The 142,894-nt window shown below is 45.7% G+C and overlaps 3 protein-coding genes across 8 annotated transcripts in view; 2 read left to right on the forward strand and 1 right to left on the reverse strand.

Annotated features, from left to right (window-relative positions):
- The window catches only part of DOCK5 (dedicator of cytokinesis 5), a 108,169-nt gene extending 78,757 nt beyond the window's left edge, over window positions 1-29,412 (forward strand). For both annotated transcript variants that reach the window (XM_044437474.1, XM_044437475.1), the window contains 19 exons: window positions 3,281-3,366; window positions 4,670-4,826; window positions 6,425-6,465; window positions 6,561-6,651; window positions 8,739-8,858; window positions 9,866-9,955; window positions 11,168-11,272; window positions 12,315-12,456; window positions 12,903-12,984; window positions 13,884-13,968; window positions 14,884-14,970; window positions 15,222-15,398; window positions 20,525-20,608; window positions 22,039-22,176; window positions 22,588-22,754; window positions 23,454-23,631; window positions 24,172-24,310; window positions 26,274-26,371; window positions 27,693-29,412. In XM_044437474.1, the coding sequence (XP_044293409.1) occupies window positions 3,281-3,366; window positions 4,670-4,826; window positions 6,425-6,465; window positions 6,561-6,651; window positions 8,739-8,858; window positions 9,866-9,955; window positions 11,168-11,272; window positions 12,315-12,456; window positions 12,903-12,984; window positions 13,884-13,968; window positions 14,884-14,970; window positions 15,222-15,398; window positions 20,525-20,608; window positions 22,039-22,176; window positions 22,588-22,754; window positions 23,454-23,631; window positions 24,172-24,310; window positions 26,274-26,371; window positions 27,693-27,794 (2,169 nt within the window). In that variant the 3' untranslated portion in view covers window positions 27,795-29,412. The remainder of the gene's footprint in view (window positions 1-3,280; window positions 3,367-4,669; window positions 4,827-6,424; window positions 6,466-6,560; window positions 6,652-8,738; window positions 8,859-9,865; window positions 9,956-11,167; window positions 11,273-12,314; window positions 12,457-12,902; window positions 12,985-13,883; window positions 13,969-14,883; window positions 14,971-15,221; window positions 15,399-20,524; window positions 20,609-22,038; window positions 22,177-22,587; window positions 22,755-23,453; window positions 23,632-24,171; window positions 24,311-26,273; window positions 26,372-27,692) is intronic.
- Window positions 29,413-49,943: 20,531 nt separating this feature from the next.
- KCTD9 (potassium channel tetramerization domain containing 9) lies at window positions 49,944-76,286 on the reverse strand. 2 transcript variants are annotated; one of them, XM_044437487.1, is made up of 12 exons: window positions 76,206-76,286; window positions 68,096-68,217; window positions 66,304-66,347; window positions 66,118-66,214; window positions 62,994-63,052; window positions 57,774-57,902; window positions 55,573-55,640; window positions 54,621-54,716; window positions 52,837-52,986; window positions 51,820-51,925; window positions 51,117-51,250; window positions 49,944-50,347 (listed from the first exon to the last, which is right to left on the reverse strand). In XM_044437487.1, the coding sequence occupies exons 1-12, from the start codon at window positions 76,251-76,253 to the stop codon at window positions 50,231-50,233; spliced, it is 1,170 nt and encodes a 389-aa protein (XP_044293422.1). In that variant the 5' UTR covers window positions 76,254-76,286; the 3' UTR covers window positions 49,944-50,230. The 2 variants fall into 2 exon arrangements, with proteins under 2 accessions (XP_044293422.1, XP_044293423.1); XM_044437488.1 differs by lacking the exon at window positions 76,206-76,286 and adding an exon at window positions 69,298-69,315.
- A 382-nt stretch (window positions 76,287-76,668) lies between these two features.
- CDCA2 (cell division cycle associated 2) lies at window positions 76,669-97,732 on the forward strand. Of its 4 annotated transcripts, none has more exons than XM_044437478.1 (14): window positions 76,669-78,722; window positions 79,463-79,893; window positions 80,770-80,903; window positions 82,313-82,427; window positions 82,703-82,899; window positions 84,016-84,106; window positions 85,593-85,807; window positions 86,626-86,704; window positions 87,301-87,515; window positions 88,335-88,401; window positions 89,588-89,658; window positions 90,219-90,338; window positions 92,958-93,138; window positions 93,732-97,732. In XM_044437478.1, exons 2-14 carry the CDS (start codon window positions 79,578-79,580, stop codon window positions 94,751-94,753), a joined length of 2,823 nt encoding a protein of 940 aa, XP_044293413.1. In that variant the 5' UTR covers window positions 76,669-78,722; window positions 79,463-79,577; the 3' UTR covers window positions 94,754-97,732. The 4 variants fall into 4 exon arrangements, with proteins under 4 accessions (XP_044293413.1, XP_044293414.1, XP_044293415.1 ...); XM_044437479.1 differs by having other exon boundaries at window positions 79,466-79,893; XM_044437480.1 differs by having other exon boundaries at window positions 76,669-76,758; window positions 79,466-79,893.
- Window positions 97,733-142,894: the final 45,162 nt, after the last annotated feature.

Consider the following 142,894-nt stretch of genomic DNA (forward strand, 5'->3'; position numbering starts at 1 on the left):
GCTGCCAGTCAGATGGGACTAGTTCTCCTTGGCTGTATGCTGGCTTTATTTTTCCTGGAGATCGATGCTGTTTGACCAGGACCCTGAAGCCTAAATACAGAGGCAAAATTGAACCTGACCGGAGGTTAAATCAATCAAAACTTTACACCCAATTTCACAGTGCCTTGCTTGTAAAACCAGTCATATCTGTTGCATTAGAAATGCAAATATATATGCTTATTTTAAGAAGAATGAGTATTATACGTACTTCGATTTGTAGAACAAAAAATCCCACCATTTATTATTTGATCTGCCAAGAATCCCATTAATTATCAGATGGGCTGTATAACTGCTGGTTTAGGACTTGTAAATGAACAGCAATGAGGCATACAAGAGGAAGCTAAAAATGTGTGTTTTTGTGTTAGGATGCAGATATTGCTGCATGTTAATACATGCATTTAGGGAGTTCCAGCCAAAGTTTGTTCAAACAAAGTACGATCTAACTAGTTTGTTATTCTCTAAGCTAGGTCAGTATCTGGGTTCCAGCAGAAAATGGTTTTATGTGGAATGATTGGGGAAGGAAAGGAAGTGTTTCCTGTTTTGGGTTTTCCGTGTGTTTAGGAACATAGCTTATGTTAGCTCTAGTGGTGCAGTGGATCTGGGGCTCACAGGGATGAAACACCAGGATTTTTTTAAAAAAATATTTTATTATTTAACAATCATCTCATTACAGCATAAACATAACCTCCTAATGCCAGTAACAAGAATAACATAAAAACATATATGTAAACATGCTCACATATATGCCTGAATACAGCCTTATATTATTCTTAATTCCATATTGTACTATTATCTAACCCCTTATCGTATGATTATCTATCCTAAAAACTTAAAGACCACATTATTACCTATAATATCTTCATCTAAGATAAGCTCAGTGCCATGTTTCAATAGTGGTTGCCAAATTTTCTTAAAATGATTGTGTTTTATTTCCCCTTTATATATCATGACTTGATTAGACAGTTTTTCAAGCATAACTATTTATTCTATTCAAAATCTTAAGAATTTTTAATTCTTAAAAATTAAGAAATGTTTGTAATGCCAAACGTTGGGCATTTCTCTTCTTTAGTTCTCACAGATAAAATTGCTCTTTTATAGCTTTTTTCTTAACAACATATGATAACAATTTAGTGTTTTTATTTGCATGTTCATAATAATTCCGCTTTAAATGATGCATAGCTATCTGAGTTTTACCAGTGTCCAATGGCACTAGTTCAGCTCTAGTGCTTGTTACTCCCCTAAGAACCTTCTTTGATCCAGCTTTCATATGTTGCTCTGATAATTCTTTTATTTTTTCCCAGTTGTTCTTGCAAATGATTTCTAATTTTTTAAAGTCTTGATCCCTCCATAATAAATTTCCCTCATAGAAATGCTTTCAGTGTACCCACAATGTGGAAGGTTTCATTCCTTCTTTATCATTCAGTTCATAGAAGGTTTTTATGTCCTCTTTTACTTTTTCAATAATTTCTGTATTTAGATATATGTTGGAACTTAGTCTCCAAATTCTAGGTTTATTCCTTATTCTTTATTAGACCAACAAACTTTAATTGGGGCATGGTATGAACTTCAAGTCGTATCAAAATATTCTCTATCTAGATGTGGCTCTAGAGTTTCTGAAACAAAAATATGAACTATTCTTGAATAATGTCACACATTTTTTTTTAGAGAAGAATGTAAAATCTTTCATTTTGAGGTTTAAATATCTCCACCCCTCAATTAACCCTGCTCTTCTAATTAACTTACTAATTTTAATCCCCTCACTTAATACTTACCAATTCTTGGATGTTGTGTCCAATTTTTGGTCTAAAATACAATTTGTATCTCCTCCTAGAATAACTTCCCCCCAGGCAAATTTTTAACTTTCTTTAAAAGATTTTGCATAAAATTTGGGCCATAATAAGAGCCTATAGTCAACAATCTATGCTCTAGCTTCTAATAATATGTTTACTATACTTTCTCTTATGTGTGTCTGGTAACAAAATTACATCTCTCCCAGTTTCTGTATAGTTTTCATAACTATCTTTTGGCTGGAGAGCCAAAAGCATTGGTATTATAAGAGATTATATTTAAACAGTCCAACATCACAATTTTGCAATATATAAAGCATCATACTGTTCCTTTGACATTTTTTAGGATATATCAAGACATAATTCTATATATTGTATTTGAAATTTACTGAGTGCTGGGTTTGCAACTTTGTCAGACTGGATTGTCTATATGACAGGAATGTTTGACTAACAGGAATGATGGAATGATTGGCCACCCCCATGGACTTACCTGTTCCCTCTGACCTTCACAGTAGCTGTGAAGTCCGGCGGGAATGAGGGGTGATTTTTCCAGCAACAATATATTATTGGGAGCTATGTGTACGTGTATCGTGTGTAGAAAGCTATGAAATCAAAACAGATAGTTGCATGTATAGACTGCCCTTAGGGATGGCTCTGTGGGAATTGTCAGAATGAGCACCTGCACATCAAAATTTCCCACTGCACCTCTCATCCAACAGACCATTTCCTCATCAAGCCTAGTGCTGGTAGCATCTCTCCACGCATCTCAGAGAGACGTACATTCCATCGGCTGCTTCATGTGGCTTTGAGCAGGCAATGACCAAGGACTGAAGCTTTGCAAAGCCAGATGCTTTACACCAACGAGATGCGGCTTTTCTGAGCTTGTTTTATAGGTGTGGAGCTACCAAGAGTAGGACTACCTGATTCAACAGGCAAAGGTCTGTTGCCAAGAGTAGGACTACCCGACTCCAGTGGTGGCTATAGGCATTAGGCAGATAGGATCTTCTGCTGACCTCCCCTGATCAGCTAGCTGGCCTGAGGCTCTCTTCTGGAGCCTTTCTGGGATGTCTGCCACTCTTACCCTGGAACATGCCAAGGTCCCTTTGAAGGGTCAAAACTGTCCTTTCCATGCTTTAGTGCCGGAGCAACTGCTCTGCATGCAAGGCATCCCCAGCTCTGACCCCAGGCATCTCCAGGTAGGGCTAAGAAAGATCCTGGCTGAAATGCTGTAAAGCTGCTGCCAGCCCGTGTTCGCAACACTAGACTTGATGGGTCAATGGTCTGACTTGGGATAAGGTCACCTCCTGTGCATACTTCACTTTGTGCTGGGTTGACACCAAAGCGCCATTCTCTGTGATGACATCACGGTTTTCCCGTATTTTTGACTACAAAGGGTGCAATAGAAGGATTCTAGACCCTTCTGTATCTTTTTGTTCTTGGTCTTTTACTTGCAGTTTGAAGATGAGCTGATAACTAAACTGGATCAGGAAGTGGAAGGAGGTCGAGGGGATGAGCAGTACAAGTTTCTGCTGGAGAAACTGTAAGTGTGTGAGTGTTTTCGATCACCTTTCTAGAAGCTCCCTTTCTTAAGACAGGGCTGCCTTCCCACGTTTATTTATTTATTTAAAACATTTCTATGCAACAAAGCCTCAGGGCGGCTCACAACATACATAAAAATACAATAAATAATTTAAAAACTGGTACCATCTCAGCTATATATTAAAATCTATAAATACAGTAATAATAAATTAACAGTTGAAATGACTTTTAAATAAAAAGGTCTTCGCCTGGCACTGTTTCATTTTGCAAACAGCGGGGCGACTTGTAGATCTACAGTTAACCAAAGATGGTGGTTTTTTTCCCTTTGCTGTGCATTTTTTGTCAGGCTTTAGTCTTTTTGTATTAGCTAAGGGATCCGGGGGGATCTCAGAAATCACAGGCCAGTTAGTTTAACATCTGTTCCTAGTAAACCGGTATAAAGGGGGATTGGACAGATTCAGGAGGGAGATGGCTCTCCGTGGCTACTAGCTTTGCTGGCTGTGAGCTACCTTCTTTAGCAAAGGTGGCCTGTCTGCTTACACCAGTTGCTGAGGAGCTGAGCAGGAGGAGGTCTTGCGCCCATCCTGCTTGAGGGATTCTGTGGACAACTGGTTTGTCCCCGTGTGTACGGAGTGTTGGACCAGCAGGACCTTTGGTCTGATCCAGCAGGGCCTTTCTTACGCTCCTAGGTAGCACTTCTCTCCCATGCTTCGTTCTCGAGAAGGGAACAGGCATTTCTGCCATTGCTTCCCCCACTGTAACCTTTTCATGGATGCTGCTTTGGATCTAGCTTGACAAAAACAGGGAAGAAGCAGAGAGCCAGGGTACTCTGGTGCTCGGAGGGCTGGACTGGGGGCTTGGAGGCCTGGCTTCCAGTCCTCCTTCAGCCCTGGGGTCAGTCACTGACTCTCAGCCTCACCTACCTCACAGGGTTGTTGGGATGGTAAAATGGAGAGGAGGAAATCTGTGTGTGGCACTTTCTGTGCTGTTTGCAAGAGAAAAAGAAGCAAAATATAAATGGAATGTAATAATATGGAGAGGTTTTTAATCTGGTCTTCAATGTTTTTCTTGCTGATCATTTAAAATTGTATTTCAATGTATGTGTCTCTTTGTCGTATCAATGCATATATTCGTTATTTATAACGTATTTTAAATGAAAATTAAATTGGGTTTAAATTCTGTTCTTGTGAAGTCTAGAAATGGAATAAATGAAATGGATTAAGGCTTCATCCCAAACTTCTGACATATCACTCTTTTCTCTCCATCTCCTCTTTCCACGGTTCTTCCCATGCATGCGCCTGCAGCCTGCTGGAACACTGTCGGAAGCATAAATACCTGGCGAGCTCAGGTGAAGTGTTTGTCCTGCTGGTTAGCAGCCTGTTGGAGAACCTCTTGGACTACCGAGCCATCATGCACGATGGGAGCAAAGAAAACCGCATGAGCTGCACTGTCAATGTGCTGGTATGTGACATTCAGGGGCTGACTGCCTGCAGTTGCTGACCATCACATCACGCCTGGCCCATTCCAAGGGCCAGGCACCCCCTAACTGTCTTGATCCAAGAAGATGGCAGACGTTCCCAATGTGAACTGGGTTGACTCAGTAACTGTGGAATATGCGTAGCATTTTTAGTTTACAAAGTGCTTTCTCATCTTGGCTAACCCTTGCAACAACGACACAAGGGTGACTTTTATTATGTCCATTTTACAGGTTGGGGACTGAGACCAAAATAAAATAATTACTTCCAGCAGCCACCTAGTGAGTCTGCACAGAGATTTCCCACCCCACACTGAAACATATTGGTTTGGGTGTGATTTTCAGTGTAGCAGATTATACTATGTATTGAATTAAGATCATGTTAAGATCTTAAGACACTATGAAGCTCATGTTGAACACTGAAGCCAGAACAATAATTTGCCCTTGACTACTGATTCCACTGCAGAGCAGTTTGAGCCCAGTTTCCTGTGCTGAAGCCCAGTATTCGATGCATGGGAACCATCTGATCTCATTCATTTAGTATGCAAGAATCCTGGAGGTGGAGGGGAGCTCAGAGATCATCTAGTCCAACTCCTCTACCAGTGTATCCCTAAGAGATAGTCATTCAGGTTCTGCTTAAATATCCCAGCTCTAGGATGGCAGCCATGTAAGTACCAGTACCAGCACCACAATGCTATCATTACCACCACTTGCCCTTCAGCCATGTCTACTACCCCACAGATAAACCTTTTTTTGGTTGACCGTTGCCTAGGCTCAAGTTCAGTCATCCTAGCAGACTAGTTGTAGGAACTTAGTTATGGTTTGGTGAGATTGCATTGGTGAGCCATGATTTGCGGTAGTCTGGCAAACCAATATCAGAAACGGTGATTTGAACTGGGTTTGAAAATATGCTCTCATGCTAACTAGGGTTTCCTGTTTGACATCTGGTTTTGTGATTTGGAGGCAGAGAAGTCATAGGGACCACTATATGTAGAGACCAGAGTAGCAGATATATAGAATATGAAAGCAGACAAGTGGCACTCTAAACTATGGTTTGCCTGTCCGTTTGGAGTCTGACACCATGGTTTTAAGTTCTGACTACTGATTGCAGAATTCAGATTGTATGTTTGTAGAATCATAGAACAGAATAAGAGTTGGAAGGGGCCAGTCCCTGCTGTTGCCGGACACCAGTTTATACCATCCCACTCAGATGGCTGTTTAGTTTTGCCTTGTATGTCTCTAAAACTCATGACCTCTCTAGGCAGCTGCTTCCACTGTCGTATTGCTCTGGCAGTGAGGAAGCTTTTCTGATATCCAGCCTGAATCTGGATCGTTGCGGCTTGAATTGATCATTCCATGTCCTGCACTCTGGCATCAGTGAGAAGAGATCTTGACCTTCCTCTTTGTGACAGCCTTTGATGCACTTCTAAAGGGAAACCATGTCCCCCTCAGTCCTCTCTCCTCAAGGCTGCACATGCCCAGTTCTGAAGTCTGAATTCAGTGGCTTTCTGTTTATATTTGCTTTCTATTATTTTTATCTCTGGCATGGCTTGATGATTGAGAATGCTATTTTTTTTCTATGCAGAACTTTTACAAAGAAAAGAAGAGGGAAGATATATACATCAGGTAACATGGGATGCTACCTTCACTGGGTGTAGGCTCAACCTATTTTTCAACTGCTTCTGGTTCCACAACAATCTCTCTGTGTATTGTCTTTCTAGATACTTGTATAAACTCCGAGATCTTCACACAGATTCCGAAAACTACACTGAGGCAGCATACACACTTCTCCTGCATGCCGAGTTACTCCAGGTAAGCATTTTCAGGTCTTCAAGGGTAGATCTATGCATAACACACTGCAGTAGCCGAGCTGAGATGTCGCTAAGGCGTGACCAGCCTCCTCCTCTCACTAAGCCAGTGAAAAATTCATTCTCTCTCCAGTGCTACCTGGGTGTCCAAACTAAACTCTCCTAAATTGCATGACTGATCCTCAAGGGATGGTATGATCTTGTCCAAAACAGGTTGAACTCCAACGTCTAAACCAGGTGGCAGTCCCCTAATATCACCTCCCAGTCTCCCAGTAGCACCAGTTGGTTGGTATGACAAACTGTAATCTGAGAAATGCATGGAAGGGAACATCTGCATTTAATTTTGTTGCTTGCACCAAGCTCTTGGAAGGGGAAACAGAAATAATTAAATTATTATGAACTCCTGTTAGTGGGAAAATCAGAATTTTGCATCCAGAATATTAAGAGTGCGTTATCAAATATATGGCATAGTATTTTCCCTCCTCAGAGTGTGAATTTTCTGGTGTGTATCTGAGGACTAAGAAGACAACAATTCAAGGTTTCTTGTGTCTTGGATTTGAGATGCCTCAGATGGTGCCTGAGTTTAGACAATATGACAACCCACTCCCAAGGATTAAGGCCTCATTGTTTATGGGTTCTCATTGAATCATAGGTTGTCACTGTCATTGTGGGTTGTTATCATGTTGTCTGAACATAGCCAAGATAACAAACCAGAGTCAATATGCCACAGTTCCCATTCCTACAAAAATCGTGAGTTCTCTTCATGGGTTGTTTGTGGTTAACTAGCCATGGCTTGTTAGGCTGGGTTCAGAGAACACAGCAACCCACAGTTCAACAGTGACCCCCATTCCACCTTGAGTGTGGCTTTTCATGTTGTCTGATCCCAATCAATGTTTCTGATACACAGACAGTCACTCTAGAGACGGTTTGAGGGACCCATGCGTCCCCATAGACCCTCAGTGTCCCACATCTTGAGTTTGCAAACTTTAGGTTTCCCAAAGGAAGTGCTTCCACACCCGGCTTAAAGTTGGGGCTTGGGACTGCAGACGCATTAAATGAGAAAACCAGAACTAGTTTGTATGAAAGTATTTTCACTTCAGGTGCTTCCTGCACTTCACTAAGCCTTAGGAAAGGCAATTCAACTTTTCAGAATGCAGCAGGGAGTCGGGGAGATGCATAAAAACTGGGAAACCACCAGACCTTCAGTGTTTGGAGAAAAAGGTCGGGGCCAAGGGAAGGGGAAGATTTAGCCCGCTGGCTGGAGATGCTGCCCTCGTGCCCAGCTGTTGAACGTTTCCCACTCACCCTCCGCCAAGGGATGGGGCTTGTGCATTCCATGGGACCACTTCTCTACAAGCTCGGTGGAGCTCTTTGGCCACACAATTCCAGAAATTGGAAGCCATACGATAGAGCCAGGTCATCCTTCACACATCATCCCAGGAATTTCAACCTCTCCAGCCCTCTAGTCCACCTCTGGTTTTTGCTGGATGATCCCATGGCAAGGAGAGGCCAGATGGATTAAACTGAAGAGTAAAGCTAAGCACCTTTAAATTCTCTCGATTTTCTTAAAATCCCTCTCATCTTTTTTGAAGTTCAGCCATCCCTAGGAATGGATTCATCGGTCTATATCGGTTTGTGCCAGTTTCAAATGTATTTTGCCTGTCTTCCAATTCCCATATCCATTCACAGATTTTCTTTTCCATCTGTACACAAATACCTGCGTTTGTTTTTGACACAGTTTCCCCTGACATGAGCGTTTCTGCGTGTGGCTTTCCCTAACATAAGCATTTGTGTAGACAGTCACTGTGCCAAGAACTTCATCACCAGGTTCAGATAACAGCATAATCCTGAGGATAACTGTGTTCCAATCCACGTATTAACTCAGGGAGTGGGAATGAGGTCAGCTTGCTGGAAAAAGCAAACCAAACGTTCCCCCTCACCTGGCCCATCCTTAATCATACTCTGAGCTTGCAGAGGAAAATGTCTGACTACTCGGAAGAGCCCACGGCAGGATTTGCTTCCAGAAAAGCCTCTGACGGTATAGCATTTGTGTTTGCCCTAACACCCTGGTTGTTCTTTGTCTTCTCCTAGTGGTCTGATAATCCATGCGCCCCACACCTTCTTCAGAGGGACAGCTACTGTGTCTATTCGCAGCAGGAGCTCAAAGAGAAACTCTACCAAGAAATCATTGCTTTCTTTGACAAAGGCAAAGTGAGTCAGGCTAAGCCATGCTTGCAGGCCGATGCAGGGGAGGGGGATTCGGGCAGGCAGGGTTCAGGTTTCTTGCCTCTACTGGCTTTTTTTAAGAGAAACCCCATGGCCATATAGACCATTGCAAAACAGATGTGATACGATGCACAGAAGCGAACACGTACTGTAGCTCAGCGGTAGCGCTCGCACTTCTCATGCAGACAGTGCCAGACTTGAAATCCTGGCGTGCGGCGACCCCGCAGTCAGTGCTGGCAGTACTGGGCTATATGGGCCAAAGGTCTAGGCAGCTTTCCTGTGTCCCTACTTGAGGAGCGGGGTGCCTCTGAACACATGCTCAACTCAAGAAATGGCTTGCACGACCAGAACTGAGTTGGTAGAAAGATCGCAGAAAGATCTACCCCTCATTTCCCTCGCTGTTCTCATCCCGACTCGCTCATCTTCCATGCTTTCTAGGTTTCAGGGTTCAGTTGCTGCCTTTGTTAAATAAATCAGAAAACCTTGCCTGACGAGCTGCGACTCACCCAGAGATCTACCAGTAGATCCCAGCCCCCCTTCTGCCTCCCCCTGTCTTAGATGCCTTTGAGGCAGTTCAGGGCTTTAAGAGTGATTATCAATACTTTTAATTCTGTTCAGGTCAAAAAAAAGAGATGAGTTAAGAACAAGTTAACTATTTCTCCCCTTTACAGTGGTGCTTTTTAGCTGTGTTGAGTTTTTAAAAGAGATGCATAAGGCCCCTTTTGCTCTTAAAATTTAACATGCTGAGGGCTGATTTGCACAGCTGCTTCGCTGTGTACTAACCTCTGAAGTTCATATGGACTAGCTAACCCTCCTGGCTTGCTGTTCATGGATTGAATGAAAGCCAAGAAAATAAGGTGGAGCCTGAGGAATGGGCAACTAGGAAGAACCAGATTTGGCCCCCCAGGAGTAAAGTTCTGCACCCCGCTTTAATTTCTCTCTTCCTCCCAGTGAATGTTCTGACTCTTTGTTTTTCGCTTTGCCTTCTGGAGATGTGGGAGAAAGCCATCCAACTAAGCAAGGAACTGGCTGACATGTACGAGAACAAAGTCTTCGATTACGAGGGGCTTGGCAATCTCTTGGTAAGGTTGCTGGATGTTTCGGCCGTGCTTGTGGTTGGGTGGGTTGCAGTTACCAGGGAGGGGCTGTGGAAGAGAGCCTGCCACTCCCTGGGACATGCTGCTTTCCTTCTGGGTGAAAGCAGACTAAAAGCTCAGCGACGCTGCAGTAGGGAACTTACAAGGGGACATTGAAAGGCAAATATGCAGCAGCAAAATATCATTGTGAAGCATCTATCCCAGCAACTCAAGCTCTGAGACTTTGTCCTGTTGGTTTGTTAGTTTTGTAGTGTGACCGGAGTGTCGTTCTATAAAAGGATAATCAATCAAAAGAATGGTTGAAACTAAAAGCAGTGTCATGTATTCCATAATCCTTAAGGGCCTGGTTGAGCACGTTATGTCGATCTGGCAGCTAAATTCATTGGACTGTGGGGAACGTTTCAGAGCTGCGATCCCACCATACAGAGAAAGGTCTCTAATGTTCCCCTTAAGACAGGCAGCCTCGTGGGTCTCTCTCACTGGCTCATTCAGACATCCTACTAACGCATAGCTTAGCGTGGCAAGAATGGGCCGGTGGGTGCCCCAGCCTCATAGTCTCCTTCCTCTCCTATTTTCTGGGAAGCACCCAAAAGTTTTCACTTCCAAGTTTCATTTCACTGCTGCTGTGTCATTCAAAAGAGTGGCTAAGGTTAGTTTCAGTTCGTATAAAAAAGCCATCTTTGTAGCCCATGGTTTGAAGTTAGATTTTTCAAAACTAGAACTTAACCATAGTTAAGATTTAACCACAGTTTGTCTGGTTTGGACAACAGCAAGCTGGGTTAGTCTAAAGCAGTACGAGAGCTTCCTCATGGCCAACGCTTGCTGTAATTTACTCTCTACTAAATCATAACTGAGGAGCTATGATCCAGGTATGCTTCTTATTCCATTTTTACTCTGGAATAGGCACAGGGGTGCAATCTGGAACATGAACCAGCATAGAGATGGGGGTGGTTAAGATCTGGACTGGGCCCCCCGCACCTATTCTTGTGTAAAACTGGGGCAAGGAAGATGTAGCGGTTGGACTCAGGTGATATCCTATTAGGCCTTTGATGAGGTCTCTTAACCAGAGCAGTGTGAAGCATTTTAAGGCCATTCAATGAAATGCTTTCTCTTCTGTCTGGTCAAGGTAAATGTGTATGCGTGTGTGTGTATTTGTGTGTTCCCCACTCCTTTCTTCTTTTTAATGTGCACACACAGAAAAAACGGGCCACGTTCTATGAGAACATCATGAAAGCGATGCGGCCTCAGCCAGAATATTTTGCTGTGGGCTATTTTGGCCTTGGATTTCCCGCCTTTCTCCGGGTAAGGATGCTGAGCGGGTCCTGATAGCAGCCTTTTCATAATCCTAGGATCAGTGCTAACAATCTCTATCAGTGCTGACAATCTGTGATTATGATTAGCCTCCTTCCTTATTTAGGGAGTGGAGTTCAGGAAAAGCAACAGCAGAGGGTGGTGGGGTGGTGTAGTGGTTACAATATCCAACTAGGAGATTGGCCATGAATCTCACCGGGTGACTTTGGGCCAGTCCTTGACTTTCAGCCTAACCTGCCTTGCAAGGTTGTTGAGAGAATTGGATAAATGGCCTTGAGGTCCTTGCAAGAGGATATAAATATAATAAATGAAAATAAAAGGAGGATCAAAAATACAGCTGTAAAAGCCAAACAGAATCAAAATGCATGGAGGCAAAGTGAGGTTTGCGATATGGTTGTTTTAACAAAGATTTCTCTTCATGAAGTGCCCTTAACTTCTTTCAGATGATACTAAGAGCTCTCTGTTTCTAAGTATTGGAAGGCCTCCAGGGCTGATGCATTGTTCTTCCTCCGTGATTTCTTTTTCAAAATCTTCCTTCTTCTTTGTTATGAAGGCCTGTTATATCACCAAACATTTTTGGAAGGGCCAGGCAACCCTTTGGAACAGATTTCAAGGGCGCTCAAGGGCGGTAGGAGAGGATGGAGAAGTCCCATCGCAACATTTGGAGAATAGTTTGGCTGGTGGGGGGTGTTGAAGGAAGGACTCAAACTAAGCAAAGATAGAGTAGAATTTTAGACAATTTGAATTAAGAGCATTTTTTCTGCCCCCCCCCCCGACCCTTTTTTTCACCCATATAAAATTCAGACATTTGGAACAGCCAGCACCCTATGGAAGTTAGTATTGTAGATCCTGAAAACTGACACCTTTTCCAACACTGATGCATCTTGACTTGTTTATTTTCGTGCTTCGTGTTTTGGTGGAGCACCAGGGCAACCCATTCCTCAGTTTAGCGTTGTGATTATGTCCTGATCAAAATGCTCAGAACTTGGCAGATGGCCATTCATTTCTGATTTCTGGTGGATTTTTGTTTCAGAACAAGATCTTCATTTACCGGGGCAAGGAATATGAGAGGCGGGAGGATTTCAACCTGAAATTACTGACCCAGTTTCCAAATGCCGAGAAGTTGAGCAGCACAGCCCCACCAACAGAAGAGATCAGATCTTCCCTTAAGCAGTGTATCTTTTTTGGGGTGAAGGGGGCAAGGTTATCATTGGGCGTTTTCCCTCCCCCATTTTAAGAGCTCGAAATGCCTTCTAAGGCTGGCTAGCTGGCTGGCTTCCTTTAAGCCCAAATGGGTTGGTATTTTGGCTACACCACTTTTACTTTTAGCCCTGCCAGCCCCTGGAATGTGGCCTCAATTGGAAGGAAGTTCACCAACTCTGCTCCATACACGTAAAGTTCACCAACTCTGCTCAGGGATTTCATTCTATGAAATGGTCTGTTAAGTATTAACAATAGTGGTAGGTGACTCAAACGTTCCCCGCCTTCTGTAGCAAGGAGAAAGGATCATAGTATTGCCTTCCTGATTTATGTAAATTCAGGAATTCAGAGACTTGAGCCAATGTTATGATCTTTCCCTTAAGCATCTCTTGCTTTCTTTTCCTTAATGCATGCCAATCAGTTGTTCAGTGCTTCACAGTTAAACCTGTAATGAACCTCCCAGCAAACTTCAAAGACAAGCCGGTTCCAGAGCAGATTTTAAAGTAACCGTTTCCCACACACTCGTTCTGTATGCAAAGCAACTCTCTTTTGCATCTAGGAAACCAGCACACGGCCACGGGCTCCAGTGCTTGTCTGGGGCTCTGGGATGATTTCACTGCCGTCAGGGGTGCTTCCTTGGCACTGGATTTGAGAAAAAGTTCTCCACTGGGGCATTGATTGGTTTATGGGAGTATGGGGAGACATGCCTTTCTGGTTTACTGCCCTCCAATGGTGACTTTTTAAATTCAAAAATATGCAAATGTAAATTAAATTGAACACACTCTCAAAGCACCTAATGCATTTTGCACACCAAATGCAGACTGGAATAAATGTGTCCAGTTCTTTTTCAAAAGTCAGCAGAGATGAGTCCTGCATCTACCTCTCCCTAGAGATGGAGTTCCAGAGATTTAGGGCCAGCGCTGAAAAGGCCCCGAGTCCACCGAATGGCACTCGATGCTGGTCAGAGGACAGAATCTTTTACACTGATCATATTCACTGTATTGTTAAGTTCTCCTCAGTGCTAGAGTTAGTTTTAGGCTGTTGTCACCTCACTCATTGTATTGGGTTTTTTATGATGTTTTATTCTTTTAAATTATTTTAATTTATTGTAATTGTAAACTGCCCAGAAAGACCTATGGGACACTGTGGTGTTATAGAAATGTATTAAACAAATGCTAATGCTTGCCAGGTTAGGCAGGTGTAAGTTAGTCCTACGGATGAAGTGGTCCCAAACCATTTAGGGCCCTAGAGGCCAAAACCAGCACCAGGAATTTGGCTGGCTAGGGGTTAGTCCATCACAGCATGAGGAAGGAATGCTTTGTTGTTGGACTCTGACCTTGCCAGCAGCCGGTGGCTGAAAATACAGAGCGTGGTCTGATGCGACTGTTTCCTGCTTCTTCAGCTTCTATCGATCCAATGAAGTCCAGCAATTCCAATACTCCCGGCCATTCAGGAAAGGAGAAAAAGACCTTGAGAATGAATTTGCAGTGAGTCCTTTCTCTTTCAAGCAAAGGCTTCTCTCCTCTCACCTGGCTCTCCTTTCTGAGTTTCTTGACTTCTGCAGTGCAGTCGCCCTGGTGCTAAACATGACAGGAGCAGGGGGTGGGGGGATCCACACCGGGTCACCTTTGAGGTGACCCATCGAGATCACAGGGGCTTCCGTTTGTCATGACGAACTCGCCCCGTTGATTTCAGTAGTCTCCTCAAAGCAGGGCTGCGTCTGAATTGGACCAAGAGGAGAAGGATTCATCTTGGTGGTCTCTGCCTCACACAGACGGACTTGGCGCCTTGCTGTCGTACCGGCAGTGGGTGCCCCCTCATTCACTGGGGGCAGGACTGGGCAGTGGTCTTTCCTCGGTCCAGAGATCCATGGTGGTCTCCATATGAACTGCGGGGATGGGCAGAAACCTCTCCCCACACTGTCTGGGAATAAGGGAGTGAGGAGCTCCCAACCCAGCGAGCGCCTAGCTATAGAAACCCCCCGACATTAGGTTCTCTGCAGGCGCAAAGCCCGCATGTGTGAATGCGCAGATGACCACTTGAAGACCGACAATCGCAGGTAAGCAACCTGCCTTTTTCCCTGCTGTCACACTCATGTTAAACGTATAGGCCTTTAGGAGACCTGTTGAAGCCAATGGGACAAGAGGTTCATGACCGACGTAAGTCCTTTAGTTCTGAGTGGATTTCCTCTAAGTGTGTGACCCTGATCCTACCACAGTTTGTGACCCTCAGTAAAGGCAATGAGGTGATATTTTAGGTAGACTCTTGTGCTAAACAGATCCTCGTGGCTTGGCTTCTTGGGTCTTTGCCTGGTCTACAAGCTGAGGAGAGGCCACGGTGGAGCTCCACCTCGACAGCGATCACAACTGCCTTACTCTCTGCACTTTGGCTTCTCTTCCCAGACGATGTGGATAGAGCGAACCACCTATACAACCGCCTATATGTTCCCTGGGACCCTGAAATGGTTTGAAGTCAAGCAAATATCCGTGGTGAGCTTCCGAAGGGGCCGCGTTTCAATTTTCTTATTGCTGGCTACTTCTTTTTTGTTTTTGGTCCCCAGTTCCTGTGGCCATGTTGTAGTGCAGCACAGGGCGGGCTGCTTGTCCTCTGGAAAACCCACATCACAGTGTGTGATGTGAATCTGCAAAGCCGGATGTAGACTGAAAATGTCATTGCCCAGCACCAAAAAGAGGTTGCTTTATGCCCGTCCCTTCACCTCTCTTCCCTTTGCCCTTCTCAGGAGGAAATCAGCCCCTTGGAGAACGCCATTGAAACCATGGAGCTGACGAATGAGAAGATCAGCAACTGTGTGCAGCAGCATGCCTGGGATCGAGCCCTTCCTGTGCACCCCCTCTCGATGCTGCTGAATGGCATTGTGGACCCAGCCGTCATGGGTGGATACACCAATTATGAGAAGGTCAGCAGTCTCCCCAGCATGTGTAATGTGCAGCACCACTGAAACGATGCACCACAATCTTGTGGACTGACCTAACGGGGCAAGCTAGCAAGGAATATAAGTTTGCGCTCTGCACCCGCATCAGGGTGAATCAATAGCAGGAGATGTGGGCCATGCCAGGAAACAGGAGGAGCTCAAAGGATGTGGTTTCCACTGAGTCAGCCGTTGCTTTTCTCTAGCAGGATGGCAGGTACCCTTTGGGGAGCAAAAGACCTTGTTCATTTTACAGCAATGATTTTAATGGGGTCTAATTTCAGAATGTTGTATGTTTTGGAGTTTTTGGCAAAAACAAAGAGGAACTGGAGGAAAATGAGGGTTTAGTGTTTCCTCCTAGGTGGACTGCAAGAAAAAAAGGATGAGAAGGAATCTGGTTCAACTACCCTGCCTCAGCCCCTTTAATTTCTACATTTTTAATTTCATCAGATGCTGTCCATTGTCTTTTAAGATTATCTATACAATCAAAAGTGCTCAACACTTTGGCAGTTAATGCTAAGATTGCTGTACTCCTTTAGATCTCTAACCCAGTTGCTGTGTTGGAATTTAGGGAGTAATATTATCCTACGTGTGAGGTTGATGTTGCACCAGAGACAAATGTGTCTCCAAAAGTTTATCGGACAAACTTAGAGTCACTTCTGCAACAGTTCCCTACAATAAGCTGCAGGTCCCAGTGAGGAATCTTGGCTTTTAGTGATGTGTTTGTTTAGTTGTAGCATGTTCTATTTTCCCTTTGTTAACCAATTAAAAATAAATATCTCCAATCAAAGTCCCAGCAATAGTAGCTCTCCCAACAAGAATTATACAAGGTTTCCTTGTAAATATGGACCATTATAGAAACTTTCTTTTCAGCTTGATTTGCTGCTTTAATTTGTCTCTCACTTTGGCAAGTGATACCATCCCTACGAAAATAAGAGCAGAACTTTGGAGGGGTTTGTGAACCTGCAAAGTGTCCAGATGGGTGCCTAGGCATGTAACCCATTCCTTGCCAGAGATATTTTCCTTATTTTCTCTTGAAAGGGCAGACCAAATGAGCGGATCTCTCCTTCCTCCACCTCTTACAAAACGAACACAAAAGTATCAAACAGTAAACCCAAGGACAACATATGGAAAATTATCTCACCACAAAAATGCTACAGTGAGCCTATGAACAAACATTTATTCCAGAACTTTAGCATCGAGTCAATTCATAAATGCAAAAGTCATAAGTATATCAAACAAGCAAGGGATGGTAATGAAATGCAATCCACATTTAATGACAAATACACGCTTTCCCCCCAGTCCGGCAGCTAATATAATAAACTGTTAGCAGTATCATACTGTTGTTCATTTATGTTTGCCTTTCCTGAGAGCTGAATAGTTTACACAGAGACTGGGAACTTCCCTATGGAGATTTGTGAGTGTTTGCAAATTTGTGAGTTTCAGAGGGAAACTCGCATTAATCAAGGAGAGACTCTAATAGAAGCGGATGCTCCATTGCCCATTATCCTGTCCTTCAGATAGCTGTGCAGGAAACAGATTAGGACAAACACCCTTCCCTCAACTGGTTCCCTATAAATCAGTAGGGCTTCAACTCCCATCAGCCCCAGCCATCATAGCCCTCAGCTGTGCCAGCTCAGCTGATGGGATTTGTTGCCCAACATATCCAGAGAGCAGCAAGTTGGAAGAGGCTGCTTTAGGGCTTTAAAGCTCCAAACCAACATGGCAAACTAGCCAGAGCCAAATGGGATTGGGTAGGGTTCTGGTGTTGTATGACCTGGTAGATTTTCAGTTTTGGTTTTTCTTAGGCTTGCAGCATGCACAGCCTGACAACAGAAACCTCAGAGTTGTAGCGAAGCTGTTTCTTCAAAGAATGTGGAAGATTTAGTATATTCTGAGTGATTATATTGCAATAAAAATGATTTCTAGCTTCGAGCAGTCACTTCGGCACAGTATGAACGTCCGGGAACCGGAAGGCTGCCTGATCCAATCAGCTGGCAAATGCTTAAAAGCAGGGGGTGGCTTTTTCAATCAGGCTGTGTTTTGAGCTGCCACTGCTCTAGTTTATGTGCAGAAGTGGAAAAACCATGAAGGCTGTAAAATGCTCCGGCCACATCTGGAAGTCATCACGTCCTTTGCTCACATTTTCCTATTCCCGAGTCAGGGAATTTGGGTTTGTGGGATACCATAATCACCATAATCTAAGTCTCTCTTTTGTGTTGGGTGCATCAAAGCCCTGTGCAGATCTTTGCTTTGCTTTCCTGTGAGTGTGTCTACAGAGGGACAGTGCGCTATCATGGCTCCTACTTGCCGTCTGTGGGATCCCATCAGTTTTGTTCTTGCCACAATTGTTAGAATGTTGCTTTTCCACTGGAGACAGACGGGCAGGCATTTTCTTTCAAGGAAGAAATTGAATAGGATGCACTTCAGATAGAAACTTAAACCTGCTTCTCCTTACCATTTACACTCAGTTTCTAACCAAGAGGCAACTTGAGTCTCTTCTCAGCTTTCTTCCAGAATGGGATGAAACTAGATTATATTGTCCAGTGGTCTTTATTGTCAGGATTTAGACATGATAATCCACACTAAAAGGTTGAGTGTTGGATGTTGTTGAAACATGGGTTACATAACAAACCATAGTGAACAACCCATCATTCACAATCCAACAGCAAGCCATGGGTTCTCTCCATGGGTTGTTTGTGGTTAAGAATCCATGGCTTGCCGGTTCAGACAAAATGATCATGCATTTCCCAACAACCCATACTCATTCCTCAAGTATGTGTTTTCTGCACCCAGTCATGGCAAGTCATTGGCATCCTGCCCCACTCGTCTTTCTAATGCTGCATTTCATCTTCCGTTCCTTGGTCCTGCTAAAACAGGAGTCCTGAACCTCAGGTTCACAGGTTAACTTGTGGTCCCAAGCCAGATTTTCCTAGACAGCTATGCCTTTTCCTCTGGTGCACCTGCAACTGGAGTATTGTGTTCAGTTTTGGGCCCCTCGTTATAGGAAGAATATAGCCAGATTAGAGTCAGTGCAGCGTAGGGCCACAGGGTTGGTGGCCGGTTTGCAGGGAAAGCCATATGAGGTGAGACTGAGGGAACTGGGTCTCTTCAGCCTGGAGAAGAAGAGACTCAGAGGGGATCTGTTGGCGACATACAGGTATGTGACGGGGTGTCACACGGAGGTGGGTAGAGACCTGTTCTCCCCTGCAGAGGAAGGCAGGACGTGCTGCAACAGAGCAAAGCTCAGGGAACCAAGGTTCAATTTGGATGCCAGGAAGTACTTTCTGACAGTTAGGACTCCGAGGGTATGGAATGGGGCTTCCATGGGAAGTGGTTGAGGCCCCATTGGTGAGGGTGTTCAAGGATAGGCTAGACATGCACATGGTGGGCATGTCGTGAGCAAAGCCAGCTGGAGCCAGAGGTCAGACTAGATGGCCCAGGAGGCACCTTCTGACTGGCTCTGTTTCTGTGTTTATCTGAAACAAGTGGTTTCTCAGATGTTTGCACAGTTTAGTTTAGTTTAGTTTAGTTTAGTTTAGTTTTGTTTTTGCCGCTCTGAAAAATTGCAAGCTTTTCCTAAGGCTGGATTTCTGGCAGTAAGACTTCAATCCAGCGTGGCGGAGAGGGAATGACTGGGACTCCCTCTGTCTTTGTCCCTGCTGGCCCCTGAGAGTTGTTCTGAGTCCGCAGGTAGCCCTGAGGTGGAAAGAGAGTTCTGGGCTAAACTGCCATGCAATTTAGCAAAGGCTTTTTACAGGTTTAGGCTAGGGCAGCAACATCTTTTTAACCCAGCTTTAAAAATTGTCCTCGTGATTTTTAAAGCTGGTGCTAATATTTTGCTATGCTTTATTTCATCAGTTGCCTTTGTTGGGTTCAGAAAGGTGGTACACAAGTGGAATGCATTGGCACTGCATTTAGTTCTTCGTTTCCTAGATGTATCCTGCAGCTTTCCCAAAAACTCAAGGAGGTGTAAATGTTTGTGGATTCCCCATATTATGTTCACGGAAACCCCACGAGGAAGCCATTCTTTTGCAGATAACAAAGTTCTGGCCTTCAGTTGGCTGTTCGTAAGAAGGAGGGATGGCTGCTTGGAAGAAGGCATGTGAGAAAAAGCTGGTTAAAACTTGGGATGACTCAGGTTTGCTGTGTGTGTCAACATGGATCCCGCCCATGTCCATGGCTTGACCACATAGCACATGCTCCGTATTCAAGCCAGTTCAGTTTCTGTCAGAAAAAGCTCCTCTGAGTAAGCACCTCTGGCTTATCATGTTGAGGTCATTTTTTGGTTATCGTTTAAAGCCACCCAAACAAGTCATCTCAAGGTGGATCAGAAAGAAGTAAAGGCAGAGAGCGCAAAATAAGATATTTATCTGTTTTCGACTACAACCTCCAGCATTCCTGACTATTGCCTTTGCTGGCTGGGGATGATGGGAGCTGGGATGCAAAACTTGGGAGAATACCAGGTTGGGTAAGACTGAAGTAAGGCAGTGCTCTATCTTTTTGCTGCTCCTGAAAAAGACCACTGCTGGAAACACACCAGGTACATTTTTTGAAAACTGAGATGCAGCCACCCTGTTTGATGCTTCCCCTCCTTCCTGTTTCGAGCTTGAATCAGACTTGCACGGGTCTCTGTGATGAGCAGATGGCAAAAATGATCATGCAGTCCTAAAGGATTGTGCGAATCCAGTCTGTCCGCATCGGCATCGCCAAGAAAGAAAACACGACCTTGTTTGTGATTGTTTGACAGAGGTCAAAAATTCCAGAAATGCAGAATCCCCTTGTTGAAGGAAAGCTGTGATTTAGTATCCTGCATCTGAAGATCTGGAACACATTCCGTTCCCACTGCGGGGAGGGGGGTGAATCTCTTGGCTTGCTGTTATGACATGACAAGATTTACTTGTTCTGTTTTGGTATGATTGATAGCTTTTCTATCCCCAACCTCATCTGCTCCAGATGCTTCAGATGGCAACTCCCATCATCCTCAGTCAATTTGCTCCACGATGGCTGGGGATGTGGGAAGGGTGCAGTAGCTTTCTAAGATGCCTCAAAAACCTAAGAGGACGTTCAGACTTGCATCTTTAATAGCTCCCTATTTTTGCCTTTCCTTTCAGGCTTTCTTCACTGAAAAGTATAATCAAGAACACCCTGAAGATCAAGAAAAGATTGAACTGCTCAAGCAGCTAATTGCTTTACAAGTATGTCCTTTGCTTTCAATAATAATATTTTCATTTGCAACCCAGTCATGCCTTTTGGGAGGTTATGAGCTTATGTAAGCATTATGTTTGCCTGGCCATACAAAGTTAATGTGGACTGACTCACAAGAACACATCACACCGCTCCTCTTCCAACGGCTGTGGGTTGACATCCGAGTCAGATTCAATGTGCTAGCACTAACTTTCAAAGCCCTAAATGGCTTGGGTTGAGGTTATCTGAAGGATTGCCTCCTTCCATATGTACCCAGACCCTAAGCTCATCTTTGGGTGTCCACCAGAATCTTACTAAAAAGCAGAGACATCACCCTGCCAACAAAAGTGTGTATAGTCAAGGCTATGGTTTTCCCAGTTGCAATGTATGGCTGTGAAAGCTGGACCATAAGGAAGGCTGAGCGCTGAAGAATTGAGGCCTTTGAATTGTGGTGCTGGAGGAGACTCCTGCAAGTCCCTTGGACCGCAAGGTGATCAAACCAGTCAGTCCTAGAGGAGATCAACCCTGGCTGCTCTTTAGAAGGCCAGATCCTGAAGATGAAACGCAAATACTTTGGCCACCTAATGAGAAGGAAGGACTCCCTGGAGAAGAGCCTAATGCTGGGAACAATAGATGGCAAAAGAAGGAGGGGACGGCAGAGGATGAGGTGGCTAGATGGAGTCACTGAACCAGTTGGTGTGAGCTTAGGTGGACTCCAGGGAATGGTGGAGGACAGGAAGGCCTGGAGAAATTTGTCCATGGGTTTGCAACGGGTCGGACATGACTTTGTGACTAACAACAACAAGAATCTTTCAAAGGAAGTAAGACAGTAACTACCAGGAGGGACTTTCTGGTTGTGGCACCTCAAGTTTTGTAATGAGCTGCTCCAAGAGTTGCTCCCGTCACCTGCTTTGTGGTCTTTTCAGTACAAGGTGATGCCCTTTTATTTTCCCAGCATTTTCACAGTAGAACTTTTTGATTCTGTTTTTATATATCCCATTTTATTCTGTGCTTCTGCTGTGTTTCTATGCTGAATCATAGCAATTGCAGTGCTATTACGGTTTTCTTCTTTTAAGTTCAATGTTTGCTTAATTTTAACTTTTGTTAACTACCCAGAGAACCTCAGCTATTGGGGAGTATTAAATGCGATGAAGGCAGACTGTAGATAGGATCTATAGTGGGCAAAGAGAACGTCTGACTGTCTGTCCCTTCCATCAGTCAACACTGATACTCAGCATGCATGCTAAATGGAACCTAGGGGTATGCACCTCACAGTTTGTTTTAAAATGTAGAGTATTTAAATCACCTGCAGTAATATCATCAGCCACTAGGGGCAGAGTAGAAAAGAAGATCCACTTTCCCAATGTGTCAGGCTTGGGCAACTCAGCTTGGTCTTTTCCCCTGAGCTTTCTCATCAACCCCGTTTTGTGTGCTTTTTCAGATGCCTTTGCTGGCCGAAGGGCTTCGGATCCATGGGAAAAAGCTGACGGAGCAGTTGAAACCTCTCCATGAGAGGCTGACCTCCTGCTTCAAAGAGCTGAGAGAGAAAGTAGAGAAGCTCTATGGTGTAATAACTCTGGTAAACATTTCATCCATCTTATTGCGATCCCTGATTAACATCTTTCTTTAGCGATCCATGATGGGCTGCTGATTCTTTCCCTCAGTGGTAAAAAAAAAAACAGGCATATTTTAGGATGGTTCAAAGGCCTTCTGCTAGACAATGTTAATTACTGCTCGTGGGCTGGGCAACTGGCCTGTGGTTTTGAAAATAGGACTGTAGGCAGGGAGGGCCATGTTGGCTGATCAGACCATTGAGTCCAGGGCTGACAGTGTTCCAAAGGACCACCACAAAAAGATGAAAAGCAAGCACCAGTACTTGCTGCCTGGGGGCAGAAGAGCCCCCATATCTAACCAAGATGCCTTTCCATTTTCTTTCCTTGCAAACCATTCTTCTTTGAATCTTTGGCTTTCTTCTAATCCAATCACACAGCCTTCTTCACTGACGGAGAGAAAGCAGAGCAGGTCTGGATCCGTGGTTTTGCCATACATCATGTCTTCCACTTTGAGAAGGCTCTCTGTGACATCAGTGACTTCCTCCGTGGGATCAACATCTTCTACCTCCTCAGACAGCACTTCCTCCAGGCCAGGATCTGATGGGTGAGCAGTGAAGTTATCTGTGATTTAAAAAGAAAAATTATGAGAATACCAATTTGTCTCCTGTCACTATTGTGAGTATCAGGACAAAAGGTAAAAGGAAGGCTAGGACTGCAAAAGCAGAGAGAACATCCAGGTGTAGTTGGTTTCTCACACGGGAATGATCACTGTGGGAATTCGTAGATGATGCACCATGTCATGGATAAAAAATTGAAAAAGGGGCACAGAAGTTCAGACCCTGGACTGAAACTGGTCTAGCCCTGAGTCCCAGTCTGACTTTTTGGAGTTCCTCAGATGACCACACCTTTTCCTCTACCCATTGATCATGCTATGGTTTCTCAGCTTGTGTGCAAGGGTTTTTTTCCCATTCTACAAAGTCAAAATGCCTTTTCTAAGGCCTGCTTACTGGCAGTAAGTATTTGAATCTAAAGTATGTGTTGTCTTGTCCCAGCTCCCTTTTCTCCTTCAGTTCAACACCACTGGAAAATGCACACTCCACCCCACCCCAAGAGCTTCCCTGAAATGGAATTTGGCCTGCCATCTTGGAATACATCTTTCAGCCTTCCCTTCCCACACTGGTCTTTCCCAGGGTCTGAGAATGGCAACTGTCACGCTGCTACACATCTCCAGTTGTTGTGATGGTGATGCCAAGAGAGGGCAGGATATAATCTTTCTGTGGCTGTCTTCCTATATGGACTGCAGATCGATTCTTGAGCCCCTGGTGGAAAGGAGGTGTTCGGCTTCCTCCAGGATGGAAGAACCGCCTGGCAAAGATGATGGCGAGAACCGGCTGAATAAATTTAGGCGGAAGGACTGGAGCCTCAGCAAATCTCAGGTCATTGCAGAGAAGGAGCCAGAGGCAGAGCAGACCTGCAAAATGGTAATAAATGCATTACAGCAATTAGAGTCCCCTTCAGGAGCTTCTATTTTTCCGTTAGCAATGCATGATGCTGACCCAGTGGTTGGATGCTGGGTAGGAATGAAGACGCAGAAAATGTGATGATGGCATTCAGGGGGGCCTTTCTGTGGGCCACTGCGAAGGCCTCTGAGCCTGTAGCTGCAAGTGGCTATTACTGTAATTATTGCTCTCTGTTAATTTCTGTTCAGCACCACATGAGCCTACCCATGATTACCATCTTGCTACAATCCAACAGCAGCTTGCTTTTGAATGTTCTAGACAGTTTTGTTCAGGGGCTCGGAATGATATTTGCTTGCGTGATTATCTGTTTAGCGTTCTACATTTTTATAGGGTGTGACATTCCTCAGCCCGTTGCCTAGACATTTACTCTCAGCAGACATTTTCTTCTGCACAGAGCACTCCTAGAGCATCATGAAGCCTTTCTGACAGGAGCTAAAGTAGGTTCTGATGATGTAGGAGCTTCCTTATCACCTTCTGTTTCCTCTGTTTCTGTTCTCCCAGAATGCATCTGGAAAAGCACCAAGGCCAAAAAGTCTACAACTCGGGGAGAGCAAACTCACCCTGCTGCAGGGCTCATCACTCCAGCAAGCCACACCTCTCAGTCCACCGCCGATCACTCCCAAGACGCCAAGAACCCAAAGTAGGTTCTGCCGTTCCATCTTACACTGTATTGGCAGGACATGATTTCCTTAAAAAGAACCATTTTAGGAAAGAAATTTGGCAGCAGAGTTGCAAAAATGGGTTTATTTTCATGGCCGAACTGCTGATTTTGACAGCAAATTCTGCCCATGGCTAAGGAGGCAAGAGTGCCAAAGGATATAACCCCTGGATCCCTGGAAGTTGCCTACCCTTGCTTTAGACCAATTTCCTCCAACGTAGTAAGCCCTGAGACTCCATTTGTTTTCCTATTATGAATTCAAACACACCTCTGAAATCATGCAGACTTTTCCCCAACAAAAGCCAATTTTTCCAAAGCTAGTTAGAGAGGAGAATTCCATCTAACAACTCCTCTCCAATGCTATCATTCTGAAAAGTAAGAATAATCTCAAGAAAAGGGCCAACGGGTGTCATCCAGAAGCTCGAAGCTTGGGCAGGTTGACAAGATCCATCTGTGCTTGGGAGAATGGCGGAGGCTCCCACTTGTGTTCTTTCTGTTGTCTAAAGCCCCCACAGTGGACTGATCTCACACTAGGCGTCTGACATGCTCAAAAGCAGCCTTCCCCAACCTGGTGGCCTTCAGAGGCATTTGGACTGCAACTCCCAGAATTCCCAATGCGGAGGGCTATTGCCTGGGTATTCTGGGTGTCTGGAACGCACGAAATAGGGGATGGCTGCTCAAAAGCATTCCTTCTGAGCTCAGGTGTTTCCAGACTCCTTACGAGCTGAAAGTTGCATCGGAGTGCCAATTGATTGCACCATGAATGCTCATCAAATCTCAGCCTCAAAGGATTGCAAGAATCCTCTGAAGAGCAGGAGGAGCCATGGAGGTGATCTCTGCCTCGCCACACCCCCTGCTGTGCAATGCGGGGACTGCAGCATTTCAGAGGGGAAAGAAAGGAGGTTGAAGCCCTCCCAGAATAGCTCATCTCCTGGCCTCTTCCCCTGCCTCCCCCCCGCCCCCAGAATATATCCTTTATACCTTCTGTGAGGTCACTTTTCCAGTTTTGGAGGAACAGCTGGCACGGTGCTTTCCATGCTGGGTGGCAGGAGGGCAATAAGCATGGATTCCCAGCTCTCAGGTCTGTGTTTCTGACTGGGGACCTGGGAAATTGAAGGATACTGTGGGCCCCTGGACACTGCCTAGGGGAGTGCCCTAGGGAGCCATAGGATTGATCTGCAAGGGGATCAAGATGGCTAATGACTGCATGGAAGCAATTAACACTTTTGACTTTGACAGCCTTCCAAAGAACCTTGTCTAAGTATCTGGATACAATTCAGATCTGTTCACCTGTTTTTATGTATGTTATGAATAAACTTTTGAGTATCTAGTTTAATCCGAAGTAACAAATACAGCACATCTTAGCACATGCTGCTTGTTTCGGATGTGTTGCACCAGCATTTCCTTGTGAAAATTCACGTTTGTATAAACTTTGGCAAGAGCATAGAACATTCGATTTAGAAAATAACTGAGCTGTAGGGAAAATAAAGGAAATGGAAGACTTGGTCGATGTACCTGCTGCTCCTAATATCATGATGACTTCCCCAGATCGCATCTGAAGTTCAGATGGTCTCATCATCCCATCACTTGGCATTAGAGTCCAGGAGACCGCAAGGGATAAAGTCCAATGTGAAAGGAAAGCCCCATGGACCGTAACGGTGTCACTCTGGATTTCCTTTTCCGTTGTCCCAGGTGTGCATTTTTCACAAGTGCTTAACTTCATTTGCTGCACACAGATGACGCTTCTGAGACATTCAGATCTGGGGAATTGCAAGTGGGACACCAGATTGACACATCTGTTCACAATCACTTGCTAAAAAAGGAGTGTGCAAGTACTGATGGCCCACGGATGCTTCTGGCCCGGCCCCTGTCTTTCGTCCATTGCCCGCTTCCCTTTTTCAACCTTAACCATCTGTCTGTCGTCTTCTCTCTGCCTCTCTTTTAGGCTTTCCTTCTTTGCAAACAGATGGATTAGCAGCCATGAACTTGCCAAACACTCCACCCCCACCTCCACCCAAATCCAACTCAAGGAACTCCGCAGAGGTAAGGAAATGGGAAGTGACATTTTGAGGTGGAGGGCTGGGAATCCCACAACTCGAGAAAGAAGGATCCATGCAAATTTTCCCAGAGGCTCTTTTGGGCGGTACTTGGAAAGGTGTCCGATTGGTTTGCTCACTGCTTCATTTCCTGAAAAGGCTACAGCTTGGGAAAGTTTTTATTTAAAAGTGGGATGACAGTGGGTAACATTTTCTTCTTGTGCCTGGGCAAATTCTTCTTCTTTGAGAAAAAGCAGATGTTGGAAAGGATGTGGAGATGCTGCTGAAAACAGCAGCCTATTGTCAAGTTGTCTCCTCTACAACATCTATACACTTAGCATTCTCAGAGTGTTTTTCATTCTTTCAAATGTTTCACATACATTTTCCTATAATCTTTACAACAACACAGCAAGGTAGGTCAGTATTTATTATCTTGCACACATCCATATTGCAAATGTGGGGGCTGAAGCTGAGACCAGTGGTACAGCCAGCCAATTTAAACCTTCAGCTGAATGGTCTTATACAGTGTTCCCTTTATCATGCATAATGGCAGATGTGAAACAAATACATTAATTTGCATTATGTATTTGCCCTGGTGGGACTGCAGGTGGCGCAGTGGGTTAAACCGCTGTGCTGCTGAGCTGGTAGATTGAAAGGTCACCGGTTCAAATCTGCACAACGGAGTGAGTTCCCGTTGCTCCATCCCAGCTCCTGCCAACCTTGCAGTTCGAAAGCATGCAAATGCGAGTAGATGAAAAGGTGCCATTTCGGTGGGCAGGTAACAGCGTTCCGTGCACTTCGGTGTTTAGTCATGCCGGCCACATGACCACGGAGACTGTCTGCGGACAAACGCTGGCTCCCTCGGCCGGGAAACGGAGATGAGCACCGCCCCCAGAGTCAGGCATGACTGGACATAACGTCAAGGGCAAACCTTACCTTTACCTTACTTGCCCTGGCACCATTCCTTGCTTTAAAATGACTTCCACATTTTTGCTATGTTAGAGCAAACAAGAAGACTTTTTTTATATAAAATGTCTTTCATCAAAGAAAAGGGGAAGAGAAGGAAAGAAAATGGGGGAGAGAAATCAACAAAGAAACTGGAAGCTGTATCCTGCCTCTGTTTGATTATTTTCCTCATTCTCTGACTTTCTCTAAGCCAATTTGTCATGAATAGTGGAGACCTGCTTTTTCCCATTCATGTGGTGGAGCAAGGGGCTGGTCAGGCGCTCCTTTGTGCTTTTCCCATGTATGCCGCCTCTGCACTGGCGATGGATTTTTCCCTTGCCAATCTCACTGTCTATATCTGTGCATTATTTGTGTCATTACAGATCGCCCCTCCATTGCCCAGCAGGCGAGAAGTCAAGCCTCCCCCGCCCCCTCCCAAAGTGAGAAAATCCAGTGTCCTGTCTCTGGACCCAGGACTGCAGTGAGAATGCCATGCCAGCCAGTTCCATGCGGCATAAACCCACTTTCCACTGTTCTACATATTTCTTGTGCTTCCCAGTCATTTCTTCCTGCTGGACAGGCCAGCATGGGCTCCACCCTCTGGTTCCCATCAGCCATGCCAAAACAATCCATTTAAAGGCTGACGACGTTTCTTTCTTTGAATTCCAAGCTTCTGATTTTCCAGAACGGTGTGCCAAGACACTGAGTGAGGAAATTCTGGCCGTCTTCCACATCTGAGTGTCTGCATGTCCATCTTGCTTGGTTTCAACCCTTGGGACACCTTCTGCCACTGAAAAAGCAGCTCAAGTTCTCCTTAGCAGATGTCTTCTTCCTGTTGCTGATTGAAATTAACCTTGGTTTTGAAGTGGCAGCAAGCCACAAGCCATGAAATACGGCCCCTGATCTCCTGGCTACTGCAGAGGCCTTTCAGTTGGGAACTGGTATCTTGGAGAAGACTGCTCTGGAACCTACAGAGCAGTCTCCTGTGGGACCTTCAGAAGATGCACTGTCCTCGCTTCTAGCAAGCACTCTGGGGCTTGAATTGGCAGCTTTGCACTCAGAAACTGGGTCTAGCTTGGGAAGCGAAGATGAATGACATGCTTTCAGGTTCAGAGCCTTCTTCAAGTGCACACAGGAATATGAGTGCACAGTATTAGCCAGCAGAGAAAAACCTGGGACATGGCCAGAGCGATCATCAGGGATATTTGCCTACTCCACTTTGGCTTGCAGCAAAATTTGGGCTGGTCTTTGAAAGCTGCACGTGGCCCCTGCCACCCCCTGCCCCCAAAGTTTATGGCAGAAAAAAATGGCTCTTGGTTGTGAACTTCAGTAAAACCTGCTAGAGACAAGCGAAAAAGATAAGTGTGACTTGAAAACAAGGTGAGGACGTTTGCTGCCCGTATTCAGCAGGGGGCCACCTATTTTTTGCCACTGCTCCAAATCCAGCGGTCCAGCAGTCGGACCCGGCAGGGGAGTGGAGTCAGGAGCGGACAGCCTGGGAGCTTGGAAGCAACCCCCAGACTGCTCTGATGAGCTGCCAGCAAATGAGGGCAGTATCTCAGAATTGGTTCTATGGACACCCCCGTTCTTCGCATCCGTCGATGAGGAGAAGAAACGCCCCCCACCCCCATGGTTGGACCACATCTTTTTTAATGGCCTCAGTATCTCTCCTTTGAAGAATTGACCCATGCCATGGCTTACTTTATTAATTTCTTATTCTGGTTTAATTGTGTCTGCACTTGGCACAGGATTCAGTATGCCACTACGACATCTTTTTATTGCAATCGATGTACATTTCTTTCTCTTTGTATAATAGCTGGTTGCCTTAAGGTTGACCTGAAGGTGTAATTATCCTTGTGAATTCAGAGGACAGATTGCATAGGGTGGTGCTTCTTAGCCTCCCAAACAAAACGTCAGCGGCTAAGATGCCCTGCCGAAACCCTCATGAAGCCTCCAGTGTATGTACAGCCACATGTCATCCCTGCAGCCCTGCCTGTACCCTCATAAGCCATTTGATAAAATAATGCCTCCATGTTTCCTTGGGGACTGTGGGTGGCGCAGTGGGTTAAACCGCTGAGCCGCTGGGCTGGTTGATTGAAAGGTCACCGGTTCGAATCCGCAGATGGGGTGAGCTCCCGTGCTCTGTCGCAGCTCCTGCCGACCTTGCAGTTCGAAAGCATGCAAATGCAAGTAGATGAAAAGGTGCCACTTCGGTGGGCAGGTAACAGCGTTCCGTGCACCTCGGTGTTTAGTCATGCTGGCCACATGACCACGGAGACTGTCTGCGGACAAACGCTGGCTCCCTTGGCTAGGAAACGGAGATGAGCACCGCCCCCGAGAGTCAGGCGTGACTGGACTTCAATGTCATGGGGAAACCTTTATGATTCCTTGCTTTGTCCCAGAACCTTAGGGGCCCAGCCCTTTTCAGATGCAGAAATGATCCATATTCTTGGAGTATATTATCTTTGTGCTTTTTCATATTGTACTATGGAAGTTGCTCTCTATTCCCATCCCAGTGTGAAGAATATGTAAACCACTGTTTTGATGCACTGCATGTCTGGCCAGTGGTAGCCAGAGCCCCTCACCATTCGCTTGCATTGTCCACTTCCTGGCTGCTCTTTTGAGGGAGGTTAGCAGAAGGTTTTCCCCAACGTTCAGCCCCAAGATTGTATGTTACCCTTGCAGTCTGAGAGTATTGTGTACCAGAATCATTATGCATAGTCATGGTAAAAGAAGAGCAAGAATCCAGAATGGCCGCAATAGGAATATGACAGAGAGGCTCTCCCTGATCACTCGGGCACATCCGTGCAAGCAGCAGGCTCAAGTTTTCCACCAGCTGTCGCTCTGTATTTTGGATTCCACAAAAAAGGGGGAAAGTGGGTATTGCCTCTGAGCGGGGTGATTGGCTCGAGTTAGGATGCCCTCTGAGGGACGCTGGGGGTGTGTTTGCATGTCTTAGTCGTGCTTTGCGTGGAAGTGGTCCCAAGTTCATTGCTCAGCATCTCCAGCGTGAAGAACCAAGTTGAAGGTGATGGGAATGTCCTGGAGAGCAACTGTCAGTTGGAATAGATGGTTCTGGTTAGATGGGCCAGTGATTTGCTCCAGTAGAACATCTGTCCCAAAGTCACACAGTGACTTGAAACCAGGTTGCCATGGTCCAGTTCACAGGGAGGGGCCATAACTCAGTGATGGAGCATACAGAAGGTCCCAGGTTCAGACCCCACCACTTCCAATTAAAGAGGATGAGGCCTCCTGGGAGTTTCTGGAGAGCTGCTGCCAGTCAGAGTAGACCAGTGAGGACTTCCAAAAATCAAAAGCAGTTCCTTTTGGATGTACACACATGGATGTGTCTAAATGCATATGACGTAGATACAGCTTTCCAGTGGTGGTACACAAGCTACAGGAAAAGCACCCAGATCTCCAAATACGCATCCATCTGAAGGTGACATGTATGTGCCATCCATTCATGTGCTGAAACATAACATGGCCGGCAGTGCATTGCATCCTAGGTGGTGAGTCTTACCCACCCCGTGTTGTAGTATCAGTCTGTGAGCAGTCCAAAGGAGAGAGCATTCATTTTTCCTTCCCTTTGTCAATTTCCGTGGAGCAGCAACTAATTTGAAAGCGCATGGCTACTAGCCTTGCTGGCAATGTGCTACCTCCATCACCAGAGGTGGCAAACCTGCACGCCCCCGTTGCTGAGAGCTGGGTAGGAGGAGGGAGGTCTTGCACTCACCCAGCTTGAGGGATCCTACGGGCAGCGGTTTGCCACCCTGTGTATGGAATACTGGACTGGATGGACCCTTGGTTGATCCAGCAGGGCAGGGCTTTTCTTACATTCTTTGTTCCGATACTAAATCTATATGTCTTATAACCTCCTCCAAATGGGAAACAACTGTTGGACCTTACCAAAACATAGGTTGAAGAGAAGCACTAGCTGCGTTGCGCCACCACCAATTAGCCAGATTAGACAACCCCTCATTGAAAGAGACTTCAGAGTGTTCAGTAGGCACAGAACAGACATTTTTGTTGAAAAGACACAGCCTAAGACCCATAAATGTGACAACTGATGCTGCGTTTAGTGGTGGTGCCCATAGCGAATTCTCAGACTCTCAAATGGGTCTGCAGGCCTGAAGCGGGTAGACCAACAGTGCGCCCTGCCATGGGGTCCTCTGCCCACTACCCCATGCCAGTGCTTATGGCAAGGCATGCCTGCCCGCCCATCGGTATGCAGGGCAAGCAGCCCCTTTGTTAGCTTGACTCCAAGCAACTGTTTCTTGGTGCACATCGAGGCTATTCGTCACCCATGGCGTAAATGCAGCTGGGATTGCCACCTTATTCAGTGAGGCAGCTCCGCTTCCAAAGCCACAAGAAGGCAATTGCTTTGCAGATTCTTCTCCTCACTGATCAAGCTTGGTTTGCCACCTCTCCCCTGGTAAAAATTTCAGCTGCTTCTGATTGACTGTGGGTCATTTCTGCTTTTCTTTCCTTGCCCAGATGGCTTCAAAAAGACAGATTGCAGCCAATGGGCAGGAAGGGTGGAGGGGATCATATCCAATTCTCATCACGCAAAACAAGTGGCGGATGCTCTCAGAGCCTCACCGCCCCCCCCCCGCCCCATCTGTCTCCAGCTGTCCTAGTCACCGTGCGCATGACAATGTCTTAAGAGCTGCTGTCTTCTCCTACCCCCTGTGGGAGAACCTGGTTGAACATTCCTGGGCCATCTTGCTCATCTTTCACTCTCCCCTTTTGGGGGGCAAGGCAGATGGTGCTGGTGCCACGTTAATTTGCCTCGAGATGGATGCTTGTTGACTTGAGGACCTCCAGGTTTTCTTGACTACCTTCTTCCTGTCATCCCTCACTTGTGGGTTTTCAAGCATGCGACTGGAAAAGCTGAACGTCCCAAATAGTCTAACATTTGTGGCTAACTTTGACAGGTGATTCAGCCTCTGCAGAGAAGTAGACTGCACCTCTGTTATATTTTCTTGTTTGATTTAATAATTGCTACCTATGGTGGTAGATCGCACTTTTCAATCTTGCCTTAATCCCAGATCATGTCATGAGACTGGCTTCACAATGGAGGTCCAGAATGTTTGGAAGGCGTCACTGTGGGAAAGCTGGGTGAGACCACTGTCCGTCTTGTTCGGTGTTGTGTGCTCTGACTGGCATTCTCTCTCCAATGTTTTGGAGAGGACCTTTCCCAGATATTCCTGAAGTTTCCAGAATTTGAACTCAGGACCTTCTGCACTGCCAAGCAGCCATCCTGGTGCTATTAAGGTACAATTCCCTTCTCTCTCTTAGGAGTTAATCTGGGATTCTATAATTGCCTGTTTTCTCCTGCCTTCTTTTCGAGTGTCCACATACAGGAGGGCAGACTCCCATATTTTTAAAAATACTAAGGGCAAAGGACTCGATAGTTCTTTGTACTGATTCGCCTCAGCCTAGATACCTTTACCTGGCATTGTCCCTTTTGGTGCCAGGCAAAAAATGGTCCTTTCCTCCTAGGTTTCTGATGGCTTTATGGTGATGAGATTGCCTATGTTTACCTCTGCTTTATGAATTTCACTTGTGGATTTTTCTGTTTTGCTATGCAACAGAAAGGGCCGTACATTCTTAACATAAGAAAAAAAATGGTTAGGCACTTCTTATCCATTTTGTGGTTTGTGCATCAGCCAGAGTCAGATGTCACATCTATTGCCCAGTGGTTGGTTGTTCCTGAGACTTTGTGTGGGAGCAGCAAATGCACACACACAGCACAGTGGTAAGAGAGGCGTTGTTGCGGCTGACACGAGTTCAGTCACTAGCTTATTCCGCCTGACACCCTGGCCCAGAGGGTTGTTGTGAGGATAAATGGCAAAGAGCAACCACCATTCCTGCACACAGTTCCAGCCCCGGTCGGCCCCACTTGCACGAGCGCTGGGGAAGATTCCCTCATTCCCCTGTGTGATGTATCCAAGAGAGAATAAAGCAAAGGACCAACTGACTCTGTGGTCGTGATGCAAATCCAGGTGAGACATGGTATGATGATGGCCCAAACTTGAAGCTGCAAGGCAAGGAGGCCACTGGGAAAATCACCTGTACTACCCCCTTGAGCGCCATGGTGGAATCAAAGTGGGATATACATGAAACAGAGAAATAGGCCGTGGCCCAGGACGCACCTGGAGTTCTGCCCGCACTAGAACCGCCTGTTTTATGCTCTTCTGCACATTAGGATTCCCAGTGTTCTTCTGCAGCAGAGGAAACAACGGTGTGGGTAGGTTTCTGTTGCGCAACCAGAAACCCCTCTCGTCCTGCTCCCGCAAGCCGCAAGACTGTACACCTGGTACTCCAGGTCCCAGAACCCTTGCTCCCTAGCTAAATGCGGTCACACTGTGTCTGTGTGCAGATTTGTCATTGCCTTTTAGGTGCACAGGCTGTGCTGCCCCACAAATGAATGGTGTGGATGTCTAGATTTAGAAGGCCTTCCCTTGAAAGAGGTCCCAGAGTCCCAAAGGGCTTTTCCGCGGCTTTCAAGCGTCGGCATGCACTTCCTGCCTCTACGCCTCCCGCAACCATCTGTCAGTTTATCATTTAAGTTAAATCTATTTTCTTTATTGGATTCACTGCACCAGACTGACCTAGCTTATTTATTTTTATAATTGTAAATGAAAATATTAAAATAATGATTCTCTAGATGAATTGTCCATCTTCCTTTTTTGTGGTGGAAGGCAGTGGGGAACAGGAACATGAGTCCAGTGCACTCAGAAATCCTTTTAAGGTAGAAGTGATCACTGGTAGCATCTGTTCGTATTGTACGTCTCCTCTGCAGCCACTCCCAGAAAAAATGTGGGAGAAGCAAAATAACCAAACACCTATGCACCATGGTTTGCTGATGGATCTCCAGAAGGTCATGCATATGTTTTACCCCGGGGCCTGGTCCATCCAAGGCTTCAGATTCACAGATATTTAGGAGACAAAGCCACCTGTTTCAAGATGATATACAGTTTATTGAATGCAATGGTGAACTGTGGATACAGAACATAAACAAGCAAAAGAAGGATTTTGCTTCCTTTCTCTGTGGCTGTTATTGATTTACCTGAATAGGCCAAGGAACGTTCTATAAGCTTTCAAAGTTGCCTGCCCAAGCAACACATCAGGTCTTCTCTCCTGTTCAAGGACAAAAGAAAATGCCTCTTGCCATGCAATGTATAAGTTCCTCTCTCCTGCGGTTGTGCGTTTTGCCTGTACAAGCTCTAATCCTTTCCAGAGAGACCAAGCAATGGGGAAGCTGCTTCAGCAAGGCAAACCCCTTTTTTCTCACAGCAGAAGCAGCTCTTGTCTATAGAATGATTGGAAAGGCAATTGTCACTAGTGCTCTTCCTGTCTAGCTGAATGCCATGAGGCCTTGGTGTAGCTTCAGGAAACTATTCTGGATTTTGGGCTCTTTGAAAGTTCATTGCAATACCTGTTGAACCTTTTTTTTTAAATAAGTTTTATTTTTAATAAACCTAATAAAACCAAACCCCCCCCCCCTAAAAACAGCATCAATCATCAAGAACATCGGACCTGCTGGGTCAGCCCCTCACTTTTTTTTATGTTAAACTATAAACATATTTGAATCTATGCATAGTCCCGTTTCTCTAGCCAATAATAAAAAGAGTCCCAGGTTTGATAGAAGTCTGTATCTTCTTTCTCCTTCAGAGACAAAGTCAATCTGTCCATTTCTGCACAATCCAAGATCTTTTTTAGAATCAGTTCATCAGTTCATTGGTAGGTGGCTCTTCATTCTTTCAATATTGGGCGATACCTTTTGAACCTTAATAGCCTCCTTGGCATTCTTTTGGTAAAGCCCATTCAATACCATGTAGAACTGAGTTCTTAAATGGGATAACGCTGAAACTCCAGAGTTGCCACGATGACATATTTAGAGATACATCCACATGTCCTATTTCAGGGTAGAATGGTCAAAAGCAAATGTTGAAAATTAGACCTTTCCATGACTCACAGGCAAAGGGTAGAGAACAATGTTCCATATCAGTCATTTTCTACAATGTATGCATGTGGCATTTGGTTCATGAGCTGCTATGGTGTGGCTGCCAACATCTGCTATGCATGCTGGGAAAGGTAATTGTTTCTGCAGTAGAAGTGCAAACTTGGAATGGAAATGAAGAAAGAAAGCCTTTTGTGGTAAAACTACAGCTAGAGTGTTGTCTCCAATTCTTGGTGCCACATTTAAAAAAGGATATGGGCAAACTACGGCATCATCCAGAAGAGGTCAACTAGAATGGGGAGGGGGTCTAGGAGGAATGATTGCAATCAAGTCCTAGGAGGAATGATTGCAAGAACTGGGCATGTCTAACCTGCAGAATAAATAACTAAAGGGAGACATCAGAGCAGCCTTCAAGTATCTGAAGAATTCTCATGCAGAAGATGAAGAGGACTTACTCTCCTGCTCCAGAGCGGAGGACTAGGACTAAAGCCTCTACATTTCAGGAAAGCAGTTTCTGGAGAAACTTCTTACTGGTGTGAGGCATTTGAAGTGCAGCAAACTACTTTAGCAGATGGTGGAGTCCTCTTCATGAGAGGCACTGAATAGTCGTCTGCTTGGCTTGCAGCAGTTGCAAGATTCCTGCACTGAGGGGCAGGAGCTGGGATGACAACGGCAGGACTGTTTGGGGAGTTTCCAGAAAATGATCCAAAGGCACAAGAGGCTGAAGTGAAGCAAGTCTGATTCTGGTCAGTGCTTGGTGGGATGACCACCTGGGAAGCGCATGCCACACACACACAACCTGGGCTTTCTTCCAGAGTGGAAGAAACATGGCATAGAAGAGTGATAAGTAGACTAGTTGACCTCTGAGGTCCCTTTCATTCTAAAGCTCTGAAATTGATGATGATGATGGGTAAACCATGCAAGAGTAGAGATTGTGGGTGTTTTTGCACTTCAGAGTGAAATGCTTGGAACAATCATCTCCTCCCCAGTGGAGACATGGAACAGGGGATGGGACACTGAGAATGCCATTGGTTAGAGCTCTGACAGTTAAATCTATTATCACGCATAACCCAGAAGCACCAGTCTGTTGCATTTTGCTTGGTTGATACTGGTGGTGCACCAGGCTTAGAAAAAAGGACTGGATGATCCCAAAATTAATCAGACCTGTCAAATTAGTTTTAAAATACTCATCGAGGGCTAGAAAACCTGACTGGCTCTCCTAGACTGAAGAAGAGGCGATCTGTTGGCAACATGCAGGTACGTGAGGGGGCGTCACACGGAGGTGGGTAGAGACCTGTTCTCCCCTGCAGAGGAAGGCAGAACGCGCTCCAACAGAGCCAAGCTCAGGGAGCCAAGCTTTCGTTTGGATGCCGGGAAGCACTTCCTTACAGTCAGGGCCCCGAGGGTGTGGAATGGGCTTCCACGAGAGGTCGTTGAGGCCCCATCGGTGTGGGAGTTCAAGGATAGGCTGGATGTCCACATGGTGGGCATGTTGTGAGTGGAGCCGGCTGGAGCTAGGGATCAGACTAGATGGCCCGGGAGACCCCTTCTGACTTGCTCTGTTTCTATGGTTCTATGTAGATCAAAATAGCAATGATGTATAAATGTGTCTGTCAGCAAAACTTTGCTTTTCCAAAGAATGATAGTATTTACAATAACTAAACCAATTTTTCTTTTTACAGCCCATTGATTGGAAACAGCATAACATCTGAAGCTACTGTTAAGAGATTTAAATACTTTTTCTTGGTGCGGCAGCACCACAGATCTTGGTAGGTACTTTACTTCTCCAATCAGTACTAGCAATATCCTTAAATTGTTAAAAAAAATCCACAGGACATCTAAGCTCAGGAAAGATCCCGGGTTTAATTCTTCTCTCTTTGTTCCACTTTTTAAATAGTTCTAAATCGTCTTCTGTGGGTTCTCCCCTTCAATCAGGCTTGCCTGTAATGCATCATAATATAGAGATATATAGAAATGTCAAGCTTTGAATTGTTCAGCTCATTGTGGATTCTAAAATGGTTCTTATTCATTTATGAAGTGCCTAAACTTTTCTAAGCAATGTATAGATAGGAAAAGAGAAGGCTGCCTTTACTTGCGGATTCCCAATTCAAACAGACCTGATGCATAAGGGAAACAGAATGGGGAGGGAGGAGGAAGAGCAAGGGCTGCAGGTGATGGCTAAGTGCTCGGCTGATCTTTCCCAGGCTGCTGCATCTTCTGGGCGGGGGACTCAGGCTCCAGTGGCCCTGGAGCCCCTGACCGAAGGCAGAGGGCCCCGTATGCTCACCTGCAGCTCGGCATCTCCAGAGCTTTTCTACACGAAGGCCTATCTTCATGTTCACTTAGGCTTCTTTTTCCATTTTAATTGCATAAAGAAAGAAGTATCTTTCGCATTTTTCTTCTTCTCTCCACCCCCTGGGCTCCTATTTCTCTGCTTTTCCATATATGCTAGTTACCATCCTCAAGTAGAATTGATTTAATATTTCTCAAAAGGCTTTTTTCTGGTTTCTTATGATTTAAAAGTCAAACCTTCCATGATATAAAACCAGACCTTCCTAGCCCTAAAAAAAAATTAAAAAGGAAACACATGCAAGCGTGGAAACACAGGACAGGCTTTCTGAAGCACGGCAACATCATGTGGTGACTCCACCGCTTCTGTATGCGCACAATAGATGCCTTGTGTGGAGGGCAGGCCAGCGCGATGGACAACCGCAACTGAGTGGGGAGCAGGGAACTTCGTTCATCTTAAGTGCGCACGCCCATGCCTGTTCACTCAGAGGAAAGCCCCACTGTGTTCAAGGGCTTACTCCCAGGTAAGTGTGTATATGGTTGTGACAGTAGTGTCCTTACTTTTCCAGAGAGTTCCACTGGCCGGGAAGCATGTGGCTGCCTGCACTAGCGGATGAATGACTTTTGGTTGCCAGTAGCTCCAAACCAGGGTTTGGAGAAAGCAAGCAGTTGCAGTCCGAAGGATTTTCTGGAGCCCTTCAGGCTACAGCTCCCATAATTGCTTTGCTGGCTGAGCATTGTGGGGGTTGTAGTCCATAGGGTCTGGAAGGCTGAAAGAAATAGCATTCCAAGGTACAACATGTTGAGCCCAGGTGCTGGGAAAATAGGATGTTTCAAGATGAGAGAAGGGAGATGTCCGAACCTTTGCAGGATCAGAGCCACAGGGATGCTGTTGCTCTTCCCACTTTCAAGCCCCTCTTCAGAAAAAGAAAACAATCTTTCTTTGGTTCTTTGACTTGGTGAGAGAGGGAAAAAGGCATCCAAATGGGAACCTGCCCATTTTCTCACAAAGAAATAAGCGTGCTCTGACCTTCCAGTGTGTGGGTCACTGAGCACAATGATGAGTGCTAGAATAATATGCAAGGAATTAAAGCATAAACAAATAATAACATTTCTTCAGTGCAACCTGGGGCCTAATACAGATGCCCATAAGCCTCCAAATCTGGAGGATCTCAGGGTTCCTGTGTGGGGGCAGAGGTAAATTCATCTCCATGCCCCTCTTCCTTACACACACACACTCTAGAAAAACATAGTGACTGATTTCATAGGTGCCTTGGCGTCATGCCCTGGAGCACAAGCAGAAGAGGCCAAGGGGCCACCAGGATGCATTGCACTTTGGTGGCACCTGTCTCGTTCCTTCCCCATCCCCTGGAACACCCCCTGAAGCTCATCTCTGAGGTCTCTTGCAACAGCTGGCTCTGGGGACAGGGAGAGGGAGTTTGGAAGACGATTCCCAGCTATCCTATTGCTGTCTAAACTCACGTAAGCAGCCTTACAATATGTAAATAAGAAACATGTCTGCTCATCCCTCTTTAGGTGCTCGCTACCTTGCAGGCATTCTGCTCCCCCCACCCACCCCAGCACACGCAGACATGGTACCCTTATTCTCTCTTGCCAGGAAAAGTGGGGCTGACCAAAGACACCTCACTGTCCAAGGCAGAAGGGCAAATGACTCCCTGCATCAGGGTGCCCAGGAGCCGAGCCAAGCTTTGGCCTGTGAGGCAGAAATCCCACAAACACCCCCTCCCACCCCACAGCACCAGTAAAGCTTTAATAGCAATTCATTAAATCAATGAAGTGTCTTGGATTGGCCCAAGGACCAGCAAATGCACAGTCTCTTCTCCGAGGGATCTGAACTGACAAGGAACTGGCAGTGATGGTGACTTTTATAGATTCACAGAACCGCCAGGGTGGAAGGGGCCAGGAAGACCGAAACAACAGTTTCACCATCCCGATCAGATAACTGTCCAATTGCTTCTTGAATGCCTCCAGTGCGGAAAAGCACACGGCCTCTCTTGGCAGCTAAAACAGAATCTTCTTGGGCATCGCCAGCCAGAGTTGAGTGATTGGCTACTGTTCAGGTATTTACCTGCACTTTTTGGACCTTGGTCTCTCCTGACAAAAGTTTACACTCCCCTTCCCGCTACCCCTTCCCAAAGCAAGTGCAGATACAACGGCCACCATGAAGTTCTATCTGATGAAATGGGCACCATCCAGAAAAGCTTCTGCCTGCACAAATGTGTTAGTCCTTAAGGTACCTTGAGGCTTTTGGTGCGACAGAGTAACTCAGCTACTGCTCTGGAATTAATGGACCCATCTGCACGAAAGGGTCAGGTTTTCATGCATCACTTCACCCACGATGAGTTGCAGTGAGTGTCACCAGTGCGTAAGGCCACCGTTCGGAATCCGCGACCCCCGAGAGGCGTGACCAAATGTAGCAGCGTGTTGTGCAAGCCAAGCCTTCTTAGGATCTCCTAGGGTTAAACAACCCTCGCACAACCCTACCTCAGACCAAGGGTTATGTAAGGGTTCATTAACCTTGAATTATGGACCCTGAGTTCACACAACCTGCAAAAAACCTCAGCCAGCCTGCACCTCTGCATGGCCATGATCAGTAATTGAGCCCACTGCGACCCACCCTGTTGCGCAAACTGAGCCGAGACATTAAGCAAGTCATACTTTGTTGTCCTTCCATGGCTCCCCATGTCCACCTTCTCTGACCCCGTACAGTTCTAACAAAAACCCTGACTGCTGGCTGGGAATGATGGGTATCGGAAGGGGACCACGCTGCAGAAGGCGACTGTGGGCTAGCCACTTAGAACACTTGGGGAACGTTTTTCTGTTTCAGAAGGGCTACACTCTCTGCTACTCCCGCCCACAAGGGCCACTGCAGTGTTTAAGCTGATGCTTTGTGGCCCTGGCTGGCATTATTCCTAGTTTATTAAAGTAGCACATTCCCTTTGAGGAATAAAAGGTCCCCAGGGTTAGAGTTGTCAGAGAAATCCAGCAGGGACTCAAAGGAGCTTGGATTTCTCTAGATCTGACCTGGGGACCTTGTAGTGGACCATTTTTTCCAAGTGCTGCAGATTATATGGACTTGCAGATCAGTTTTTCACTTTTGGGGAAGGAGGAATTTGGGCCAGTTTATTAGCATTGCTACCTATTTACTCAAGGGAGAATTCACAAATGCACCAATCCGTGTTACTGCAGGTAGAATGAAATTCTGCTAAAATAATACTTTTAAAAAATCGAATGCTCTCAATTAGCAGATGCTGGACTGACCAACTCCTGATGAGTCTCAGAGGACAGACAGAATGGGTTCAGCAAATGGTGTACTTCCCTGCAACAGGCTAACACCTTCTATGCAGGGGTCTTTCTTACAAGGACCCCCTTCAGTCCCCTGAGAGTGGCTCGCTGGTGTGGCACTTTGCATCCGAAATGCTGAACTTCCCCGAGGATACCCATCTTCTCTGCCATCTGCTTTGCAAGGGAGAAAAGGACACTTAGGTCCTGCCCAAAACAAAGATGCAGGTACGCCTAAAATTTGCATATGCTGATTTATATATTAAAATGCAAAGTTTAAAGAATCATTACTGGAATGCCTAGTTAGGATTTGTTCTTTTTTTTCTTTTAATACTTCTAGATCACCTCTCAGGGCATGAGTGCTCCTCCCCAACTGGCTCACATCATCAGTACCATACACGAAAAGCACAGCTGTGATCATGCAGCAACAACAACGATAATTGCAACACACCAGCAATAAAGCATCTAGGACTTGAAATCTGCAACACAATTGCTGGTAAAATGTAGCATAGTCGAACAGGACAATATTGGGACAAGACCCAAGAAATTTTTCAGGGTGTTCCCAGAAATTTCCAATGCTGGGACCAGACATGCTGGCCAGCAGCCCATTCCACAAGTGTGTGGTCCCTACAGACAAAGGCCCTCTCATTCTTACTCACCCAACCCACCTCAAACATGGGCAAATGAGAAGGGCCTCATCAAGTTTGGTCCCAGGTTCATGCAGAAACCCAGTCACTGCAGCCAAGGGGGGCAGACAAAGGCCGCAAGAGCTGTGCTCCTTGTTGAGTGATTTGCCGCCCAGGTTTCAAGGTCCCTGCTTGCTTTTCCTTCTCTTTAAGCTGGGCAGCCTTTCAAATGGCCCAACAGCCTTTCAGCTCTAGGGCTCCTCTGTTCAGTAAGGCCCGTGGTTCTCCTGGAACAGGCATAAATGGAAGGCAGCCAAGTGCAGTGGCTGAAAGGCAGTCTGAGTGGATTGTAACAGTGACCTTCAGCCTTCCACCTCCACTTTCTCTTCCGGCAGAAACGCTTCCTGACAGATGGATTGGATGTCCAACTTCTCCTACTCCCCTCCCCTGAAAGTCCCTGGTTCCCAGCCTGGACAACCAGGAAATGGCAACACCCCAATATTGCAATACATTCTATCGATACGAGAGGTCCTGCTGGTTTTACCCAGGACATCATTTATTCAGGTTGTGGAATTGAGTGGTCAAGTGGACCATTCATAATTGATTATATTGCCCATAGTACAGAAAAAAGAGAGAGGGAAGATGGAGAACGTTGCCTGAGCCCTATCTTCAGAATAATGCATGATATTCAACTCCATTTACCTCTTGGAAGGATTTGATCAGATTTTCAGCATCCCTCTTTCCTCCAGGTTGGAAGCCGTACGACCAGTGCTGGGAGGAACAGGCTGACAAAGACACGAGCAGCAGGATGAAGCTTGCAAACACCACCTCACTCTTCTCCATTTGGGAAGATCCCCTCCTGGTGAGTTTCCCCCGTACACACAAAGATAAAATATAGCAGCAAGCGTATTGAAACAATACCGACTGCACGAAATGCATTGCATGGATTCCTCGGGTACATTACCTAGTGGACAGAGAAGGAGGGAGAGAATGGGGCTTTTTCTTCTGTCTCCTTTGGTGGCCCATATCTTAATCTCTTGCCTTTTATACAAAACTGGTCTCCATGAGGGATGCATGAACCACAGGGAGCCCATCTAGCTCTCATGCTGACTACAATTGTAGCCTTTATTTATGTCATAATAAGTCCAGAAGGAAGGAAGTGATAAGTGATAGCTAATCTTTTCACCCTAAAAGCCCCAGGTGTGGTAGCTGCAATCTTTCTTGAAAGGGGAGATATAAATACAGGAGATATAAATACAGATACTTTGTGTTGTGCTCTCACTGAAGTGTGGAAGATACCTAGACTTTCCTTTCCTGTCCAGTTTGAATGGTTCTGGATATCACAAAGAAGTGTAATCTTCCATTTCTTTCATGATTATGTACATATTTTATGTATTGATTCCAAGGTTATACCACCCGACAGCTGAAACTCTCTAGGTGGCTTACAGCAGCTCAGAAAAACAAGGCCATAATTCCATAAAATACCATAAAACTTTTTCAGGAAGCAGCATTTTGGAAAGAAAACAAGGGTTAAAACAATTGTCTGAGCACTTAGAAAAAGCAGGCATCGGTGCCCTTAAACATGCTTAGGTGATTCCATAGGGCTTTAGAATTAGAAGAGCAATTTCATCCCACCATCCCTGGCTGGGGCTGATGGGAGCCGAAGCAGCAGTGCTAGCAAGACAGATCCTGTGGGTCAGAATTCTGGAGTTTCATGTACCGGAATGAAGCAGCAGCAGCAGCCTGCGAGGAATGCAACGTGTGAGTCAGTTGTGCCAGAGGGTCCGCAGTGACCGCCCATTGCCCCACAGCTCATAGAATCCTGCAGCAGACCCGGCCCAGCTTTATCTTGAGACCCCCTCCTCCTAGTCGGACCACTGAGTTCATGAGTACCTTGTTGCAGCACTGGGCGACCACGTCCACCTTTCGTATTCCTCTCTTTTGAAGGTGCCCTGGGTTGGAAGGGCTCCCCGGTCAAGTCCAGCATAAAGAGCCATCAGAAGGAAACGCAGAGGCCTGGTGGTGGCCACCCACGGCCGCCGGACCACAGGCCGGGCAAGGCACACGGGTCAGCTCTTCCCCGACTGTGGTAAGTTGGAGTGATTGAATTAGACTGTTGTTGTGACGTGTTGTCAAGTTGTTACGGTGACCTTATGAATGAAAGCTCTGCAAACTGTCTGGTCTGTGAGAATTCTTTTCAGCTCTTCCAAATTCAAGGCTTTGGCTTCCTTGGTGAAGTCAACCCACCTCATAGCTGGTCTTTCTTTTCTTCTTCTGCCCTCGATTTTCACTAGCTTGTCTGCCTTTTCCAGAGAGTTTTGCCATTGGCAAAGCTCTCCTCCACTCCATGTTTTGAACACATCCATCCCACCTGCTTTCTTCACTGTTCAGCTTTCACACCCATGCATACTGATTCTCTCTCTCTCTACATATGTGTGTGTGTGTTTGTGCGCTTGCATATGTGTGTGCAAATTTTATGCAAACCTGTACCCTTGTTTTGGTGATTCCTTTTCTGTTTTTTGGAAATTCTTGGCCATTCTATGTGGATGGAACTGTTTCAATTTACTGCTAAAAGGGGAAAAGGATTAGATTACAATCTTTTCAAAATGTACCCTTCCTGCCCTCACTGAGCTTTACTGTCTTTGTGTTATTAGCATCACTAGGTTTCTGCATTTTAACTGTGTTGAACATGATATATACCGAGAGTGAGGCTGCTGCAAGATCTCAGTTCCAGTTTTTAAAAAATTAAGTGGAGCCCACTTTTGTGAATATCTCCCTCACCTTTTCCCTTTCCAACAGATCAAAGCAAAAAAAAAAAAAAAATTAAAAATATAGTCACGTATTGAACTAGGCTGGCCAGTTGGAGCTTGCTTTGCGATTGAGTGATACTAAAGTTGTTAACAAATAGCATCTATCAAAGTAGGGATCCCTTTGATTGGGGGATTTTGCTCTTGCTAACAACAACAACAGCACACAACAGGAGTTGATTCTAAACTGAATTGCCCTCCTCCATTCCCCTCCAATCAGGTCTTGCTGCCCCTTCAAGGAGGTTCATGCTATTTGTGGGCCAGTTGGTGAACATGTGGGACATCTGCCCACTTGTTTGCCTTGATGATGAACCATTCTGCTGATGAACTCACACCCCTCCTCTTCGGACCTTCCTTCTTCTATAGAATCTCCTCCCGAACAGGAAAGGATCTGGTTCTTATCAGCCGCTTGGCCAATTTCGCTCATTAAACTTGGCATTTCAGTGACACATTCCAAACACTCCCCCTCTTAGTCTAGCTCACCTTCAGAGTCTGAGCTTTCTAGCTTGGAATGCTGTATTTTGAAAGAAGCAGGGCCAGTTCCTATAGCCTGAAGCCTGTTGACTAATGCCTGTATTATCAAGGGTGTGTTTGTGAGAGCACTTGCTCTGTCTCTGTCTCTCTGTGTGTTGGGGAGGGGCTCATCAGATGTGAGTGGGGAAGATGAGCCCAGGGTATTACACACAAGACACCAGGGACTATTACATCTCTCCATTTATGCACTTATCAAGTCTTATTTCCTCACCTGCTATCTGCCCACATATTAGTGGATTAAAATGATTTGCTAAAGCATCACATATTTGAGGAGGATTACAGCAATTTAGGTAAAGGTTAATAGTTTTGGTTTGTGTAACACCAGGACTAATGTGGGACTCCTGCTGAGGAGGAGAAATCAAGCTTGTTTTGAAAATGGGGGAAGTGGGTGGGTGTTTTTAGCCCGCTGAGATAATCTAAAATCCTGCTGTCAGTATCTCAGTGCACAGTGAGATGCTGGCTGAGTAGCTGGGTGGTTTTCTGTAGTCCTGCTAGGACAAGCTGTGCCTAGTTTCTTTCCTCTATCTATTTATTTATGACATTTATAGGCTGTCCATCACTGTTATCTCTGGACGGCTTACAATATAGTATCAGTCCTAAACAAAACAAATTAGCTATACCACAACTGAATATAAAAATGACATAGTTGAAATAAGTTAAATAAATGTGCAATTAAAATTGATTAATTTTAAAATATTGGTCAAATAAAAAGTTCTAGTGCCAAAAAGCGTATAATGACGGTGCCAGGCGGACCTCTCTAGGGAGTGCATTCCATGGTCTACTCTATCTGTGTAGTCTTATCTAATGTCCTTGGTTTGGGATCCAAATATATGGAGCTGGGACCTGCAACTAATTCGAGGTCCACTTCTCTCAATGGGACTGCTCTACATATGACTAGGTCTGGAACCAGTGCAAAGTTCCCTATGCCCTTAACATCTTTTCTGCGATCCAGTAGACTAGGTCTGGGGATGTGTGGCCCTCCGTGTGCTACTGAACCGCAACTTCCATCAGCCCCAGCTAGCATAGTTTTTGCCAAGGATGATCAGCACTGCGGTTTCTCAACATCTGGAGGGCGGTGCATTCCTCACCTTGGCTATATCGCAAGCAAAATCTATTTTCCATGCATTACACCGGCTTCTTTATCAATGTCCAGAATTAGGAAATTGCTAATCCAACTGCATAAAGGAAGAGAAGCAAACTTCCTAAACTGAATGTGCAAGGCCCTCTGATGATACTGACTTCTTATTCCTTCTGGGTTGGTGTGTGGAAGGCATCGCCCAATGAGTTTTCTCTCACTATTACCCAGGAAAAGCAGGCAGTGTGACTAAACTTGTCAGTATTCTATTGTCCATGGGTATTGTTTGTAGTGAGTATTAGAGCCATAACAATAAGCTTCTCTTGAGCCCAGTCTGCTGTAATTGTTTTGCCCTTTCTTCCCACCTTAGAAGGTTCATATACACTGAGAAATTACATGCTTTTAGCTTCTTGCCAAGATTAACTTCACACTATCTTATCCATGGCTGTAGGATGGAAAGGTAGAAACAATAAAATCAATTCTCTGAAAGATGGTGTGCATTTAGCTGGATTTTGACTAGTCTGCAAGCTTGTGCAAGCCCTTTTCCCAGAGATGAAAAGGATTAGGATTAGGAAGAGCAGAATTGGCTCTTCCAACATGTGAAAACTCCTTTAGATAGGGAAGGTTTAGGACAGATAAATAGAAGTACTTCTTCACAAAATCTGAAGAATTCCTCTGGAATTCACTGCCGGAGGAACTGGCGATGGCCACCCATTTGGATGGTTTAAAAAGGAATTGGACGGATTCATGGAGGATGTGATGGCTGTCAGTGGCTACTAGCCTTGCTGGCTGGATTCCACCTTTGTCATCAGAGGCAGCATGTGCCACTTGCTGAGGAGATGGCGCAGGAGCTAGACTTGCACCCACCCTGCTCGAGGAATCCCATCAGCAGTGCTGTGCCACCACGCGAATGGAGTGCCGAACTGGATGGACCGTCGGTTTGCTCCAGCAGGGCTCTTTTGTGTTCTTCTCAAGGAATGTGGAATTGTCCCGAGAATGACTGTGCCCATCTTAAAGGCGATTCACCTTTTCTAACCTAGAGAACCTAAAGCTCAGATGGTCTTTCTCACCATCTGGAGACCTTCCTATCATTGTAAGTGGTTCAGAGGGGTGTTTGGTGTGAGAGGACACTAAGTTTCATTAGAGGAATGATGCTTTCTAGAGAAATCCCCTTAAGGAAGAATGTGAGCTGAGCAGCTGCTGTCCTGCTTCGGAGTGGACCCAGGGTATGACTGGTGTTTGTCCCTATAATGGGCCTGGTTTAAGTCCTCCTTGTAGAAAAGCCAAGAATCCCTTATGCTGGCCGTTTGGTTACTTTCCTTCACCTGTTCGACCTGGAAAATACTTTCCATGTTGTAGAGTGCCTATGAATGAATCTGGATAGTGCATGTTGGTGAAGACTGCCTTTTTAGTAGCCAGACTAGCAGGAGCGATTGCATCTCTGGGTATAGAACTGGACCTTGAAGCAGGAAGTCCAGCTTCTGGAACAGAACCCATGGACCTTCCTATGTGAAGCCTAGGATCTCCAAGAACCAAAGTCTGAGGAGCCAGGAGAGAGAGACTGGGACTACTGTTGGTCTCTTATGTTTGCAGCACTCTGGCTAGGAGCAGAATAGAGGGAAGGTGTAGTTTTCCTTTGGCCACTCATTTCCTCTGGTTCTGTAGGAATGGAACCGTGAGATCCTGTGACCGAGTCAGGAGACCACCAGTCCAGAGTTAGCCAAACTGTAACTGGTTCTGGATTTCATCCTCCTAGTGGTAAACTCAAGAAATCTGCAGTCCAGTTCAGCTTACCCTTAATTTGTTTTGATGGAGGCTAAATCCTGTTTGTTCTGGGTTTTTCAAGGAAGGAACAGGTGGGTTGGAGTGAATCTTACCTGAATTTATAAGTCACTGCAGTTGATAGAGGTGCCAAATTCCTGCCAGGACACTGACTTCAGCACAAGGCTTGTCACTTTTGCTGACACCCAGTTTTATTTGGTGTGGGAGCTCTCGACAGACGCTTGTTTGGACGGCAGGTACAAAAATGCATTGGCACAGTTTTTGCGTGGGCATTAGAGGACAATGTCTTGGAAGCACAATGTCTTGGATGTCTGTGGGACAAATGGTGCTCATTGGTTCTCCCCAAAAGTACCTTCTTTGCACAGGAAGAGGAGGAGGAAGAAAGGATGTCAGAGCTGAGAACCTCTGTCCCCGAGGCTGCTCAAACCAGGCTCACTCTGAAAGAAAAGCCCACTATTTCGTCCCTTTTATAACTCACCTTTTTCTTCTTCCAGAACGGGGATGGGAAACTATTTTTAGCTTGAGGACCAAACTGATTCTGGGCAAGTCTGTTGGGGACACATCTCAGTGGCAGGCATGGGCACCTCCCTGCAGGCAAGTGGCCCCTATAGGATCACTCCTACGCTGTCCCGTTACACACAAAAGCACACTTACACACAGCCCTCTCTGATACCTACTGTTGATTGTAGTGTGGCGGGGTGGATTTTGAGCGAGGCAAGGGTCACAGCCCTTTCCCTCCCCTCGCTGTCACGTAGCTTTTAACAGCCTCCACTGGGAAGCAGAAGGGGAAATCCAGCATAGGGCACCCTATGGGCCATGGGTTCACCGTCCTGATTTCAAGGCTGGACAACTGCCTGTGCAAATTTCATGTCTGCTTCTCCCAGTCAGGTGTCCTCCAGGTGCTTTTCGTGGCACTCCTTACCACTGAGCAAGGCGGATGCAAAGTTGAAATCCAAAACATCTGGAAGGCATCAGGTTCTGCTTGCTGTAACTAGCCATTTTTCGCCTCCCTTTTCATTATAGCATTTTTCTATATACTTTTCTAGGGAATGCTTTCCATGGTCTTGACTCTTGGACCCCTGCTTCCTGGCATTTTTGGCCAACAGGTCCTGCAGCCTGGGCCACCAGGGTTCCCTCTGGTCTCTGCCTAGCAGAACTAGTGGATCAGAACTTTAGAAGCTATGCTTCCCAAAACAGCATCAGATTCAACTTTTGGACAGGAAGGCAGGAGTTCAGAGAGGCCAGTCAGTACCGCAACCGGCAACTGCACAGTGATGAAAGCTCTGAAACAGTACAAGGCAGTTACAACTTCCAGGGCCGACCCACACGTCTCCCAGATGTGGGCATCTGGCATGCTGCAGTGGGCACAAGGCCATGGGCAGGTGCATTTATTCCCTAAAGTGCAAAACAAATGCATATTTATTAGAAATGGAGAGGTGCCAAAATATCCTGTAGTGCAGCCATCTGGAACCTGGAATTTTACAAGGGGGTTGAATTATCCCTCTTGCTATGGGTGTCTGGGGCATGCTGGGACTTGGCGGTCACCAGGGTTGGAGAGCTGCTATAACAAGCAGTACTGAGTTTAAGAACAGAAGATTTAACCACTGTTTCCCATTACTGGATTGAACTGGGATTACCAAAGAAAAACGGGCTAACAAAACAGGGAGAGTGAATGTGGACCCATGCCCCTTTGCCTAATTTTAAAAGCATGAAGCAAGCTCCGTGAGATGGATTTGTCCCTTTCCCTGGCAGACGGCTAGGTGAGATGTGAAAAGGTGGAACAGGCAGGTGGAGGAGGGAGGGATGAAAAAGAAAGGGGATGACTCCCCCACTAGGGGCCCCAGTCCTGACTGTGACCAGCTTCAGCCCCATCCACCACTGGCTCAAGGCCCTTGGTAGGATCCAAAGGTGCTGAACCAAGCACAAATCCTGCTGAAAGGTGGTTGTCTTTGCTGCCAACATGCTAAATTGAAGAGTAAGTTCAGCCCCGCACAGGTTCACTTTTCACTTAGCTTACACCTCTGAATAACTGAACGCAGAATCACTGGAGGACACCTTCCCTGCAGTGTCTCTTGAGCAGCCAAAGTGAGGTTTGAAACTAGACCCATCCCATCCCATCCCATCCCTTCCTCCCCCCAGTTTAATATGCTATGAAGCCAGCGATACAACAACCCCACTCCCAAACCAGAGGCTTTGCTGCTGGGTATGAATTCAGCATGTGAAAGAAATCCATACAGTGACTAGAAGTATATAATAAATATAAATTGCATATATTGTGCTTTTATAAATAAATCGATATATCTTAAGAGGTGTATTGGAGTGAGATGACCCAGAAGGGCCGAAACCCTCGGCGAGGACAGCATCTCTGGGTTCTAAAGCCTGCTAGCCTTCCGGATTCAGTTCCGTATCTATTCCGCGCCTACGAAAGGAAAGTGATTCCGTGGCTGTCTGGCCAGAGACAGTTCCTTCAACACCGCAGAGACATCTCCTGCGTTAAGGAGGGAACACAGACTGCAGCAAGGTCCCTGTGGGCAATCTATCTGACACTCTGAGACATATGCAGTGGAGTCAGCATCTCTTCGAAGATGGCCCCTTTCACATTCGACCCTCTCAGGTTGGCTTCCTGTAGATCACATCCCGACAAGTCGCAGTTCTGGAGGGCACAAAAAGAGGTAGCTGAAGGTGACACATTCTCTCTCTCTCTCTCTCTCTCTCTCTCTCTCTCTCGCTCTCGCTCTCGCTCTCGCTCTCGCTCTCTCGCTCTCTCGCTCTCTCGCTCTCTCTCTCTCTCTCTCTCTCTCTCTCTCTCTCATACATAGGACTTACACACCACTCTTCCTCTGAGTGTTTTTGTGCTACAAACAAAAATAGGTGCCACCTTTTTCCAACTGGCACCTCCTATATGTGTTAGACTACAATTCCCGGCATCCTCCAGGCTGCCATGACATATGACTATGGGCCGGGCCAGCACAGCTTGTCTACTTCCACTTTCACAAAAAAACACTCATTTTGACTTTCAAAGTCCCCTCTGAACTTGGGCCAACTTTGCCCACGTTGTTTTGTCTAGCACCCAAGACCTTTGCTTTTCCACCACCTTCAACATCCTAGAAATCTCACCTGACATTCACCCATATTTCCTTGCTGCCTCAGACACCCGGAACTGCTGGATTGCATCTGGATGGCATCTTTCCCCATCTCCTTTAAATCCTTCATTAAAACCTACACTTTTTCATCTTGCGTTCTAAAACTCTTTCAGTTAAGCCATACAATAACAATTCAAAGGGCAGGCGACTGAAAATGTACACAGTAGCACTAATGGCCATTAAACCCTTTAAAGCAGAATTTGTGAAAACATGCACAAGCCTGACAAATTGCCATTTGTTGTCCCAGCTGCCTGCTCCAAAGCTGAAAACATGACTCACCTCTAAATCTGTCCCTGCCAGCGTCGCTCCTCTCAGGTTGCAGTTTTTTAACTTTGCATTTTTCAAGGTTGCGACTCTCAGGTTAATTCCAGTCATCTGACTCCCCTCCATATCGACACCTTTCAAGTTGGCACCTGGAGTAAGAAGTACAATGTTAAGAGTGTGGTTGGAGCCTTTTTGTGTGTGTGTCCATGTCCAAAGTGGTATAGGATTGTGCTGTAAGTCCACAACTAAGTGTGATATACTTTGTGCTTTCCCTCTCTCACCCACCCACTGCCAACTTGGGGAAGTGTGGGTTCTTCTAACTGCAGTCCATTCATAAATCCAGGATATCAAACCACAGGAGCAATTGTGGGAATATGAAAGCCAGGAATGCACACAGCAGGGATTGTGTCAGCCAGTCTCCCTGAACCCAGCACGCGCCAGATGTCTTGGGCTGAAGTTCCCCCTTTCCCTAAACAACACTTTCCAGCACAGGTTTCCCCCACTGCTTAAGCTCCAGATTGCCAGGGAGAGAGCCTGGGGCCTACTGTATGCAAGGCGGGTGCTTTGCCGCCCGGTCAAGAAACAACCTGCCGTTGGGGTAATCGAGACCCCCCGACTCCATTTTGCAGTTAGTCACCCTCTGGTTGCAGCTTCCGTGTCCGTGCAGCATGCACACCCTACAAAAGAGAGCACCTGGGCTGCATATATTTTTATTTACCTTCCAGGTTAGCTTTAAGGCCAGAGGGGTCTTCAAAATTGCATCCTTTCAACGATGCGCCCTCAGCATTAGAACAAAGCATCTTGACGCCTTGGAGGTTGGCACACTGCCAAAGAGAGGTAGACAGGATCGTGTTTAGATCGGAAACATCATCACCTGGTCCAGAAGTGACTCCCCGAGGTTGGGGAGATTTTTCAACCTTTCCTGGAAAACTCATGAGGGTTCCCCACAGTCTTCTTTGTGCTATCGCTGAACTGCTGTTAGCTAGAAAGGCCTTCTAAAGGCTTCACACACATTCCTCTGCCCCAGAGCCATTAGTTCTCAATGTATCCTATTGATCGGGGGAATCTGTAATGCCATTTGAGTGATGGCTTGGCTGTGCTCACACCCTGTCCTATTGCCTGAAAGCAGGAACACAGGAAGACACTCCTGGGCCATCTTCTTCACCTCCTCTGCATTTCACTACAGGTTACACTGCATGGGAGACATTCCTGAGTGCCAGGGGCCGTGCCAGAGGGAGAGCGGAGACCACCCATGTGAGAAGAACAAGATCTTCTTCCTGAAGTCTGGAGGAAGGGGGATGCTCGGACCTCTTCCCTCCCACGCATGACCCTGGTGAGGACGGCTGTCCCGGTGCATGGTTCAGTTAGGATCCCCCAGGCTTGCAGGCCACAGGGGGCCTCCATGGGACATGCAGGTGGCAGAGAGCGCAGACCCCTGGTCTTCGCTGAATGATGGCAACTCCCCGACCAGGAGGTGCCAGAGGCCAAACCCGCTGCTCTGTTACATGCAAACAGGGTCATCTGCAGTGCAGCCACCCCAACCGGCTTCACATCTTTTCTTGCTCTAGTCAGCAGTTAACTCACAGTGGAACATCAGTTAGGAATAAGGATGAGTGAACAAATCTTACTTGGAGTAGTCAGGTAACTTTGTTGCATTAAATCCAAAAAAGCGAAATGCATGTTAGTTCTAAAGAGAAAGACGTACCCCCCCACCCCCAGCCCAGCCCACACTCACATCCAGTACCGATCCCGAGAGGTCCGCTCGCTCAAGGTTTGCACAGCACAGGTTGGCATGGGCCAGGTTGCATCGGCTTAAGTTGGCCATCTTGAAGTTGATGTAACGTAGATCTAAGCGAGAGAGATCTGCCCCACTGAAATTTAAACCCTGTAGGAGGTGAGAACAACTATCTGGTCATGCTCTCTGCAAGCCATAAGCCACTCTGAAGCATCCAAAGTCTTCTACTCACAGGAGCCCAGTAATCGTTAGGAAGCGCGACGTTATCCCCCTGTAGCAGATGGGGGGCCGAGGCCAAGAAATCCAACTAGCTTAAAACCAACTAAAGTAGTCTGTCTGTCATCAAAATACGTTTGGATTCATGAGGACTCCCCAGTGGAGCAGCAGCAGTTGCTCCTCATTCAGTGGTACTATGAATAAGTGACAGTGATCAAGTGTGAAATTAAGCTGAGCATCTGAACTATCTGAAGGAGCACTTCCTGCAGTGGAGGAACACATCTTCCAGAATGGCCTATTCGCTTTTGTGTTAGCTTTCTATTTTCAGAGAGTATTCAAAAGTGTGACCCACTTCTTGCCATTAGAAATGGCATGATACAGTTTACCATTTGACAATTTTACAGCCTTGTCCTGATACAAGCGCAGACCAGGTCTATGAAACAGCATACACTGTTCTGCAGAATATGGCGGCAGAATATGAAACCTGAAGCCCTCCTGTATTTTCTCAACCTGCCAGGCTGAAGTGGTGGAGGCGGCCTTCCCCTCCCCATACTCAGGTGAGTTTCACTGGGTGGACTTTTCAGCCCGTCTATAGCAAGGGCATTTGGATGGGAAGGGAAGGATAAATCGCATCCTGTCTCTGGAATGCCCCATTTGCTGTTCCTCCAATTTTGCATTTCTGACAGCGTGGGTCAGAAATGAGAATACACAGCATGGGTCTTTCTTTGCTAGCTGTGAGAGGTCAGTCTGATGGATCTTGGACTCCTGCTATCAAGGGTTTTTCTGAACACTCCTATGGTCCCTGCAACACTTTCCCAGAGACCCTATTTTCTGAAAGCCCACCCATTAATCCTGGGAGTCTTTGCCTGGCGTCCCAATGAATGCAAGGCAAGTATCACATGATCTTTCCTGCAGACGCTACTCCATTAACAGGGCGCTATCATGTTCCAATTCTCACTGGCTAGTGGCACTCAAGGATGACCTCAAGGTACGGGTATGAAGAAATGGAGGAGAAGATCTTTCAGATAAGCTGAGCCTGATGCTCAAAGGGCTTCAAAGGCTAAACCAGCTGTTGGAGTTGAGCTGGTTCTCCTGAGGGTGCAGCAACCCTCATTAGCCTGCTGCCTGGCGGGAGCAACGAGCCATGCGGTCCAGGACCAGGGGCACCACAGCTTTGCCTGGGTGGCAAATGGGCTGACGACTGAATTCCCAGCATGAGCCGGGGGCAGGCCACAATTGCACGAGCCCCTGTGGCGTTGTGCAGACTGGGCTAGCGGAGACGCTGCTGCCTCTCATTGCCCAAATAGTCCAGAGACTATCCCGAAGTAATGGACGGCTTACACATTTTAGAAATAAAATAAGAATAATACAAAAATAGTCTGGGTAGTCTGCACTGCCTGGTTCTTGCTAGAAGAAGAGGATGGATTGAGGCATCTGGGAACTGGGAGTGCAGTGAGAGAAAAGAGCCACACTCCAGCTTTTAGAACTCTGGTGTCTTAGACATGAGCTATTACAGAACAGACCTAGAAAAGCTACACACACACACACAGCCTTTCCTCTCACAATACCTGACAACGGAGCTCTGACTTGGTGGAAGTTGCAAGCAGGAACCTAACGAATTCCTTCCGGGAGATCGGCGAATGATCTTCTGCAGGCTGTGAGTTCTGCGGGGCAAAGGAGAGAGGATTTATGGAAGCCTGGGAAGGAACCTGTGGTCCTCCAGATAACATTCAAGTATTGGTCCCATCCGCTTCTCAGCCAGCAAGGCCGGTGGTAAGCAATGATGGGACCTGTTGTCCAACAATGTCTGGGGGGCATATAAGTTTGCCATCCTGATTTATAAGCCGTAGCGAAAGATGCTGCTGAAGGTTTTCTAGAAATGTTTGTAGTGGAACATTCTGAAGCCAGTGGGGGATATTGTGATTGGAAGGCTTGTCAATACTTATTTCCAGCACCTATACACTATCTCAGATTGAAGGAGATTCCCGAGCACCGAAGAATAAAAGGCAGGACTATGGCACCGTGTGAAAACATATACACATCTTAAGAAGTGACAACTTAGTTGCCCTCATGTTACATTCTGAGGGAGGGAAAAATGGAAGTTGTTTAAAAATGCTATTCTCAAATTAATGGCATAAATGCACATTTCTTTAAATGTGTTATTCCATTATCCATGCATCTCCCTCTCCCTCTGACTTTCTCAAGCTGGTGCCTTCACATGGATTACAAAGCCCAGCATCCCTCAGTCAGCCATGCTGGGATTTGTAGTCTCACATAGCTGGAATATGATTTTAGGAACAGCCTTCTGAAAAAAAATAATTTTGATCATGCCTACTTTGATTGCTAATGTGTCAATTCATTATGCGACTTCAATGTTTGGGCTGGGTGAGTAGAAAAAGCGTTTTTAGAAAAGGAGGTAATCCCCTCAGGGAAAAAAAAATGACAGTACATAAAAGATTTTAAACCTAAGTTTAGTGTAATTTTTAAGGTGAAAATGGAACTGGCACAGGTGTTAGTTACCTTAATAGCTACTTCAAGGTGTTCAATGAGTGAGTCGATTCCAAAGAACCTGGCTTCCTCCAGGACTCCTGGCAGAAGATCAGAGATACTTAACAGAGGACAAAAATGCACCTTTGTGGTCATGAGAAACGGGATGGGCTACTCCTCGCATCTTCACCCATGCCGAGAGCCTGGTTCTCCGGCCCACGGCTGCGGGTTCGAGATCAGCACTTCCCAGGGGACAGATCCTTCCTCGACCACAGAGACACCCCGAGGGGCCTGTCACAGTACTGAGCATAACCGTGCCTGGCTGAGCAGAATTTGCTGAAGACCTTTCCAAGACTGCAATCAATAGCATAACCAAGCTAAAGGAATCACAGCAGTTCTAAAACTGTGGTTTTAACTATCAAAATATTTATGGGAAGAAGACCCAGACAAATAGTGATAGATACTACGCTATTTTAGATTGGTGCCAATGTAAGTTGCCATCGCCGTCACCACCCTGTTTCCCGCTTTGACCTCCAAATGGTCAGTTTCAAGGCATAGCAAGACTGGACCTTGGATCTCTCCAAGCTTGAAGTCCAACCTTAATGGAGCCTTCCTCAAAATGGTTCCATGCTGATGTTTGAATTTCAGCTCTCATGAGCCTAAGCCAGAATAGCCAATAGCTATGAATGCTGGGAGTTGCAGTCTAAAACATCTGGAGGGTACCAGGCTGGGAAGGGTTGCCGTGACCTGGGGGTGTTAAAACTTTTGGAAAACTTCCTGGAAAACACATTCCACTGTTGGGTGAGATCAGGGGCACAACAGGAAGGACCAAAATGCCAAAATAGCCGTTTATTTTAACTAACACCTCTCAGTTCCAGTGATCAAACCCTAGGACAGGCATTTCATTATTTATGATTTATTTGTTTTCTTAGAATGGGAAATGCACAAAAGCCAGGAAACCACTACATGACCGATGGTTGCTGAAGGTGGAGAGAATGGACAGGGAAAAGAAAGCCCCCTGGGAGATCCCGGGAAGGCCACATTTAGCCTCTGGCCTGAGGTTCCTCTCTCCTCTTCTAACTGCTACAGCATAGGTGCACACTGGCCCCATTGCGACAGCACCAGAAATGTGACGCCTCTGCTTCTGATGCCCATCCATGTTCCCTCTTCTCTTGGGAAAGAAGAACAGATGGCTCTCACAGTTTTTAAACAATCCGCTATGAGACACAGGTGAGTAAAAATGTTGGTCAGATGTGGCTTAGATTAGATGTAATTGGGAGAGGAGGAGAAGAGATTTAGTTTCTGGCCAAGACATCCCACGGGTTCTGCAATTTAGGACGGGGGTGCTTGCAAAGCAAGCAGTGTTCTTTTCTATGAGGAATGTGGAGAGCTGAACAAAATTTAGGAGTACAGGATGCAAAGGGCCCCAATTACAACTATGTATGGCTGACTCTTAGAAGGGACGTCCCAAGCAATCATTGCAACTGTTAATAAACTGAACTGTAAAGAATCCATTTGCAAGCAAGTATAAGTTCCACCGGACTCAAGGGGAGTTTGGGCATAGAATTCACTAGTTTCGTACTGAATGTTTGCATTTCTTTGGTTCTTATTAAGGGCCATATTGCACACAATCTGGCTTCTTGAAAAGCAACCACAAAGGCAGTGGGCTGATTCATGGCTCTGTTGGGTCAGGCATGGTAGCTAACCCATTTTTCCATCTGAGTTGGGGGAAGGATCTCCCTTCTCCCACTGCCCAGCAGCAGCTTGAACAGTGGTGAGGGGGCAGACAGATTCCCCCCAGCCTACAGAAAGAACAATATAAATTGCTTTGGGGAATGTTTCTGAGTTGGAAAACAGGGCAATGGAAGAGATTTAATTCCACACCAGTGTCATTCTCCTAACCCCATCCATTGTCTCCCTGCTAAAGCCTCTTTATATGTAAATTTATCATTACTTTTTAATATATTGGTATGAGAAAAGATGCCAGGTGATCCAGCCACAGATCCCCTGCATCCCATGTTGTTCTGCTTTCAAGTCTGCAGGGCATTTTTATCCCTGGGGGAAAAGGAAAACCAAAACCGTGGCTCAGCATTCAGAATTCCCAAGATACTTTGTTCCACACAGGCCACATCTATGAGTATGACCCTCTTTACGTTTGTTTGGCAACATCTGGCCGATACACCCCCTCGCATGCCACATGCAGCTGATCCAGCTGCCACACTGTCCTTACTCACCCAGCAAATTAATGCCATCATTCACAATGAGTTGTCCGTGACGCAAGTAATTCAAAATTGGTTCGAAGTACTCCGGACTGCGGTCAATTAGGAAGGCTCCCCTGTGGTCTTGCTTGTTCCCCCAGGCATCTTTTTCCAGCAGAAAATGACACACAGAAATTCAACACATGCTTTCTTAAATCAGATTTGTACAGCAATAAGCCAACTTTATACTAGTGAAAGTTATTTTAAAAAAGACTGGGTTCAACCTGTTAGAACAGCCCCTTATTTTTTTAAGGGCTTAAAAATACAGGTTGCTGCAGCAGGGATATGGGTCACTTGGATGACTCTATCTTTCCTATAGTAAGCAGAAACAGGTGCTTGATTTTGAGCAGCCTCCCCCAGCATGGGCCCCTCCAAATGCTGGGGAGGCTGGGGCTGATGGGGCCTCAGGGGATCAGCAGGACCCCCAGCCTGGGACGTCAGGCAGCAAGGGGGCCGCTGCGGGAGAGGCGAGGGCCAGGGCACGGCCGCCCACCAGCACCGGGAAGGCACGGCAGCGGGTGATTGTTGTTGGGGACTCCCTGCTGAGGGGCACTGAGGCGGCAGTGTGGCGCCCCAACTTGGAGACAAGGGAGGCTTGCTGCCTGCCGGGCGCACGCATCCGGCATGTGAAGGACAGAGTGGAGCGCCTTGTTCGCTCCGGGGGTCACCAGCCGCCCTGGTGATCCATGTGGGCACCAAAGCCGTGGCCAGGGAGGGTGTGGTTGGGCCCACCAGGGACTTCGAGGCCTTGGGCAAGAAACTCAGGGAGCTGAAGGCCCAAGTGTCAATCTTACCTGTCCGGGGATTTGGGCCAGGAAGGGACAGGAGGGCCTCCGAGGTGAATGACAGGCTTAGGGTGTGGGGCCAGAAGGAACACTTTGGGTTCCTGGACCACGGCACTCGGTTTCTTGCCAATGGACTTCTGGCAAGGGACGGGTTATACCTCATGAGGATGGGGAAAAGGTCCTTTGGAGATGCTCTAGCGAGCTTCCTCCGGGAAGATTTAAAACGGGGCGGGGGGGGGGTTCAGGCCCCCCAGTAACATGTCTGCACTGGACAAGTGTGGGGAGAGGATCAGGGGTCTGGGAGCAGGGTTTTAGAGGTACCGCAGGGACTGACAGGACTCCTACAGAGAGGGGCCAGGTATCAGGGAGGATGGAGGAGGCTGGGAACTCCAAGGAAAGGAAGTGGTGGGAAGAAGTTGAGGTGCATGTACACCAATGCTAGGAGCATGGGTAATAAGCAGGAAGAGCTTGAAGCTCTCCTGGGAATAGAGGGTATGATCTGGTGGGAATCACAGAAACTTGGTGGGATGAAAGGCGAGTCTGGAATGTGAACATAGAAGGGTATCACCTTTTTAGAAAGGACGGGAAGGGAAAGAGAGGTGGGGGCATGACTTTATACATCAGGGAAGGGATAGGATGCAGTGAGACAGAATGCAGCACAGATGGGGATCCGGTAGAGGCAGTCTGGGTGAAACTTAGGGGTTTTGACAGGGAAAGAGACCTGACAGTGTGTGTGTGTGTGGGGGGGGGTGTTATCACCCTCCTGGTCAACTTGAGACCCTGGATGATGTCCTGACAGAACAGATTCTAAGGATATCTCGGGGGAGAGACACAGTAATTATGGGAGGTTTCAATCTCCCGGATATTACCTGGGAGACTCACTCGGCAGTGACAGCCAGGTCACATCGCTTCCTAGAAGCTACAGAGGGAGGGTTTTTCTCACAGAGGGTCCGAGACGTGATGAGGGGGAGAAACATCCTTGACTTGGTCTTGACCAATAGGGAGGAGCTGATAGATGAAGTACAGATTAGGGGAGCTCTGGATGCGAGTGATCACTCCATCCTTTGCTTTGAGATCAGGGGAATGGGGACATGCAGCAGGTCGAGCACTAGAAGCTGGAACTTCACAAGGGCCAACTTTGGCCAACTGAAGGCCAGACTGGGGAAAGTCTCCTGGGATAGGTTACGGGAAGGTAAGCGAGTTGAGGAGGGGTGGATAGCACTCAAAAGGGAGGTTTTGGAGGCGCAAACCTTGACGATACCTCTAGTCAGTAAGGTGGGGAGGCAGAGGAGAGTGCCGCCATGGATGCAAAAGGAGGGGGTTAAAGGGATTAGACAAAAGAGGAACCTCCATAGGAAATGGGTACTGGGGGAAATAGGCAAGTGGGTATACTGGGAGGAGGAGGCCCATTGCAGGAGGATTCTTCGCAAGGCTAAGGCTGATTACGAGCTGAGACTTGCCAAGAATATCAAGAGCCACAAAAAGGGCTTCTTTCAGCATGTAAATAGGAAGAGGAAGGGGAGACAAGTGGTGGGACCACTAAATAAGGAGGAAGGAGATCCAGTGACTGATATGAGGGAACAGGCACAGATGCCACATGACTATTTTGCCTCTGTGTTCTCCCCAAAGCAGGACGGGGGATATCTGCATAGGAGATTAGATGAGGCTGGGGACTTAGGGGCACAGATTAGAATCACCCCCCTTGAAGTTGAGGGGCACCTCAGGGCATTGGACATTACAAAGGCACCAGGCTCTGACGAGTTACACCCGAGAGTACTTAGAGAGTTGGCAGGGGTTCTCTCACGTCTCCTGACCTCCATTTTTGAGACCTTGTGGAGAACGGGTGAAGTTCCAGAGGACTGGAGGGTGGCATTAGTGGTCCCAATTTTCAAAAAGGGTAGTAGAAAGGACATGGGGAATTATAGACAGGTTAGCCTTACATCCATTGTAGGAAAAACAATGGAAAGGCTCATAATAAAGAGAGATCTAGTGATGCTAGATAGGGAAGGGAGGCTGACAGCCACACAACACGGCTTCCGCAAAAACAGGTCCTGCCAGACAAACCTTGTGGAATTCTATGACAAGGTTTCGCGATGGCTAGATGGAGGGGATGCAGTGGATGTGGTATACCTGGATATCAGCAAGGCCTTTGACAAAGTGCCCCATGATATCCTGGTGGAGAAACTGAGGGGTTTTGGGATACACCAAAGCACTGTCCGGTGGATTAGGGCATGGTTGACTGATCGAAAGCAGAAGGTAACCATTAGCGGGGAATCATCGGGATGGCAGCCAGTAACAAGCGGGGTCCCCCAGGGCCAATCCTGTTTAATCTTTTCATTAATGACATGGAAGAAGGGGTGAACAGTCTGCTGATCAAATTTGCAGACCACACTAAAACTGGAGCAGTGGCCACAACTGAGGAGCAGGTACTCCAGATCCAAAAGGATCTGGGCAGACTATGGAAGTGGGCAGGAGACAACAGGATGGAGTTCAATGTGGATAAGTGCAAGGTCTTGCACTTGGGGCATAGGAATAGGTGTCATAAGTACAGGTTAGGTGACAAGTGGCTGGAGAGCAGCACTTGTGAAAGGGACCTCGGGGTACTGGTTGACTGCAGAGGTATTATTACCACTCTACACGACTCTGGTGCACCCGCAACTGGAGTACTGTGTTCAGTTTTGGGCCCCTCATTACAGAAAGGATATAGCCAGGTTGGAGTCAGTGCAGTGTAGGGCCACAAGGTTGGTGGCCGGTTTGCAGGGGATGCCGTATGAGGCGAGACTGAGGGAACTGGGTCTCTTCAGCCTGGAGAGGAGGAGACTCAGAGGGGATATGTTGGCGACATACAGGTATGTGAGGGGATGTCACATGGAGATGAGTAGAGACCTGTTCTCCCCTGCAGAGGAAGGCAGGACGTGCTCCAATGGAGCAAAGCTCAGGGAGCCAAGGTTCCATCTGGATGCCAGGAAGCACTTCCTGACAGTCAGGACCCCGAGGGTGTGGAATGGGCTTCCATGAGAGGTGGTGGAGGCCCCATCGGTGTGGGTGTTCATGGATAGGCTGGACGTGCACATGGTGGGCATGTCGTGAGCGGAGCCGGCTGGTGCCGGAGGTCAGACTGGATGGCTTGGGTGGCCCCTTCTGACTCGCTTTGTTTCTATGTTTCGGACTACAATGGCCCCACTTCTGTAGGTTGAGCAAGGCTGATTTCAAGGGGTGCTGTTGGATGCATAAGAAACCCAAGGCCCCAATCCATCCCTCCTGGGGTTTGCTGACCCAGATTCTTGTTTCCCCCCCCCGAGCATTTGGTGGCTTCCCACATTTCCCCTCACATCTGGCACTTAGATTGACCTCAAAGTAGGGGACAATGACCCTCATTCTGATCCAGAAGGATTCTTCTTATGTTCTTAATCTCAAGCACATTTGGATCTTCACAAATTAACTGCGGGGAAACCTTGCATCCTCCCCCATCCTTTGTGTATATTAAGCCCTGATTGGCTTTCAGAAATCATGTGTGGGACAAAGGGGAGAACTACTTTTATTCTCATCTCCTTGCAAAAAAGGAAGGGGAGAGGATGCTCATCAGCCCCTGGCTCCCTGCTGCAGTTTGTTTGCTATAATCAAATTGGGCCAGAGGGGTCCCGTAAGCAACAGCTGTGAGATACAGGTGAGAAAAATCCAGTGTTGAATGGGGTTGGACAGGAAGAAAAGGACTTGAGACAGGTGCTGAACATGGGAGGTAAAGATGGCCAAACTCTCCTTGCAGATCTGCTCTGAAGAGACAGAAGCTCTGCTCTGCATGGAGTCAGTCTATGGAGCCAAGTGCCTAGGGGCGGGCAAGCAAAGAGTGACACTCCTCTGTCGGGGATGCTTTAAACTGGATTCTTGCACTGGGCAAGAAGTTGAACTTGTTGGCCTAAATGGCTCCCACCAGGACATCAGGTAAGAATCACCCAAATGTGAACTTTTCTTACTGAAGAACTTGAGAAAAGTCACTTTTTATTGCAGAGCAAAGTGTATCAATATGTGCACTTACAAGACCCAGTAGTATATTTGTCTTGTAGGGTTGTTGCATCAATGAAGTGGGGAGAGAGAGAGACCGTATTGGCTGCTTAAAAATGGGCAGGAAAATTATTTCAGCTTCTAGCAGACTCCAAACTGACAGAGTGTTTTGCTCCACAACAATGGTGACTCATTATTTGTTCCTGAAAACTAGGTGCACAGATTCTCAGAGCAATCTGCTGGGCTTTGCTAGAATACTGAAACGCCATAGTACAAGCAGAAGTAGACAATGCCATTATGTGATGCAGTTCTGGCCATTGTCTGTTTTGCTACCATTGGATCTTAAGAAAAGTTCCCATTATACAGCACAGCAAAAGGGAGTGACTGAGAGGATCTAGTCCATACTGACCTTTATCCTTAAACATGCGAGCCAGCATGCTATCTGGTTCTTTACTAACTAAAGTACTCCTGGAGGGGGGAAAAACACCACAAAGCATTAATAAGTCAAAAGCCTTGCTCTTCAGAATTCAGGCTGTGAATTGTTATTTTTTGTACCAGTTCTGGTTTTGTTAGCAGAGAGCGTATCTATCTTTCCATGCTTTTATTTTATGCTGATCTTATCTCAGGACCCTGCTAGCAGTATAATTACATAAAGACATCATTAAAAGAAATAGATTCTGCTAGAGAGGGTGAAAGAAAGCAATATGTGTTTTAATGGTGATCTTTCCAAGCTATCTTGCTTGCAGATATCAAGGTCTCCCCTTCATACAAACCACATATGGATTGTTTGTAAGCAAATACATCTTTAACTTTTTGGTTAAAAGCCTCTCAGCATGGATTCTAATGGAGTCAGGTGCAAGCAACAGCCTCTTGTCTGTTGCTTGCACCAGACCAGACAAGTCCACCATTCAGTGCTAAATTCTGATGAACCTATGTGTAACCAACTATACAAACAGGCTCTCAACAGGTTATGGGGTCCAAGGCTTATGCTTGACTCTGAAATTCTTACACTTTTTCAGATTGAGAGAAAAAAAGTTTTCTTGGGTCGAAAATGAATGATAGCCGATTTGTTGGCATGGCTTCGGTTATCATTTCAATTTTGCTGTGGTAAAGAGTAGAGGATGCAGAAAGACAGTTGCCCAAGAGAAAAGGAATTGCGGGGGAATCCCTGCAGTGTGGGATTGAAAACCAAGCATATTGTGACAGCACATGGACTTGCAGGCATACTGTCTCCCTGGAGCCCAGACAAGAGATGTGACTGAAAGGTTGCGAAGCTCAGCCACCCATCCCTTTCTTCTAATCCACACAGGCACAAATAATGCCACCCAATGGAGCTACAGAGCGATCACATTAGGTTCTGAGGCTCTGGGAAGGAAAGTCAAGAACTTTGGAGAACAGGTTATGTTCTCATTTATCTCCCCAGTTCTTCGAAGGGGAAGGAGGAGGGAAAGAAAAATGATCCAGACAAAACTGGAGGTAGGAACTAGAGGATCCACTGTCCTAGATTTAATACTGACTTATAGGATGACTTAGTGGATGAAGTGGAAGTTATGGGACCTCTGAGATAGTGACCACAACATACTTGAGTTCTTGATTTTAATGGAAGCAGAAATGGGACATAACCATACGGGTGTTCTGGATTTTGGGAAAGCTGATTTTAATACACTCAGGACAATGATAAGGAAGGTCTTGTGGCCAGTGACTCTAAGGAACAAAGGAGTCCAAGATGGATGGGAGTTTATTAAAAAAACTAATTTTAAAAGCACAGTTACAAACATTTCCAACAAAGACAGATGACAAACGAGACCAATCTGGCTCCACCACAAAAATCAAAACCAAACCAAACCAAAAAACCTTCAAATTGATCTGAAAACAAAAGCGACACATATAGGAAAAGGGAGGTCAAGCAACAAAAGAAGAGCACAGGCAGGTGGCACAGATGTTCAGAAATGGCATTAGGAGGGCAAAAGCTGCAAATGGGCTGAGGCCAGCAAGGGATGCTAAAAGCAGCAGGTGTAAAATGCAGAGAAGATAAATAGTGGTTCAGCTTCTCAATGAGGTGAGCAAACTGATAACAGATGATGAAAAGGCCAAACTGTTTTATTCCTACTTCAGCTCAACTTTTTCCCAAAAGCAAGTCTATGGCCACCCAGGTAGAACTGAAGGGCCAGGATTGAAGCTTGAGATTAATAAGCTAATAGTCCAGGAACACCTAATTTCTTTGAATAAGTTCAAATCTCCGGGGCCTGATGAGCTGCATACTAGAGTAATAAAGAAACTGGCAGAAGAGCAACTCTTGCCAGATGAATCCGATCTTATTTCTTTTACTGGGTAACCTCCCTTGCAGACTGGGTGAATGCTAAGGACATAATATATCTTGATTTCAGAGCAGCTTTTAACAAATGATAGCCTGATTAGCGAACTAGCAAAAAGTGGGCCAGATGGAACATCTATCAGGTGGATTCATAGTGGCTACAGAACCCGGTGGAACCAGACTCAGGGAGTGCTTCTCAATGGCACCTTCTCAGACTGGGGAGAGCCACTGGGCGAGGTGCCACAAGACACAGTCCTGGGATTGGTGCTCTTCCACATTTTTATTAATGACTTGGAAGGCTGATCAGATTTACAGATGACGTAAAATTGAGTGGAACAGCTAATACCCTGGAAGACAGAAACAAGATTCAAGGGAACCCAGTGCACTGTGACAAGATGGAAGCTATTAAGCTCAACGATACTGCAAGTGACCAGGATCCTGGAATTGTTATAGATCACAAGCTTCACATCAATAATGTGATGTGGCAAATGTTATATGGGGGAGGGGGGCATTAATCACATGGGCTCTGGCTTCCTTCTATCTGGCATTAGTTAGGCCCTATCTTGAGGACTGTGCCCATTTCTGAGCTCCACAGTTGAAGAAAGATGCAGACAGACTGGAATAGAGGAGGGCAACAAAGATGATCAGGGGACTGGAAACAAGGTCTGCAATGAGAGGTTGAAAGAACTAGGCATGTTTAGCCTTGGGAAGAGAAGACGTAGGGGAGAGTGGTAGCACTCCACAAGCACTCAAAAGACTGTCCCACTGCTGAAAGCCAGGATCATTTCTCAGTTGCCCCAGATGCAGTCCGTGGGATGATGGGCTTTAGTTACAGGAAGCCTGGTTCCAGCAGGACATCAGGAGAAACGTCCTGACTGTTCAAGCAGTACAGCAATGGAACCGATGACTGGGGAGGTTGTGGGCTCTCCCACACTGCAAGCATGCAAGAGGCACCTGTCAGGGGTGCTTCGACTGGAGTCCTGCAATGAGCAGGGAGTTGGACTTGAGGACCTTAGGGGCTCCTTCACACTCCTCTGTTCTGATTCTGTGAACGCTGTTGGTATTGCGAGCCTGCAGGTTAGTGGAATAGCATAACGTTCTGTAATATCAGTACCAATTTTGCCTGCTGTCTCAGTGACTTTATTGAAGAGCTTGATTAAAAGAAATAACTCAGTTTCACCAAGTGTAAATCTTACAGCAAGGCAGCCTCAGATTTTACCTGGTAGTTGTGAAGTATCGTCCTCCGACATTGAGTGTTATCCAGTCTGAATGAGATCCTGTTAATGCTTCTGGTAGGTTTATATCAGTCTGGGGATCTGCAAAAAAGCACTTTCAGTCCACCTGTGACTTTCTGACCACCACTCCCTTTTGCCAAAAAACAATGATCCAAATTCTGGATGCTTACCAATAAACGGTTCCCCTTCACATACGAAAAGAACATCATCATCCCTGTAGTGGGGCAAAAGAAAGAGTCAGCTGCTTCCACATCCAAATGAAGGGGAACATAACTCCTACAGATATGCTTACAGAGCTGATCATCTTCAATCTCCAAGCTTGTAAATCACACAAAGAATGCTAAGCCCTGAAGAAACTGCTTCAGAATAACTGGTTAGGTGCCCGAGAGCCAGCTAACGATTCGGGAGAGTCTTGTGGCAGCTGCCTCCTGGGACTGCGGAGCCACAAAGGACAGGTGGAATATCGCATCTCTTCATGCTGCCACAAAGCAGAAATGAGTGTACCCCGCGGGGGTGGCTGTGAGGCGACAGGAAGACTGAGGTGGGACATGAGGAGGAACGGGGCCTCGTTCGAGGACTGTGTGTTCCCTTAAACACGTAGCTCAGCCCTCAGAAACCAAGTGGCTGGTTCTGGTCCCACCTTTCTACACCCCAACAATTACGTGAAGCTCTCCTCATTGACCTAAATTTAGACCGAGCTTTGTGCAATGTGTAAGAAGCTTTGTGCAACTTCGTACACACTGGGGTGGGCAATTTTGGAGGATCCGGGGGCATTTATACTCACCGGACACCTTGCACACCTGCATACAGTGAAGCACCGCGAAACCCAACGCAAGGGGGCAGGGGCAGGAATGGTGGTTTAGCACTAGAGTACCCAGCTTATCAAATTGAGCATATCCCAAAGTTCAGTGTACTCCATTTAACACTCCGCAGTGTTACAGTGCTCCACATACACACCCCACACAATACTTTTACTAGCCACTGAATTTAGTGCCATGGTGAGCGACATCAAGCTTGCATGTTGTCCCCTTGTGCTATACACAAAAACATATATGGGGCTTCAAAAATGCAGTTATTTGTGCATATCCAGTCATGTAATAGTCATCTGCATAAATACCAGCTTTACTTACATGCTATGTGCATCAGAGTTGCTCTGTTAAACATATTTGCAAGAAAATATGTATTTTTCAAAAGTGTCAGGCATTAATTTTCTTCAGAAGGGGAAGGGAACACTACCAATGTTTCCATGGCCTGTTTCAGAATTTGAATTTTTGAACACTTTTAAGTTTGAGTGATTCTGTAAAAACATTTTAGTCTTGATGAATTAACTGACCTTTAAGTATCTATTTTTTAATAAATTCAAGAGTTTTAATCTGCTTTGCATCCAAAAGCCTCAAACATTACAGCATATATGGCTGGGAATGCTGGAGAAAGTTCAAGTTAGATTCATATTTTTGCAAACAAGTTGGAAGATTTGCTTGAAGCATTCTTTCCAACAAATTTGTTCTAGCATCAAAAGCATAACATAAAAGCTGGTAATAGAGCAGAAGCTATTTGTGAGAATGGAGAAAAAGGGGAACTCAACCCCCAGTTATCTTGAATGTTGATCTGCCTGTAAACTAGGGGCTGGATCCAATAACCATAGGTTGCTCTTTTCAGACGTTACGGGAAACTCTGTACAACAAGCCAAGAAGCTAAGAATGCCAATAGAGGAAGCGAATGGAGCCTATAACTCATGCCCAAAGACCAGAGCATGGTGCAGCCGTGAGCTCTGAATCGGGTCTCTGTGCCAGGAAATGAGTCCACACCAAGCCTGCTTTCAGCAAGACAGAAGGTAAGGGTGCTTTTGAGTACAAGTTTGCCATTTCCCAGACAGCAGCTTCATAGACCCTTTTTCCCCCAAGTGCTCAATCCATTTTGGTCTGTGCGTAGGAGTTCATGCTCAGCTTAGGCCAGGCTTACCTAATCAAAGCAACGTCGTCAATGAGGCCTCCTCTTCTACCATACACACTGGTTGCTTTTATGCCAAGCTTACTGCTAGCCACGGAAAGTAAATCCGAGAGCGTTCCATAAACAGCCACGACCTATAAAAAAGAAAGTTGGCCCTTTAGCCCACTGCATGAGATAGTCGGTGCCTTTAGGATTTCTTCCCCACAAGCCTTTTCTTTACCGTATTTTCTCTATTTTTTTTTTAAAAGGGAAGAAAAACCTTACACCTCTTGCTGCCCTTTCACCAAGGATATGGCATTCAATACAAGTGCAAGCACAATGGAATCAGGACCCACAAAGCCCACACATACTCGTAGTATACAGCCCAGTGATTCCTGAGCAAGTGAAATGCTGCTCTTAACAATCCAAAGTCTGATGTTGGTTTACACAAACATGCTTGTTCAAACAGAAGACAAGCTTTCAGGTTCTTTTCAACCCCCCACCCTACCCACAGCCTGCATCCCAATCAATTATCTAGCTTCTTGCTCTGCTCCCACCCCATTCTTTCCAACAACTGGGTGGCTTGGCGGCTTTTGTGCATTTTACTCCCATTACAAAATGCGGAAAAGGCCTCTTCTAAACCTTTGTTACTGGTAGCAAAAGCTTTACGCTAAAATATGCTGTTTTGTTTTTTTAAAACTTGGGCTTTGTAAGCCAACTTGCCACTGTAAAATCATTCCTGCTTTAGTTGACTTTTAGATGTTTCCCTTTACCAGCTGCAGGATGCATTCATTATCATTATTTCATTTCTGTATCACCCAATAGCCGATATTGGGTGGAAGTTGCTGCTGCTGATTACATTGCATTTATATCCCACTTTTCCCCCTCTGGTAAGGAACCTCCAGTGACTTTTATACTGCATTTTATCCTCCAAGCTGCAACTCTGTGAAGTAGGTTAGGCCGAATCTGTGAGTGGCCCAGCTTCACCAAATGAGATGCACGGCAGAGTGGGGACTAGAACCCAGATCCCCAGTCTAATGCTCTAGCCACACCGGACTAACTCTCATTAAACAGGACCATAAAGCACAACACAAATGCCTTAACATCTTATTTTAAGTAACATAAAATTTAAAACAGCCAAAAATGCTGCAAAAACAACCAAGCAACCACCACGACCTGGGATGGGCAGTCTCCTCAAAGCCCTGGATACCCAAGAGTATCTTTAAAAGCCTTACCATGAACGCCTGTCTTAACCTGGTAAAGAAAAGATGACAAGGCTACTGCCAGGTGAGTTGCGATGGGCAGGACTTGCTAGATCCACCACAGAGGAGGCCATCCCTCTCACTGCTGCCCCAGGAGCCTTCTTCAGCGTTGGCACCCAGGAAAAGGCCCTTGATGTGGAGTGGAGTGTCTGGGTAGATTGCAGTTGGAAGGGGTGCTCTGTTAAGAACTGTGGTCCCAAGCCATATTGAACAATCATAATTGGTACACTTGTGTCAGTCACAGACTCTCCGCTTAACCTACTCCAGGAGGGGATTGTTGTGCAGATGAAATGCAGAGGAGGAAAATGCTTGTAAGCTGCCTCAGGTCCTTGCAAAGGGTAGAAAGGTGGGGTGTGAATCGAATGTACTGATGATAATTATCCATGGGCATCCCAGAAACCTCAGGTGAATGCACGTGTTTAGCATGTCTTCCATCCGGGCTATTTTCAAATCCTACAGATTGACTAGGGAAGGTCCCCAAACTGTTTGGGCCACTAAGCACATTTGTTGTTTGAAGTCAATACTTAGAGGCCTGTGATGATCCCCTATTCATGCAAGCAAGTCATTAATGAAGCTGCAAATTACAGTCACTGTACACATCAACACTCGGATAAGAGGTATGGTGTTTTGTTTTGATTTCCACTCAGTCTACAATGTATTTGTTCAACATGCATACATCTGTCACATATTTGTGCTACTGACAGGACTGTCAATGCTCTTCTTGTGGCTTGTGGGACAAGGTTGCAGATGCAGCTATGAAAGGTATTTCCTGCTGAATTTCTGTGTCTCAAGCAGCTGTTCAAGGTACAGGAGTCCAGCTAGAAAGAAACTGGCAGCCCTGTTTGATCAGTCTACACATTCATGTCTGCAAGGCTGTCTGCAGTGTAAAATCTATTTGTATACTAGTAAATATGGCTAGAATTACAGCATTAATGATACTGGATGGAAAGAAAGGCTGTGAGAAAGTTAAGTTTCTAAGAGTCCGCACAAGGCTAATTTTTAAAGGCACAAGAGCAGGGAATTCATAAGCAGCATTAGGTGGAAGGTGGCTGTGAAAGTGTGGCAGATTAACACCTAAGGCTTTACTTCCCATCTCCAGCCACTGAGGGCAGCCAGACTCAACAAAAGCAGCAGTGCCACTAAATAATGGTCTTATGCAAGCACTATGTGAAGCACACGCTTTCCAATTACTTCAACACTCCATTGTGTCAGAACACTAATGACGAGATGGATTTAAAACCACACAAAAACGAACTCCACACCCCTGTTAAATGCGCTTAATGCACAGCAGTTTCGTACCCGCAGGAACAGAGCAGAGTTTGCTTCTGTTGCCCTCAGCAGCTGCGGCTCCCTGATGAGTCCTCTGCAGGGCCGGCCCTGATGCGAGCTGCAAGGGCCAGCCCAAACAGCACCACTGCTCTGCAACTGAACCCCATTCAGCAGTTCCTCCTTCCCATTTGTGAAGAGTAAGAGCAGGCACTGGGGAGGCATTCCCAAGGGCTAGCGTCCCTCCACCCCTCACTCTTCAAGCACTCCAACCCTGGTTAGCTGCTTTAGGAAACTATCCTGCCTAAGTTAATTGGGGTGTAACCTCATTGTTGTTATGTGCCATCAACTCATCCCTGACTTGTGGCAACCCTACCCAGAACAGCTCTGCTCCATTCGGGCTGCGACTTCCTTTATGACCACCTCAAAAGAGGTGGTCTTCTGCCTTCGCTTTCCCCTAGCATCATGTCTTCTGCAGTTAATCATTCCTCCTTATGCATCAGGATGATCAAGTGCTGAAGCACACCCATTTCTTGCAGGACCGTCCATAGCTTCCCATGATCCGCACATTCAGCCTACAAAGCACATAACTGATATTCTTCTGAAATTCTTCGGTACGCTTCAATAGACAACGTGTATATTTTGCTGGCACAAATGCCCCACAAGGGGTTTCTCCTCTGGACAGCTCAGGTTTACTCCATGAACTGCACCTGTTCCAGGTTTCAAGGCATGTGCACAGTGGTAGTTCTCGCTGACTGTAAGTCCAAACTGGCACTTAACCCTAGTAGAAAAAGCTTGTGTAGTGTCTGCGCATTACACAAGATTGCACAAACGCCCTGGAACTGTGTTTCCTGTGAACTGCTCACTGGAACTAGACCTGTTCTAAGTCCCAAAACATGTAGACAGAGCTACTTTCTCTGAATCCAGGACTTAACCTGCTTCTTCACCCTACTGCAAAAGGATGAAATAGACCCTGTAAGTTTCAAACACTTGCAAAAAGCTAGAAGGCTTGCTGTTCTTTTTGACCGCTGAGGGGTTTTTTAAACCCCACATGAAGGAGTTCCAGGCCCAAAAGAACACTCAATTTTATTAACTCTAACTCTAAACCGGCTCTTTATCTATGATGCTAAATTTATTTATTTATTTATTTATTTATTAAAACATTTCTATGGCTGCTTTGGCCCCTCAGAAGGGCGTCCCAGGGCCCAAAGAGGGCATACAGCAGGTTCATATTCACTGCTCACTTTTTCTACCACCTCTGGACCTGGTAGTCCAGAGGCCCTTTTGAAGATGTACGGATCTTGGTTTTCCCAGTCCTTACCATAACAGGGCTCTGCACCTATAGGGCTGGTATGGCCCCTCAGCAGTGGTTCCCATAGTCCAAATGCAGGGTACATGTGGTTCCTGTTGACCACTCACTTTTTCTACATCATCTGGACTGGTTCTTGACCCTTTAAAACATGTGCAGAAGTTGGTTTTCCAAACCAAACTCCTACCCTGGTGCTCACTTATAATGGTCAATGGTTGGTATTGCCCCTGCGAAGGGGGCCTCGTGGTCCAAATATACTGTACACCAGATTTGTGTTGCCCACTCACTTTCTCAGTTCCACCTGGACTCAGTCCAGGCCATTTGGGGCACACGTGGAACTCGGTTTTCTAAACCCTAACTCTACCATGGAGTTTCACCATCAAGCCTAAAATAAGGTATGGAGGTAGCTTTTCCTAACCCGAACCCTATCTTGGGACTTTCCTTCCAGTTTTTCAGGAAGGATCTGCCTGAAGGCTCCAAAAAGTGCAAAATTCCATTCTTCTGCCTCTTTCTTTCAACCACTCAACACAGTTATCCCCAACCATGAATTTTGAGGCAAGAGAATTATGTGGCTGCTCTCACATGTACGGACATGTCATGTAACATCCAGGGCTTTTACAGAACATTATTGCAACAGCAGGAGGGCCACCATCCAATAACAGAACACTTGTTTTGCTCCCTCTCTTGTGATATGAGGCAGTTTGCTTTCTCCTTAATCCCTCATCAGGCAGATAATTCCAACAGGGGTCCCCACCCTGTAGTGAGTGTACAGATTCCAGTGACAATTCGGCTGTCACTTCCTTTGTAATCCCCTGGCATATACTGTTCCATTAGTATTAGGAGTCACTTTCCATTTCTGATTCCAGTTTAATCACCTTCTCCAGCTTTGCAGGCAGCTGTTTAAAACAGTTTTCCTCTCTATGTGAATCATTCTGCCCATCTCCAGGCATGCAAATTCTCAAAACAACAATTAAACCACTCTTGGAATGGCATCTGTATGGAATAGAGACCAGGGGACACACCTCTGTTTTCAAATTCCACATCCATCCCATTCAACCCATCTACAACCATAGCTGAAAATTCAGGACTCAGCAACTACCTGAACTTATCCAGAAATTACTTGTACAACGAGCAAACAAACCTTGAGTACAATGTAAGTAAGAACACAGTGAAATTTAGAGGATAAAACAACTGTTTGCAAAACACACACACACACACACACACACACAGAACTGTTCATGATTGCAGCACGACGAAATGAATTTTAATAACTGGATGTTACGCTTGCAGCAAAATAGCTCTGTTTTCAAATGAAGATGGGAAATCAGAAGCATGGGTTCTGCTTTGTGTTGACATAATCCACCTCCATTATTTGGGATAATGAAGAAATTCCCCCACCCCCATCAGAATGACTGGTGAAAATTTAATGGTTCTACGCCTGGCCTTATTTTCATAAGCTTCGGGTAATGACTTACGCTGCTGGTTTGCTTTGTTAATGTTTTATCAGTGGTGCAGCTAGGTAATTTTAGAATCTGGATTAAATGGTCTTACAGGCTGGGCCGAGCAATGCCTCTTTGTATAAATGTTTATTTTTTCATGTATAAGACATGCTTGCTGTGCTTGGGCCCTCCATCTTGCCCATTCTGCTTCGTGTGGCCGCTTGTTGGGCTGGAGAGGGTTACTGGGACCAGGCTGCCTACAAATCTTCCAAAGCAGAGAATGGCAAAGTTGCCAGCGATATCTTCTGGCTAGATGAGCAGGGGTTGGCTAAAAAAAGGCCTGGATGTCCCAAAAGGGGACGTGCCTTTCCTTCTCCATTTCTACCTAAACAGCAGCTTAACAAGCCAAGAGACAAAGGAGCCCCCAGCATCCACTTCACCCGTCCTGAGTGGAAGAAAAACCCAGGAAACAAGATTTATCTTCCTGTTATGTCTAAAAGGAAAAATTATGGTTACTAGAATATTAACCATGGTTATGCTAGGTAGCCCATGGTTTAAAGTTGGCTGGATCACTGGGAAGTAACAGGAAGTGATAGTTAATTACAATGGTCAAGCTCATTTTCCAGGAAGAAGCAAAATGACTGCACACCCATGCAAAGGGCCCTTCCAACCTCTGCCCACTAAGCAAAGATTGGCTCAGCTGAGCAGTGCCGCACAGTAAGACAGACTCAAGGAGATGGGGCACTGCAAGTGCCTCTTTCTCTAGTGTGTTGAAAGGCATCTTGCCAATGGAATGGATTTTAACTGGCCTTCTCCAGTCTCATGTCCTCCTATGATCCCAGCATTCCTGACTCTTGGCCATCTGGTGAATTCACGTCCAGGATGGCTGGAGGAAACCAGGTTGGAAAGGCCTGCTTAAGCTGTGTGCTACTCTGCCTGTCTATCTGTAAATAAGCTCAGATATTACCAAATTGACCGGAGCTTCTAGTGACCTTGTCCTGAAACAGCAGAATATGCTTGGAACTTCTGGATTGCACCATGCCGCTGGAACTTCTCATCCTTCCAAAATGCTGGGGTGACATGAAAGTATTTTTTATATCCAGTTGTATACCTCACTAAGTACATTGCATGGAATGGGAGCATAAAAGACAATGAGTCTTACAAGGAACTATACCTAAATCTGACCATGTCCAGCAAGGTGTTGACAAGGATCTTTGTAGAAATGAACCTTCAAGGTGGCCCAGATTAGACCCAGGAGGATGCTGCAGCCATTAATTTATGCAGGAAAGGACGCCACAGGCTTTGCCTTATCATGACTGCGAAGGTGACTTTGTACCTGCACTGAAGGCAGCACCACATGGTGACATACCTTCCCCTGTCAATACAGGGAGAACATCACTGGGTGTGCATGCACGAAAAGGAAGGCTGTGTGGTAAGGGTCTTGGGGGGGGGGCTTCTTTTCCAACTAAAAAATCCAAAGCCACGAGAGAAGCATTCAGAAGTATCTGCACTCAAGAAGGCTAGCTTGGAAACTCCTCTAGGGTGTGCAATGGTACCGAGAGCAATGGGTTAGGATGCAGGGGATCTGGGTTCTAGTTCCCACTCCCCCACTGGGGGACTTGGGCCAGAACCTACGTCTGCATCCCTGACAAATGGCTCTCCACTCCTTGCCTGAATACCTCCAGGGATGGAGAGCCTGCCACCTCCCTAACAGTTGCTTGGTTCTTAGAACACTTTGCTTGAAAACTGCCTTCTTGTAACTATTGCAGTCCAAGCTGTTCAGGGCTTTTAAACCAGTGCAAGAACTTTAAACCTACCAGTAGCAGATGGGCAGCCCATGAAGAGCTATCAATACACAGCATCTGACAAGCGCCAGGTACCAGGTGAGCTTCTGGACTAGCTTCACAGAGTCATAATGCCTTGGTCAGAGACAAAGCTTGCCATTTCATACAACCAGATGGGCATCTGGCATGTGACCCAACTATCAAACTACCTTCATCCCTAATTCTCAGTCTGGCCTAAAGCTCCCGCTTCCCGATACCTGCTCCACCCTCTGGCACAAGTACTCTGTGCAATTCCTACTCAAGCTGTACTTGCTGGATCTGCACCAGGTCCAGGTCCAGGTCCAGTTCCGGGTTCTGACAGGTGATGACAAGGTCACGATGCTGGTAGTTTATGCCCCCACCCCATAAGTTTATTAACTCTTCTGTTTTGGTACAGTTTAGTTCCCAGGCCAATTTTGAGAAGATGACTCAAGCATCCTATTTGTCATTTTGATCAGCCCCAACGAAGATTATTGCCCAGCTGTGATTCCGACTTTCTTTTTGTCATGGGCAGATATGGCGTTGTTTGTCCATATATGTCCTTCAAGGCTGTGTTTTCTAATTTGCCCTAGCAACTTTGCTGAAGTGTGGCAGCTTACACACATTGACTCAGAATGAAGCTCCACTAAGCTCGGGGCGGGATTTCCCCCAGAAAAGCATGCAATCTTTTAAGTGAACACGTAGATAAACATACAGATTTGTGCAGAAGTAAGCCGTGTGTGCCAGATCCATTTGCACAGGCTTTGCAATCTCACGATAAAGCTATGCACATCCACTCAGAAGTAAATACCAGCGCGTTCAGTAGGACTGACTTAGGCAAGTAGGTGAGGACTGCAGCTTAAACCCGTAAATTCGCAGCTCTTTTACTTCCGCACAAGTTTAGAGCGGGAGCTCTCTGGGAGCAGGGACTTACCTGCGGCGCTGGAGCACTACGTGAACGGATGGAGTGGCAACCAGCATTATTCCTTCCAACTCAGTTCCCCCCGCCCCCATGCACCCTCCCCCGCTATCCAGGCCCGCTGGCCCCTCCAAAAAGGCACTCACCTTCCCATTTCGTGGGCTGCCATTAACAAACAGGGTGACTCGCTTCATGTCCTTCCCCGCAGCAGATATTGATACGCCTTTGACTTGCCAACCTGGCTACAAACCCGGAAGCCAGAATGGATTGACTGACGCGCCCCGCCGCCAATCCTCAACAAAAAGATTTTCTCCGCCTCCCCCTTGGACCAATAGGAGACCTAGTTAACGCGATGGGCGGGTCTTCTCGGCTCAGGCAGGCATGCCTTTATATGGGCTGCTCGCCTTTAGGGAGGGGTTTTAATCAGGAGCCTATCAGGTCACGCTTTCCGAGAGCGTGGTGCGGAGCCCGAGGCAGGAGTCCTTATCTTTTTTTTCAAACCTAGGAAAGTGAGCTCGGGCCCCGATTGGAAAGCTCACATCACGTGTTCTTTTAATCAATGTTTGTTTTGCAAAGACGTTTATCCTTCCGCCAGACAGAGACGGGAAAAGAAAAAGGGCGTGAAAAAGTAGTCCTGCGATACGGAGAAGGGCTCCTTTCGTTTGCGAACTGTGAGGCCACAATGTCCAGGCAGCGTCGGTAACCTGAGGCTGAAGAGGGGATGGAACCCGAGGACGGAGAGAAAAGGAGTCCCTTCGGGAGGGCATGGCGGAGCGGAGGGATCTGGGGGTTGCGGGGCAGTGAGAAGGCAGTTTTGAACAGGCGGCGCGAGGAAAAAGCGGGGCGGTTGTAGGAGCGCGCGGTGTCAGCGAGTCGCTCTCGCCCGGGCCGGGGAGCTAGCGGCAGTGCGTGAAGGGTGGCTGCCGTTGCCCTTCGCCGGGGAGGGGGCAAAGAATGGGGTGGCTGCCCCTGCTTGATCCCCCCTCGTAATTCCGCGGTTCTGCTCCGGGGTAACAACGGAGTAACGAACCCGGAGTAGGGCGTGCTGCGCGTCCGTGTGGGGCGGTGTAGACCCGGGGCGCTGCGCATCACAGCCCCCGTGTGCCAAGCTGGCTGGGGTTGGTGGGAGTGCTGGTCCGCCCCATGTGTGTCTCGTTTGTCGAGGGGGAAGCTTGTTTACTCTGAAGTAAGTACCGCGCGCGTTCAGTAGGCGGGGACCCCGGTTACACGTGCAAAAGGAATAGAGCCCGAGGGCACCATCCTGGGCACGTCTGGGCAGGGAAAGACCTGCAAACCCCAGGAGAGACGCTTGGGTTGTCGGACTTGGTGCCGTCTAAACCCGCAGAGCCTTGAAGCCTTGGTGAGTAATCTTATGCATGCTTCGGCTCCAAAAGCGCTGCAACTCGCGGCATTCAGCGAGTGGACCTCGTAGGATCGGTCCCCCCGCCCCGGCTAAGGATGCGTAGAGTTTGCGCGCTTTTTGCATTGGAGGTTGCTGTCCCTTGCGCACTGACCGTCGCATTGGACTTGGTGGATGGTGCAAATTAGTGCCCTGCAACGGCGGGGGCGGGAGGGGGTTGGACGCGATGGCCTTCATGGCCCTTTCCAGCTCTGCGACTCTTAAGAAATGGCAACCAAGAGGAATAGCTGCAATAGCTGGAGTTGCACAACCTGCAAGGGAGTAAGCTTTTTGAGATCAGCTCGTTTTATCGTTGAGTAAATAGCGCAGGCTGGACCTGCACATGCTGCAGTGAGTTTCAGCTTGGAGGTCTGGATTGTTAGTGCCTGCATACTCTGCCGCCTCCCGTGAGAGATCAAGGTATTATTCTCCATCCAGATTAGGGATTATCAGTCATCCAGCTGTAATGCGATGCTGAGGATGCGGGTACTGGTCTGGCTTGCCTCCGTTAGAGACCTGGCATTAATAGCAATATTTAAAAAGGTAGGGATTGTTGCCAGAACGAGCAGTACAAATCTGAGGGACCCCAGACTCATACCAGTTAAGAGTCTAGAAACTAGGAGCAGAGATCAAGCTTTATTCTAGCGCACTAAAGAACAAAGCAGAGAACAATGGGGGTGCGTGCCCAAAAGCAAGGTCTTGCCAGTTGTCCCCCCAAAGCATGCATTATATATCTACATAAGCAGCCTAGTCCTCTAATCCACATCTGATACATCTCCCCTCTGCCCTTTAGCATTCCCTTGGCTAAGCTCTTAAACAAATGCACATATTTTTAGCACTCTTTCCAGATCAAAGTGATTTCCGTACTCTATGAACTTAAAATATTCTGTATAACTTGCTTGGATGGTAAAACTATTGAAATTTTGAAAATTAAAGGAATCTCAGTAAATTAATAATTCTCTTTTATTCTCTAAAATTATTTAATTTTAATAAACTAGACATTATAAATTTATGAGCACACGTTAGGTTCCTATGTTATATAATATGTTATGCCTGATTACTGGGTATGTCAGCAAATAGTCCTTTGGAAGCATCCTCAATCATCCCAGAAGTATGAGGAGTTGAAGGCAGAGCATGATTGCTATGCAGCATCTCTTCTTATTCATGAAGAGTTGATTGTGGTGGAGTTCAGGGAAATTTGGTCTAAAAATAAAGCTACTGCAATTTGACTCAGCTGGGCAAGATTCTCTTACATTTTGGAATGGTAAGCAATCATATTTAATTAAAGAACCTTTAAGCAATCCCAACATATTATTTATGTAAGTAATTTATCTAAATAATTTATGTTTTAATTCTTCCTGAAAATATGCTTGATGGAGGGGAGGTTTTCTCTTAGAATCTTAGCTTTTATTGTGAGACCAAAATCATCTCAAATGAGCTATGCTTTTGTGCCTTTTTGGGGACACAAAGTCACCAGCCAGCCTTACCTGTGGCATGTGTTTATATATGACTCATAAAAGGTAGGAAGCTGAAATTTGGAGCCATTTTTTTCCTGTCTGTGACTGTGTTGTAAAAGAATGAACCTGTAGGACTATACATGTGTAAATCACAGTATTCAAATGTGCACCTGAGTGTACTACAATCACCCCACAATATGGGATGAGTTAAAAAGAAGGAAAATGCATTCTTTGTACAGTAGTTAAAATTGTAAGAGTCCACAACTTTTTGTGTTATTTCAGTTATTGTGGATATCCACAGTCATTGTCCACTGTGGATTATGGATCCTTCTTCCCATGAATCTTTATTTTTATCTGCTTTCCTCCATATCTCATCCTTCTAAAACAGGAGGTTGAACTGCTTTCAACCTGAGGGCCAGCTTCTATTTTGGAAGAGTTTGGGGTGGGGGGGGGCTGCATTTCAGCTGTGACCTTGTTATGAGCTTGGCTGTACAGTGTTATGCAGTATCATGGCATGTTAACTGACAGGTTGCTTTTCTTTTAAAAGCAGAACAGCTCTATGTTGTCTTACCGTCGGCATTTGGGACTGGTGGCAGAATTGCTGTTCCTAACGAGGGAATGATTCGTATCCTAATTAATCAAAAGCAGCAAAGAGATTCCCAATGGAAAACCAGAGTAATAAGAAAATACTTTCTGAATGTCCAGATGTGCAATGCAACTTCTATTTGGGGCATGGAAATGACATCACCTGTGCAATGGAGGAGGATGGTTGCTCTGGAAGCTGCTCATCTAGTGCCCTGACACCAAACACATCAGCAAATGCTCTCTTGTTCTCAAAGATGCTGAGCAGTTCAGGAAGCGCTCTGATAAGGGATCAGCCCACCATCATGCGGAATGCAAATTCTCTGACTCCTTCCAAGAGCGTATTGGAAGCAGAACCGATCTGTGAAAGAACCACTGACAAAGCTATGGTTTCAGGTAACTTCTCAGTTCTTGTAGCAGCTGGTGTACCATGTGTTGTTGTTAGTCGTGAGGTCATGTCTGACCCATGGACAACATTCCTCCAGGCCTTCCTGTCCTCCACTATCTTCAGTGACTCCATCCAGCCACCTCAGCCTCTGCCGTCCCTTTCTCCTTTTCCCCTCAATCGTTCCCAGCATTAGGCTCTTCTCCAGTGACTCATTCCTTCTCATTAGGTGACCAAAGTATTTGAATGTACCTTAGTCTTTTACTAAACAAGGTAAAGGTGTTGAGAAGATTTTTTTTGGGTAAATTGTTCTCTCTTGTATCAAGTATTTTGTATAGTTTACACACCAGAATGACTATTGTAATGCTAAACTGTGAGCATGTATCTTTTTACATGTATGTAGTATGTTGTAACAGACATTCCTCACAAGCCACAAGGCCTCTTGATGAGCTTTCTGTTGGGAAACGGTGTTCTTGGTTCGGGGCTGCACTTTGGAGGTACTCCAAACACCTCCAGATCTCAGTGTTAACTCACTGTTAAGACCTCATATCGGAGGGGGGGTAGGATTCTTTGACCCACATGAATTCTGGGTCAAATTATATTTCAGGGTTTGTGCATGACATGAACGCATGATGCTCTCTGTTGCCATTACATGTGAACCAGTTTAATTGTAAATGCTAGTTTTTCTTCTGAAGCAAAATAATTTGGGTTTCATAAAAATGTAGTAGGCTGAGATTAGGGTGTCAAATATTTTATTTTTTGTAATGAAGGGCATCTTTCAGATCTTAAGCAGCTGTGCAAATTGGTTTGCTTTGAACATTTACTTGGAGGCTGGCCTTTCTGTTTGGCTTCCTTGAACATTCAGTATTGATTGCTTTTTGTTTTAGAGGAATCCAAGAACTTGTTAAAAAAATTTAGGCGGCGATCTACGATAGGATTGCGGGGCTCTCCAGAAAACAATTCTCTTATCCGACACATGGCTTTGCAAAAGAGAATAAACAAGCAAGATACACTCACACAGGTAGGCGTGTTCTAACTTTGAATATGGATATGCAGTAAAATGTATCCAGTTCTGAAGCCTGGCTTGCAGGTGGAAATGATGTGAAGTAGTTAATGTTTCAGTGACACAGAGTATTTGATTGAGCAAACTTAAATTAGTAAGTAATTTGGGTGGCTTTCAGTGGTTTTGCTCTTTGTTGACCCTGCCTCTACCAGTGCGGAGAGGTGTTTCTTGTCTGTGATATTAAACGGCAGTGCCTGCCCTCTGTTCAATTTCATAGGGAGGGGTCTCTTTCCTGTCTCATGGAACTTTGCAGACACTCAAAAAACAATGAGATATCTTGCTGCTCATTGAGCCACAGTGTGCAGTTGCTTGGGTCTTCCACTGGAATAACAATTTCAATGGTGTCAAGCTGGTGAGAACACTTGAGGTCATTGGCTAGAAGTCTCAAATTCAGATCTCAGGGTGCAGGGATAATATTTCTTCTATGGTTTACATAAGTACTGCTGAGAATGTACATGAAGCATTTTGAATGCATAGGAAAAAGGAACACTTAATTTATCAAGTGGCAAAGTGCCCAAGTGCTTACCATTATGATGAATTTCTTTTACTTGGGAAAAAAGGCTTGTATACAGGAACAATCAGTTTTTTAAAGATTTCTGTGCATCCTAAAGAACTGTCTGTGATATGCTGACAGCTAGTCATCTACAGCTTTCAGAATGCCAAACTTTCTTGATAGCAGTGATGCCAATTGAAAATATGCTATGTACGCCTCCAGAATCTCAGCACGCTTTGTGTGTGTGGGTGTGTGGGTGTCCTTGTGAGCTGCTGTTGCCAATGGTGGTGCAATGGTGGAACACTGTCCGCACATTCACTTTTGTCTGCACTCACACGAACAACTATGAAAGACGCTCTTTAGTTATATGGAGGAACGGGAGAGCATGCCAGCACCTTTTAAGTGGAATGGTTACAAAATCTTTACATGTAAGATTGTCTAATCTGTGTCAAAGTGCACTAAAGCACAATTATTTAAATGTATATGTGTATGGAAGATGAAAAGGAAAGTAGGGTTTGTAGGGGGTTTTTAAAATACAACTTCCAGTAGTATTTGTGCAGGTGAGCTTTTTATGTTCACCTGGAAATGAATAACCAATGCTTAAAATCTTGGCATTTGTTATTGTCTGTGATAAACGTAAGAATGTGTAAACTAGTCTTCGGTAGGTAATAGCTCCAAATGGATACACTACACATTTGTATTGAAACTAAACTAGAAGGTAATACCCAACAACTGTTTTCCCATATAGTATGATAAGACTCAATAAAATCCCTCTGTGAGGTGGTCCTTTCTTTTTCTTCTTTTTTTAATGAGACCTATAATGTTGCTTCTTGAAATTTTTGGAAATTTGGTGTTTCACGGTGTTTTTGAGCAGACCAGTCCTTTTAACCAGAGGAGCACATTTCTGAAGGATAAAATAGCTGCTTTCCAATCATCCTTTAAGCCACTTGAAGAAACTGAGGAAAAAGCAACCCATGTATCCAACTCCGGTAAGTAAGCAACGTCCATCTCCAGCTATGTTACCATTGCTCTATTTACATTTAACAAAGAATTTTACAACAATGCACCTTCCCATCTGAAATTCGTATTGAATAATTCTAGAATGGTTTCCAGTATGTTTTCTCTAGTATCTCTGCTAGAATCTCACTGCTTTTGCCTTAAATGATGCCTGGGGCTGGGAATGAGAACATTGGAACTGCTGTGTGTGATACGGTGACCTTGTATATTCTACTAAGGTGTGTGTTTATTAATGTATTAAATATAGCTAATGAAGCTTATACCAGAGTACATGAACAATCTAAGCTGGACTATGTGTGGCCATCCAAGCATAAGAGGGGTGTTTCTGAGGAAAGCCTGGATCCTAAATCCATCACTGGAGAGAGACCATTGGCTGATATCCCGCTGCAGAACGTTGTCCCTCCATCGAATAAACTTTTTATTGGTTCAGTTGCTGTTTCTAAGGTATTATTTCTGTGTGGCTGAATTGGAGGCACACGGTGGGCATGCCATGAGTAGAGCCGGCTGGAGCCAGGGGTCACACTAGATGGCCCAGGAGGCCCCTTCTGACTCATTCTGTTTCTATGTTTCTAAATTACCTTGCCATCTGGGCCCTTCATGAAAATTGAAGGTATTGTTAGAAGCCTCAGGCCCATATGGCTGGAATAGTCAAGTCAGTGATCAGCATTAAGGAAATATTTGAAAAGGAATTAAACTTGTCTTTTATACCCTGCATAAAACTCGGCTGTGTATTTGCTGTTGCATTGGGGCTTACTCCTGCATACAATATTTCAGAGCTTGGTTTGGAAATATCCAACTCTTTCCCCCTGAATACATAAATATTTGTCCACAAAATATTTGTTTCTTCAAAGCATTCTGATTTTCAGCATGTATTGATACAAATTAAAACTTTCTCTTTCCGTTCCAAATAGCTGAAAGTGAAACTAATTCTTCTTGCTTAGAATGCAACTAAAAACACAACTAGCCAAGAAAAAAGCAGATTGCTCCCAGGCTACTGTTTCCTTTTTTTCAACAAAGAGCTAAAATAGCTTTGCTAAATAGCTTTGGGTGCGGGAAGAGCATGAACTATGTGCATTTGGCTTTCAAAGAAGTTCTGAAACCATACTCCTGGACTTTGCTGCTCTAGCACTTCACAGCTATATTTCTGGGGTTTGTCACGGAGTGTTAAAACTCTTCTTCCCTAACCCCTTTATTGTTGGGCTTGATGACAATGCCCAATTCCAGCTCTTTTCCCTTATGACACCCCTGCGGGACTCAGTTATTCTCCAGAGGACATACTATTTCTCGTGTCTCCTTTTCCAGTTTTCTTCCAACCTTCCTCTTAGGACCTCATTACAACAAGCAGGTGGGATGGTGCTCCAGCAGGCTCCCTGTAGTTTGTCTCCCAAACATTTTCCAGCTTCATTCTGTCTCCTCCACTGCACCTTGCTTTTTCTGTTCTCTGTATTTTGAATGAGTTTCCCATCATTTTGGAGATGGTCAGTCATGTTAACTAAAATGGTATTTTGTTCGAAAATAGACTTTTACATTGCCCTAATAGATGATTATTGCTCTTCCTAGGCAGATCCAGCTTTTCTAGCAAGGGCTGTAGAATCTGGATATACGCCTTTGGACATGACTCCAAGTAGGAACATATCAAAGGCTGAACATGGTAAGAATTGTCATAGAACAGTAGAGCTGGAAAGGGCCAGAGGGCCATTGGACCCAGCTACCTGTTCGACGTAGGACTCCAGTTAAAGTATCCCACTCAGATGGCTGTCCAGTTGAATACCTCTGGTGGGCGAAAGCCCACAGTCTCTTTAGATAATTGGCACCATGGTCATACTGCTCTGACAGGAAGTTCTTCCTGATGTTCAGTTGGATTATGTGTTTTTGTGGCTTTGTTTGTACAAATACATAAGCACGTCCTTGTCTGTGATTTTGTTAAAATAGATCAAAGGTCATAGCTCACATTTTAAGGACACGAATTAGAAATTGTAGGTGTTTAAGGCACCAAATATGACCTCCTTCAACCTCCCCCTACCTGGTGCTGTTACAGATGTCCTGGGCTGCAACGTCCAGGTGTTGTAGCCACCACATCTGCAGAGTAATAGCTTGGGGGAGGCTGACCTGGAAGGACTAACTTAAGGTAAATTGCACTGATGATGTATTCAAAGGGTGTTGTCTGAATCTTAATGGAGTGCATAGCTGAGGTTGAACAAGTGCTTCTAATTAATTAAAATATAGAAGTGCTAAAACATTGAAGCTGATGTAAGGAATAATCTGAAAGGTTGCAGTAAAGCTTGTGAGGAAATTGGGGTGGGGGTTGGGTATAAGGGTGGTGGTGATGATGGTGATGATAAACTATAGTAGATTAAAAGTGCACACCAAAACACCTCGGGAAAAGCATTTAAAACTACTCCTGTATTATTCCAGTCTCTTCCGGGGTTGCTGTCCTGCTCAATGCAGTGCTGGCAGCAGAAAAATTAAGTTTGATCATGTCAATGAGGATTGCTGTATTGAAAAATCAAGGGATTCCCCACTTTTTCCTCCTTTACCTTCCAGCTTCTTCCACAGTGAAAAGTATTTCTAAAGAAAATAGGATTAGAACCTCTTTTCCTTGCCGTCTGTGTTTCACATGCACACTGATGCATGTACGGGCAGTCTTCTGTTCATGGTCTTTTTCCAGAGGGCAGAAAACCAGCAGTCCTGAACGGGGGGCTACAGCATAATCCTCTGACTTGCACATGCCAAGTGCTCTGAAGGGACAGCTTTCTTCTAGGAGTCAACCAGCCCTACTAGAAAATGCAGCTTCAATTTGCTCTGTATCCCAATTTGATATACTAGTTACATTTGTGAGCACTTGGTTTATTACAGTTTTTTGATTTAATAATTCTGTTACCTTATTGTAGAGGAACTGTTCATGTTAACACTGCATTTTAACGTATGCAATGGAAAGGATTGCCTTTATTTTAGCATTGGAAAATATTTTAAATAAAGACACTGAGGCTCCTTTCCTGTGAGCACTTCCCTGAAAATACATTGTATTTAACTCAGTGGGTTTTACGCATGTATATGCAGAAGCAATATGTACCCTGATACAAATACTGTTACACTGTGAGCTTCCTAACTTCCTTTTCTTTGTGTGTATTTTGAAGGTATACGATTTTCACATACCATTGTTGCAGAGTTAAGCATCGACACTACAGCTCAACACAGCTGTAAGAAAGTTAGATTTGCAGAAAAGCAGAGGTTAGAAATATTTGATGAAACCAAGCCACCCTTTACTCCTGTGCAGAAGGGTGGCTTGCCTTCTAGTTCTCTTCGTTCTGTTTTGAAGAAAACACCAGTAAAGTCAGCAGAATGTATGAAGGTTGGTATGTTATACGTATGTGGCATACACTCTCATGTAAGGTTGGGACGGGCAGGAAAAACTGTTTGAAAAAAATAGGGAAGATGCCAACGTAGCTTTGGGCAGTTCACTTATGGAATCATTCCGTTTGGGGTGATTTTTCATTCTGTTTGGTGCTTCCAGCATTATAAGCATCCATAAAGGTGTTGGACAGTTATTTTGCATGAAGTAACTTGTTGGTTGAACATATCTTCTGAAGGTGACCACCTCTGTGTCTCTCCACTGCCTTCCCCCAGTCTTCCTGCTTAGGCAAGCAAGAACCAAATGGGTAAATTCTGGCCCAGATTATTTTCAGCTAGTTCGCTGTGTGAACGCAAGATAGGCAGATGCCTCTGGCCGCTGGTGACTTTGCCTTGAGGATGGCTTGAGGACAAATGCTGAACCAGTAGGTACAGCATGGGAATTATATTCACCTCCTTTCATGAGGTGATTGAAGCCAAGCAGGATAGTTACCTCAATGGGATATCAACTGGGATCTTTTAGACAGGTGGGGGCACTCCACTAAAGCTGTTGCTTCTGCAGTAGCTCCCTGCCTGCTTCCAGCAATGGTGTTTTAAAGGCCACGGTGTGATGTTCAGATAATATCTCAAGGCATGCAGAACAGGGAACATTCTTCCTCCGAAAATGTATACAGAATAAATTGCTTATGGAACTTTAGTGTTCAATTAAAGGGTTAGCTGTTGGTTCAACTTCATATGAACTGACTTGAACAATCTATGAAAAGCCATTCAGCAATGGAAGAATAAAACTGTTATTCATTCATTTATTTATTTATTTAGGCGGATCTCGATGATACAAGAATAGCAGAAGAAAGAGCAGCACTTTCTGACCTCAAAAGCTGTGGGACTTTACAACAAGGTCTGAAGCACCTCACTAGCCCCCTCTGAGTTGCTGCTCCTTAGCTTTTTGTGGGTGGCATCGAGCTAATCGGTTTGGGGCAGTTTGACCATGATGCACTTGTTGCATTGGCTTCTAGTCCATTTTTAGGTCCATTTTAAAGGGCTGGTTTAGAGCTGCATGCCCTAAACAGCTTGGGACCAGGTCGCCAGAAAGACTGTCTCTTACATATACCACCTCAATCTGAAGTGAGCAGTGGGAATGGGTGGATACCTCTCTTATATATACTGACACTGGTGGGTGAAGAGTTTCCACCAAAACTCAGCTTTGGAATCTTAACAGTGGGCGTCACACAGTCACAGAGCCCATGTGTGTGAATGCAGGGACGGCCACATAACGAACAGCAGTTGCAGGTGAGCAACCTGCCCTGTTCTTGTATGCATGCTGCTTTTGTCTCTAGGTGTCTTTTGTATTTATAATGTTTTTATGTTTGTCCATAAGCTGCTCAGCGAGCATTTTTGCTACTGGACAGTATATACGTGGCATAAAATGTAAAATTTAGTTCATGAAACTATTTCAGAATCTGTCAATATAACTTAAAATTTTATTACATGCAGATAACATTCTAGAAGGACTTACTGGACCGGTCGCTGAGGTGAATGCATGCAACAAAGATCTAGACTGGGATGTGTCCGTAACTGTGGAAGCTCCATTATGCAGACAAAAGAAAGCTCCACTGAGTCCCTTGGAATCAAGAGAGACAAGATCTCCCAATGCAATTTCTCTCATGGAATCGTTTTCCCAACCAAACTTCGACCATAGCAATGTCAGTGTAAGTCGACTTCACACTGTTCTGGGGTCTTGGCACTGTATGCACTTGACCTTTCTCCCAGGTGTGAAATGTTGTCACAGACTCCCAGTCATTCACAGTTACTCGGGGTTTATAGAACGTTCATGATGTCTGAACCGGGTTGTGGCTTATGGATATCTGTCGTTCCCTGCAGTATTTTCTTTCTGTTGATTTCACACGGAGAAGCTTGCATAGCCTTCTTGGGTAAGACTTTGTATCGTGCGCAGCACGTGGAGTAGCTTTTCGGAGCAGGGCTTTGCTACCTGGGGTTGGCATTCTGTCAGTGCTCATACACTAGCTGAGTACCAGCTCTTTGGAAATATAACAAACTTAACCAGACACGGAGAAAATGGAGAAGAAACTGCAAGGCTGCCATCCTATTCTGCTTACCCAGGAGTAAGTCCCACTGAACTTAGGGCTTTCTTTCTAATAGGCATGCAGGTATTGCATTGCACCGTGATTTTCTGGATCATTCAGGATGGCCTTCCCCAACCTAGCGCTGGGCTGGGAAATTCCAGGTATTGTAGTCCAATGCCTTTGGGAGGAACCAGGCTGGGGAAGGCTGACGTAGAACCACAAACTCTCTTCTGAATTCAAAAGTATGTTTTGTACAAACTATAGCTTGGCATAATGTTTAAACAAGACAGTGCATCTTAATTTTTTTCCCGTGCCAGTGAATGTCACATTCATGTATTTATACTCTGAAGTTAGAATGTGGCTTAGCTCCTTTCCTGCGATATTTTGGGCCCCAGGAATTGCATTTTATTTTAACATGTTTGCGATACCGCTTTCCTGCTATAGGACCTCCTTCAAGAGTCATCAGAGGTTGTGACCACTACTGAACATTCCGTGAACTCTGATCTGGAAGGTGAAGTTAGCTCGTGTTCTTACAATACACGTGTTGTCATCCTGTAGGCATACGTTAAGTGTCACCACTGTAGGAGCTGCCTTTTTCTGGCGTGGTCCCACAATAGACCACTAGCACCTGCAAATGCAGGTGAGTGGGATGACGTGATCACTGCCAGAACCAATGTCAACTGCTTTCTAAGGAGGGGCAGTGCAGCATCCAGTCATATTATAGAATGCGCATATATATTATGCGGCATCCAGATTATGGAATGTGTTCTCTCGAGAGGTGCGCCTGGCGCCGAGTTTATATTCTTTTCTGCACCAGGTTAAAAAGGTTTGAAAAACCTATTTTAAAAACTAATATTTCATGGTTGAACAGTCGCTCTTTTTGTTTTTGGGTTTTTTGTTCTTATGTAATTTTTATTGAATTTGTTATTTATAAAGATCATTTTATTGTTTTTAATTGTATGTATTGTGAGCCATCCTGAGATGCCAAGGCATGTGGTGACAGCATACAAAAGTTTTAAATAAGTAAAAATAAACATGTAATTTGGTTGGCTTCTGCGTCTCCATGCACTGATATTGCAGATGTTGTGAGGGCCAAGAGCTTGCAACATTCTCCACATCACAGCTGTCAGTTTGGTGCCGGGCACAGCTTCTGTTTTAAAGGTGCAAGTAGTTAATTCACTGGTGTAATCTGAGTTAAGATTTATTTATTTTATTTATTTGGAGAATTTACCCATTTTCAGAGAGGTGAGAGGATAAGGCATGATCCGCGCAGAAGACCACAGCCTGGAAAATTTTAACAGAAATCAATCAATCAATCTCTTTATTCATATAGAATTATTATTTACCCTAGTTATACTTTGCCTTCTGAATTGCTGGGTTGCAGTGAGGCAAATTCTTTATCCCAGTGCCAAATCAACCTAAGATTGTACCTGGTGTGACTATAAATGCTGAAAATAAAAGTCATGGGGAAATACAAGGTAATACCAATGACTTGTCAAGATTAGATGTGTATTATCTTACAATATTTCCTAGATGTCATAGACACCTACAAAGAGGCATTCCTGCATGGGCTCTGGAAATGTGAATTCCCTGTAAAAACTTTGGAATGGTCCCCTGTGCAAGCTAGCAGTAGTCACACACGATTTAATACAGGTTCGGAGCTTTGGCTACAAACTCAGTCTTTATCTCCTTCTTAGAAACAAAAGGCAGTTCTCCTGACCTCCAGGTTGTGGCTGTGAGAACAACTCGGTCCTCTGCAAGAAGCAAGGTGGGTTTCTTGTTGTTTCAGCAATTGGTTAACCTTCCTCGGTAGCTAACATTTTCAGTAGATAGGTGTCTGGAGTTGTGTGTGTTTATGAACATTTTTGGCTAGATTCTTTCTCCTGTGAATGTTCTGATATGCAATTTAGGAAAATCCTTTTTTGTGGGGTGAGGAGGGTTCCTCAGCTATTTAGTACAGGCTACTTTATTTTTAGAGTTGGTGATAAAGGAACGTAAGACATCTGGAATATTTGCTTTATGGAAAGCTTGTGTGTGCTCTATATTTTTCTGACAGACAAACTTCCCTTCCCTTTCTAAGTGCTGCATGTGTCTATGTGAATGCAACACTAGGACTTGTTCTTTCTAGCCATGTGCATTAAACCCCAGCAAAAGATCCCAAACCTTTGGAGGCATCTGCCTCCTTTTGTGGTGCATTGCTCCCTAAGATTATCTGGTATAACAATTCCTCTTTGTATCCTTTGCTTCGTTTTCCTTTTTACAAAACAATGTTTTTGAACTATACTAGTCTCTGGTCTTGCATAATGACTTTGAGTTGTTTCTTAACAGAGTGTCAGCAAAGGCAAAGATTCTAGCCTACCAACTGAACTGCGAGCTAAGAATTCCAAACGGGTATATGGCCGATTGCAGAAAGCCAAAGAAGCAGCAAAACCTTCCAAAAAGACACCAGTGAGTCATTGTTTATATTGCAGCAACTGACTTCATATACACCGGTTTGTGACCATATGGTGTTGACCACGAACCTTTGTGGTGTGTCCAGTGGCCATTCCATTGCCTAGTTCAGTGTTAAATCAATGGATGCACCACGCATTTCCCCCTCCACAGTAAAACATCCGTGCTTGTCTTTTCTAATGTGAAAATTACTGAGCAAAAGCTATTATATTCTCAGTTGGGGAGCTATACTACTGCGAGCACTGTAGCTAGCTGACAATTTAAAATGAAAATATTGTAATACGGTGTTTTCAAAATGTGGGTGAAACTTTACAGCAGGTAGAAACATAGAAACAGAGCAAGTCAGAAGGGGTCTCCCAGGCCATCTAGTCTGACCTCCGGCACCAGCCGGCTCTGCTCACGACATGCCCACCATGTGGACGTCCAGCCTATCCTTGAACACCCACACCGATGGGGCCTCAACGACCTCTCGTGGAAGCCCATTCCACACCCTCGCGGTCCTGACTGTCAGGAAGTGCTTCCTGGCATCCAAATGGAACCTTGGCTCCCTGAGCTTTGCTCTGTTGGAGCGTGTCCTGCCTTCCTCTGCAGGGGAGAAAAGGTCTCTACCCACCTCCGTGTGACATCCCCTCACATACCTGTGTGTCGCCAACAGATCCCCTCTGAGTCTCCACTTCTTCAGGCTGAAGAGACCCAGTTCCCTCAGTCTCGCCTCATATGGCATCCCCTGCAAACTGGCCACCAACCTTGTGGCCCTGCGCTGCACTGACTCCAACCTGGCTGTATCCTTTCTGTAATGGGGGGCCCAAAACTGAGCACAATACTCCAGTTGCGGGCGCACTAGAGTTATGTAGAGTGGTAGTAATACCTCTCTTGATCTAGAAGCCACACTTCTGGCTATGCAACCAAGGGTGGCGTTTGCCCTCTTGACCACCACATCACACTGCTGACTCATGTTCAACCTACAGTCAACCAGTACTCCGAGGTCCCTTCTCAAGTGCTGCTCTCCAGCCACTTGTCACCTAACCTGTACTTATGACACCTATTCCTATGCCCCAGTGCAAGACCTTGCACTTCTCCACATTGAACGCCATCCTGTTGTCTCCTGCCCACTTCCATAGTCTGTCCAGATCCTTTTGGAGCTGGAGTACCTGCTCCTCAGTTGTGGCCACTGCTCCAGTTTTAGTGTCGTCTGCGAATTTGATCAGCAGACTGTTCACCCCTTCTTCCATGTCATTAATGAAAAGATTGAACAGGATCGGCCCCAGGACAGAGCCCTGGGGGACCCCACTTGTTACTGGCCGCCATCCCGATGATTCCCCGCTAATGGTTACCTTCTGCTTTCGGTCAGTCAGCTATGCCCTAATCCACCGGACAGTGCTTTGGTGTATCCCAAAACTCCTCAGTTTCTCCACCAGGATATCATGGGGCACTTTGTCAAAGGCCTTGCTGAAATCCAGGTATTGCAGCAACTGACTTCGTATACACCGGTTTGTGACCATATGGTGTTGACCACGAACCTTTGTGGTGTGTTCAGTGTCTTGTTTAGCTGCTTCATCTGATTAACTTTTGGCAGTCAGCTTATCTGCTCCATTCACCCTAGATGGAGTTCTCGTCCAAATACTTGCAACAACACTGCAGCCTATTTGGGGTGAAATGACCTCTAGAACAAGCTATGGGTTGCCAGAGTGGCTTGTTGCCCTGCTTATATTGTGCCTGGCTTGTTTAGCCACATCTACTTACAGGAGCCGCCCGGCAGGAGCAATCAAACCACTATGTGCCACTATGATGGCTCACTGGGCATAATTGGTTTAGGAACATTCTGGATTACTATTATCCCCGAATGTGACCTAAATTTGGAATGCATTTTCTGTTCATCTTAGGAACATTTGAAGAAAAAGCTGGCAGTGGCAGGCATACCTTATGTCAAGTTGCCTGCCATTATAATTCTTTCCCAGCAGAGCTAGTCTGCAGTGTAGTACTGCGTATATTTAAGGGAAGAATCTCAGTTCCTAGTCTGCAACTGATAGATCATGAAAGGATCTTGTATGAATTTGGCATCCCTTCAGAATTCTCTGCAACAGAGAAATCCTCAGCACACAAGCTATGCTGAAGAAATTCCCAGGGACTGGGTAGTCTTAAAAGCCACACTTCAAACCTTCCTAGACATGTTTTCCTCAGATTTGTGCAGTCATCACTAATCCATAGCAACCGCTTTCATTGCTGGGAGAGGGCGGGGTGGTCACTTTTGGAAAATGGTAGTAACAAGTGCCTATTGGCAGGGAATTCCAGTGCCCTTCCTGGCTACTGTGACTTCCACAAAAACGGTGCCTGTGCTAGTGTCATGGATGCTGATCGAGTGGTGTCTGTGACATTAACAAGTGCACGTGCACATTTCTCTTTTTAGAAATCACACTTACACGCAAAGCTAGCCTTCCTCTGTTATATGGGAGTGGGAATGGTATTCTGTCTAGTTCTTCCTAAAACAGCCGTGAAAATGGCGGATTATCCCCACAGGAAAAGGGGAGTGTTTCAAAAGGCCCTTACTGCTTTGACTCAAGATTAAGTAAATCTTACTTAACAGGGTGTTTTATGATGTCATTTAAACATTTTTAGGCTGCCAAATACAAGGCTTTTGGAAAGAGAGGAAGAAGGAAAAAGGAGCAAAAAGCACTCTATGGGCAGCGAGAGCGAGCGTCAAAGAAACCTCTCTTGAGTCCAATTTCAGAGAGGACAGAAGAGCTCTCCTTTATGTCATCTTATCAAAATACACCACAACCACAAACATCCATTCTGGGTATGTAACTCTGCAGTCTGTTTTTTTTCTTTTCCACAAGCAGTAGTACATTGTAGATGCAATTAATATGCATCCCCTACTGTAAGCATGATTGCCTGTTTCCATCAACAAGCTTCAACACAGCTTGGTCTGTTTGCATCAACAAGGTGCCATCTTACTGCGCCTAGGCAATATTAATGTAGTTTAGAAATTTCTTCTGGGCTTTTACATTTGGCTTCTAAGAATCCCAAGTCTTCCTTAGCATTCAGTCTGATTGGAGGTTGCCCAGGCCCTCTTGTGTGGCATCAAACCAACTAAGGAAGAACTGGGTAATCACAGAAGGTAGAAGCAAAGCAGGATTTTTCGAAAGAAAAGTCAAATAAGGAAGAAGAGATTTTTTATGGGAGATCAAAAATCCAGCCTGTTAAATTGATGTGCACATCTTGTTCCATACATTTAGGAAAACAACCAGTGTTGGTCGTCTGTGGAAGATGCTGTGTGTTAAAGCATGTGGAAACTTTTTTGCTCAGTAGGTCTAATAACAGAGTAGTGGGAAGTTCTCTGAACAAATACCCAGTAATTTGGTTTCTTTTCCAATTGCAACTTGTTCTTAGATGATTCCAGCTCAGGTGTCCTGAATACCAAACCTACACCTGAAACTGTGGAAAGCAACAACATATTGCATAGGAGTGAAGAGAGCGGTAGCTGCCTGCATTCCAGCCTGGATCCTCTTCAGGAAGATGACACGTCAAGCTCATCCTCACAGCTTCAAGAGGATGCTGCCTATGAAGTGAAAAAGATGCTTCTCTGGGACTCAGCGGAAAAGAACTCTCCTGCGAAAATGAAGAACACCTTACATGAAAATGAGCAATTGCCAAGCAATGACTATTCTTCAAGTGAAACTGAGGTGCAGATGGTTCCCAGCCTACCAAACCTGCACAGATCTGGTAAAAATAACAACTCTAAAGGAGAGTCCTCCTTCAAAGTTAATTCTGCAGTGGAGCTAAGGAATGAAAGCGCTGGTGTAAGCTGTAAAAGGTTCCCAAGGAGGAGCCAAAGACTCACCTGCTACCTTCCCAGTGATGGGGGCTGTCAGTCTGAAATGCCTGGAAACTGTGTTCTTGAAAGTAATATGGAAGAACTTCCTGTTATGCCTCAAACAGACACTGATTCTGAACTCTTGAATAGTTTGCAGTGCTCCATAGAAGACTCATTCGAGGGCGTATCCAGAAGGGTGAGACGCAGCACGAGGAGGCTTAAAGATGCAGGAAATGAGGGGCTTGCCTGGATCCAGCTACCTGCGAATAATTCTGTAAGCCAGTCTCCCTTGGGTTATGCCTGCAAAGCCCAGGAATGGAGGTCTTCCTCTAGTCCACAGGAATCAGAGCTGCTTTATCAGAAGAGTGTAAATGGGGTCCAGATGCTATTGGCAACCAAGGAAGAGCAGGAAAACATAATTGGCCCTTATAAATCAAGGAGGCAAAGGAAGAGCATGTCTGCTTTGAGCCTTGAAGAAAATAAAAGGGGCTTGCATGTGCGGAAGAACAGAAGAGCAAGCCTTGTGTACAAAAGCGATCACGCCCATCAAAAGGATTCTGAAATAAGAAAGTTCCTGGAAAATCACCCCGTGGTTTAATTTAGATTGGCAATTGAAAGGGGTACCTTAAAGGGCTTCCCTTCAGCTTCGCAAGCTGCAATTGTTAAACTTCATTAATATATGATTCTCTATAGCTTTTAGGTTGGGGGTGGGGAATCCATGTGCTTACATAAACTATGTGTTTGGAGAGAGAACTTCAGGCAAGCAGTGGGTAGACTAAAGACAAAAACAGGAATGCAAAAGAAAAGAAATACAGGAATGGAAATGAAGTAGGTGCTGCTTGAAAGTAATGCAAACATTTGATTTGTGTTTGTGCAGAACTGGCAAGCCCTGCCCACTGAAGCTTAGCTGGCTTCTGAAATGCCCTAATTTCTGAGCATTGCCAGAAAACTGCCATTCCTAGTAAGTAATAGTAAGGAAAAGATGTCAAGGGAGTCCAAGCCACTCTAGTTTCTTGATGACATTTATAGCACAACCCAAGGCAGTCAGACTGTGTCCCACTGTGTTTAATGGAACATGTTCTGAAGTAATAGTGTAGGTAGGATTCCAGCCCTGAGAAGTGTTGGAAATAGTAGCCAGCAAGTTGCATAATGCTGTTTGCATATTTAACATGAAGAAAACGCTGTAAGCTACTCTTGTTTTAGGCAAAGTATTACAGAAATAGAATCCCATCCCATCTCCCTAAGCTGTATTTTGGTCTTCTCAAAAGGTGAAACATTGTAGCCTTCAAATACTGGGAATACTGCTTATGTCCAGAATTCTAAAAACACAAGTTATTGCGTTTTTGCAGGATAAAATTGTAGGGTATGCATGTATTTGTCCTGCATCCAGATAACTGCCTGGGTATTCCTGCAGCAGCTTTAAAGAAAACTCAGGGCTCTGCATATCATTTAACTGTTGAAATGTGTGATGTCTTTTTCAAAATGTAATGCTGACTGTACTTTATTCTCTGTTGCGTTTGGGAAGTTTTAAAGCAGTGTCCACTGCTAAATTAGCTTATCACATATCTTTCTTAACTGAAAGCGTAAGAGCTGACAGCTCATTTCAAACTACAATTTCTAAAATGTTCTGTCAGGAACTATATCCTATGTGTATCAGAAGAGGGCAGTATGGCCTGATTTGCAAAGGAGTTGCTTGTTTTAAGGTCACATTTTTTCTGAAAAACACTTGTGTGTCAGTCATGCAGAAAATGTTTTGCTTTGTTTTTAAGAAAACACCCTCTTCGGCCCCAGTCCATTTGAGTTTGTCTTTGCTTCAGTTCTGTTGAAAATAAGGCTTATTAGTGAGAAGAAAATGAATTTTACCTCGATTGGACACATTTAACCTTATTCAGCGAAACTCGAGCCTTTCGAGGGCCCTTTGCTTAGAGTGGGAGATACTTTTCCACCGACATGATGGGCGTTTAAAAATTGTGCCCTTGGTGGAACTGTACCCTGGCTGATCTAAGCAGTGATGCTTCACAATGGCAAAACCTGCCATCAGTTTATTGGTTGAAACAGCACTCAAGGAAACAGGTGAGGGATTTGAAAGAAATTAATGTGTCATATAGCCGTTATACTGGGTGAGACTGGTGCGGCATTGCTGCGCATTATGTCGTCACAACGACCTGTCCGAGCACCTGTTCCCGCATCGTGTACAGAAGCCTCTGCAGGAGCCCTGTAAAGGTTTTCCAGCAATACCATGCAAGGTTATTTCTAGGTGGGGAATTTTATTCAGAAATCGGAGCCACATGGCAGCGTGTTTCAGATTGTTTGCTGAGCTCAGATGAGCAAGGGTTTGCACAGAACTTCCAGCATTTTAAGGATTCTTCACTCTGTTGTGAAGACTTCACCAGCTCCTCCCACGATACGCCTGTCCCGAGACAGGAGTGGCAGTTCCTTTGCATATAATGCATTGTATTGTTTATATGAAAAACAGTGACTCTTCTTTTGGTAAAGGGTCAGAAGGAACTGGTCTTTCTATTTAAGAGAAAATTAAGTGTAATCAGTGATAACTGCAATATTTTCCCACAATGTTTTCTGTTTTATTTCCATGCCAGGTATGGTTATAAAAGACTGGAACCCCAATCTTGTCCCCACTGTTAATTGTAGTAGCATAAGTTACAGTATGTATATTATATTACAGCTTTCCCCAACTTGGTGCTCCGCAGACTTCTTGAATTACTCCTATCAGCCTCAGTCAGCATGGTCTATGCTTGGAATGCTAGTAGTTTGGAATGCTGTAGAAATTGTAGTGGAAGGCACCAGGTTGGGAAGATTGCTCTGCAAAGTAAGTAGAGGCAGAGTTACCCTTGGATGTAAAGAAAGGATGCAACTTCTCTTTTACTCCCTTAGGATGAGGGCTCTGGCACAATCCTACACAGTGTCATGGAACTTCATCTGCACTCCCTCCTAGTCTCTTCCACCTCCAGTCAAAATCCTTACCTCTGCACCAGTCAAGTGCACTGTCCTCCCAGTAACGGTGGCAGTGGTGCCCGGGGTTCTGCTTCAGAGAGTTCAGTATGTCGGGGGCAAAGTAATGAGGTATTTTGCTTTGTACCAGTATTGCAATGTCTGAGCCCAATTCATTGAATTTGTCACCTTTATACAGTAGAACATAGAACCGTTCTGTAAACCGCATTGCCTTTCCTTGACTTTAGCCTCATGGGACCACCTCCTCTTTCAAGCTCCACTGGAGAAATGCCGCATCAAATGCCCCTCTGTAAGTGAGTAATCAGCTGTGGTAGGCATAGAAGCCCCGTCTCAAGCAGCAGCCCAGGGACTTGTTCATCTAGAGAAACTCACTAATGTTGCTTTTAAAATGCAGCGTAAGTTGCTTATTTTTTAAAGCCCCCAGAGCAATCTTTGCAGCCCCAGTTTCAAGTTTTCCAGTTCAGGACAGTGTGAAGTGATTTTTGGGGGTGGGGTGTGTGTGTGGTAATTTCTGTACATGTAAATTGTGTGTGCTAAATGGAAGCTTTATTGTCTCAGTATTTTTATAAGCTATCTAGAGCATTTTATTGGCACCATGGGATGAGAAATAAATGCATTTCATTTTTTAAAATGGTTTTGCATTCCATTCTTTATGAGCTGAAATGTTCGGCACCCTAAATCACTCCACTTTTGTGTATTTCAGTTTTATATTCTGTTAATTTTCTTACTGGTTTCTTACTTAGAAGCAGCAAGGAAATTGTGCAGGGAGATGCTTAGTAAACAGATATACTTTGTGTGTGTAGAATCACACATGTTGGTCACAATATGTTGCTTAGGCAGGTGAAGGTCACATTTGCTCGCGTAAGCGAAGGATAATACAGAATTTGTTAACAGCAGACCTGTGGAGTGTGTGTCCATGTGTGCATGCCCAAGCACACACTTACAGTCCCTATAATTGTCCAAAGCTGTAACCTGAGCAAAGTTAAATCAAAATGGAAGATCTGAAGTACAAACAGCAAACAGACTCATTGACCACTTACGTGGAAAGGGGACCGCTGTGCTGGAGATGCAAGAGGAATTAGCCAGGGGCTGCTCACTTCTGAACTCTATGTAAAGCAGGACACTTTCATCCCATGACCACACACCTCCGTGAAACACTGTTCCTTTGAGGGCTGAAGAAAAGCATATTTGTGGCTTCTGCGCAGTTCAGGGGCCCAGCGGTTACCAAATAGTTGCTTTGGATCAGGAGCCAGGGCCCACCTGCCTCCCGTTTGCAAAGTCTGGACAGTGGCCAGGAAGGGACAACATGAGAAGCTTCTAGACTAACGGTTCGAAAGGGCTGCTTCACCCTTGACATTTTTTCCTGTGTGGGAGTGATCTCTATGGATGTGTGTGTGAAGCACAGTGTGTTGATTCTTTTTGCCCCAAGTACTTTCCAGTCCATGTATTTGCATTAAAAGAAGGGCTTTCCCCCGCCCCTTCAGTAAGTATGTATGGAAGAACAATGTGTCAAGCAATCCTTCTTATGAAATCATGATGGCTGGGAGTTGTCCAGCCATTCCTGCTTCCAGTTATATACTAAATTCATGTACTCCTTGCTTAATTGCTCTGTAGCAAATTCAAAAAGTATGGAAGGATTGTGTGTGTGTGTAAGAAGGGATTTAGCTAAATTAAGGGAGGGAGGACCTCGGGGCCTGGTGTCTCAATTCGGCCGTTCCACCAAAGAGCTGGACCCGTTCACCAGGCCTTACAAGTGTTCCTCATATGATCACTCCTCTCTTCAGTAAATAACTTCCCAGGCTGCTGTAGAATTTTGTAACAATGATCAGAACTTCAAAAAAATCTTGCCATTAAGAGCTTCCTTGAAGGTCACTTTGGCCATCTGGCTCTTTGCAGGAACTAACAAGCCCACAGAAATGGCCGGCATTGTGAATGTTTTCATAGCTGTCCTTTAGCTGGTCTTATGCTGCCAAAATGATTCTAGATATGTTAAAATTAATGCAGGAGTTGTATTCATTTATTATGTGGAAACAAGAGTGGCTGTGTAACTGTTTTCTGTTGACAGTCAAGTTAGTGACCACACGACCTTGTTAATACATTAGCTGCCCTCGTATGTTTCAAGGTCACCTCTCTCTGCCTGCCTCTTGAAAAATGGTGCGTTTGAACACATGCTTGCTTGTGGTAAGATAAGGTTGGTGATGTTGATACTCCTACACTGAATTATCTCTAGGTTGTGTGTGTGAAGCACTCTCGCTAACAGGTTGAGCTTGTGTCTCTCACTCAGAGGTGGCCTGCAGCTAAAAAAGAGGGCGAGGTCTTTCGAAGAAATATGAACAGAGCTGTAAAAGCTCAGCTACCAAGGCTCAGAAAGACTGCACTGCCTTGTCTGGAAGGGATGCTTTGGCCAGGTTGCTCATCCGCTTCAACACTGGTGAATGATCTGAAACTGAAAAACGTGACCCCAGTGGCTGCTGCTGCTGCAGAAGAGGGCTGCAGGATTCGTTTTGCACTGCAATTACTGGCGTTCCTGGCTCGGGCTGATGGGAGCTGAAGTATGAAACATTTAGAAGGTTGTGCTGTTACAGCTCAGGTCATATAAGGCATATACGGGTTGCCATGTTTCTGGACTTAAGTTGCAAGGGTGACTATTTGTGCTATGGATGAGCATTCAAGCTGCGTGCATGAGCAGAACAGTCCATGATGCAAGATCAGCCAGTTACACTGTGTGCCTTTCGTAATCACCCCTCCAAACACACCAAGTTCTTACTGCAGTAGGGCAGCTAGGTTATTTTAAGTCCTTGCTTGCCAGGGGCCCTTGAGACCATCCTGTGCAGTGAAGCACACAACTAGCATTTCTTCTTCCACAGCTCCAGTTCCATCCTTGCCAAATTATGCAGCTGCTATGCTCTTTACCGGCCTGGCTTAAAATTGCATAGTCTGACCATATGTAATTTTGTATTCTAAATTAACTCACAATACTGGCATAACTACATGAATTAAATGGGAGTTTGCTCCGGATGTCGTCCTCACCTGCAACTCTGCCTAAACACCTGGGCCATGGATCCTCCTGAAAGTTGTCCCACTTCGTCAAATGCTTTGCTGGAATCAAGCTAGATTATGTCCATAGCATTCCCACAGTCCTCAAGCAATCAAAGAATGAAATCAGATCAGTCTGGCAAGACGTGTGCTGGATAAATCCAGGCTAGCTTCAAGAAATGATTGCATTGTCTTCAAAGTGCTTACAACCTGACTTCAGAATTCTCTTCAGAATTCAGGCGTTGATATCAGACTGACTGCTCTGTAGTTCAGTGTCTTCTTTCTTCCTTTCTTGAAGATAAGGATAACATTTGCCCTTCTCCAGTTATGTGGCCCTTTCCCCTGTCCTCCATGATTTCTCAAAGGTAATAGCGGTTTTGATGGTTCTTATACCAGTTCCATTAGTATTCTAGGATTCAGCTTATCAGTGCTCATTCAAAGAATTCAGTTGTTCCTTGACCAGCGTTTGCTAATATACAATTAGTTTATTAAGCAATAATCAATTTGTTGGATGAATCCACAGTGGATTCAGATGGACTTTTCCAGAGCCATGTGTATTCCCTGGATCTTCAGACCAATTTTTATTTGCTCATTTACCTTTGTGGAGGATTTGTGCACCTATAAAGTTCCACGCAGCAAACAAAATGTTCATTCATTCCCCACATCTGAGTTTGTCAATAAGTGGAAGGCAGGGCAAGGATGTCTGCCAATGTATGAAACAAAGGGAGTGGCTTTAACTAAGCCTATACATGCCTGTTTGGAGCTGCCTTCTGGGTTTCCTGTTGCACCCCAGAGCATCACCAATGGACCGCCATTCTGGGATGCCATGCAAAGTGATAGATCCACAGTGGTTGGGGGAAGGCGAAGGAAGGTACAGTCAAGATTTCCAGCAGTTGCCCAAGAATACCAGGTCCCAATGCCTCCGTCCTTCCTTCCTGAGCGTGAAATTCACATTCCTGCCGAAGACAGAAAAGGATTTAATTGTGCCAAGTGGCCATACGGGACTGCATAACTTTGTCTTTGAAACTTAGACAAGAAGCCTAATGTATTAGTTTTGTAATTAAGACTTGGAAATTGTGCATAACAGAGCAATTAACTACTTGAACTGGCCTTTGGAGAGTGAGGGGGAGGTGTGTGATGGAAATGAAGGCATGGAACATATTCCCTAACTGAAACCTGAAAAACTTGGTGTTAGTCTTGGGTTACTTCCAATGACCTCTTGACTTTCTACTTCCTGCCCTCCTGCACAGATTTGGAACTGGTCAGTCCTTTTTTTGTTTTGTTTTGTTTTTGGAAGACAGAGGAGACAGTTATAATGAATGGCTTTTATTGTGCAATATTTCAAAACCATTTGACTGTGTTCGGATGGAATGGAAACCGTTCTACCCTGTATCTTTGCCAAAGCAAACACAGCATATTCCCAAAACTTGGATGTGTGCTTCACTCAAACTGGCAGTAGTTACAGCTCTGTGCTCAGACTAGATTTTGGGTTGACAATTTTTAGCCCCATGTGCAGATGGAATATTTAAGCCAAAGAAAATACTGGGGGTGGGGAAAATAGGAATATATTTATAATTTCCAGGTGAAAGCTTGTTTTAGATAAGGTAAAGGAGGTTTAATTAGGCCAAAGAAAAGGCTACATTTCAGAACACTTTCGATTTGCATGATTATTTTTGTTTCTCCTCCATTAATATGCTTCTACTCTCAAATGATGCCCCTCTGTGAAAATACATGTTTAAGGTGATTCCCCAATGGGTGATAAAACCAAGCGGAGAATCGAGGATTTAAACTTTCAGGGACTCACATGCTGCTGAAAACTCTACAAACATTGAACCTGGGCAAACTTGCAGAAAATCCCCAGTGATAAAAGCTTTCTCTCTCGACTGTTTGCAATCCCATGAATGCTTGGTTCTAAATATTCTCCTCTTAGATTGTCTCAGCTGCTGTTTTCCGCCAGTATAAATCAATTTAGTGAAGAGCCTGTAACATTCAATAAAAAAGTATCATGTAATGCAACATCAGGTTTTATAGCATAAGTATATTTGTTAATAATAACTTTGAATTTTATTGGCAAAAAGCCTCGGAGACATTTTAGGTATCATAAGAAAGATGTGAGCCAGTAAACTGTGCCAGATTGCTGGTAAAAAAGCCTTATATTCAACATTCCACTTTCTAAGTTGGACCTCTTTGAACAAATAATATATGAAACATCTCAATAATTTCAATCAACAAAAATGAAATGGGGAAAACTGATCTGCTTTCTCTCTCCTTTTTTTTTTCTCTGTTAAATCAAAGTGGGTAGATACGACAAGAAATTAATAGATAGAAACTTTGTTTGCTCAAGTCCTGTTTAGATGGGAGAGAATTTCTCTTCATAGTTTGAGTTTTGTTGATTTATTAATTTTTTTTAGTGGCATTATAACAAGGTGAAAAATCCTGGCAATTCTATTACTACTTGCTTTAAAAAACAGGTTGAGAACTTCAGGCTCTGAGGCCCAATCCAAATCTCAGCGGTTTCATTCCCCATTTCCTTCAGTCCCAAGCTGCTGAGCATTTTCTCTGTTTTTGTGCAGTTTGTCCCCATTCTAAAAGTCTGAAATGTCTCTCATAAGCCTTAGTTACTGGCCTTATTTATTTTTTTGTCCATAGCCAAAGTGTACAATGGTATATATAGACAATACAGTAAAAATGTCCACAAAATTAAAAATGTTTTAATAAATAAAAATAAGTAAAATAATAAAAATAAATAAAATCTGATCAGAAAAGGATGTGAGGCCTTTAAGGTACAATACAGTGGTATGTTTTATATTTTGACCCTACTGTAACATGAACTTTTTAGTAAATCTGGAAAGGCTCAGATGATCAGGCTGACTTTTCCTGGGTTCTTAAAAGAGGATGTGTAAGAAACTTTACAAAGCTTATTACAAAGACGAATGTCAGACTTACTTCACTGAGACTACAGACAGCCAAGTGAGTCCTGCTCAAGCCTCATTTAACCCAAACATAATTTCTTCCCCAGGGAGGCCAGCACAGGATCCAGAAATGGACCAGGGTGCCAGCACCTGATTTCAAACTCTGCCTGCTGTCATGGCTGCCCCCCTTGCTTCCGAGACAACGGGGGTTTGAGAGTTTTCTGAGAGAATGGGGCCATGGCCAGCGTTAGTTGCTTTCTCTTCCCATGGACCAGTATCACCCATCTGTATCCTGGGAGTCTGCTTTTCTTTACAGAATGTACCAGCAGTATCTCTCAAGGCTGCCAAAGAATTTTTCCTCCAATTGCAATGTCCTAATGCGTTACCCATCCTCCTCACTGTCCTTTTTGAACTTGATTCTGTGCCTTTGCATAGATCTTTCCCATCAATTGCCCATACAATTTTCTTTCACCTTTCATTGGCTTGGTTTTGATACATTTTGATAAACCAGCCCTTAGCCTTTATGCTTACAGCTCCAATCTCTGCAAGTAGGATTGATACCAAGTTGTTCCAATTAGCAGATAACAGTTCTGGGGATCAAGGAAAGTTCAGCAGAAGCCCTAAGCATGATTTAGCTGGGAGACAGATGTGATGCAAAGCGTTTTGGGTTTTCTCCAGTCTAAATCTAAGCAACTTTTCAGCCTACTCCAGCTAACCTACTACAGGTTGCCATTATACAGTTTTAAGTTATGAAAGAAAGCAACAGAGAGATTCAGTGCCATGAGATAAAGAGGAATGTAAAATAAAGTAGAATTGTCTCGGGAAAGCATCCCCTTTGTCTTTGGTTCTGCCCACAATGGAATACAGTGTCCAAGAGTTTTTCCTGAAACAGAATACAGTCCTTGGGCTGTCAGAAATTCCCCATCCCTCTTAAAAATATCTAGACAATTTTTGCCTTCATACAAGGAAACAATACAGGCATTTCACATGGCTAATTTAGGGACTCATTGGATGCAGCATATAATTTGGTGTTAGATGGATTACAGTTTATCATTTTTCTAATCACAGATGTAGCCATTCTAATGTTTCATTGGTTCCCAGATTGCGTGTTCCACTGCTAGCATGAGTAAGTATTTGCGTGTGCCTATCAACTTGAGTAACAAGTGTACACTAAAGGTAACCATCCAGGCATGGGATTTACTGTATCATCATCCAGGTACTTCCTCTGAGGAAGGGCAGCAAAAACAGAAAGGTTCATCTTGCTGCTAGCCCCTCAGCCCCATTATAAAATGATCTCCCAGACAAGGCCCACCTGGTGCCCGCATTGTTATCTTTTCTGCACCAAGTCAAGGTCTTCCTGATCTAGCAACATATTAGATTTCCATAGAATCCTAGAATAGTAGAGTTGGACGGGGCCAGAAGGCCATCGGGTCCAACCCCTGGCTGTTGCAGGACACTGAGTTACTCCATCCCATTCAGAGGACTGTCCAGATGCTTTTTGAATGTTTCCAGCAAGGGAGAACCAACAACTTCCCCAGGTAATATTCTACTGTTGTACTGCTCTTCCTGGATTCTTCCTGGTGCCTACTCTAAGTCTGGTTTCTTTTAACTTAAGTCTGTTATTCCATGTCCTGCACTCTGGAATGAGTGAGAAGAGATTTTGTCCTTCCTCTTTATGTCAGTCTTTCAGGTTAACCTTTTAAGTAGGTCCTGGATTTTGCTTATTGTTGATAGTTTAGTTGTGTTTGCATGTATATGTGCATGCAAATAATTTTTATGCTATGTATAAGGTATTTTAATGGGTTTTAATCTTTGGAAACTTACCAAAGAGCTTTGGCTATTGGCCATTATAGAAATGTAATCCAATGAACAAATGTCACTTTGTTTTGCTTTTTTAAGGCAGATAGTTTCCGGACAGCTAACAAGAGTAAAAGTGTGCATGCATTTAAATTAGAGCAACGCATCAACTTAAAAAGTTACCTCCTCAGTTTGATCTTATTGGTCAGCTATGGACGATTCTCCCCTGTTCAGGAGACCTGAACGGGAGACCTGTTCTCCCCTGCAGAGGAAGGTAGGACGACCTCCCATAGAGCAAAGCTCAGGGAGCCAAGGTTTCGTTTGGATGCCAGGAAGCACTTCCTGACAGTCAGGACCCCGAGGGTGTGGAATGGGCTTCCACGAGAGGTGGTGGAGGCCCCATCGGTGTGGGTGTTCAAGGATAGGCTGGACATCCACATGGTGGGCATGTCGTGAGTGGAGCTGGCTGGTGCCAGAGGTCAGACTAGATGGCCCGGGAGACCCCTTCTGACTTGCTCTGTTTTCTATGTTTCTATGATTCGGTTGTTAAAGGGGTGGCATTTCTACAGGGGAATGCATGTCCTTACAACTCCAGAACCCCATTAATATTGCAATGCTTATTTCCAAACAACAGGTGCTGCTACAATTCTGCTCCTAGTCAGAGAATTCTAAGCATCAGCTGACAGAATCAAAGGAAAAGCATTATTTTATTTTAGTTTAGTTTATACATTTATATCCCAACGTTTTTCCCTTCCAGGTATTTAAAGCGACCTACATAATTCTCCTCTTCTCAACCTTATCCTTGCAACAACAACCCTGTGAGGTAGTTTGGGCTGTGAATCTGTGACTGGCTCAAAGTCACCCACTGAGCTCCATGGCTGAGCAGAAATCACAGCCTGGATCTCCTGGGTCCCTCATCCCATGCCCCAACCTACACACCACTCTCAGCCACTGCAGCTCTGGGGTCTCCATCATGGTGGCCATGGATCTCCAACCCTCCCGATTTTTATTTTGTTCTTGAAGTTTGCCTTCTGGGAAGGAGGGTTATCTTAACTGGTCATGTGCATTCTGGTAGCCATATTGTGAAAGTGCCTGCAAGACACTCAACATTCCAGATATTTCTGCTTGCTCAGGAATGTTGGGGATCCCCACAGTTTTGTGTTAGCAGTGGGATCCAGTCTCTTCCTTTTCCAGTGGATTGAGCTTGTATCACAAAACAACCACAGAAGGATGGAGGGAGCTACAGCCGATCCTAGCCTACGGTTAAGTGCTCCGGGTTGGATCCAGACCTGGTCTTATTCAGCCATTGTCAGCCAGGGCTGGGAAGCTCCTATGTGCCTTTGGAGCAGTCACTGACTCTTGGCTGAACCTGCTTCAGAGGGTTTAAGTGAGTACCATTGAGAGGAAAAAGTTCATACCAGCCGCTTTGGGCTCCTTGGAGAAAAAGAAGAAATGTTACAAGGAAGCAATTAGGGTAGCACATTGAAATCAAGGGAAGAATTGATGGTGGATTGATTCAGTCCCATTTACTTCAATGGGGCCATGCGCATCAGGAACACTGGATCGAAGCTAACATTTTTGTCTCTTAGTTGTGCATAAGTGGCAGATCCAAGGAGCATCACTTCCCTTCCCCTGCATGACAAGCCGGGCTTCCTTTCCACCCGGCCGCTCTTGCACTGAGAGTTCTTTGGTTCATAAAGAGTTATTTAAATGACTTGTAAAAGTCCTGAGAGTTTTCTTTTGTAAAAAAAAACACCATGGCATAACTCTAAAACAATCATTTCTGGATAGTATGACGATTATAAAAATTAATATTCTCCCTAAGGCTGTTTAAGAAAACACACAACAACTTCATTTTGTTCTTATAACAATCTCCTTTGGCTGCCTTCTACTCCCTCCCAGAAAGATGGATAAGGGCTCCTGAGCCTCTAAAAGAATTGCTTCAAAGTATTTCAAGACCCGGTATAATGCATGCATTTATAACTAACGGGGTTTGTTGGCTCCAAATGTCTCTCTTGCTCGTGAAGTGACATGTCGCTGTTTGACGTGGCCAACAGTGGCCGACTCATAGGCACTGCTTGATTTATAGCAGGGCAGATCCCTTACCTTTCGTGTCAACCACCTTAGCTACTGTTTTTAGAAGACCACAGGGGAGGCCATGACTTGGCCAAAATTGTGAGGAGTGGGCTTATGGAATGGATGGATGAATTTTTTGGCTGCGCTTGTGGAGCGTGAGGGTTGTGGATTTCAATAGTTTAGAAGGCTACAGGACAGCTGTGCTTTTGCCAAGACTGTGGGGCAACAGGGTTTATGACTTCCATCATGTCCCCCCCAGACATTTTGTCTAGTTGACCCAGATCTCACTAACGGTCCTAAAACACGTTGCACAGAGGCAGACCTGCAAAGGAAGAATCGACACAGAAGCGGATCTACGCAGTTGGCCTTCCAGACATGGATGTCCCACCAAGGTCAAGGGCTGCATGTGATGCTTGTTTTGGGGGGGGGGGTCCCCGTGTGCATGTGCTTACACAAATGTGCACGCATCCCAGTGGTCACATGACAGAACTCCCTTTCCTTGCCCCTAGAAGTGGCTGGCAAAGAACAATCTCGGGAAGAAGAGGAGGGTACCGGTGGCAAGGAAACTGGGGAGGGAGGTGTGGTGGAGGGGGAATCAGGATTTTGGGGGGCTGTGGATTGTGCTAGGACACAGTCCCTTGCACGGCAGTCAACGGTGGCTCCACGTTCCAACAACTTGTCATTTTAAGTTTTCTCTACACAAAAATTGCCCTGGCACTAATAATACAAAGAAAAAGCCCCTAGAATAGGAGGAAGGTTCTTTTGTTCTGGACAATGTAATAAGAAAACTTGAACAGACACTGACCCAATAGAAAGCCAAGAAAATGGGGGACAACATTCCCAAGAAATGTATTGGTTCTCATCTAGCCATGATTGATGCATTGATATACAAAATAAATCCCATGGTATTTTCAGGCAAAGCCAGTAGAGGGAAGCAAACTTCTTCTCACACAATCCCTGGCTTTATTTTGGGTGTATTTACTACTGCAAGTTATCCTAGATCTTAGTCTGTGTCTTTAACAAAAGATCTCAAAATAATTTTTACAAGGTAGGGGTGTGTGTGTGTGTGTAAGTGTGTAAGTGTAACAAAAAAGAATGTTTGGATCAGGGTTAATTCAAGCATGGCTTGAGAGTCTGAGAGAGTTTCAGGTGGAATTGTTGGATGCAAACCAGCCCAAGTAAAAGATCATTAAGTCTCCACTCATTCCGATGGGAGAGATAAGTTTTCCCCCCAAATGGAAAGTGATAGTACCAAAAAAGGACTTAAGAAGGGCTGTCTTGTTTGACACCTGTAAGGAACATTATCAGACATGGTTGCTATAATTTCAGGTAATTATCTAATGACCAAAGGCATGCAACATACCGATGAGAATATTGCTTGTGAATTATCCTACTATTTTGTCTCCATCCGAACTGCATTTCAATGGAAATAAGCAAATACTATATAGGAAGTGGGAAGTAAGCACACTTTCCTACTTTCCGGAAAGTATACTTTGGATCAAACAGCTGCACGATGTCTTTCCTGGCAGGAATGCTGTTCTGTTGAACTCTAAAATGGGAAAGGTTTGAATCTGAGAATGTTGTCATTCTGCTTCCAGGATATTTCCAGTCTCTCTTCTGTACTCTAGTCCACTGATTCTATGTGAGGCCTTTTCCCTCTATATCAAACTTTTGATTTAGAGGTTCAAGAACGGCACGTCTGTCTCAAGGTGAACCAGACAAGCATGTACTGGTAGCACAGCTGATATCAGTGCATACAGAACAACTCAGTCATTTGGTCTCTCCTTCCTCAGGCCCTTAACTTTTTCCCTTTTTCTTTTCCCATCTTAAGAAAAAAGTCCTGTTGGACAAGACCAAAGGTCTGCTGAGTTTGGTTTCCTGTTTCCCACAGTGGCCAGCCAGAAGCCTCTGTGAAGCCTCACCAGTGGTGGCTGTCCCATCAGCGGCTCGGTATTCAGAGCAGCCTCGTTTGTGCACACTGGCCTCATAACCAAAGGGGACACAGAATTCTGGGGGCCCTGCCACTCTGTGCTCAGCAGAGAAGTGTGACAGAGGAACGTCCTCAGGGTGGGACTTCTCAACCGCTCCCCCATCCCCAGCAGATTAGGATTCTAATCTTCTTTTCTTTCTGGCTTTTAGCTCTTCTGGGTTTGTTTACAAGACTGAATCCAATCAGTGGATGTAGAAATGCAATAAAATGCCTCTGAATTTAAATTCAAATGTTTCCCCAAGGCCTATCATGGATTCTTGACCCAGGTCCTCCTCTGCTGGTGCTCCACGGAGCACTGGGTCAGCCTAGTGCTGCCTTTTCTATGGCCGTGGCAGTGGATTGGAACCACGATCAAAATTTCCTGAATGCCCCTGGTGAGATGCTATCCCAAGGCTGTCTTGGGAGGCTGTAAGAAATGGATCCCTTGGCGCCCATGCACCACCGTGTGGCTGTGTCACCATCTAGTCCATGTTGCCCTTCCAGGGCTGCTGGGTTTTGTAAGCCAGCCAGCCCTACACGTAAATGCAAAGATGCTGGTTGTGGATTCTCTTGTTTGGCCATTTTGATTCTGCTCCAGAATATGATCATCATCACGGTTGAAGTCTGAGGAGCTGCATCCATTCCTTGTGACACTCTGTGGAAGCCGTAGGACACCTGTAGGGTTCAGGGTCCCTACACAAGCCTGCATCCTTGGAGGCTGAAGGGGAGCGAAATCTCCACTTCCTCAGATTATTGATCAACGGGAACAGCCGGGATTCCTTTCTCACCAGCGTTTGAGAGAATTTCCCTGCAAGCCGCTCCCTTTGCCAGTTGGGGTGGGGGACCTGCCCGTGGGGATCCCCACCCTTATCTCCGACCAGTGTTTGGAGATAACAGGCACAAGGATTCTCCTTAGCAAGCCCTTCACTTTCCCCAGGCTGCTCAAGGGTTCCAGCATTTTCCCGTTTGGGAAGGCAGCCAGCACATTCAATCCTTTCCCCACCACCTGGCTTCGGGGAAGCTGGATGCTGGGAGGTATTACTCCTCTTCCAGGACAACATTTGTCTTATGGAGGGACTAGCGGGTTATAATCCAGCCCCCACCTTAAAGAAGTTGTCCTGTCCAAAAAGTCTCCTCTCTAGCCTCGAAGTCTCTCCCCTTCAACAACCAGAAAAAAGTCTCGCCTCTCCTCATTCCTCTGTAGTGAAAACGGGGAAATCGAGGTGTGTTTCTCCACGTTTCTGAATGTGCAGCTTTTGGTATTTAAAACACCCAGAGCCATTTAAGCAACATTAAGATGTTTGCTCCAGCCTTCTCCCTAGGAAGACACACTTTTGAGAGGAATGTTTTCCCCCGAGCATTACATCATGAACTGGTTCAGTTCTCAGAGTAAGAAATTGGACCAAATGGTGGAGGGGATCTCCTGGGGAAACATACTTCTGCTGTTAAGTATTCCCATCAGAAAATTTAGGAACCGCTTACATATTACTATTCTGTCCACATTTAGCCTTTCACATTACTGCAGCTGAAGATGTATTTTTTCTCTCTCAATGGGAAACTTGAACTCTTCTCGTTGTCATTGCTGTTTTCTCCCCTTTTCACATCTTCTGAACTGAATCAAAATGCAATTGAATTTTAACACTGATACTAGAAGGTGTGTTCCATTGAACAGGCTGTTTGTTAATGAAATTGCAATTGCCAAACGTTCATTCCTTAGAAACACGGAATTGACTCAAATGTGTGTGTTTGGATCTTGCACAGATTCTTAAAATGGAGACAATAGACCCTTGGCAAAGAAGCAATGAATTGGGGATGGATTTATGGAACAGAAAGCCTATGAAGCATGTACTGAAACATGTTTACTCATGTCTCCCTTAGCAAAACAGTTTCACAAGTTGGTGTTCTTTGCTGATGTGAGATATAGCACAATGAAATGTGCCCAGATGTAGAGGTGAACTAAATTCCTCTAACCTTAAATTTAGTTTGTCCTACATGCACATTTCAATTGCTTTTTTATAATATTATGATGAAAAAGTGCACATTTTCATTTTTGCAATTAATTTTCTTAATATAATGCAGTTTAATGTTTCCCCATTTGCTTGCATTTTTGCACTTTTCTCTAATATGCACATATTTGTGTGCATTTTTGTCATTAGAAAACTTCAAAAAGGTGGGACTTGCTAAAGTTAAGCAATTTTCAATGTACATATTAGGCTGGTTGAGAAATGCAAAACTAGATGAGAAGGTTTTTGTGTGTGGAGCATGTTGGGAACAGTGTTTTCCCCCACTTTTTTTTCTGTGGAAATGTTATTTTGCACATTTTTCCAGAGTTTTTCTGAGCCTTCACATCCCTAATCTCTTGCAGCCAAGAGCTCTCATTGAGAAAATATCACCCATCTGGAGCCGTAAACTAGCAATTTCTGTTCAACAACACAATGGCCAGCAGAAATGAAAACAACCTATACATGTAAATTAGCACATAGAAATCAATGTCCCTCTCTTTAGTGATGCATTTACTCCTTTTTTTAGCAATTCATAAATGGGCACCCAACACTAAAGGAGTGTACAGAATGTCCACTGCACAACGGTGGGGACTTTGGATCAGAAAACAGGGTCCCTGCAGTGCTGAGAACCCCCAAATGCAATTTCAAGGCCTCTGCTCTTCTTTCTTCTCATGGTTAATCTTTAAACTCATATTTGATTGGAAATTCTGTCCTACCAAGTGTTCATCTGAGTCTGTCCTAAGACCTCTCATCTTAAAATAGGGAACCTTACAGGTAATAATCTCTGGATTGTGCCAATAGTGAATTTCAGAGAAGCTAAGGATATGCCCAGGGATAAACCATCACTGCTTTTATTTTAATTTTACAGCTCAGCTATTTTAAAAAGTGATTATTGCACTGTGAAACCAAGCTTGAAATCTAAACAAAAACAAGAAGGGCCATTAAACCCAGCTGGTTTAGTGCTCAGGCTTAAATGTTAATATCATCTCATATCAATTGCCCAGGCTTAAATGTTCATGTGATCTCATATCATCTAAAATGTGTATGTGTGTGGTGTCCATGCCTCCATCTGAATGTGGAATCATCAAGTTGAAATGGTGAGAATGTGAGATACCAGGAAAAGGAATAGGGAAGCAATCTGTGAGGGCCATGTAGCAAAAGAGGTGCCCATCCTATACGGGAGTATCTCTTATAAAATCTATAAAAACTGGAACATCTTTCTGTCATTTTCATAGTGAATATTTCCCCCCCACCCATGCACCTTCTGATGGTTTCATTTAACTGGTTAATTGTACAATGTTGGTCTGTGCCACACTGCTTCTTGCCTGGTTCCTCCCTCTAGATTCTATTAAGTTTAAGCATACAAGAGACAGGACTCATTCCACAATTTCTATTCGTAGAAACTCTGAGTACTTTTCTACTGCTTAGTCCTCTTCTAGTGCTACTTCCACACATTGTGTAGCAAACAATGTTACTTTTGTTACATTTTACTTCTGCTAAATTGATTCTAGACCTATAAATCTAGATTCACATATGGGTAAGAAGATGTTTCTGTGGGGGTGTCGACAGATCAGGGGTTTGCTTTGGTTAAACTGTTCTACTCATTTTCGGTCTAGTGTGCTAAATCCAGATCGCTATGTATGACTTGCAAGCACAGCCTCTATGAGGATTCAGATTTGGTACAGCTGCTTTTACAGCACAGAAGTCTCTCTCTCTCTCTGTCTCTCTCATTACTGGAAGCACTTATTGGACCCAAACTTGTGTATTTTGGTAAATAAATATAATATTCATAGTTTTAAACAGGAATGGAATAGGAGATTGGATTGTCCCTTTATGCCTATTCACTGGATAGCCACTTTGGCATCCACATGGGTCTTAGACTATCTCTTATTCTGTGAACATTATTATTATTATTAAAAGTTTTTATATGCTGTCCAATACTAGACTGGACTGCTTACAGAAAACAAAAAACAACAACAAAATGACAACATACCAGCAAACCAACAACACACCAACAAACCAGCAAGCAAATGTTTGTTTCACGTCTATGGGAAATCGCAACCTCTTTATAATATGGGATTGACTAATTCTGTTAATCACTGACTGTGGAATGCTCCTAATGCTTATTTTAAACATGTTTTGGCAAAGTCCAGTTTGGGAGAGGAGGTCATTGTGCAGACCCTTCCTTCCTTCCTTCCTTCCTTCCTTCCTTCCTTCCTTCCTTCCTTCCAACAGGCTGTTAGTTCATTCGAATCTACTTTGGAGTCTCCTTTTTAGGCAATGTTTTATTTTTTCTTTCTCTAGAATACTGAGGACCATCAGAGACAACTGTGGGTCAGGAAGGCCAACATGAAATCAAGGGACCGGGGCCCCCAGAACATAAGTTCAGCCTGGGTCTTCATCTTCAGCACCAGAAATGGAGCTCACACATGAAGGTACCTTCACACACAGATCTCCTCATATTTTTGGCAGTTCAATTCAGAAAGTATGTGACAGGGGAAGGGAGGGAAAAAAAGGCTTTTTGCTGGCACTGTTGTTAAACCACTGGGTATCCCAAAACTCTTACTGAGCTGCTGCAAATCACCCAGATTCCTGCCTACTCCTTGCTTCTGACCTGGATCGTTGTTAAACCCCAGAAGTGAAACTATACAAGGTCGTTCCCACTCCTTGTTTTTTCCCCACTGCCCAAAATGCGTACAGATGTCCTCCACACTAACCTCTGCCCTGCCTGCCCTGGGGTAGCCATCTCGCCCCCCACACCCCCAGCCCAGGACCATTCTCAGTTCAAAGGCATGTTTTGTTCAAAATCCTGTCCTGGTCATTTCCACTTCAACGATCAAAAGCCATGTGAACTTCAGCAACTGCTCGCTGTCTTCCACAAATGATGAGATGTTCTGTATTTCTGCTCAAACCGTAGCTACTATTTCTAAAAGTATCGACATGCAGAAATTCTAAATTCACATTCTAAATACATAATAATTAGCACATGCAAGTTTTATGCATATGGGAGCCCCCTTTGTCCTCTTTTTTTGGTGATTCGTTTCAGCTTTGGGGAGCGATTTTAACCTGAACACTCGGGGATTTAATATACTAAATGGCATAGAAGTGTTAGTTTTAAAGACCGTCATCTGCAGGCAGCCCTCTTACCATTGGCTGCAGTGAGGGGCTGGGGTGAGAGGGAGAAAGGGGCATAATGAGGCCACAAAACGGTTTGAGTGTTTGTTCTAGGAAGTGGGGACACACACGTGACCGAGACGGTCCTGTTTTCGGTGGCAGCGTCATTTCACCCGTTACACACAGGTCTGCCCACAGATGTGTAGGACACAGGTGGCATGTCCTGCGATACGCAGGCCTCTCAGATAATGTCCGTTGTCACTCCGGCTGATTTATTCAATCCTAGGACTGCTGGCAGCGGGGCCTGAAATATAACATAAGCACTTCCTGAGATGTCAGGGACTCCGACGTTAGTGGTCCTGAACAAGGATGTAATTCATCTCTGCAGGTGCTTATTCTGGTATCAAACACTTCAATAACATCATGCCTGTGGAATTCGGAGCTCCCCCGTGACCCATTTGTATTCTGATATGCCCACATCTTTCCTATGTGTGTTTTTCTTTCTTAAGGAGCTCTCATTTCCTTCAATAGGATATGTTTTATTTCATCCTTTTTCCTGCATTTACTCATATTAATGTCACCGCATTCACTGGCGTAATGGCTGGGCCTGCAAATAGCCCGTATATCCACAAGAAAACACCAGGCCTGAAATTTAAGGCCGGCAATGGCTTATTAAGGAAGAATGGGTTGTGGAACGGGGGGGGGGGGGTGCTTCTTTCCAGTCTCTAATCTGGTCTAGCAAATGGGCAAGTGGAGCCATGCCGTTCTTTTCTCGAAGGCAGGCAGCCCCTTTTTGGTCCTTCCTGCAGAAGCCGCTGCTGATGTCCTGAAATTTTTTTAATGTTCTGACTGGCAGCCTTCACCCCAGTTTTTCATCATGCCGTGTTCCAGCCACTGAAGGTGCTTGGCATTCTATGGGAGGATCTGGCTTTCTACTCTGGATATTTTTAAAATAAAGCTATATAGATCCACGATACAGATCTATGATATCCCTCCCTCACATTTTCCCCCAGGACTGCTCATAGCGCCCTCTTTGATTGTGAATAGTACTGCTTGGCTGCATAATCAGCTTTGGGACAATTAATTCCCCGCTGGTATATAGGAGCCATTGCTGTTGTTTCGTTACTCTTATGAACAGCAAACCGAGGGGAGATGAAAACAGAAGCAGGGCTATTTTACTGAAACAGAATAATATTGTACTTGCTTTTTCCTCTTTCCTCTCCTCTCCTTTTTCCTTTCATGATGTATCTTTTTTAGATCAGGCAGGGCTTACAGACAGAGGCATTTTATTGGTTGTTTCTAAATTGCTCCAGGAGCCTCCTTGGCTGAGAAACAGGATAAAAATGCATTGTGTTTTAGGGTGTTGGAAAGGAGAAACAAACCATATTTGCTTCCTTATTTTCCCAGGATAACTTACAGCCACCACTAGGCTAAGAGTCAGGCAGTCTGAGGAGGCGGGATGGGTGTGTTGACCCTGTAACAGGTAATTCCACCCAAGTACTCTCCAAAAACTGGATTTCAGCTTCCCAGGCAACAAGGCCCATGGCCAGGGATGCTGGGAGTTGTCATCCAAAACATCTGGACAGCATCCCTTAGGGGAAGCTTGGACGATGCCCTAAGAATTGTTGGTCCTGTGGGCACACAACTCTTGGTTTCATTATGGCCACAAAAGAAGGTTTTGGCTTTTTCCATGAATCCATATTCCCAATTGTAGCCAAAAACTGAGGGCTCCTAGAGTTACTAGTCCCTAGGAAATGACTTGTATCCAGTGTTAGTTGTACTTTGAGCAGTGCGGAAATGAATGGGACTTCGATTCACGTTGGATACAACCTCTTGTGCAGCAATCTTGCCCTTTTTCTGAATACATTTTCTGCAGTCAGGATGAAGTGGAGGGTTGGGGTGCTGAATGCCACCACCTGGACAACCCCACTCTGTAAAATTCTGTGATCAAGGCAGCCTGGAATGAAAACGCCCCCAAGCTTGGGGCACACGTCAGTTGCATTCGCTCTCCCTTAACCTCGTTCCTCCCTTTGCTCTCCCCTTGTTTGTAAGCTCTGTGAGGTCAGCGATTTGCCTGTTTCACCTACGTAAGCCCCATGTGCTGATCGCTGTGATGGTGCAGTGTAAACCAAAGGTTAGGGGCTGCTGCTGTGAGACTGAAACATAATTCTGTGGAGCTGCAGCTAGCACCGAGTCTAGCGTTTTCCCTCCTCTTTTCCTAGCATATGTTCAAAGAGGATCCAGACTTGAAGCTGGAAGCAAATGGGGAGGGGGCGTATTGGATCTGCTACTGTAAGCAGGAAAGAGATGACCTCATCAGCCCTTCTGTAAAAAGATCTCTTTCAATAGAAGAATCTAGTTTATTTCCTCCCTTTAACAGGTGAACTGCAATTTGTCCCAGCAGCATTCCTCCTCCTCCTCCTCCTCCTCTTCCTTTCTCTTTTTCTTTCATCTGCTTCTCCCCGTTTGTGCATCTGTGTGCATTCTTCTGTTTGTTTGTTCCTTTTGAACACTGCCAGAGACTTAGTCATTTGAAATGTGTGTAATGTGCACAATTCCAAAACACTGACTGCCCTTCTGGAAAAATACAATAAAAATCACTTCATCATGAGTAGTCCCATTGATGTGAATGCACAGAAGGAGCCAGTCGGGTTTGAACCGCGCCCTGTTTTGTTTGTTTGAAGGGGGGCTGGTTGGAAAGCAGATGTTGGGGGCTCATCCCACACACCAAACTCACTGTGCTGTGTGGCTTGAGCTGTGGGAGAAAGAGGGCGGCTGGAAACATCCCGATGGATTGGAGCAGGGAGAGGAGATGGCATGCGGCACAGGAGGCCGTTACAGGGCTCAATCTCGTCCTCCAGCTGTTGGGATCCAGCCCTTGCCATGAACCTCTGGCAGGAGGAAGTGGAAGGCAGGCCCTCCGTTTTGTCCCCCTTCCATGCCCCCAGGTGGGTGAAGGCCTCGCGGTGGCATGCTCCATCTTTTAACCACACGCTGCACAAAGAGTGTCTTTCTCTGGTGGGTCCCAGTGGAAGAGGCTATGCATGGCCCACGGGGGCCGGGTCACTTAGGAAATGCCGGTGCTCGTTGTGACAGTCTTTGTAGGCTTGGGCCCCGTGCTGGCAAAGCAGCTCCGGCAGCTGCCACCGCTGCCCGTGGCAGTGTGTAAGTACAGGGGCAAAGGACAACAGAGCAAGATGAGCCAGGCTGCAGGACGCACTCAGCTCATGATAGCCAGCCTGCTGCAGAGGCTGCCATCTGGAACCGTGGAGATCATTTGAAGCTGCTGAGGGGTTCTCTGCTCTTGCCTAAGTGATGATTTTTGAAGAGAGAGAGAAGATGGGGGGGGGGGTGATGATAGTATTGGCACCTCCTTGCCACTAGTATGAAATTGGGGGTCTGTGTTGTGCAGGCCTGGAGGAGAACCTTCAACAATGTGTCCCTGTGAGAGGCTTTTGCAGTGGGAACAGAAGTTACGAGAAGCCTGCCTCTGCTTGAATCAGTGAAATGTTCGAAGGTATGCAAGGCGCTGTCTGAAAAAAGTGGACCACTGTAGTGGGAGCTGTAGGCTGCGGGTGAATTTTCATGGTATGGGGATGGGAGCAATCCAGGCAAGTTGTCCTTGAAAAGGAGATGGTACAGGGAGACGTGGGCATTTCCCCATTCCTACATTCAACTAAGTTCCAAAGGTGAAAGAAAAGCAGGGAACTGGTGGAGTTCAGAATGGATCGTGTGAGTGCAAACCACCCACCAACACGTCCATTTTAGGGCTCCTTGTTCCATGTGCTGGATTTATTTGGCCTGCATTTGGAAGCAAATATTAATGAAAGAGGGGGAGCCATTTACTTTATGACTTGTTCAGTTCTTTCATTTCTCGCTAGAGGTCTCTGGAGTAAAAACTAATTATGAAAGTTCTTGATTTAATTTGGGTTAGAAAATTTGATGAAGGTTTTTTCCCTCCTCTCCTCTCCACCCCTCCCCTTTCCTTCTCCTCCTCCAGTTCCTGTGTTATTATAATGTGTGTGTGTCTCAGATTAATTTCCTTTGGTAGCAGCTTTGACTTATTTTTCCCCCATGCAAGGAGAGGCTACTCCACATTCAAGACAGAGAAAGAAGTGTGTATGTTCCTATATGGATAAAAACTAAGAGCAGTATCCAAGGGAGAGTAAACTGGCAATTTGTTATTTTGAGGGCCAAACTCAGGGATATGAAACCTGACGAACCTCCCTCCCCTTCTATGCCCCTCCCACTCCAGATCAACCTGCTCCGTCTACATCTGGAGTTCAGTGGGCATGGAAGACCCTTTGGTTACGGTCCCTGCACCATGGTTGTCCTTCCCATCGTCCTGCTTCTGCTGTTTGGTTCTTTAGGAAGGTTCCTGGGGAGTTGGCAGTAACTCGGTTGCCACCGGGCCTTTGCGTTTTCTTGCTGCTGAGTTTCTGCTTTGGGAATTTTGGTGGTTTGGGTTTGGCTTCAACTACTAATGCTGCCAGATTTCATGACTAGTCAGCTTCTTGGTCAAAACTCAGAGTTTGTAGTGCTCACCTGGACTGACGTGTTGTGAGTTAGGGGAGAAGTTCAAAACCGATTGCAAGGCTCAGTCACACGCAACAGAGTTGTCCCCTACTTCCCCTAAATTTGCAGCCATCCTGCCATCTAACCAACCGTCCTTGCAAGGAGGACTTGAAGAACGCACGGTTGCTGCTTCTCTTATTGCAGTTGTGAGGACAACACGAGCAAAAGCTTTGCCTTGATATGGCTGCTAAAATATGGCTGACACTGTAAGAACAGCTTTAGACTTAAGATGGGATTCCTGATTGCTTCCAACATAGACCTTAGGAATACTAACAAACCTGTCCTGAAAGGCCTTTGGAGGTACATCCTTAGATATGCTAATAGTTTACCTGTCCTGAACTTTCCTCTCTTTGTGTTTTTTTAATCCAAATTCTTTTATTCTAATGTGCCTCTAGCACACTCCCACCTGATGATCCCCCCACCCAGCTCCGAACTGCTCATGTAACTGATAGGCTATAGAAGTGTCTTGTACATGCTCTATCTTGGTCCTCCCTTCGGGGACTACCTACATGCCACATGCACTTCTGGCATGTCTGAATATACTGTAAATGTTCTTTTGATTATACGCCCCTGTGGACTTTCTTTGGGTATTTTTTTACTCCTGTCGCAGTCATTCCTGCTTCGCTCTGAGGAGCGGGACCCTGAAGCTCCATTTTTAGCCCAGCAATCTGCAACAAACTACAGCTTCCAAGATGCACCTTCATAAGATGTGCAAAAACTCTTTGGCACAAAAAGGAATTCTGTATTAAAGGACTGCTCTTATCTGAGCTCACATGGATGAATAACAAACTCATTTTGGCTACATTGGCCCACCACTTGTTTTTTTTAAGCAGTCTTTTCTGATGTTGTTCATTTGTTTGGCTTTCAGTCTGACCTAGACTCTGTTCTGTGTTGAAAGAAGGGTGAGGCCTCATCCTTTTCAGAAATATGCAAAAGCAAGAGATGTGGACATAGCAGGAAGGGTAAGAGGAGAGTCTGCAGGCAACTCCCAGATTAAATCCAGCTTCACTATCTCTTGGCCCCTGGATCCAACCTGCAGCATCCCAGAAAGGGCTTTTTGTCGACCAGCACCCCCTGCCCCCGCTACTTCCATGCCTCACACCAGTGCGCAGTGGCCAAACTCCTCCCAGTGTCCATGAATCCAGCCTGGATGTGCACGGACATTGCCCATACATGCATGCAGATCTCCTCTGTGCAAGCTAGTGTCCTGGACCAAAGGTAAATGGTAGGCTTTCTCTCTGGAGGGTGCTTTGGGCTTGCAGGGCAGAATCTGCTCCCAGCCTGTTAGGGGGAATGAGGTGGCCCCCCCAGGTGGCAGGCGCAGGTGGTGGCAGAGCATGCTGGGTCCAGAACAGGGCTCTTGGGATCTGCCCTGCCAGCCAGCTGCCTTCCGGTACAGTGAAGGATTCTATTCCATGGCCAAGATTCAACGGCCACTTTCAATCAGGTTTGGCACATGGAGTGGACAGTGACTTTTTAAAGACGGCTGCTGTTCTAAAGAGGAGCTCCAGAATCTGACAGCAGAAGTGCATGGCCATCCACATTCCTCCAGCTGTCAGAACTCTGTGTCCCCCGTGCAGAATCTAGAAAGGGTGTAGCCACATCTTGCTGCTGGCCAGCCCAGTGTCCCCAAGCAACGTTCTGCTAGGCACTGGGCAATCTGCAAAGCAGCAGGTGTATCTGGATAGAGACATCAAGCGGTGCCTTAAATAAGAGGAGTGAGCGATCGCGGCTCCCCCACCCCAGCCCCAAATAAAGAAGCCCACACTCTTGTCATTCACTATAAAAAAGAGTGCCCACTGGGAAATTAATAATTGCCCCCAGTAGAGAGAATAGCATATGCTAGCTGCTCTCTAGCTTCCATCTTCATGCGCCACAAATATGAATGCTAAATTATAGGAAAATCTGCCGATGCTATTAAGTATAATGAAATCACAGAGCTGGAAGAGACCTGGTGATAATCTAGTCCATTCCCTGCCAAGGCGAGATCACTGTTATCATTCTAAAGCATCTGGGGCGAACATTCACTGGACGATCTGGCCAGAGGTAACAGAGGTGGTCAGAAGGCACAGTCGCTGTGCCGATGAGAGGCGGGCCTGTTATTCTTTCATTATGCTTGTCGTTGCATTGCATTTACACACCACCTTTCTGCCCCTTGCAAGGATCCCAAGGCAGCTTGCAAGGTTTGCTTCCTTCTCATTTGAGCTCGCTGCGACGGCCCCGTGTGGCAGGTCAGGCTGAGCATCACCCACTGAATGTATTGGCTGAGTGGGAAGTCGAACTTGGGCTCCCGAGTCCTTGTCCAGCACTCCTAAATCACGACACCACACCATTCCCAGGTTTGCCTGGTGCCGGATGGGCGATGACCTGGTAATTATTCTGTGCCACGTTTATGGAAGAAGAAAGCTGGAGCATATCTTCACATGAAGCCAGTTCTTCAGGGTGCAGAGATGTTGTGGATAGGGATGAGGGCTCGCTGGATTGCAGAGGGGAGCCTGAGTGATGGTAGCTTGCTGCAAGTGACCTACAAAATGTTTGGCAGAGGTGGCTTTCTCCCTGATCCCCAGAATGTCCCTGGTTGTGGCTCCCCCTCTTTTGACTGGACAGACCTCCCATATTTTTAACAGATGTGTTGACATGGAAAATGGGCAAGAGTGAGACAGAGGAGAAATAAAAGAAGGCCAAAGGGCCCACACTGAAAGTTGATGTACTCACCTCCATGGAATCTGGGCTCACCTAGGGTGACCAGGTAAGTGACTAAATGCAAGGCTTATTGAAATTGCAAAGCAATTGAAACAGCTTATTAAATATTGTTCATGGGCTTTGACGATAATACGTCTTTCCTCCACCTTTTTCCTACATTGAAACCAAAGAAGGACCCTGCATCAGACCCAGAGCGAATCAGTGGTTATATGAACTCTAAAATACTAGAACAGAGTCAAGTGTACATCATCTTCATCTTTGATATTCAGTAGAATTCAGATGCCTGTTTTTTAATTTTGGAATGTTCCTCTGTCTAAGGGTAGTCAAAAAACTAGGATTAGCTTCCAGATTTCTAACCTCCCAAAGGTCACAGTTTAACATAGGGGCATAGATTGGGGTCCATCCCTTATTGTTAAAAGTCTGGGAGTTTTAATTGGTTTGACCAGGACCCTGAGGAGGAACTGCGATTTCAGCTCCACAGAAGATGTCAGAATTATTAAAGGAGACACTCTTGACCTCAGTGGAAAAAAGTCTCTTCTCAATTTTCATCTTTACTGCTAGTCAGAAAGATATATATTCTCCAAATAACAGCACTTTCCTTATGGTGAAGTTATAGTGGCTTTGTGATACAATAAACAGCACCCTGTCATAAGTCTTGTGTAAAAAATGGCCTGCCATTTCTTTAAAAGTAAAGAGAAACGTGATTACGGAGATGACCTCCACGCGAGGTCACAGATGTTTTGCATGGCTGCAGGAACGGCACTTACATATTCCTAGGCTGCGATATATGGCCCCCCTTTGCACAGAGTGTTTCCCTGAGAAATTACAGTAGGTTTTTAAGAAATGAAATAAATAAATATGGGGTGAGATCTGTTCAATCCTTTATTGTTAAGGGGATTTTTTTAAAAAACGTGCTGCAGGTGTGGGTGCTGGGGGCAGTGTCTGGGGTGCGGATAGGAGAGAGTGCTGTTTCACCCCGTAGCCTTCTCTTGAAAAGCCATCCCAAATGAGACAAATCAAAAGGAGAGGAATCCTCCTTGTGGATCCCCATTGGAATCAGAGCTGGGCTAGACCTTTGCTTCATTGTGGGAAAGAAGTCCCATGGCTTTGAGGGGCAAACAACAGAGTTCCCCTGCACTTGTGCTATTCTGTTTTAATGGGTGTATTTTTGTAGTGGGGGAGGGATAGGACCAGTAAAGGTGGTAAGATTGGAGGCTTCTTCTGATCCAAATGCGTCCCACGGGATTGCACCCTCGATAACCTCCCTGCTGGAGTCATTTGCTGCCCAGGTTGATCGATTCCTTGAACGGTAGGGTTGGAAGGGGCCACGGAGGCCATTGGGTCCAACCCCTGCTGATGTGGGACACCAGGTCACACCATCCCACTCAGAGGGCTGACCAGCTTCACCTTCAGTGCCTCCAGTGTGGGAGAGCCCACCACCTCTCCAGGCAGCTGGTTCCACTGTTGTGTTGCTCTGACAGTGAGGACGTTTCCCCTAGTGTGACGTTTTCCCAGTTTTCCCTGGCCTGAATCTGGTGTACTGCAGTTCAAGTCCATTGTTCCACATCCTACACTCAAGGATGAGTGAGAAGAGGTCTTTTCCTTCCTCTTTGTGACAGCCTTTGAGGGTCTTGTAGAGTGCTATCATATGCCCTTGTAGCTGACCAAGGTCCCTGCTTTTGTTCCTTAGGATTCCTTGCACTTTAAACTTTGCCTGGACAACCAGGTCAGAATCAACTCCTTCAAACAGAGGACTGCCGTATTCTGTCGAATTTGATGTGGCCCTACCTACACACTAAAGTTCCCTGCAGGAATGAATGAATGAATGAATGTACATGCGTGTGTTTTCTGTATCTTTCCGCCATGGATAGGAAAACAGTGAGAAATGGGGGGTTTTGATGGAATGAGTGGCTGGCAGGCAGTGTTTACAGCTCCTCCTCTCCATTTAAGATTTCAGGTTCTTGCAGGTGGTTCTGCTGATGGAATGATTGCCCAGCTCTGCATATAACAACATTGGCCCAGCCCCTGGTTTGTTCCTTTGCTCGGTTGTTTTTAAAAAGAGTGTTAGGATCAACACCAGGTAATTGTTCAGAAGCAGAGTACAGTATTCAATTGTGCATAATGTCCAACTTTTGAGAAATCCCAGCCCTCGTTAGAAACCAAGAGTGCATTTCTACTTCTTATGACTGCAAATCCGTACATGAAAAACGTATGCATGAGGTCTTCCGAAACTGCAGAAGCCAGAGAGAATTCTTTGCGTGTACTTGACTCCCATGCTATCAAAGCTGGCAGGATGACAGTGGGTAAATAACAGCATTACAAAAATAAAATGATTATGATATAAAAATGATGGTAACTTGCATAATGCACACAGATTACAGAATTCTCCTCTTCCAGTGCAGAGTGTTGACGCTTTTCCTTTTCAGTTCATATTTGCGCTTGGTACATCCCTTCCTTCTCAGAAGGATGCAAACTGTTTTAGAAGCCATGGCTTTCTGTCTAGTTGTATTTCTCCCTAATCTGAGACTGTGGTTACTCGGGGCAGAATAAATGTGCAGTGCCTGTGAATACACATTTAAACAGCACTTTGGGGAGGGGGTTGAACTGGCGTGAGACAGGGTCAGAGCACTGGTGCAAGGGGATATTTAACTTCCTGGTTTTTCTGGGCGCCCCCTGCCCTGCCTGCCCTCCCCGCCCACATGGTCCAAGAACAGCTTCAGAGGACTCGGATTGGGAATTGTGTTTGGGAGGCGGATGGGGTATTTTTTCCAAAAACTTCCCTAGTTTTGTTCTTTTAATCCATTGCTAATCCATTGCTCCAAATGGCTGCTTCTAATGTTAAAAAAAGCCCAGGCTGCAGACCTTCGTAGCTGTGAGCTTCCTGGAAGCATCTGGGTGGCCACTGAGACAGGCAGGAAGACGGGCTCATATGATCTAACCTAGCAGGGTTCTTCTGCTGCCCCCACTTTCTCTCCAGAGCCAGGTGGGGCAGTACAGCCAGGGCTCAGAGCGGCAGCACTGGCACGGGACACAAGCAGCGCAGCCACTGGTGCCGCCTGTTTCCAGTGCCTCAGAATTCCCCGTCCCCTATGAGCTTAGCTGCAATCTCGTCAGTAGAACATACATTCTCCCTGCAGCAGTATCGCTCTTGGTGGCAATGGGAGGGTTTTGGGTGGCTTCGTGAGGGCCGGGCCCTGGGCCGTGGGCGGCAGCAAGGAGGCGCAGAATGCTGGTTCAGGGCACGAGCTCGAACTGAGTCCGGAGTTCACTGCAGGCCAGAGTCTTGGGACAAGTCAGAAGGTTCGGGCCAAAGGCATGGATGAAAGCGGTCTGAGCTTGGCTTGGTCTTGAGTGAGCAATGAAGACTGCTCCTTCCTTCCTTCCTTCCTTCCTTCCTTCCTTCCTTCCTTCCTTCCTTCCTGCCCTCCTGCCCTCCTGCCTTGTGGATATGTGGACTTTATTCTTTTCGGTGCCAGGCCAACCCCTTCTTATTTTCCCATTATTTTAACACCCAATTTTTATTTTAGTTGGGTTTTATTATAGCTATGATGCTGTGCCTTTGTTGTTGGACTGTCCTGAGGCTTTTCTGTATAGGATGGGATACAGAAGTTTCCAACAGATAAATGCATAAATCAATATGGACCAGTGCATTTGGCCACTCTGCCTGTGGGAACATGGGCGTGAGAATGGTCATGAATGATTCTGCAGTTCCAAATTTGCCACTACACCAGTGAGTCCTCCTTCTCACAGACAAGACCCAAATACTGAACTCAGACTAGATCAGGCCCATCAAATGTTCACTTATTCAGCTCAAAACTGAATTATAGTTTGATTTCCTTGCTGCTGCTTTCAAAATGAGTATCATTTTCCTTGGAGCTCTGATATGCTGAACTTGAGCCCCAATAATATCGTGTTTTGCTTTCCTTTGCTATAGTGTTCAAAATTTGGAGTGCATCACACAAAACTTGAAGACGAGTGAGAGAACGGCAAATAACTACCTGTGGACAACCTGGCCAGAATATGTCAGGAAAAGGTAAGTGCCATTGGACCTCATTATACCATGGCTTCAGAATCTAATGCATAGATCTAGGCTCAAGTGGATGCCTTCGATAGGAATAACAGTGATAAATATGATGCTTGCATCAGGGCAACAGTAAGGTCACAAAATACCTTGCAAGCTCTCCAGATCGCTTCATCAGACACTGCTATGCCTGGGTTGAAATTTACATTTGAGGGCTCTGGGTGTCTTTTCCAGAAACTTGGATATCCATTGGTGTCAACAGCAGGGTTCGCTCCCCCATCATGATCTTAATTGCAATGTGGGCCAGGGACAGATTTTCAATGTGAATTGCAGTTGGGGAAGGAAAGGTTAACCTTCCCCATTTCTCATGGGCAACACCCCCAAACACACACTCCTGCATGGCATTTACACTTACAGAAAACATTTCCATTTGTGCCAAGGGAAATCTTTCGATTGCCCAGCAACACACCTGGACATAATGTTAGCTAAAGCAGGTTGGAGAAAGAGAAGAGAAAGGACCAGGGGGTGGCGGACTGATTGTTGCTGAGGTCAAAGAGCCATTCACCTTACGCAGGGGCCTCTGAAAGAAAGTGGGAGGAGCTGATGCATTGCAAGTAAAGCCGCAACAGAGGAACAGCTACTCCAGATCCAGAAGGATCTGGACGGACTATGGAATCAATGCGGATAGGTGCAAGGTCCTGCACTTGGGGCATGGGAATGGGTGTCATAAGAACAGGTTAGGGGACAAGTGGCTAGAGAGCAGCACTTGTGAAAGGGACCTCGGGGTACTGGTTGACTGCAGGCTAAACACGAGTCAGCAGTGTGATGCGGTGGTCAAGAGGGTGAACGCCATCCTTGGTTGCATAGCTAGAAGTGAGGCTTCTAGATCACGAGAGGTATTACTACCACTCTACACGACTCTGGTGCGCCCGCAACTGGAGTATTGTGTTCAGTTTTGGACCCCTCATTACAGAAAGCATATAGCCAGGTTGGAGTCAGTGCAGCGTAGGGCCACAAGGTTGGTGGCCGGTTTGCAGGGGATGGGGTATGAGGCGAGACTGAGGGAACTGGGTCTCTTCAGCCTGGGGAAGAGGAGACTCAGAGGGGATCTGTTGGCGACATACAGGTATGTGAGGGGATGTCACATGGAGGTGGGTAGAGACCTGTTCTCCCCTGCAGAGGAAGGCAGGACGCGCTCCAACGGAGCAAAGCTCAGGGAGCCAAGGTTCCATCTGGATGCCAGGAAGCACTTCCTGACAGTCAGGGCCCCGAGGGTGTGGAATGGGCTTCCACGAGAGGTTGTTGAGGCCCCATCGGTGCGGGTGTTCAAGGATAGGCTGGACGTGCACATGGTGGGCATGTCGTGAGCAGAGCCGGCTGGAGCCCGGGGTCAGACTAGATGGTCTGGGAGGCCCCTTCTGTTTCGCTCAGTTTCTATATTTCTAAGTAGGCTCAACCAGACACTGTGACAGTTTCAGACTACACTTATCTTTGTCCCCTGGGTTGTGGGGAGGAAAAGACACATATTTCTGAAAATGTGCCATCCAGCTATTTGCTCCCCACTCCCATTTATTCTTGATTATCCTTGATGCAAGGCCTCCACCTTAGATGAAAAGGATGACCAGGCATGGTGGTTTGCTTGTCATACTGTAATTGTTTCAGCTTGGGGTTTCACAGATTGCCTTTCATTCTGTCATCACTCACCGACAGAACCAGAGCTTGCACAAATGCATTCATATTCATTTACACAAATCTGCTTTCCTGAAAAAGCACAGATTCTCCCAAAATATGCAAGACCTCCCAAAGTGCACATTTTCACACACTGATTTTGGGGGTGGGGGTGGGGGTGGGATGCAGTCTGGGTCAGTATTTTTTTTAATCTATCTTTTGTCTCGTTTTTCCCCATGATTAAATTTGTATATAATTATGGGAAATGGAAAATCCAGTCTTCTACTGTATCCGTGGGTCCTATGCAAAACAATCCAAACCCATTTGAATTTGTTGTGAGTTTTTCCAACATCTGCACCTGGTTTGTACTGATATTTTCATGAAATTTTCATGTGTGGGACTGTGAGGGTGAATCTCTTGCATGATGATGAATGTGAGGCTTGCACAAGGGAAGAGCTTTCCATGAAGGGTTAAATGGAACAGAAAAGCCCAATAGCAGGCCAGAAAAACTCCTTCAGGCATTGCGTCCTGTTCAAGATGCTGGTTTCACTAGCCTAAGGAAGGTCTGCGAACATTTCCAGGGCTTTGGTTAGAGCAATGTCTCACCACGAGATGGCAAGGAAGAGCCACATACAGAGTTTTCTGTTCTTATCAGAAAAGGTGGACTTCAGCTGACAGGAAGTTGGGCCTTTATTTATCGGTTCAGTTTTGCATCAGTTTTGCTGCTGCAGACCATTTGAAGCACCAGCTGGTCATGTACAATGTAATGTGCTGTTTAAGTTGGCATTGTCTATGCGATGTACTATTTAAACATTCGTTCCTTTATGTATGCGTTATTGCTTTTAAAGAAAAGTGTGCACAAGATTCCAAATGTTAACAGTTTACGAACAGGACAACTTGGGCTAGCTTGCCCCTTCTTTTAGGAGTGGGCATCCTGTGGCCCTCCGGATGTTTGGGTCTACAATTCCATGGTCCCTCACCATTGGCTAGGGTGTAGCAAGTTGCCTGCCCTAGATTTTAATCCTGCCTCCCCTGGATCTCCAGGGCTCCCAGGCGGTCCTCTACCCAGGCATTGACGAGGTCCTCCCCTGCTTAGCGCCATCAAGGCCACTGAATGACATTGCTTCAGGTCCCTGCTTGGGGCTACCATTCACAATTCTGTAGTAATCCAACAACAGCTATTGTTGCACAGATCCCACGGATCAACAGCAGGGCCCTTGCTCTGCATGTGGGAGATCCCAGATTCTTAACCTGCCTTCTCTAGTTGCAAGATCAGATCACAAATAATGGGGGAGACCTCCATCTAAACCCCCAGGAGCTTCTGCCGGTTGGAATAATGCAGAGCTGGGGAGTCTAATGCCAGGAATGCAAATCCAGCCATCTGTATTTCCAAATGGCCTTCCGGTCTAACCCTTCCTTGGATCCTCATTCACAATTTCTTCCATTTGTTGATTTTTGGGCCGTGTTCCCTGTCATTGTAATAGGCTGAGACCTCTTTTGAGGGTTAGTGACTGGCAGCAGGTGCTTTAAGCTACAGCATCCTGATAAAATTTTCTTTTGCATTGTTCCCACCCAGCACAAGATTGTGGGCCCAAAGTTACTCCAGAATCGAATTTGGCCATTGAGATGAGGGTGGCTGGACACCTCTGCAACAGCTAGAGCCGATAACTTCTGGAATAGGCAGTGCTGGGTCAGGTGGATGAAGGGGTTGCCCTGGGTCCAAAACGGTTTCCCGGGGCTACATCAAGAAGATGAAGAAGGGGGTAGATTTTGCAGAGCCTCAAGGAGCAGAACGGCTCTTCCGGAGAGGGTCAGGGCCAAGGTAAAGCATGGCAGAAAGGCAAGAGGCTGGATCACATCCAGGAAGTTTCCTAAAGCGTATCATCAAAATACCGAACCGCAGCATAGAGGGGAATGTAGTTTGAACTGGTATCAGATAAATTGCCATTGTCAGGACCAGAGGGCAATCTGGGCTTTGTCACTGTCATTTTATTTATGTATCAACTTTCCATATGCCGCATGCTCGAACCAGTTTCCATCAGAAATAAATAAACATATAAATAATGACAGAAGTCACGACCAAAAAGTAAATGGCTCGGCATCTGCATATCAAAAGCTGCAAAGTGCGATAGCAACACAGTTCAAAACAAGCTTATAGCATCAAGCCGTGCTAAATAATCCATACAACGGATGTAAACATTAAACAGAGGAAAAAGCAAGTCATTACCAATTGTCCCTGCAAAATTTAGTGAATACAGTCATTTATATAACCACCACATCTCATTATGCAAAATAATGTTGCATGGGAGCGAGGAAAAATCATACAGTGTAGGTTTCCTCTTTGCTGTTTGCCTTGGTCCGATTTGCACCAATATGTCTGCCATTTGGTGACTGAGACCCAAGGCGGTGTTGTTATTAAATAAACCTCTATACTGCTTGAAATATTTTTTTAAAAAACAACTCTACACAGTTTCCAGGGGGATGATGATACATAACCAAATAAATTAAAATACATCCTATTAATACAACCCCCAAGAATCATGGATAAAAACATGCACGCCAAGCTCAGCACCCTATTTAACAAGCCAACTGGGCTTTGCAATTCCCCAGTGGTCACTTGGGAAAGGCTGAGGCAAGGAGATGGGTCTTGCAGGCAAGGAGATGGGTCTTGCAGGCAGGGAGATGGGTCTTGAAGGCAAGGAGATGGGTCTTGCAGGCAAGGAGACGGGTCTTGCAAGTGTGCCATGGCGAGCACCATGCGAAGTCCAGCCATATGGGTTATAGCCGTGTGGGGAAATGGGGCCATTCCACCAAGTGTGTGGAAGGTTGCCCTTTCCTCCATGGTTACCACAAGAAGTCATCTCAGGAGGCTCCATAGTGCTGCCCAAAGAATGCATCCTCCCCTCTTCTCAGGAACTTGAGGCAAAATGCATGGCTCTTCCCTTTCTTCTCATTTCTCCTCCCAACAACCCTCAGGGGCCAGGGCTGGGCTGAAAGAGAATAACTGGCCCAGGGTCACCCACTCAGCGGGGAGTTGAACACAGTTCTCTCTGGACAAAGGGCTTGTTCCAAATCTACATGGCAATCCCTACCTTGGGAGAGATGAAAGGGAAAGGTGATCAGTTTGCTGATCAAATTCGCAGACAATACTAAAAGGGGGGCAGTGGCCACAACAGAAGGATCTGGACAGGCTGTGGAAGTGGGCAGGAGACAACAGGATGGCGTTCAATGTGGATAAGTGCAAGGTCTTGCACTTGGGGCATAGGAATAGGTGTCATAAGTACAGGATAGGGGACAAGTGGCTGGAGAGCAGCACTTGTGAAAGGGACCTCGGGGTACTGGTTGACTGCAGGCTAAACATGAGTCAGCAGTGTGATGCGGTGGTCAAGAGGGCGAACGCCACCCTTGGTTGCATAGCCAGAAGTGTGGCTTCTAGATCAAGAGAGGTATTACTACCACTCTACACGACTCTGGTGCGCCCGCAACTGGAGTATTGTGTTCAGTTTTGGACCCCTCATTACAGAAAGCATATAGCCAGGTTGGAGTCAGTGCAGCGTAGGGCCACAAGGTTGGTGGCCGGTTTGCAGGGGATGGGGTATGAGGCGAGACTGAGGGAACTGGGTCTCTTCAGCCTGGAGAAGAGGAGGCTCAGAGGGGATCTGTTGGCGACATGCAGGTATGTGAGGGGATGTCACACGGAGGTGGGTAGAGACCTGTTCTCCCCTGTAGAGGAAGGCAGGATGCGCTCCAACAGAGCAAAGCTCAGGGAGCCAAGCTTTCATTTGGATGCCAGGAAGCACTTCCTGACAGTCAGGACCCCGAGGGTGTGGAATGGGCTTCCACGAGAGGTCGTTGAGGCCCCATCGGTGCGGGTGTTGAAAGATAGGTTAGACATGCACATGGTGGGCATGTCGTGAGTGGAGCCAGCTGGAGCCGGGGGTCAGTCTAGATGGCCTGGGAGGTCCGTCCTGACTCACTCAGTTTCTGTGGTTCTATGAAAGTTGCAGCATTGCACTAGCCTTGCTGAGGCTCACCTGGGGGAAGGATCCTGCACCCCAGTAATCATTCCAGCAGGCTATAGCAGAGGAAAATGGAAGGCAGAGGACCAGCTTCCCAGCCCTGCTGAGAGGTGTGGTTCTTTCATCTTCCCATTTCTTTTTCCTTGTGTGCCATGTCTTTTACCAATTCTTTGTAAGCTTCTTTGGGAGCCCTTTGACCTGAGACTTGGGACACAAATGCTTGGAAGTAATGCTACCGTCACTATCACTACTGATTTACAGAGCTGTATGGATTCTAGTGGAGGGGCTAGAATTCTGGTGGGGGTGAAGTGACCCCCCGTCCTTCTGCAGGCTGAACGATGTCATGAGAAATGGCCACACCCCTGGCACCCTTTGGTCTCCAACCAATGTGGCAGCTGGAGGGGCTTGGTCAGTCTGTGCCTTTCTCCCACTGAGTGAAGATGTGGGGCAGGCCAAGCCCGACTACTGGCAAGCCCCTCTTCCTGAACTGCCTCTCACCCTGAACTTTGCTGATCCCATCAGGGATCGGGGCACTTTCTGGAACCCATGGCTTGGCTGAGAATATGGCTGCTCTCAAGCAATTATAACTATGTCACCTGAATTGTGTAGAAGAAGCAACACACCTATTTGTTCCTCACTCACACCCCTGCCTAGGTGTCTGGATCCGCATTTGACATCAGTGTGCTTGGAAACCCAAAGGCTTGTGCACAAAGTGGAACATTCAGTCCAGTCCCATATCTTGGCTCTGGCATTTCCAAGCTCTTTGAATGGGGTAAAAAAACCATACCAATTTGGGAACAACTCCCCCACCCAAGGGTGCTGCTCGTGGGAGATAGGCAGGGCCAGGATGAAGGGGGAGCATCTTGGGAGCCCCAGGAAGCTGGATTGCCCTGCTCCAGGCCAATGGCTCTGCCCCCGATCTACAGCAATCGAAGCAGAGCTGTCCTAGGGAAATACAAACTTCACAACAGGACAGGAGATGGTCTTCCAGCCTATGGGCCCATCCAAATTCAGAGCACCTCACATTCCAGTGAAAGGCAGAACTTGAGAGCAAAGGTGCTGGGGCAAGATGGAAAAGCAGTGCAGCTCTCGATGCCAGCCCATTTTTGCTCAGCCATCTTTGTACAGCCAGTTGTTGTCCTTGTTATTTCTCTACCACCCCAGTAGCCGCAGTGCGCTGGGTGGCTCCCAAACAGAAATTACAAACCACAAATGCCGATGATAAAATACAGCAGAAGATTTCAGTGTACCCAATTTAGAACAATTCAAACAGCAAAAAGCATTTCAGAAATAAGACAAGATGTGTTTTTGAAAGGGCTGATGTAGATGTCCCCATCATAAGCTATTACGTACCATTAAGTGCCTGGGAGCAGTGGGAGGCCTTAACCTGGTGCTGAAAAGATGGCAGCAAAGGCAGGCATCAGTGAGGGGAGCATTCCAAAATCAGGGGCTACCACTGGGAAGTCCCTCACTCTTTTTTGCTACCCTTCAATCCTCCCTCAAATATGGCACATAGAGGAAAATTCAGGTAGTGATCTTAACGTCCATTAAACATTCTACCAAGTATTGTGGTCCTAAGACATGCAAAGCTGAATGGATTAAAACCAGCGATTTGAACTGGGCTTCAAAGCATAGAGGCAGCCATTGCAAGAGCGCCAGAATGGGTGTTATGTGTTCAGACCTTCTAGTTGCAGTTATCAGTTTAGCAGCTGCATGTTTGCCTTCCCAATTTGCAGCTTCTGAACAATCATCCAGGGCAGCCCCATGCAGAGTATGTTGCAATAATCTAACTTGAATATCACCCATGCAGAGATGACTGAAACCAGCCTATCCATATCCAGAGAATATAGGTCACCCACCATCCAAAACTGGGAGAAGGTGCTCCGTGCCACTGAAGTTGCTTGAGCAAGTGTGGTTTGGGGGTTTGAATGCTGGAGTGGTCTAGTTCCCATTTGGCCATGAAGCTCACTGGGTTACTTTGGACCAACCACTGACTCTTCAAAACAATGCAATTGCATTCAAAACAATGCAATGTTTTACTGCATTGGTATGAATATCATATGAAGAAGAGAAGGAGGTTTCCATAAGCCTCTTTGGGTTCCTTGCAGGAAGACATAGAAACAGAGAAACAGAGAGAGTCAGAAGGGGTCTCCCGGGCCATCTAGTCTGACCTCCGGCACCAGCCGGCTCCGCTCACGACATGCCCGCCATGTGGACGTCCAGCCTATCCTTGAACACAAAACCAGATATAATAAATGAATAAACTGACAGAGGGGGCTCCATGAGGGTCTCCAAGAGCATTTAAACTTTTGAGAATGGGGAACTGTGCAAAAGGTGGGGTGCCACCCCGTGAGGGATGGTGGGGGGAGAGGGCAAGGGGCTGGGGAAGGGTCACCTGGGAAAACACAAGGGGCTGGACTGTAAACCCAGGAGGGCTGAATTTGGCCCAAGACTCACAAGGGCCCCTACAGTGATAAAGCTCTAAGACAAAGGTAAAATCATAGCAACCTCTCATCTCCTTGGTTCCATACATGCAGCCAAAGCGGCTGCAACTTTGGGGAATTGAGGTGTGGAGGTAAAATGCAGGGGAGGCAGTGGATGGGAAGGAGTGTCATGCGTGCGGTTGGGGTGTATGAACCTGATGCTAAGCAGAAGGGGACATATGGTGGATAAGCAGAGAGAAATTGTCCAGGTTTCCCAAGCTCGTGCTGTACTGTCTGCAGGCTCAGGAGGAGGGGTTGCTTGCTCGTGCCTCCCTTTACCGAGGTGCTGATGAAAAGTGTGATGCTGTGGACCAGATGGGCTGTGATATCACGACAGAAGAGCGTCCCTCGCCTGTGGGACGGGCTTGGGAATTTTGGTAGCGTTTTTGTCTGTTTATAGCAACACTGTTAACTGACTGCGAGCCAAACATTTAAGATCCTTGCTTCACTGGGGCTGGAGATGGGACAGGGTGAGACTTGCAAAGGCCATTTAAACAAAGTCTGTCTTCAGATCACAATGAGCGGATGGATAAGGCCAGGTTGTTGTGTTCTATTGCTGTCTCCCAGCTTTGGGATTATTTTGTCACAAAATGTAGGCAATCAATTTCAGAATTAACTGATGAATTAAATTACTTCTGGCCCATCTCCATTTTGCATATATTCAGCATTAATTGGTTATGCCTGATCTTTGCATTGCTCTGCAAATTAAAACAAAAACATGCATGCAAATTCCCATGTATGCACATTATTTGCGTTCATGTACACAGTTGTATATGCACCTTTCTGTAATACACCAATTTTTGTGTACAAACCTGAGCTGAGACTGCATTGCAACATCCAGAGAAGCATGAGATCTGAGGGATAGCTGTGTTCCAAGTTAGTCTAGGAAGTGCAAATGAAGTTGATTTTCTTAAAAATGCAAAACAAATTAAAGCGAACCCTATATTTGCAAAGCTGGAGTCTTGTATACTTCTGCACATGCTGCTTTAGCTAATATTTTTTCCAAGGGCAAATACTTCAAGTGTCCCCTTCTTCCACTTCTCAGGTGTGGGAAGCCCCCTGTAGGGTGCAAAATATGCATGCGATCTGACAAATGTTGTAAATGTGCAACCTGTTGTAAAACTCTCTCCTCCCCTACTCAGTATTACCTCAAATCCCTATGAAAACAGCGTCTTCATGGTCTGGTCTAAGTACCAGCACATTTGAGAATCCACAAATGAAGGGGCTGCTTGCAAGGTTATTCGATTGCCAGAACCGATTCTAAGCACAGAATATTGATGCAGATTTTTAGGCCATAAAGACACGATTTCTTCTTAACCTTCTGCAATACTTGTTATCAAAGGAAGAATATAAAGGATTTAGGCAGCTTGTCTGAAAAGGCACACGATTAGTAGTTGTAGCATGTATGGAACGATTCAAAGTAACGTAGGTGTCATAGATAAGTCCCTGCTAAGCTCCTTATAGTCCAAATGTTGCAATCTTTTTTAATAATAAAATTATCAAATTGGAAGAAACCTTGAAGGCCATGCTGCCTAATCACTTATTCAAAGGTTGTGTAAGATGGGATCTTACGCAGGGCACCGCAATTATATAAAGATGCAGACACGTTGGAAAGGGTTTAGAGGAGGGCAACAAGGATGATCTGGGGGCTGGAAACAAAGCCCTGTGAGGAGAGATTGAAAGAACTGGGCATGTTAAGCCTCAGGAAGAGATGACTGAGGGGAGGAAGGATAGCATTCCACAAGTCCTTGAAAAGCTGTCACAAAGAGGAAGGCCAGGCTCTCTTCTTGATCATCCCGGAGATCAGGACAAGTTACAGGAAGCCAGATTCTGGTTAAGTATCAGGCAAAACCTCCTGACTGTTAGAGCAGTATGACAATGGGACTAAAGACCTAGGGAGGTGGTGGGCTCTCCCACACTGGAGCCATTCAGGAGGCAACTGGGCTGCCACCTGAGAGGGATGGTTTGACTTGCACTGAGCCCTCTGGCCCCTTCTACTATTCTATGATTTTCTGGGTGCAACTTCAGCATCCCAGCAGCTCCCTCAATACCAGCAGCCAAGGAGAACCCACTCCTTCCGCCACTGAACAGCTCTTAGAACGAGGACGTTTATTCAGCTGAAAGCTGCTTCCTTGTCATTTCAACCTGTTGGTCCTAATCTTGCCATCTGGGGCAGCAGAGATCTAGCTTGCCCCGTTTTCTGAGCAACCATCTTTTAGACACTTGAAAGCAGTGCTCCTGCCTCTCATTCAGCTTCTTCAGGCCCCCTAAGCAGACCCAGCGCTTCCCATCTTCCCCCATAGGATCTGGGGGTCCAGACCATCCCTTTCATCCTTCTCAGACACAGTCCAGTCTGCCAGTTTCCTTCTTCAAATAGGAAAGTGCCCAGAACTGGACACCGTCCTCCAGATTGGTTTTGAGGACAGATTACCTGCTTTCCCTCTCAGGCCGGGGGGGGGGGGGCTGCAGTTCAGTGGACAAACTCTTGCTTTGCCTGGAGAAGTTTTCAGTTTTGATCTCCAGCTTCTCCAGGTGGCTCTAGAAAAAATCCCGGAGAGCCATTGCCGGTCAGTCTTGACAATAGTGGGCCAGATGCATCAATGCCTGGACTCCAGGTGAATCAGCTTCCATGGCTTCTATGGCTGTTCAGATGCTGATGGCCCCATTCAAGTCTGGGGCTCTCCCCTTTGCAAGTCTGGGGGCATGGGACTGCCCTTGTTCTGTTGGTCCACCCTGTGGTCCCATCTCTACCCTCTGCACATGCAACGGAGTACTAGAAAAGGGCATGCATATTTGTGAAGCACGAGCTCCCCAGGCCAAGGAGAACAATGTGCAATTAGCGTGGTTCTCCCCAGTGTGGAAGGTCATGCGCCCACAGTCACCTGCGTCCGATGTTCTCCAAGCAGGGCTAGAAGGCCTGGCTCCTCTTCCCCCTTTATGCCTTAGGTAATGATGGCGGTTGTGTTGATGATGCTGATGATTTACCTTTCCAGGTACCCAAGAGCCACAATTTTCTGTGCAGTTCACCAAAATTCAAAAACACATCATACAACATGATAAAACAATGTAAAATCACAACTTTTTGCTAGGGACACAAGATTAATTCTATGCACTGGTTAGATCAATCACTGAGATTTGATGGACTTAAAGTAGTGTCTCCAATTAGCTGGGCATTAAGCATGCATGCACAGTCTAAACACTGAATGCCACTAAACTACACTTCTTGCTACGGGATATGACCATTTGACTCCTGTAGAAATGCATGCAGATTTAAGTGCTGAACGGACTAATCACAAGAGTCCGTTGGAGTTGATTAATCGACCAGGAGGACCCTAATCAAGTGACAGCCCTGCTTTTGGAAATGTGACAGTTATGTCCAGTGTGAAAAAAAAAAGCCAAAGGAAAGAAGCCATCCCTCCCTCCAGTTTATTTAACATGGTAACATCCCCCAGGGAACTTTATTGGAAAGGGAATTAGTCTCCATCCAGACGGAGTCATATCGGCACCTTTTTGCCTTCGTGTTCTCCTGCCCTCTTCCCTTTCTCCTCCTGGCTACAGTGCTGCTAGGCTGAGCTTTAAGGATTGTCACTTCTCCAGCAGAGTTGCCTTCGCATGCCTTTCGCATTATTGTAACCGACAAGTCGAAGACACTGTCTGATGTTAATTCTGCGCCTTGCTGCCAATTATAATCAGAGCTAGTCAAAATAAACAAATTAAACAAATAAACATGTCAAAACAGCTCAGACGTAGCGAAGAAAGAAGCCAAGACTGAACGCTATCGGCGCGACGGTAGAACCGACGAGGCTGCATAGCGTAAAATGATCCGTTGCATTCTTCACCTTTGCTGAGGAAAAGGGAAGGAAGGTGATTCAGAGTAGAGTTACAGTCACTCAAGTAGGGTCTGCAACTGAACCCAAATCAAACCCAAATGTTGTCTTCTTTTTCTCTTTGCTCCCTTTCCAAATGGGAAAAGGCAATTCTGCTCTTTGTTTTAAAAGCTGGCCGATGGGGCAGTGGTGGGGAAATGGGATGAACAGTTGATTCTTCGTGCTTGCTGTGCCAGACGTGTGAGGGTCAGCTCTCGGAGGGGCCAAGCTACATGTTACACTGTGATTTCGACCACTCAATGCAATTTTCTCTTTCTTTTCTTTTCTTTTTGTAGAAATAACTGTAGGGAATCCCTGATATGCATCATTAGGGTTTAATTCAGCTTTCCCCCACCTAGTGCCTTCCAGCTGGTTTGGATGAAATCCCCCAACCTCCTTCAGACATCCTTACTGGCTGGGAGATTTTGGAGGTCACCAAATTGGAGTCTAATTCTTTCTTTCTCTGCTAAGGCCCCTATTCAGCAAAACTCCCCTTTTAAAGCCCACTCTCACTCCTAACCCTAACCCTAACAACTCCAGGATTGGGTGATTCAGGTTGGGGCCATGATATCTGTGTGTGTGTGTGTGCGTGTGCGCAGAAAGGTTTATCCCTTTCTGTCACACCAGTCCAAATCCCTCACCCTCACCCTTGACACATGGTGACTGTCTTTGCAAAGTGAAATTTATGATGAAGGCTCCAAAGATGGAGCTGTAGTGCAGTCTGCTCTTCGGTCCAAAGTTCCATTAAAGTTTGCATCATGTGCAACAGAGGTAGTCAACAGGTGACAACGACAGGTGGTGAGCAAAGATGAGTGATCATTCTGTCAGGGTTTATTTTTATCACAACTTATCAAAATTCACCAATTCCTTCCTGAGCATGTTCCTTGATTTTTTTCCCCCCAAGTAAATGTTGGTGCAACCGAAATGGACAGATTCCACTCCTGACACAGGGCTTTGAGTGCTCAGCTCTCGAAGGTATGAGCTGGAATCCATCTCTGTTCAACCACAATTGCGGAATTGCTAAGGGTTGCCACCTCTTCCTTTCGGACTGGCTGCTTGTGTGTAGCAGCGACATGACAGTACGATTGTCGCTCTGCTGAGAATAGCTACCCGGTCAGATATAGCTTGTGCAGAGGGATGAAAATTTAGGATTGTTTTTGTTTAGCGTTGACCAACATTCACAAATGTCTTCTTATACAGGACAGACAGAACAAGGGATTTGGAAACATCCAAAAGAGGAAGAAAGTGAAACTGAAGTGGTCCAGCTGAGGAAACCTTTGGCAGCATCAGCGTGCTAAATGAGTGGGAAGAAGAACTTCCATTCTTACCTTTTGGTCAGGGCTGGGACGATGTGCTGCTTCTGCTGCCCCCAACGTGTAAAGAAAGAAGCACTGCTCTGTATCTGCTGTGGGTGACACGTTTGTGGTGCTGTGCGTAGGGGAAGGTGCATCCAATGGGTGGGTGCAGGGAAGGCAAAAACAGTGAATAATCCCTTGCCATGGCCTGCCCTGCTAGACAAGCTGCAAGACAACAGCAGAGAGTGTGGGGGAAACTCCTTCAGCACCAGGCAAGTGATTGCCGGCTGCTGGCATGATTTGCCAAGGCCCATGAAAACGTTACGTCAGCAACTGTGTACTTCCATGTTGCTTCCTGAGCTCCTATACCGTCCGCCCCAAAACTTTAAAGGCAATTTAGGAATCCCTGTCTCGTTGATGGTTCTGTGGTGCTTTCTCATGTTTTTACATAGCAAGTTGCCCCATCCTTGGCAGCTGCCAACTACCAGCTGCCAAGGACCTCCTCAGGTGGCAGAACGTGAGTGTCATAAAGGCTGGCAGAAGGTTCTTTCACACCGAGGATCCACATGGTGGGCCCCTCTTCACTTAGGGATGCAACAGGTTAATATCTAGTGGACTGAACCTTTTCCTTGGTCTGCTTACATGTAAAGTCATAAAGCTGGAAGGGACCTTGGAGATTATCTCGCCCAGGGTCAAGCATCCTCTGTGGGCCAGGGGCCATGCTGGACCTCTGGATCCCACAGGGAGCCACCCTCAAGTTCCTGCTATCACACAACCAGATATGCTGCTGAAATTCAGGGCTGTGGGTGTGACAGGAAGACTAAACAGTGATAATGTTTAGTCTCCAAGGGACTCAGCTGGGGAGACTGGGCAAGTCTTACTCCCTGAAGGAATCCACGGAAGCTTCGTGGGCCAGATTAGGTTCCTCTCAGGCTGAACTAGGCCTCTCTCAGACCACTTCCAAACAAAGATTGCCTGTCTCCAGCCCCAAGTAAAAATAGGGATTATATTTTAAACAGGTTGCTACATTTTCTATATCCAAGCATGCACCTCAACCTAAAGCCCCAGCTGTGCTCTGCAAGGGACTTGGGTCATGTCCTTCCATGGTGCAGCAGCTGAGAAAAAGACAACCTCTCTGGGTGTAGGAAAAGGAAGCGATTCGCAGGAAAGGGGCTGGACATAAAATGGCCGTTCTTGCAACGCCTTGTACAAAGCTATGGTGGGAGCACACTTGGACGGCTCTGGGCACAGTGCTGGTTGTAACTTCTCAAAAAATGTGCTGTAGAGTAGGAAAAGGGCAACAAGAACAGTCGAAGGGCTGGAACAGTATCACTGCAAGGAAAGGGTACAACACTTGGAGCCTTCCAGCTTGGAAACATGGTAAGGGAAGACAGGGCCGAGGTGGCAAAATCATGCATGAGTTGCAGAGAGTGTTTTGGGAGAAGGGCTCCCCCTGCACATCCCTGGATCTTGGGATCATCCAGTGAAGCTGGATGGTGAGAGGTTCAGCTTCTTTGTGATCTATGGCTCCACACCATGCGTGATGAGACTATGGAACTGGCCACCCTGAGAGGTCATGATAGCCATGAACTTGTTTGGCTTTAAAAAGGGAATTAAACAAATACATGGAGGGTAACACTACCAAGAGCTACTAGCCCTGCTGGCTGCATGCGACCTCCGATATCACATCTTGAAACGACAAAAGACCCTGGAGAACAACTATGCTCAGGAAAGTTGAAGGCAGAAGAAGAAAAGGAGGAGCAAGAACAAGCTGAATGGACCCCGTAAAGGCAGCCACAGTCTTGGATTTGGAAGAGCTGAGCAGGTCTGCAACGGCTGGGACATTTCGGAGGGCTTTCACTCATGGAGTCACCGTAAGTCAGAGATCACTCAGCTGCACATACTGTAACAACAAGAAGCTTCTATATACCTGGGGACCCTACTGCTCACGAGGAAGCAGCTTGGCCACTGTGTGCAGAGAATGCTGGGCTTGATCAAGCCTTCGATCCGGGCCATGAGCATTCCATGGTTTGCTTTGCAAGCCCACCTTTCCATTGTTTGCCTGACCTGAACGAAGACCGGCTCTGCAACTTGATCCTTCCTTCTTCTCGGGGTCCTCCTCTTGCATCCATTATTCAGTTCCACCACCTCCCTCCCGCCCTGCTCATGGATCAGGTAGCCTGCTATGGAAAACCTTGATATAAACCACGCTGCTGCCACAAATGGATCCAATCTGAAATCTTTAAAATATTGCACAATTAAGTGAAAGAGCAGAATTGGCTGAACAGAGGGAAATAAAAGTCTGCATTTGAGACAGGTTTGTATGAAGAGAGCATGTATGGAGAGGGTTGCAAAGAACTGGGGAAGGGAAAGTATTGCTAGTCTCCCCTGCAATCCCTGATTTTTTTTTTAAACTGGTATGTTAACCTCAAAAATATGTTCTGAAGTTAAAGGAACAAGCTGTCGTTTTGGACAGGTGGTTCTTGTAAAGAGGCGATCTTTTACAGCGAAGTCTTGCAATGTCAAAGCTGCACGTCTCAGTGGAGATAAAGCTATAATGCAGGTGATTGCGTTATTTCTTCTGTTCTTTCTCATAGACTTTCAAAATCTCCAGTCCAGGAGTGGGTTTTAGGAGGACCAGAGGATTAAATGGGCTTTTGTTTCCTCCTCGATAACATTTATGCAAGACACAGGTATGACTTTACAGAGAGAAAATGCATTTGCAAAGCAGCTTGGGAGTTGCAAACTTGCCCATGGGGGTATGTAAATAAAAAATTAGAATTCTGTTTTGGAATTGCCCATGAGCAGATTGATTTTGCATCATAATTCCTCCCTCCCCGCATATCCACAGCAAGCTCCTTCAAAATGACGCCTACCCAAAAGCTATCCAGGAGGAGTTTTTCGTGAGAGTAGTCCAGAGGCTCTGAACTAACCAGGCAAAGCAATTCTGCCTTCTGCTGTGCACAGGTCCAGCCTCAGAGTCCTTGTGGGACCCGAGGGCCTGTTCATGGAAGCTCAGAAGGACAGGCAGGAGGGGGAGGAGCATTCCAGCCTCTCCCACTCCCCAGGTAGCCAGCTCCAGGTTTGGTGCACATCGAGAACTAGTTCAGGGTGGAGCTTGGCTATCTGGAGGGTGAGACTGGAACTTCCTGACCTCATCAGAGCTCCAATTTTGTCCTTCTGTTAGCAGGCACCGTTTTTCCCCCTTGCAAATGCTTAGGATGTCAGCTGGTCAATAACCGGACAAGAATGACTTTTGTTATTATTTTGATTGCTGGACTTTTATGCATGCTTTTATTTCATGCTGTGTTAAGCTACATTTTAATTCAGCTGTTTTAAATCTGGATGTTAGATTGTGCCAATCTTTGGTAGAAGGGCGGGATTTACATAAAATGAATAGATAATTCGATTCATTTTCATTTCTTATTTTTCTATGCTGCCCAGTAGCCAAAGGTTTCTAGGAGGTTTGTCAAGATTAAAACCTCCAGAAGAAAATTATAAAAAGAGTTAGACTCAGAGTAGCCCTGATGAGTTCAATGGGACGTTGGTTTACTGTCACTCATTTGCCCCATTGATTTCAATGAGTTTGTTCAAAGAATGAATTGATTTGGGCCCAACCCAGTACTTTGTGCAGCACCACATTTTCCCCCTATGGATACAATAAAAGTTCGTTAATTAGAAATATTTCACCGTAAAGCTTCTCTTGCCAGTAACGAAACCATAGAAGAGGCGTTGCAACTGCTTAGAATGGGGGAAAATGAATGGACTAGCCCTGCTGATTACCTCTCGTCTGCTTGTAGGTCTTGGATTTAGCCCAGTGCTGCTTACAGTAAGGAGGTGATGCCTTGAGTTCGAGGGTGAGGAATAATGAGGGATGAATGAAATCAGCCTTTCTTGCTTTCTGTAACACTCACATTTGGGAAGGGCAAGTTCATTCAGTTCCATTTTTGCATCACTGGGCAACACTTGTTTTGGAAAGCTGCACTCAATCAAGTCTGCATCTCTGTACGAAACTTTCCTTAATATACTCAGGTTTCTTGAGCAAATTGTCCCAGTAGAGGATTCTTGCTATCCTGTTTTCCTTAATGTACTTCTTTTGAATGCGGTGTCTGTTTGTTAATGCATTTGATAGGCACGTGTTGATCAGAGAGCTGCATCATAAAAATCCAAGAACTACAAAAATCGAAGGATAGACTCCCTTTGCCCACATGCTCGGTACGATCAAATGTGCC

The sequence above is a fragment of the Varanus komodoensis genome, unplaced genomic scaffold, assembly GCF_004798865.1.
Source record: "Varanus komodoensis strain SLA01 unplaced genomic scaffold, ASM479886v1 scaffold30, whole genome shotgun sequence".
Lineage (NCBI taxonomy): Eukaryota > Metazoa > Chordata > Lepidosauria > Squamata > Varanidae > Varanus > Varanus komodoensis.

Coding starts and splice junctions, on each gene's coding strand:
- KCTD9 (XM_044437487.1), bottom strand. CDS start 76,253: ATGAAGCGAGTCACCCTGTTTGTTAATGGCAGCCCACGAAATGGGAAG. Junction 68,218..76,205: donor GCAGCCCACGAAATGGGAAG/GTGAGTGCCTTT, acceptor TCTTTTTTATAG/GTCGTGGCTGTTTATGGAAC. Junction 57,903..62,993: donor TCGCATGTTTAAGGATAAAG/GTCAGTATGGAC, acceptor TGCTGGAAAAAG/ATGCCTGGGGGAACAAGCAA.
- CDCA2 (XM_044437477.1), top strand. CDS start 79,578: ATGGAAAACCAGAGTAATAAGAAAATACTTTCTGAATGTCCAGATGTG. Junction 82,428..82,702: donor AACCCATGTATCCAACTCCG/GTAAGTAAGCAA, acceptor TATTAAATATAG/CTAATGAAGCTTATACCAGA. Junction 86,705..87,300: donor CTGTGGGACTTTACAACAAG/GTCTGAAGCACC, acceptor TATTACATGCAG/ATAACATTCTAGAAGGACTT.